We start from the raw sequence: 144,179 nt of genomic DNA on the forward strand, positions 1-144,179 counted from the left end.
TGAAACTCAACTATAACAGCAGATTATCTACACCTCCTTAAAGGTCAAAGCAGCAAAAATATACTAATGACAAAGACATTTTATGGTTTGGAGGGATTGGAGGAAAAGACATTCTTTTAAATGTTGCTTTGTGGATCAAGCTGGCACAAAAAACCCCAGATGATGCCATTCTCTTCAGAGAGACAGTATTTTGATGATGTTCTTGCATAAAGTCATATATTCTTATGTGATCCAAAGCTGTTACAATTATTTTGAACTGCTGATCTTCCAGGCATGCCCCCCACCCCTTCCCCCCTGCCCTCCCCCTTCAAATTAGTAATTTGCCAGTAGTATATATTAATTCAAGGAAGTGGTAAATAAGGCCCAATGCTATTAGAGCAAGCTGTCCTATTTTCCACTAAGGAGTTATGCTTATACAGTTTAACCTCTTCTAGACATCTGCTAAAATAAATGTGCAATTTACAGTACTCCATGTGTTTTCTTTTTTAAAACTATAAGCATGAAACCATCTTAGTAGAAACAATTTATTTTTTTAAACCTGATTAAGTTATGAACTGATGAAAGAAACCACAAATATGGGAGCCAGCTATTAAAAACATAAGAGGTCTGACACCGTCACTACTTCAGGAAAAATTTTGGAGGAAAACCTTAAGTCCAAAACAATGACATTCACCTCTTCTGAAAAAATAATACTGGATTTTTGTAAATGCAGCTCTTATAACTAGCGATGCTCAAAACTCCCGTGAAATGTTTCAAGCTCAGGACCTCAAATGTTAACGCTAATTGGAAACAGAAAGCAAGCTGTTTGCAATACCGTAATAAGCTGTGGCAATTTTGTTATTTTAGATGGGAATGTTAATGATGAGCCACAAATGCAAGTTGTTACAAAGCCTCTGAGAATAAAGCTGTGTGCCCTGTATTCCCCTCCCTTGCTGTTCCAGTTAAAACCATACATGCGGAAGGACAAAAGAAAATGTTGCCATGGTGATCAGAGCAGTTACCAAATCGTGTACAGTGTAGGAAGGATTCCCTAAAGAACCTTATTAAGCATTTTGTTGCTCCTTTTTAACAAATATTTTCAGAAAGCCATTTTTATTTCACTGTCAATAAAATAGCTACCTCGGTTAGCTAAAGCCTATTTCTCTACCCCCCCCAAAATAAAGCTGAACACATCATGCATTAAGAAATATTCTCATTAAAAGTTGGGAATGGAAATGTTAAACTGAAAACTTCGAAACAGGAACCAAGGATGAACCTAGCCGAGACAAGACCTGGTCAAGACGTCTGAATGTTTTTCAGAATAGGTAATGTGAAGCAGCTCTATGGCTTCTAGACTACAGATGTCCTCAGCTGCCAAATTTAAACCCAAACCTTTAAATGAAAGACATCCCAAAAGGCATTGGTTAGAAAGAATATTGTTTTTTTCACAGTAATATTACAGGAAATAAATTAACATGGAGGTTCCACGTTAGGCAGATGCGGTGAATGTGCTGGCCTGCCGCAGAACCGCAGTCCAAAGCCACCTGTCTCCCGTGACCAGACTGGAACCTGAATGGAGTTGGGTGTGGCACGTTATCCAAGTTGATTGGCAAAGAAAACAAAACTTGCACAACACAGCTTGTATTTCCACTGCGCAAAACAGTACAACAAACACTGATGGGAACTGTTAAAAATAAGCTGGAGCAGGTATGTGCACTTTGGGCTAAATGCAAATGGCTTCATTCACCAAAGTGCCCTTTTTTATCATCCAAATTCAGCATTTAAGTATAGCCCAAGGTGGTCAGTTCCTCTTGCAGGTATTTAAGATGCTCATGGAATACAAGTTTGTGTGGAGGATGCATGCTCTATTGCAGGTGGCTGTTCAGAACCTTGACTCATTCAGACCAGTGCAGTTGTCCAACCAAATTGTCTCCCGCCTGATGTGTGGGGCCCACTTCACAGCCATTTCCAAGCACTGACGTTTCCAGTATATTGACACACTGTCAATAAAGTACTGCAGGGAGGGAACTCCCCTAATATGTCAGGCCAGAGAGAAGCTTCCTTTTTTTTTTTTAAGGAGAAGAATTTTTTTTTATAAAAAAAGTCAATAACGTAACAGTTGTTTCCATCAGATGCCTTGATTGAGCTTCATTTTACTTAATGAAGATGACAAATCAGCCATATTCTATACCTCATTCTTTTCCTCTTGCTGCACTTTTATTTAAAGTCAAACCAAAAACCCTCCCAGAACCTCCACAAATTACTTGCTGATAACTTCTCATGACTAATCTGTGGCTTCAAAAATACACAAACTTAATGGCTGTCGATGGCACAGTGACCTTGCTGCATATGCTAGAACAACAATCATTTACTATTACTCTCCATCCCCATAAAGTCCTGCTCTCATGGGCAAAAGCATGTAGAGAGCTGCTTAGAAAATGTAATCCCTCCCCCTGCACTGATCAGCACCAATTTACACCCTCCCCTAAGACCCTCAGGAACAGCTGATATATCACAGTTCAGTTTACTTTCTAAAATAATTTAAATCATTATCATTCAAAATAAGACACAGAGCAGCCACATTTTTCTACAGTTTTATTGATACGGTCCTGGTGTGTAACTATACATCTTCATTTTGCTTGTAGTTACAATGTTGCTTTACTAAGATTGTTTTTGTAGTCAAGTTTATTACAGTCTTCACAAAACATATTTATAAACACCACTTACTTGTTCCAAACATCGTAAATCACTGGCACTTTTTCCTAAATAGCGCTACTTGAGGAAAGGTCATACAACTCTCTTTATATATAAATGTGTAAAGGCAAATGAATTAAATTCACCTTCCAGTGAAAATAAGAATGTTAAAAATAGCTTCAGAATTGGTATGACTCGTTTAGGTCTCAGAAAAATCTATGACTGGCAAAGATATCTCCAATTTGATACTGTACTCAATACTTTCATTAAGACCAAAATAATCTTTATGAAGAACCGAAATTAAACTTGTACAGTGGTCTGAAAGATAAGGATTATTGTGAATTTTTTCTGATTTATTTTTATTTTCATTTCTTTACCAGAAAATGCACTACCTTCTAAAAATACTGTAGTTACAGGCTAAGTATTGCTATCTGGAGAAAAAAATGCTAAAATTAAAAGCATGCAACACAGATACCAAATTGTAGCAGAAGACATTTTTAATTGAAAACTGACTCAAAGGATAGTACAAAAGAGTTTCTTCTCCCTAAAGGGATTTTCAGATGCAGGCACTGGAATAATAAGGGGATCTTCTCCAATATGAGCATCACAATATGCCAATAAGTCTGCTGCAGCCTTGGATACCTAATAGAAAAGAAGAACTACTGTAACACTTAATTCTGAACCAATCAGCATCGCATAAATATTATTCATGTAACATATGATAATGGAGGCTATCATAAAATAGGAGTAGATTGGTTTATCCCTTAAATTTCTACAGACCATAATTCTGACTTTGCTCTTACTAGGCCTAATAATCCTTATATACGTTTTATTTAACATAGTGACATGAGATGGTATCAATTTATATGATTCATGTTCAGCTGTTCCTCTCCATCAGAAGGAAGGTGAGGACCATATACTCATTAAAACATGTATATGCTAATGGCCCATAAGCAATAGGGATTCTCCTTGAAGCGTGTGTTTCTGTAGAGGCTGCCTGCTTCAGCTCTTATTCCCTGTCAGTTGAGCAGTGAGGCTGTAAGGTTTTCCACAAACTCTCGCTGCTCTTTGCTCCTCTGGGTGCAAAACAAACAAACAGTTCTTTAGGCACACAACCGTGGGATTAAAAAGAAATAATAAATCAGGAGCAAAACTTGATCATCATGTGTCGTAGCTCTCATTTAAGCTAAATATTGCTCTTTTCAATGAAGTCAGACTAGTATCTTCTGCTTAGTAAACTATTATAAGTAGCACTCTATTCATAGCATTAATTTAAACTTGAGCAATACCTTAATATTTTTTATCTTAATATTTTTATACTTCTAAAATGAACAATTCTAAAGTCTCCAAATTCAGAATGCTGGTTTATGCTTACTGAAAAAGTCCTACAGAAATGTAACAGTATGTTGGCATACAAGATATTTTGCATGAAATGAAAAGTGAAAGATTAAACCATTTCAGCTGTAGCTGAAACCAGCTTTGTGCCGTAAGACTACTGGGGACATTAGGCCACTGTGACTCATTTATTTTTCAAGAATTTAGAATGTATATGCAACATATTTTTATTCTGCTCAGTTAACAAACTATTTACAACTATCTGTATCTCTTTGCTTTGTCTAATTATTGTGTTTTCAATATTTTGGTAGAGTTGAGAAAATGAGATAGGAAGTCTTTACAAAAAGCCTTTTCTCTGAGCACCATGACAGCTTCTCCTGAGTCAAACACTGAGGTCAGCATGTTTGCACAACTATAGTGAAGAGGAAAAACAAATTGGATTTCTGGTATTTTTCTAGCAGGTGTGTCATCACTGTTAGCTTTAGTTTCTCTACACCCTGCTTGCTTTGGCATGAGTCCAGCCTGTAGTAGGCTTCAGATTAGACTATGAAGTCAATGGATGTTGGATCAGGATTCATGTGAAATTTAAATTAAATTCTGGAAGAAAATAACATAGAATTTTTTTTTTTTTTAAATATCCACTAAAACAAGCCTTTGTAGAACGCCTAAACCCATGAAGCACCTATGGTTGGCATCCCAGTATAGACTATCCTCCTAGCAGACCAAGCAAGGGTGTTTAGGTTACTTAAAATGAATTTGCCTTCGAACTGGCCTGTAAGACAAAAGGGTGGGCAGAGACACTACATGTGAACAACTGATTGCCGGGCCAACGCAAAGCAGAAAAAGATTGAGCAAATCAGCAGAGATATTCAGAAGTACCAGTGCTTCTCAGAAGAGAAGCAGGTTAAACAAAAACTTCAGGTACAAAGAAAGGACTGTAATTATTTTCAGACATGCTTCAGGTAGCTACTTGCTAAGCAATGACAAAAGAATGAGGCTTAGAGTGTGAGGGCACTGTCTAGAGTAAGGTAGAACTGTAATGGCCAAACAGAGAACTTAGGAATTCTATCATATTCCCAATTTTCATTTAAATTTACTTGTGAATTTTTAAAAAGCAGATTCTCGAAAGAGAGGCACAATGTAGGCAGACTATGAAATTCCTATCAAGTCCAAGAAAGATAAAAAAAATTTAAAAAAAAATCAGCAAACATTCTTTCCTTTGCAAATTACCTATGCTGTAACTCAGTAAAGTATAAACTAGCATGGAATGCATCCACTGAGGAGGTTAGCATGTTTCCAGGGATGTTAGAAGGAATGTACCACCACAGCATTTTGGAGAAGTATTTTCAAGTAATGACAATCATCAGTACATTCACAATTATTTAACAAACATTTCACTTTTCTATTGTTCTTCAGGTTCAGCTGTGTGTCTCAAATTAAGGAAGTTCTATACTCCAATTAATTTATTAGCTGGTCCTGAACACTTGCATTCAAACAGAGCAAGTGAAACTCAGAGCCACAAGCACCCACAAAAAGCTCAATGACACTTTCAGTGCTATGTCATAATAAATATTACTACCATAAAACCCAATGGAGAGCTAATCTCATTCTCTGGGTCCCAGAGACAGGGTGTATTAAAGATGCCCAGCACATTTCATCTTCAAGTAAGCTACTGAATAAGTTATTTTATTCATGAAACCAACAATGTTTTTAAGTAGACTGACCCTACAGGAGCAGAGAACCAACGCTGGACTTCACCAGACCAACCTTCCCCTTAACTATCTTGTTTGTTCCACGTATGGATAAGCAACATCAACCCGAGTATATTGCTTTTCGTTTGATGGAAGAGAAGTACAATTTCAATCATCATTCTTAGAAGGTATAAACCCAGTAATATAATTTACTAACTGTTTCTCTACATATTATTGTGCTTTGACACTATGTAACAATAAAAAAGATTCTCACTAGCAAAAGCACAACATACATTTTTGTATCTAACTTGTCCTCTAATGCTCCTGTGAATGCCACAAAGCAGAGCAAGCACTTTCTTCCATGTCACAGTGTTTAAATCACAAATCAGTTTGCTTTTAGACAAACCATAGTATGATCTAGTAGAAAACAAAGCTGCAACAAGAAACCGAGGGACATGATCACATTTCAGCACACTGTCACAAACTAAACCTATACTAGGCCATGTACTTTCATTCTTTAAAAAAATAAAAGGTTTTGGAAGGAAAAATCCTCCTATTGGGATTACAGTAGTTATAAGAGTGAATTATAGCCCATTTTTCCACTTAAAGTGAAGTAGCTCAGGCTTGCACAGTGGAATAATGACCACTCACTAAGGGGAGTTAAGTTAGCTGATCACATTCCAGGAGCAATAAAAACATTGGTTCCTGCGGCTATGAGCAGCATTGGCAAGGTCAGAACTGTGGCCAAAAAAAAAAGAGCAAACACAATAGTGCCTCCAGCAAGTTTCCTGCTCAGTGTTATTATTCAGAACAACAGTGGCAGAAGACCCCTGCATTGAGCATCGCATTAAGGCTACAGCAGAGACGGCTGCTTTAGCGTATGTCAGCATCAGAGGTCGCCTAATGGCCACTGCTGTGGTTTGTTACTATACAAAACAACGTGCTGATCATCCTGTTCGTGTCATGGAGGAAGTTAAAGGAAGGCCACTCTATCATAGCTTTTACTCACCTTTATGTTTATTTGTAGCTGAATGCTGCTGGACAGTTTCAGAATAGCTTTTATTAAGAATTTAAACAAACACATGTAATTTGAATAGTCAAATGAAGCTAACACATTTATCATTTCAGCTCTCCTACACAATACAGCTTGGTCTGCAGATTCAAAGTAATTTATACACATTGCAGAAGTGGCTAAAGAAAAAAATTAGGCTCCGGTTTGATTGATGAATTCTAACAGAAAGTTAACATTTCATTTTTTTTTTAATCTTTTAAAGTGCATAGATAGAGGGGATGGAGTACGTAGGTATCACGCTGATCCCACATTTTATACAATTAGTTTTATTCTGTGTAGTGAAAAATACATCTGGTTGTCAAATTACCAAAAACACCCCAAAAAACAACAAAACACTCAACCCTGATGCTTTAAAGAATTAGTCTCAGGAGGACTGTGGAATTTTACCATTATATTTCAGAATAACAGAGGTGATAAAAACAGCCAAAGTTAGAACATAATCCTGTTAGCTGCACTAATAATTATAAGCTTCAATGACAGGGCAAAATGCTGCAATTACTATGTCATCTGTCTTGTCATGGATTGTGACTAATTACCATCCTTGCTACGACACCCACTCTGCTTATCCTTCGCATCTAAAACAAAGGGATTCACACACAGTTATTGGTAATCCCACCGCTTATCTCCCAACACAATTCAGAACCAGATAGGAATATTTTCTACCTTCTTAAGAAAAAAGAAAATGGAATAATAATTGATACACCATGATTCTTAAATGTCAGAGCACTCCTCCTTGCTTTTCTGCTTGCAAAGAGAAGATTAAATAGTGCTTTATTCTGGGGACAACTGTGATAAAGCACCAATATTATCTTTGTTTTCTCAACTGTACTGCTAGCATCTTTGGAAGATGCATTATTCTGCTAGTCATGAGGCCACTGTTTGTCTGATTTCATTTGATGTTTCCTAGCTTGGAATCTGCGCTTCCTGCTTTCTACTTACTTCTCCGTTACAGTTCTAGCTGTTCCTTCTGTGGGGAAGTAAGGCAGGTTCAATTTATGATCCTTCTGAGATTCCTACGGTTTACAAAAACCCACTGCAGTAACACTCCTCTTCCAACTACCAAACAATACATCAATAACTTCATTCTCCCCTTTTAAGTTGTCCTGTTTCTTTCGCACCTCAACAGCAAGTTGTCTTTGTGGAACCTCAGAACACTGCACTGCTTCCTGCTCTCACTGGTTATAGGACGTGATTTTTAAATCAGTTGAAAAATCCAGTACACAGCAGGCAATGGGCAACTATCAACATACTTCTAACTACAAGATTTTAATTGAGCAGACCCAACTCTTTCTGGTTACAGCAGCATTGTGCACAGAAAAGAAAGTGCCTCTCTAGTAGAAAAATAAGGTGGAACTTCTGATTTCCCTACGCAACGATGCAGGCACCTTTTTAATGTTAACAATGTGGTCTTGTCTATTATGGGAATAACTATGTGGCTACAGCTACTTGCAAAACAGTGTTTAATTAAATTACTTGGAAAGCACTGATCTTTTGTTAAGTGTGTAACTAGTTTAAGCAGATGCAAAACAGCAGAAAAGTTCATTTCTCTGCCTTTACAGTCATGATTCGAGAACTCAAAATCTTCTGTTGAAAGCACTGGAAAGTCTCTTGGTAAGATTTGGCTATACAGAAACACAAACTTAACTGTTTCAAGATTAAAAGACAAAGCAGATCGTGACGGAATAAAAAGCCAGCTAACATCTTCCTCATATAATTTCTAGAATTTCTCTGAACAAGATAAATATTTTGCAAATTTTATTTCATTTATGTTAGTATGGGAACCCTCAGAATACTGAAACACATGCGATTTTCTTTGGTGCCTTTTTGGTCTCAAGTTGTTTTGAAAGGTGAAATAATTGCACTTTCAAGCTATCTGGTTTTTAGGTCTGCCACACTTATATTCTTTTTAAGAGAAAAGCTGTGTTCTTTTTAATTAAACTAAGTGTAAAAATAACCTTTTCTATTTTCATATAAGCAAGATGGACTGCTCACATGAACTGCACTAATATTTCTGAATTATAAATACTATAATTATAATTAGTGAGTTGATCTGATACTATTTTAAAATTATAATTATGTACTATTGTCTCCATGCTGACTACATGCAGAATTTCAGCACACAGGATGGATGGACAAACAGATTGAATTAAGACTACATGAAGAATTTAATGTACAACATTTCTAAACTGTCTTACTGAGTTTGTAACCTCAGTTACAAAGTTACAGTTTGTAACAACTCAGTTACAGTTGCTTGTAGAAAAACTGATTATTTAAATGCATTCCTTTTTGTAGTCTTTCCATCTCTAAACTCTTCTTACTTGTAAAGGCTGGATTTTTCATCCAAATAATTATTCCTTATTTTCAGAGACAGAGAGAGCAAAAGAGATGAGTATTGCTTTCTTAAAACTTTCTGACATTATGAGTTTTTAGGTGCTTGATTTATTCACAAAATCTTAGCCTAGTGGAAGACAGAATGGCAGGGAAGAATAATCCACAGGCTTTCCCAGTTAAAAAGGTGGAGAACCTCTGTTTAATCATATCTTTAGTTAAACTATTTAATCCACATATATCTAGAGGCATGATAAAACCAAATCTTCATGTACAACAGGCTATCAAGTGTGAAGAATCATAACTGAACATTGCAATCACACGTATTTTTTGTGCAATGACATCTGTGATAAAACAAAACAAAGCAAAGCAATTCAGCTTGTCTCATCATTATTCAAAAGTATTGCAATATCTCAAAGACTTATTCCAGTCCTTAAAGGAGAAGAACCGAGAAACCTGAGCTGCACTTATGTTCAGCTACAAGTGACAAAGAAGAGCACCTGTGCATCTGCCAGCTGATTTTAAATATTTCACAAAATACCACTTCTGACAGATGTAAATGGCACTCATATAGAGGCAGACTAGAAGCAAGTCTTTGGAAATCGCTTCATTAGTTAGCACGTAACTAATTCACAGTACTGAATATCGTTTTATAGCTCAACACAGATTTTTCTATTTCAGCTGATTGAGTCTTTCTGCAATATTAAAGGGAGACAGTCATACCACAAACTAGTGAGTGAATTCAAATAATCAACAATAAGTACAAGTTTACCTTCATCCTATCCATGTATGCCTCCATTTTTAATTGCTCCACAGCTTTTCTGGCTTGAGATATATTGGTTGTACTGTTTGACACTAGTTCCTTCATTTTGTTTTTCCTAGAAGAGACAAAGTTGAGACAATTTAAAAGTACAGGTAGAAAACAGCAATCATCGAGAGGACAGTTATCTGAAATCCAACCAACCCTCGCTCTCCACAGTGACACCACCAGGCTGTAGGTCACAAATACAAACCAGAGACCATTTATTTCTGTTCTTTTGTTCAATAGCACCTTATTGCATTACATATTTGTGCCCTTCACTGCCAGTATTCAATCTGAATTCTGCAAACAACATATAAATGCGGAGTATTTCAGTGTAGAAATTGTTGCCCCGGTTCAGATTGCCAACACAGAACAGCTGTTCACAAAACAGACCTTGCAGCCGTTACGCAGTTTGGCTCCATACCCCAGTTACACCTAGTAACGTGAAAACAACTTCAGAAATGTGTGCAATGGAAACGAATGCCACACTGCTCTCACCAAGCATCAGAAAGAGAGAAATTTTAAGATAGAGAACGAGTCAAAATTCTGACTATAGATTTAACGAGTTTAGAAATGAAGTAACAGATTAAGAAGAAATAATGCGGTGGTTTCCAATTTTTTGCATACACATCCCCAGTGAAGTCTAAAGATGACTAAAAACCAGTACAGTATACTACACAGTATAGGAATGCATTATTTTTAAGAGATCTGCAGCTCTTGGGAAGGGACATGTAATTAAGGTATGTCAATGTTTGGTTTTCTCGCATTGCTACTGCCTGAGGGTAACTCAACTCATTATCATGCAGTCATCAGCATTGTTACTAGCTGACTAGGTTCAAACCTCGAATGAACTTACACCATATATGCCCTAGGTGGTCTGCAGGTTAGGAGATCTCACACTGACACCATTATGCAGCACTGGTCCAGCACAAATAACAGTTACTATTTTGAAGTCATTGGAAGTTGGGCTAAGCCCATGTGGAAGGAAAGATAAGACAGGATACAGATGACCTAGACAGGTCCTGGACTAGTTATACCACCTCGTAAGACTAACTGCTGAGATTTCAATCAGCCAAAAAACTCACCTATGTCCTGTATATATGGTATGCCACAAGTGCCACCTGAAGCAAGATTAAGTCTAGCAGCGAGTGTTGGAAACCAATAGAAAGTTAGGCAATGCAAAAGACACAGGGTGTGAGAAGCAGATGGGATGCATGAGAAAGCGCACAAAAGGAGGCATTTTCTGTTGCTGCCAAAAGAGTTTTAGGCTCAGGTCTTTCAAAATGAATACTTCCAGCTTATTCCTGGACAAGAAGTGAACACCTAAAACTACACAAATTTCCCTTCTTGAACCTCAAGAGCTTACCTGATCCAGTCGCTGGGATATAAGATACAAACAGGAAGTTAAGTGGGACAGAGGAAATGCTCTTGTAAAAAAAAAAAAGTATATACAACTTAAGCATGTTAGAGTCAATAGAAGTACACAATCCAGTGCACAAAAAGAATGGAGGAGTAACTTTTTAACTGCTTTGATTTTGCAAAATACAGATGTTCAAAGACAAGGCAAAGATAGCTGTTTCTTCTCCTTTCTAAAAATCAGTAACCTGTGCTGTAAAAGGAGATGGTGGAATACAAATATGATGGTGAACCATGCTCAACACTAATTTGAAGAAGCAATACAATCGTTTTCAGCATTTGTACAAGTCAAGGCAGGGGAAATGCTACCTTAAAATATATTAATTGTGCCAAATAAAACAAGAGCTTTAATATATGCCAAGACAAAGAACAAGTTTTCTGTATACGTGTGTGTCATTTGAATGGAACACAAGTTTCCCCCTTGCATGCACTCTGACGAACTAAAATCGTGTCAGAACACAGTAGCTTTTTTTTTTTTTTCCCCTCCTTGGTCTTTGTTTACAATCTTTTAACTCATATTCCTGACAAGACACAGGATTAAATGAATGTGGAGGAACTAGCTTTGCATAAAATGCCATGTACGCTACAAAACCCCACAATCAACCAACAGCCTCCAAACAATTTTCAGATGTGCTTTGACTTGCAGTGGACAAGCAGAAAGGATTATGAGACATCATTCACAAGAGCAGGAGGTTCTGAATTACAGCTCATCTCTGGACTTTTTGTTTGACTCAAGCCCCTAGCTTTTAAGTCTTGACCTATCCATAAAGATAAGAATAAACACGTTTATCTTTGTTTACAAAACTATACCCCCCCAAGTATGAATCATTGAAATTTTGTTATCTCCACGGCTAGACTACTAATGACTACAGAGCCAAAAAAGTCAAAGCTAAATGAAGTCACAGAGCCATTTCTACATTTGCCACAGCCCAAGTCCAGAGGCAAATTAAAAATTTAATTTTGAATAATACATTTAAATTAAACTGAATTAAGCAACTGAAACTCCATGAACAGTCCAGAGAATTCCAGCTCTCCCAAGCTTTTCTGGCAATTCATTCACTCAAACCATAAAAGTTATAAAGATTACAGCTAGACAATTTGAACCATCGCTGGTTGCATCAAAGTTGGTGAGAACACTTCCTAATACTTCCAGCTAGTTTTTAAGTATCTACTGAGTCAGAGATAGTTAAGATCATAATGGAATTTTGAAAAGACTATTAGGCACAAAAATGCTATAAAAAATCCAAACCATGTTTCCAAAACAATGCCTGAAATATAATATATCCTTACCTATATTCTGAAACAGCAAATGGGGAAAAAGTTAAAAAAGAAAATACATATCTTCTCTGGTAAACTATTTCACAATATCAGAAAACAATCAGAATAAGCGGCTTCATAGAAAGAACTTAAAAAAGAAGAAAGTCTAGCACTAGATGTTTCAGCCACTGGAGAAAATTTCCACTTATCCCGAGTAAGAGGTTTGTTTATACTTTGAAGCACATTTGTTCTGTTCCAAATCCTGCTCCTACCCTGGCCTTTACATGCACTTAAATATTTAACTACCGTATTTCTGGAATTGCTTACCATCCATTTAAGTATCTAATCTCTTTTTTTCACACAGACAGTTCTAGTTTCAGAACTTTATAAGACAGTTTTCTCCTGTTTCACACTTCACTTACCAAGCTACATGTACCTCTGCCTTCTCTCACTCTCTGCAAATACAGTACGTATTTGCGCATTGGTTAAGGCCCTGTTACATATAAGGTGATGTTGACAATGAGAATTGTACTCACTTTCAAACCAGGCTGCAATAAACTGGTCCTCTGCAGACAAAGCTGTGGCTTTGCTTCTGCTCTCCTTAGGACCTGTGATACTCTTTAATAACTTTAAGCTGAATATTCTTCAATGAAATAATATTGTTACTTAGAAATAAAGCTCTGGAGAGAAAAGAAATGTTAATAACAAGAGAGTCTATTACACACCCTCTCCCTGAACAACCATCCCCTGGAATGCAAGGAACCCTCCTCCTTCAAACACCCTCTTGTGGGATCTCTCTCCACGTTTCCTTTGAGGCTGCAGCCTGACAAACGGCTGCAACCCTCTCTCCTAGGACAGCTCCTTTTAAACAGTCAAGTATTCTCGAAGTCTTTAGACCCCCGGGATGGCACAAAAAATTTTGTATTGCGTCTGGGGGGGCAACCTACAGGATCATAGAATAGTTTGGGTTGGAAGGGACTTTTAAAGGTCATCTAGTGCAACCTCCCTGCAATAAGCAGGGACATCTTCAACTCAATCAGGCTGCTCAGAGCCCCATCCAACCTGACCTTGAACGTTTCCAGGGAGGGGGCCTCCATAGCTTCTCTGGGCAACCTGTTCCAGTGCCTCACCACCCTCACAGGGAAGAATTTCTTCCTTATATCTAGTCTAAATCTACCCTCCTTCAGTTTAAAGTCATTATCCCTTGTCCTACCACTACATGCCCTTGTAAACAGTCCCTCTCCAGCTTTCCTGTAGACCCCCTTCAGGCACTGGAAGGCTGCTATAAGGTCTCCCTGGAGCCTTCTCTTCTCCAGGCTGAACAACCCCAACTCTCTCAGCCTGTCTCCATAACAGAGGTGCTCCAGCCCTCTGATCAACTTCATGGCCCTCCTCTGGACTCACTCCAACAGCTCCCTGTCTTGCTTGTACTGAAGACCCCAGAGCTAGACACAGTAGTCCAGGTGCGGTCTCAACCAGAGAGGAATCACCTCCCTCAACCTGCTGGCCACGCTTCTTTTGATGCTCAAAAGGAATAACTTCTCCCCATTTTTTAAATTACCTAAAAAGCCTTGAACCAGCAATTAGTCAGCTGGGTTTGCTAATGTTCATTCCTGGTTGTTTTTCCAGCAGCCTCCTATTAAGTTAGATTGATACACATGTGCACAGGTCCTGATAATCACCGTAGTTACAGTAACTATGCTATTGATCAGACTATGTGCAGTCTACACGTTACTGATGTATTCCAGCGGACCTAGATTATATAGGAGCTCATTTATCCAGTATATTTTTATGCAGCACACTGAGCTCATTAATCTAGTCTCTGTGACTCTGTTCTTTAAGGGGAATGCTGATCACGTTAACAAAGAACAGTGACAGAAGCTACACAGCCTTTTTCCACCAAGTAGTTTTTGCTGACTGGCACACGACGCTAGCCAGCCGTTTCCTAAAGCATTGCTCCTGAAAGCTGACTAGCAACAGCCTCCCAACCAGCTGAATTTTCAGGGTTTTTGGTTTTTTTTTTACCTCACATGAACTTCATCCTTTATCATCTGGGTGCAGTTAACTCATTTATGCCAAAGATCTTAATCTCCAGGGCTCATAAAAATGCTTGTGAAGAGCAACTTTTCTTTATTTGTTTTTAGACTAGATTGTACCCAAGAGCACTTCAAAGGCCAATTTATGACAATCCAGGAAGTTGCATGACTATTTGCAGGTACAGCTTGACCTTGCATAGGGGTAAGGAGTGCAACCTACATCTACTTGTTAGTAGAATGCAGAAAAAATCTGAAAATTTTAATAACATACAAGCAACAGGGATGAAAAGCTGCACCACCTCTCCACGTCAAAGTACAACCTTAAAACACCATACCAAAAGAGTGACCTGTAGAATTCAATCTAAAAAGCCCTAAACCCAATTGTTGCCTTCTATTTTCTTTCAGCAATCAGAAGTGATGGATCTGAAATTACTGAACTAGAGAACCTGGAGTTCACAGTTCTGAAGAACACCTTCCATGCAATCTCTGTACTTCTTGGACCATGCAGCACAATAGAAAAGTTAACCCAATCACACAACTAAGTGCCAGTGACATTAGCAGGAATCGACCTTGACTAATGACCTGCAAATCACATTTTAAATTGCGGAAAGATCCCCACATTACATTATCCACTTGCAAACACACCAGGAATAAAACCATCAAAATTTACAGCCTCATAGATGTTTGATGCCAACCTGGCATATCACAGGAATTTCAGGGGAAGCGGAAAAAAGGAAAAAAAAAAAAAAAGGAAAAAAAAAGGAAAAAAAAAAGAAAAAAAAACACAAAAGAGGAGTTCTATGGTTGCTGTTTAGGTAAGAGAAACTTAAGAAATATCCCTGCATTAAGAGCACTAGCTATCTGTGCTAGCATCACTGTCCACACCACATAGGTAATTTCCCCTTCATCTGCAGGGATGGGAACAACTGCCTCTGCTATCTCAGTTCTTACTCCAAGATCTACTGCACCTGATGTAGCTCTGTAAACAGAGCGGGAGGCTAAGGAATCCTTTTGCTTCTCTATCCCATGGCTGCACGAAGAAATAATAGAAGATTGCTACAATTTTATATTCCAATCACTAAGGAGAAACTTAGCAGTATAAGCACAAATGTTTAGATTAAAGACAAGACTAATGTTCACAATAAGGAGAGAACATAATTTTCATTCCATAAATATGGTGACTTCAAAGGTAACTGTTGATCACATAATTGCAAAATAGCCAAACTTCAATAGCTCAGTTTTCATCCAACAGAAGTACTATACCCAGTCCAACCATCAAGTTCCAAAAATTCTTGCCACCCTGCTCAAATCTTTTATCCAAAAATATCACCTCACTTCTCAACATTTTAAAATCTAAGGAAACAATGGTTGAACCAATGCGACATTTCATAAGGACAAGCTTTTCATGCAATATATTTATCATCAGCATACAGGTTATGTGCATGTACAGTCCAGCAAACCATCAGAGATCCCGAAAGTCTGAGACAGAAAGATGAAACCTACCTACTATTTTACCTCTTCAGCTAACTTTAAAAGATAGTTGTGACCTTTTAAAGAAATATAAGGGGAAGTTTGCTTATTCCACTTAAATCCTGTTTAAAATATATTTGCACTGAATTGTAATATATAAAGTAGAGAAAACATGGCTAAGAAGCTTGGCACTTTATTACCTGTGGGACAGAAACGTTTTTCAAGTTGTTATTCTGAGTTTTCTGTCTCGCTGCGCTACCTTAATCGTTTTGCTGCGCAGCAGTTTACAGCACCGCACGTTAATAATTACCGCCAGCAGCAGCTGGGCAGTAAGATTTATTCCTGCATCAGTGCGAACCAGTCAGCAGGAAAAGCTGCCACTTTCTTGCATCTTCACACCAGCCAACCGAAGGAAGAGGAACAAGCACGTTGGGCAGAGACCCCGGCTCACCGCCCGCGGGAAGGGGTACCTGGGGTAAGGCAGGCTTTTCAGAGAAGGACGATTCCCTCCGGCGAAGACAACAACGGCAAACCCCGAAGCTGACTTTTGCGGCTAATCGGTAACTCCACAACGCGCGGCCACCGGCGGCTGTGAGCGCCGTTGTTTACCAACGGGCGGCGGGACCAACCGGGCTGCCGGGCGGCGCAGCGCAGGCGGCTGCGGAGCGCGGGTCGCGCCCCGGCCGAGCGGAGGCAGCCGCAGGTTTCCCCGGACACCGGAGCCGTCGCAGCAACGGAGAAACCCCCGCGTGGAAGCGCCGCTACCGGCCCGCCCGCCGGGCTAACGCCCCGGCCAGGGCCGCCCCGCCCTGCGGTGCGCGCCCCCGCCGCCGGTTCAACGGCCCTCGTCCCACCCGGCACCTTCTCCCGCATCCCGCGCGGCGGCGGGGTCTCGCCCGGCGTCGCCGGGGCACTCACCGTGTGTGGGCAGCGGCAGGCAGAGAGGAAGGCTGCTGGCAGCCCGGCCCGGCGGCGGCACATGGCGCGGCCGGCCCTGACGGGCGGGGCGGCCGCGGCCAACGGCTGCCACCGCCCTCGCGCCTCCCGCGGCGCGGTCCCCGCCAGCGGCCCTTCCCGCGCGGCGGGCGCAGCCGTTAACGGCCCGCGGCTCTCAGCCGCCCGCAGAGCGGGAAGCCGGCCCTGAGTGAAACTTGAGGCGCAGGCATGGCTCCGCACCCCGCGCCGTCCTGTCCCGCCTGCGAGCTTTACCTTCCTCCGTCCCGGGCAGCGGCACCTGTCAGCAGGGTGCTGGCGAGTGCTCGCCTCCTTTTTCCTGCTGCAGCCACCTACTTCCCCGATTCCAGCAGGCGCTAGGGATCAGTCAGTCATCCAGGTATTTCTAAAATGTGAACGGGCAAAGCCTGTACCACACAGGGCAGGCTGGGTGAGAGCCTATACTGTCTGTCCCTTCCTCACACCCAACAAAGGAACGATGAAGTAAAAAAACCCCAAACAAAAAAACACTGTGAAAAAAGGAATCACTGTGGAAAAGGGACCACTAAGACTCACCTTGTCAAGGCTAGTATGTCAGAATAAAACGATTCAGCTTTATAGATCGATTTTTATACACTTCTCCATTACAAATTTGAGAGTCAGCCATAAAGGTTAGCAGCAGTTAAAGTGCCAAATAACATTTTTAACTGAAAAATTAGTCTGCCCCAATAATTAACATGTTGGTAGGAGTACCATCACTACAGTCTATTTTGTTTCCTAGTAAGGTGGCTGTTCCCTCTGGAGAGATGTACATTTGTCACCCTCTTCTCTTACCCTGCTATTGGCACTCTTTCCATCTGAACAGAGCAGAGCATTTCCAAGTAACATTTATTTTCTATACGAAAGACAACAGGGAAGATCCCCATTTTTAAAGGTGCTTGGGAGCAAGGGCAGCCTCTTCAAAGACTGAATCAATGGCTTTCTGGGTGGTGGCTTGGGAGAAGGAAATGCTGCAGGTAGGTGATAAACATTACTGCATATAAATAGGTAAGTTCATAAGCTTACCTAAACTAGAGTTCCAGAAACCGATCGGAAACTTAACTGGCCCATCCTGCTGCTGTTTCATTCACATTTAATTGCATCATCGTTCTTCAAAAGTCTCTATTTACCAGACAATGGATTTACATGCTATTAGACAAAGAGCACTTGCTAAATGGTTCAAATAATCAGTTATCAATGATTTACACAATATTTTTACCACTGGATTCTAACAATTTTATTCTTTAAGCTAAAGAGGCAAAATGGCTATTTAAAAATGTATTTTCATCATATATTATATTGACATTTTCTTTTTAATCTGCAAATTCATATGCTCCAACACAGTCAGGAACCTCCTATTGGAATACCTATTGGTTGCATCTACAAGAACTATCCCCTGATGAGGCTAGGTGGGCCTTGTTCAATTGTGTTAGAGAATCTGGATTTTTTTTTTTTTTTTTTTTTCTGGGAATGCTAGCTCAAAGCTGGAAAGTGAGCAAGCTCATGTTTTTACTCAACTACTTTGTGCTGGGTAGCCCAGGATAGTGTAAAAGTCTAATCAGACTAGTCACATATAGTTCTTAATCCTCTTTCAAAAGTGACTTGCCCAAATTGTGAAATACACAGCACAGCCTATTACAGAAATCTAGATGCAAAATCCGTGGCTTGATGACCCCACTGCAGAGCAGTAACCGCAAGTAAATCTCTACATAGAGATCATTTGTCAGTAGTTTGTAACTTAGTAAAGTAGCAAAGAAAATAGTGCTGTCTGTAGCTCTAGAAACTTAATGTTCCAGTGGATATTTTTCAAGGCAAGCAGAGCTTTTAAATAGTATTTGGTTTACGGTTTTTGTGATAGAGTACCAGCATATGGAAGCATGACTTCTATTTCCATATGCAAGAAGAAAAAAAAAAAAAAGAGCCAATACAGCTTTAAACAACCCAAAGCTTGAAGAAAAAAGGTAAACTAAAAGTTTGTTAGTAGCAAACCAGGTGATATTCTCCCCCCACACACACACTATTTGGAGTTCTATCCACAAAATCCATAGTAAATCCTGCAATCACAGTAAAAACCAAGAAATCCCATGTGCTGGTTTTGGCTGGGATAGAGTTGATTTTCTTCATAGTAGCTAGGACAGGGCTATGTTTGGATTTGTGCTGAAAACAGTGTTGATAACACAGGGATGTTTTCATTACTGCTGAGCAGTGCTTACACAGAGCCAAGGCCTTTTCTGCTTCTCACAGTGAGTGAGTAGGCTAGGGGTACACAGGGAGTTTGGGGGGGGACACAGCCAGGAGAGCTGACCCCAACAGACCAAAGGGATATCCCATACCATATGACATCATGCTCAGCATATAAAGCTGGGGGAAGAAAGGAGGAGACAATGACAACATTCAGAGCAGTCATTTGTCTTTCCCAAGTAACCATTACATGTTATGGAGCTCTGCTTTCCTGGAGATGGTTAAACCATGACATCCTGGAAGGAGGGGAAGGCTCTTGCTCAGTATGAAGGAACTCTTTCAACTTTCTCCAAAGATGATGTTGTTTAAATGCAAAGAAAATTGAAAGGTGTTTTTAGTTTGTCACAGAAACCATTCTTCCTGCAGAAAATTTTATCATGTTTAATTCAGTTCACAGATACAGTTCTCTACTGATATTGTTTCTCCTATCCATTGTCATGGGTTTGTCTAAACAGTGGATCTCAAATCTGAGATCAGGGTTCCCTCCTTCAGTAATGATTGGGAGACTCCTTCTCGTCTCCCCACCATGAGTGAATATCTGGCTATTGCCTCCCCTTCCCTATCTCACCATGTATCTCCACAATCAGAAAATAATGATCTGGATTTACCACAGAATCCTGCAAGTGGTATCAGATATGCCACATGAACCTCTCCCAAACCCTGGCTTCCACCAGGAAGAACTTTGCATCCTCTGTCAGAAGCCTCCCAGGGATCCCAGCCTCCGATTTCCACCCAGCACCTTTTTCTTCCCTTCGAGAATCCAGAGTTACCTTTCTGCCTTTCTATGGCTCAGTTAAGGTTTTTCGGGATGAGGGGGAATGTCTCAAACTTCATTCAAATTGTAGCCACACACCCTGTGGGAAGGAAGGACACATGCACACATGTGCAAAGTGATAAGCCTAAGGTTTCCTCACTTCCAACCTTATACCCCTCCATTCAGTTTGACAGCCACATGATGTAGTCCATAAACAGAACTTCCCCACTTCATGAGAACCAGCAGAAATTGAGCTGGAGCAAGGTGTGCAAGATCCTTAAACAGTGGTGAAACTAAGCCAAAAGCATGTTTCCAATCATCTCAGTTTGGTACAAAGATCTGTTTATTACCCAACAATGTGACAGTATATATACAAAGACAGTGTGGAATGTGACATTTACAGGAAACTTCAGTACATCATGCACAGATACTATTGCAGTGTTATTTTAGTAGTTCCAGAATGTTAAGCTGAATAAATATTCCTTGCTTCAAAAAAATCATTTTTTACTTTTACATAAAAATATATAATATTGCACTCTTTACAAGGCCAGCAATTTTGCATATTGATTTGTAACAAGTGGAATTCTACTTTATAAAAATAAGCCTTTGTGAGCAACACCCCAAATCAGGGAGCACAAAAGCACCCCAAACCCACAAATTTTCCTCTTAAATAAAGCACATCATGTGAACATGAGCCAGGAAGCTTTTCAGTCTGTATTTGGACCTTACATTAACATTTAGACACTGAAAAACATGACTAAAGCCATCCCATACAATGCTGCTACAATATTGCAGTTTAAAATTTAATTGATACAGTGTGTAGCCACTTGCTTAATTGGACCAAAGATCAGCCTTTGTGTCATGGACTATAAGAATATTTTTCTTAAGTTTTTCTAGTTTGAAAAGTTCTTCAATCAGGAAGATGCAAGAATTTAAGACTTTGGAATTTTCAAAAGAATGTGTAAAGATTTCTTGTGTACGTCATCTTCATCACAACTTGACAATTTTATATACAGTGTTTTGAAGGCAGACGAACCTTAAACATAGAAGATATAGCAGTTTGTATGGCAATAGCAGAACATGTCAATGATGAAAAAGCAAAGCAATTTAAAAGAAAAATGTAACTACATCAGACTTGTGTAGCATTCTCGTTTTACCATTTGCGTGGCTAGTAGGCACTCATTCATGGTGTCAGGTTTAGAGGTCTTCAAATCCATCAACTGAAGTGTTAATTTTTGATCTGGCCTAAGAATTCAAATTTGTTAAGCCTTTCACAATGGAGGCTTATATTTTTTCCCCTCAAAAAAATAGCACCTAGGAATAAATAACATATTTGCACAGTGTATCTGTGTAAACTCTTCCAAATCATCTGATGCCTATGAACAATGATTATTCAAGCAGTTAGATTCAAACATTTTACAGTGTATTGAACTTAACGACACTAGAACAGTAGCACATCTGTGCCTTCCAACACCTTTTTTTAGAGCTCTGGACGATAAGCTGTGTGTACATAATATATATTCTGCCACAGAATTGCAATAGCTAAGTGTTACAAAGTTAGGGAGTTAACACTACACTAAAAAACAAAACCAAAATATGATCTAACTATTGCTTCATGATGCCATGAGGTGTCTACCCATCACTAAGACAAATATTGTAAAGACTATTATACTAACAGAGAAGATGGCAAAAATTACACATATAAAGATAACAGAAATTCAATTTTTAGCATTACAATACCATAAGATGGTGCAAAAGGCACCTACTAAGGTCTTTGCTTCTCAAAAAAAGCAATTTTAAGTGGTCTTGGATTTTTAAGTTTTGTGTTACTTATCCCAGAGCTAACTATACCACGCTCAACTAATCAGATATACATATGCTGACATTTTAGTAGGTATTTACACAACTTTACACTGCCGATATTTTACAACAGAAGAGGGGGAATAAGCATTATCAATCGATTTTTTTAAATACTTCTGTCTAAGAAGTGATTTAAAAAAATAGTTGTTTTATATTGCAGCATTTTGACTTGTGTGTTAGAGCATTTATAAGTCCCTTTGCTGGTATTGGAGCATATTACCAGAGCTTCCTGGTGACCTGGTATATGCTTCAGGTTTGTGCACACACATATGCAATTTTACAACCGCTTTAGACTGCTCTTTTTTAAAATCTATTCAGTCATTCTAGAGACATTCAAAGTACTTCAAAATCCAGTTAAATAAGAGATTCTATGATCTATTTTGGATTTAAAGTGCATCAGAGACATGAGTTAGCAGCAAAAATAGTCATCACCCAGCCGCATAGCTGCTAAGGAATGAATAGAACATGGGTAACTTAAAGCGCTGCTGGTCCTTGCGACACCAAGCTATAACATTTCCATCACTATTAGCCGTGAACAAGTGATGCCCATCACAGGAAAATGTAAGGCTGAAAAACAAGAAAACAATCTATTTTGATACCAGATTTGGCTATTTAAAGAAGACATTAAAAACCCTAAGAGTATAGCCAAAGATTAGCTCTCAGGAGAGACCCAGTGAGTACATTAACAGAGTGATCTGGTTACAAAAATGAACTAGCAGGTATATGCAAACAGGCTGAACTATAGCTTTGTCCAGCACTTCAACATGCCATGCAGTTCAGTGCTCATTTCCTTGCAGCATCAAAGAAAAGGGTGGGATCAGTAGCAGCACGCTACTCTTTCCCTGGGCTGTGCCTTCTACTTCTGAAAGGAAGGCTTTTCAGCAACAGAACTTGGCACCCTCTGAACTCGCTTGTTGACAAAGGCAGAAGCTAAATCCATCAGATTTCATGGCACAGAATAGGACTTCTGTTCAGCCGGGCATTTCTTAAGCTATAACAGTAGTAAAGCCCTTCAGTCATGCCACGGGTAATGTTAGAGAGCATGAAGGTCAACATCCATTTTCTGTCTCATTTAAGCAGGAAACTTTAAATTATTCAATAGCTACTAAATCATTATCAACAAGCTTTGTGAAATATGCTTCTTAAAGGAGGTGACAAAGACAGTAATTGCTATCAGACAATGTTTTTCGTTTCTAATGAATGGTGATTAATGGTTCAGGTTTTAAATTACATTTCAGCAATGGTCAAACCAAAATTTTTCAGAGCAATTTGTTACTATGAAAACACTAAGACGATAAAATTTTGGCATAACTCTAAGACCTCAGCGCAGGGTACTGTATCACTGAGGATATCAAGGACTCAGTCCTTTGACTATATTCTGAAAGCCTTTGGCATCAGAATAACTCTGCTTATATAAATCAAGGGGACTCAGAAAATTAAACAAGCATTCCAAAATGGCAGCTTCCAGGCTCCCCTGAATTTCCTTTACTCCCTTCTCCACTGTTTCCCTTCAGCATCAGGAAAAAATGGTCAAGGAAAATGCAGTGTTTTCATTTATTTCTGAAGGGAGAAAAACACTGTCTGTTTGAGTCTGACCAAGTTAATATTGTCTCATGGTTTTCACAGATTCTGAGAAAAATATTAAACTTAAGAATAAGAAGAGTAGCTATTGTTCAGTTCTCAAGGGAATCCTGCTAATTTCTATCTGCCAGCAGCAGAACCTAGTTATTACTGTCATTACAAATACAATACATTTGTGCTCATTTTGCTTTCATGAATAATTAGTAGGATTGCATTGCTCTTTTTAGACATGGGTATTTACCTCCTGTTCTCATGTCAAATCCACATTCAATATTCAAGGCTATTTTGTTGGGGGGTTTTTGTAGGGTTTTGGGGTTATTTTTGTTTGTTCTTTCCCCCCACCCCCCCTCCATCCCAAGAGAAAAATCCATTTACTGTATTCTTAAGATCTTTTTACCTTACAATAGGTTTGGCTGACTTCGAAAATGTTATTTCTCGTACTGGCTTCAAGTCCCATGTACTCCACAGTCTGAAAGACAAAGTAATTTTTCTTCACATTTAATTTTACAAATATTTCAGTGATAAACATAACCTGTTTGGCAACTACTAAGACTGGAAACCAAACAACAGCTTGTCCACCTTCTTTAAAGCCAAATAGCAGCATGATGTTTAACTACACGTTTTCAAACTGTGAGCCTAAGTTATAATGCATTTTAATAAAAGTTTCAGATGCTTACCTTACAACTCCATTTTCAAGCCCCCCTGCAATCACATTGACAGATACTCCTTCAGGCTGGTTAGAGAAAGCAACAGAGCAAATACTTTCCCTGCAGTGTACGTGTCCCACGAGATCACCATTAACTGTCCAAAGTCTCAAATCACTACCCCCTCCAACTGCAACAGAACATAGCATGACAGTATTAAAAAAAATAAATCTAGACTACAGCTAGGTCTACAGAATCTTTAAGTGTTAAAGAATTCAACTTCTTGAAAGACCAGAAGGTTTAAATGACTGAGTGATGTGTGCTGCAGTTAACAATTAACTCTGCCCTCCTTTTGTGACAGGGAGCATGCAAACAAACCGCCAAGCCACTGCAGTGATTTAGAAGACATCACTTCATATTTATGGAACATTGTATTTACACAATGCTATATGAATTTACTTTTAATGACCAATTTTCATGTACTAACAGGGAAGCAATAAGAGGGAATTCATACCATATACTTTAAACAGCTAGTTCTTATACTCTGCCTTGCATTTTAAGCAAAATACTTAAAGTAGCAAGCACAATTATCTTACCTAGTTATCTGGGATTATTTGATTCTATCAAAGAACTAATAACCCAGCTACCGCTTTTTCTTAAAAGGAATTGAAACTCACTTCTCTTAATTAAAGAGGAATACAATCTTTTCCATAAAGAAAAGAGCTACAGAAATGTTTGTGAGCTACAGAAATGGAGTTGAATGACTCCATGTCAATTTAAACCCTAAATATTATGTTTCTGAAATTGCTAGAAAAAATTCCCCTTTTCCTTAAATACTATAGACTGTGCTATTTTGCCTCTTTTTTTTTTTTTCTTTTCAGATTTGGAACAGTATTAGTTTCAGTTCAGCCTATGGACGACAACAGTAAGAAAAGGTATATACTGCAGTATCTTTCAGCTAAGACCTATCTTACTCAAGGTAAGAGAGAGAGAAAATTGGCCCAAAGTAAGAACTGGGTCAGTAACTGTCTTCTAACAATATGGATAAACAAAGTTAAGCTCTCTTCTTATTGTGTACCTCCTTGGATCAATGAAACAATATTCTGTCATTTAGATGGAGCCTATTTCCCACCCCCCACACCCCTCCCTCTAGTTTCCAGTTAACACAATACACATAGGTATCCTTAAAGCTAGCAAAATGGTGCGAGGACTCTGACTTGGCCCTGCTTTACTGATACAGTCTCATAGTACGCAGTCAATCTTCAAGTCAATGAGCATCCCAATTTATGAAATACTCAAAAACTCACTGCTCAAACAGGTCTTAATGCTCTTGTCCAGAAACAGTACTACGTGGAAGACAAGACAGTACAAAAACCTGCTTTAAAATAAGATAGGGGAGAATTATTACCCTCCCTCTGTAGGAGCCCCAATACAAATATCTACTATTTCTGCTTTAGTATAGCTGTTATTCCTCTTTAAAACTAGTGAATAGCTAAGCAAATCTATGTTTGCTTCTGGGGATATGGAAGCATGATAGAGTAACAAAAACTCTATTGCTCTGTAATACACTGCACTCCCCTTAAGAACTGTACCTTTGACAACAAATCCCTGTTAAAACGAAAGCAGACAACTTCATAGAATTTAGGTCTCCCAGGAATCTGTTGAAATTTCAAGTCTTTTTATAAAGAGATCAAGCTGTTAGCTTTTTTCTCTCTCCATTTTACTCAAACAACTGCCTAATCATTTCTGGAGAAATTTATATGTTACTGTGTACAAAAAAAAAAAAAAAGAGCATTCCTATTTGACCCAATGCATCCTCAGATGATTAACGTACACTCAGTAACTAATATAATAGCAAGTCTCACAATTTCTTTGGTCTGCAAGTCAAAACAGCTTTCTTAAATGCCAAATGTACCTGAATCACAAACCGTTGCAATATCACCAGTTGTTTCACTAGCTGAAACTGCAGTCACAGGACTTTTGTGTCCTGCCAGACTCTGGACATAGCACAGCCTGAAAAAGATAAAGAGAACAAGCCTAAAGTTCAGATGCAAATACAGAAAATGTTCTTTGAGGAAAATATTTAAAAGCTACATAAACTTAAATCCACATTTTGCATGATGATGGTATTTTTCATATTCATTCTAGAATTCCAGCACCCTCCATGGGAAAAAGCCAGTAAGGGTTTGACTTCACATTAAGATATACATGCACAAATTCAGTTAATTCTAAAAAGGTAAAGATACCCCAAAAGTTGGAAAACAGGTATTTAAAATACAGTCATTTGAAAGAGTTACATATATACTTGTACCTGTTCAAATCCCATATGATGCAGGTTCCATCTTTACTGACACTTATCATTATACTGTATGGTTTGCACACAAACAAACTTGTTATTTCTGCTGTGTGACCATATAGATGGACTTGAGACTCCATTTCTATCTCTGAAGGCTGAAAAACAGCAAAATAAAACATGAAATGTCACATAAAAAAAATGAGTCTTTTTTTCTGAAAAGGATAAGCCTAGGGACAAGTTTAATTCTTAGATTTCAAAAAACTGTTCCCATTGCTTTTGATGTCATCTATTTAGCAACATTGTTAATGTTTTATTATGTTTCACACTTTATAATGTGCTAAGCAATACATACAATTTACATTTAACTTTCTGCTTCCAGTGCTTTAGTCAAAGCAAACATTTTGCTGTAGTCCAGTTAATCGAAATGAAGAATTATTGTACTACTTCTGTCTCAGTTAGACACCTTGAAATCAGCTGATTTATTTTCTGCAAGACTGCTATTTCCACATGACAGTCCTCAATATTTTCGCATCTAGAGGAAGCGCTTGGAAACACAGAAGGAAAACAGAGCTCAGCAGTTATCACTCTGTGTACAGTAAATTACTTGGAATTCCTCAAGTTGGTGCCAAGTCCTTCAGTGATACCAAGTTGGAAAAACATGCAGGAAGTCAAGTTTAAATATAGAAACTGCTAGATAAAAAAATTAAAGCTGCAAGTTTAACACCAAATGACACTTCTTATTCAAGATATATCATTTGAAATGATTCAGACTTCCTGAAAAATGTCTAAGTTGAAGGAGCTGCTTCATCAGAATACTAATGCTTTAATTAGCATTAGCTTGCTGTACAGAGATTAGAATGATCTTTGTAAGAGAAAGGAACATTTTTCTGCTTGTTTCTTCACGTGTGTCAGAGCACATTGCAATTTTGTATGAAGGTACAGGATGCATGCAGCAGGTCTGCAAAACTCTTGAAAGTAGAAACAGACAAGATAAATATATGCGTAACTCAGTTCACAGAAAACTGATATGTCTTTCTGCACTAAAAGGGACAATATAATTTATGTAATATTGCAAAGTCAATATACTTTCTGACAACCAAAAGACCTGCTATTTTGTTCTTGCTACTGAGCATCTCATCCAAGACAGTTACGAAAGTATGCAGTTGTCATTCTCAGAACAGTGTGGTATCTCACACATGCAGATCCTTCTTTAATCCTTGCTCAGTTTAGAAAAAAAAATTTTACTAATTTTTTTCAGTAACAGCAGCAATCAAGATTTCCAATTTTCTGAAGAACAACTGATTTTGATAACCCTTTTACTGTGCTCCTCCCATCTCCTTTAAGTGTTGCTGGTGATCCGCATTTCAACATCTGAACTGAAAGCAGGATTCACCTTTAGCAGCTTGTCTCTATAGCATTAATAGCAATGGTTTATTGATTCTTCACTGGGTTATTCTAATATTGTAATGACACAAGCTGGAATTTTAGCACCAACTGTATTAAGGTCTAATAACTTATGAAATACTTATTCCATGCCTAAAATGCCATCCCTTTTTTACTTCCTACTTGCTTTTAGATGACAACCACTAAACAGTACCTAGATATGGAAAAAAAAATGCAGGTATTTATCTACCTTTAAATAGCAGTTCTTTCTGTTGGTTACACGAAATGATCGCCTATGGCACTTGAGTGGAGAATTTAAGTGATCACTGCCCAGTTTTACTCAAATAGATTATTAAAGTGCTCTCTTTCTGTTTGCAAGACAACTAGAATAGTCAGCAAGTGAAGGCTGGAGTAATTTGTACAACCAGAAAACCTTGGCTGAGGTTTTCATGAAGGTATGACCTATTGTTGAGATAGATCACATTTTCAAAGCAGTACTTCGTTAGTTTTTTGACCATATTAAACAAAGACTAGGAAAAATAGAGCATCTGAAGTACAACATTGAGGTATTTTTGAATTCTGACAGCATGCCTTTGAATTCCCATATCCAATTAACAACATGTATCTGTTTTATGCCTATGCATTGAATTTATATAAGTGTGAAACAAGGCAAAATATTCATGTTTCAAGTACTGCATTATAACGGACTGTTCACTTCATCACTGAACAGCTGACAAGATGGATACAGAACAGATGGTAGGAAGCACATTTGCATTCCCTGCAGCCCTGACTTGGGTAACTGACTCAACAACAGGAGCTACAAAAATCGGTGCAAGGTCAGTCTGCCCAGGGCATGTAAAACTGTCAGAGAAATTCAGCAAAGATGGTCTCAAAGACAACATCTGTGTAGCTGAACAAAAAAAAAATTAAAAAAAACCCACTTGTTTTTAGGAAATGCAGGGAACCTAAGAATCATAACTCCACTACTAGAGTTTCTTATTAGCATTGCAGAAGCAATGAATAGCATATTGAATTTCTGGTTTAGTATCTCAAAAAATGTTAACTAGAATCCAAGTCTCAGTACAGATTATTTACAAGCTCACCATTCTGATGAGCAGTTAAGGTGCCTGACTTAAGAGCCAACTGATTGAAGCTTGCAGGCTTCAACCTCTACTTCATTTTTTTTAAATTCAAAGTGCTGCTGAGCTCAGGAAGTCTGAGTGGCAGATCACCAGAAACTGGAAGAAAGTCAAGGAAGAAATCAGTGTATATTTGTGCTCTTCCCAGTCTAAGCATCTGCTGTTTGCCACTGCTGAAAACAGGGAACTGGGCAGGCACAGCAGATCATACGAAGGTTCCCTCTAGCCTGTGCTAGTGTAGTGATTCAAGAGCATCAAGAGTACAATGCTACAAATACGTTTGGCGATACCTGTATCTGTATCAAGCTAAATTTGAGAAATCAGTTTAGTTTAGTGGTTGCTATGGGCAATCCTGTAGACACACCTGAAATGACCTGCCAAGAAAGTTACAAACTCTTTTTAAAACTAAGAGTAGAAGTTACTGCTGGAGAAAATCAGACAGAAGCTCAGAAATTCAGTCTGAACCAGAAGATGCATTTCAAGTTCTCTTTGTGTTTTCATACCATGCTTATTATCCCATAGTATCAGGGTGATTTATACTAGTATCTCAGTACCTTCCACTAATGCATTAAGTAATGCAAGTTACTTTTCTCCCTTCCCTCCTCACAGCTTTTCCCCTTGGGGAATATGACAAAGTAAAGAGGATTAGTGGTTAATATATACACTGAGATTTCATCCTGGCTCTCTGTAGAATAAGTGCCTTCTGCATTTGAAATGTTGTTTACTTTGGGGAAATGCATTCCAGTTTCAGTTAAGGCTCTGTCTCCTTCACAGAAGAAGTTACTCCTTTATGTAGGGAGCTTCATTGTGCAAGAGAGCTGCAATTCCAAGACCTAGCCTAAATACAGTCAGAGCTGTATGTGTAATCAGTTATGCACCCAGATGATGAGGGCTGACTAAAGACTAGCAGTATGTGAACAGCATCTTAAGAAAAATCCACAAATAAGCATGCTGAGATAAATTTACTTAATGTCAAAGAGGATCCTTCAAAAATAAATACTAAACAAGCACTTGATCTTTTTAGCAATTGTCCCAAATATAACATATTTCCCTTTCCTCACTTTTCATGTTTAAAAAAAAGACTGTAATAGTGAATACAGCTAGATCCTTAAATATAAAATCCTGTCCAATGGAACTTACTGTATTGCTAGTGAATCTGTTCATATATGCTGTGATGACACCAGATTTACTACCTGTGAACAGCTGACAACTGTCTGGCACCCAAGCACAACTTGTTACCTTGGAAAGACAAAAAAGCCAGAAAAAAATTAGAACAGAAACTATTTTAACTGAAAATTTCATTATCCTATAGCATTTGGTCAAACTGATTCTTTATTGGTTATCCTAAGAAAAGCCACGTAAAACATCTAAGCCAAAGAAATCCAAGAGTTAAAAATATGCCTGCTCTAGGTCATATTTGTTATTACTTCAGAAACAAAAAGTAAAGAGGGAAATTCTGCATAGCCCAGAATTCACAGCTAAAGAGCAGTGAACTACTGCAGACTTCTAGATCTACAGCCACATCGTTAGTGAAAATCTTTTTGGCAGAATCTTACCAACCATTGGAGCATAACGGAGATTATGCAGTGTTGCCTGACAATCTTTTTCAGAGAAATCCTAAACTATAGTAGAGTTGTCCTTCTAATGTGAGGCATCTCTTATTTTTTCTTCTATTTATTTTTCTTGGCTCAGAATGTAAGCTTTTATAAATCCACACTAATATTCCATAGGAGGGAAAAGCTACAAAAATCAAACGCATTCAAAATAGATCTTTACCTAGTACAGGGACACATTCAGGAGCAAGATACACCAGAGAAGTGAGGGACACATTACAAAGGAGAATCAAACAGATTAAAACCAGTTGTGTTTAGATGCTCATCTCCAAGAAAAATGAAAGCAAGAGTACCTACTGCCAAGTCAGGCCACCACTTAAACGAGCAATATTAAATTGAAGACCAAGAGACTGATTTTCTTACCTGATGGAACTGTGAACTCTGTATAAAGTTTACTGGAGGTTCACTTTGCTTGCTTTTCAGTCGTAAAATGTTATCGGCATATCCCCAGCTCAGGATAGCTGACCACTGAATATCGGTACTGTGCATGCTTCTCACACCTGAAGGCAAGCATATAATATTGTGTCACATATGCAACCAAAAAGTTGACCACTTTAATAGTCAACAATAAAAATCTCAGGTCCATGTTTTACCACAAGCTAGAATATAAAAAACTCCAAAGTTTCAAAATAAGATATTTTCTGTTAGGCTATGGCTTAACCTGTAATGTATTGTAAACATAGTTTTCAGAGACTATGTAAACATTGTGTTCTCCAAAGAGACTCTGCAACGTAGACAAAGTTTTTTGAAGAAATGTTGCATCTGCTGGGAATGGAGAAGAGGGGAAGAGGCTGACAATACTTCCCAGCTAGGGAAGTGATTGTTCATAATTTCAAGGAGGATGTTACTTATTTTTGTTGACTAAATGCGAAGCCATTTATTTTTAAAAAACCTTCACTAGTACACGTTACAAAGAAAACAAAAGTAGAGTATGAGAACCTGTTTGTACATTATCAATAAGAATCACTCTGTGGAGTTTATCTGAAAGCAGAAGATCCTTCACCTCTGCCTCTTACTGATAACTTTCCTCATTCTCTCCCTCTAATAAGCATTCCTTTAATTCTCCTTTCTGTTGCCACATGTACTTTTCCTCTGTTCTTCAGTTCTTCTTGGACTGAAGTTAAATCCTCATGCTTCAGTCACTTTAATGAAAAATATCAACTTAATTACAGGATGCCTCTACATTTGAAAATTACAAGTAAAATCCACCCTCCAGGAAAGACACCACACATGTGGAAGCTGTTACTGGATTTATAAATCAATCTTTGGCAAAAGTGATTAAATTAGGGAAGTTTGCTGGAGGATAATAGCAGCAATTTTTTTATAGCTCATTTTCACATGTATTGTGCATATAGAGAATAAGCACAAATTCCTACCTTGCTCCTTGCTGTATATCATCAAAAGGCAAAACTTGCGGGACAAACCGCAGATAGCTTTAGTTGGTAAAGCCTGGAGAGAGCCAAACCTTTCTCCGTGTGGTTGGCTAAAGCAGACAACAGGATCTGGAGCACTTGGGGAACCAACGTATTCTCCCCACTTCAAGCCTTTAATCCATGGTAATGGACTCTAAAACAGACACAAGTAAGGTTCAAATTAAACAGTGGTAAAAAGTTTCCAGAAAATATTATTTCATTAGTAAGGGAGAATCATTCATATCACATTCCTATAAGCAGTCACACAGTAAGGACTGCTAAAGTGTTCTCAAATACTAGAAAGACAAGTATGAAGCACTGTAGCATTAGCTTTAAGGGAGTTCTCCCACTTTAAGGGCTGAGATAGCAAGTTTGCAGTTCCAGTAGTTCAGTGAAAAATACCGATTTCTTTAAATGCAAGGATTCAGTTTCTCACTGGACTTTAGGGAAAACAACTGTATGACATGAAGGAAGTTGAACTCTCCTACAGACAATGAAAAAGCTGAGGATAGAAGAGAGCACACCATGTGTTCACCTCCTACAGATTCCAGAATTCATCATTGAAAGTATAAAACTGGTTAAGTGAAATACTTTCTAACACCTATTTGCTATAACCAAGATAAATTCAGATCTTAGTTTAACACAAAATATTTCACATATATGAAAATAATTTTCACTATCACTTTACTAATTTTGTCTATTTTCTTTATAGTACAATAGGGGCAGTACGTTGCAATTTTAGGAAGAAAACTGTAAAGATAAGTGTACAATAATTACAGCCTAAGAATGTTAATGAAACCATCTTGCAAATCAAAGTACATACTGGATATATTATTTCTTTAGTGTGTTCTCTGGTTTCTCTGAAAGCAAACTGCACTAGTAATCCCATGGCAGCAGGAAGTTCTCCTTCCATGATAAGCCTGGATCCAGGTCTGCTAACGTGCGCTGCATGGAACAGCTGGCGAGGTGTTTGCCCATATGTTTTTATCATCGTTTCAAGGGCTCTTCTCTGAACAGGATCCTCAACAGCAGACACATCCATCCCAAAATAGGTCTAGAGAGGGGGAAAAAAGGGGAGGAGCAAGAATAAGCTTGTCCAGTTTGTCTTTGAGAAAGATTTCTCAAACACATGCACACAAATTCAGAGGCAGACTCTTCAGGTATTTAAGACATGGAGCAGAAGCCACCCCACATTGGCTGTGCTGACTGAAGAGCCACTAAGAACAGTAACCTTGTCACCTGCTCTTTACTGGAGATAACTACCACTGAGACACATCCTATGAGCTGCTTCTACATGTGTTCCACGACTAATTTCTGTGAAAGATGTTTTCTTAGTGGACCTTTACTAAGTTTACCTTTACAAAACCAGAAGGGTTGCTGATAAACAAAAAATTGAAAAGGTTTGTTTGTACCTCTTTTTAATTAAAGCTCTGGCTTGGGGTGGGGAGGGAGGAAGAACCTTCGTATTTCAGGAGAGTGGAAATTCATTTTTTCCCCTCTACTGGTCTTTTTCGTGTGTCTAATTGTGCACCAAATACTCTTCCTCAGTCACACTAAGGCCTTAACTTTTCACTTTAAAAACCAATTAACACACTCACACAAACTTAATATTTGAAATTTAAAGTAATAACTAAATCAATACTTAAGCACAAAAAAGGAAAAAGGAAGGAAAGCATTTGGATGGCTGCTTGAAAAGAAAAAGCCACCACTGCCCAACACTACTGTTTAGCTCTTCCAGCTATAGAATGAAACTAAACACCTGGAACACATTTGAATGCAACTGAAATCAGGACTGCCTGGCTGAGCAAACCTTGTGATAGTAAGAAATGAAGTTAAGGAATACAGTCTGATTTATCTGTGTTACAATTAAGTAGTGAAACTCTGGAATTCTTTACACTAAATGAAGACTTATTTGAAATTAAGTTTACCAGAGGGGAAGTACTCATTAGAGGGATAAAACATAAGACCTATACGAAGGAAAGACGACAAATAATGAGCTCAGGACAAACGGAGAGCTCATATTAAAATCATATTAAAAGCTGCACCACAGTCTGCCTACGTGAAAGGCTTCTTTTGTGTGAGATGGAAGCAAGTACACACAAACACAATACCTGTATATCACTGCAAACAACCATCCAGAAAGTCTAAACCCCCAGACCTGATCATCCCTCCTTGCCTATCTCAAGGCAAGAAAGACGAACACAATTAAGTCTCACAACAGTCCCTGGGATCTTATTAGCTCTACATTGAAATGGTTAAAGCCTTTTCTTATTCTTCAGCACTTCACAATCTTGCTTCACGTTGCATGTTTTCCAAACAAGTCAGACCAAACTTCCCCCATTAAATTACTGAGTACAATGAACAAACACACTGCTTAATACTTACTGCAGGGTGAAAGACATTAATAGCCTGAACAGAGGCCTTGCCTTTTTGCTTATAACCAAACACCAAGTCAATCCAATGACAGATTGTCTGGGAAACATGGTCAGACTCCAAAGCCTGACGATGAATCAAGATGAATAGACGAGGATCATTACGAGCCCAGGGTGGAAGATTGACATGGTTAACTCTGTCACCATTTTGACGTATTCCAAAATCGAAACCTAGAAACAGACAGTAACTTCAGAAAGGCCTTTACAGGGTTCTATGAAAGCTAATCATTAAGCACAGTGATTGCTGATCAACAAAGCAGCACCATTAATAAGTCTGCCCCAAACACATTCAAGCTGTATGTACTCATTCAAATGGGAAAATCAGACAAGAGGAAACTCCTTTGCACCTCCGACATAGTTATGAAAAAGCATCCCTTAAGTCCTACATAAGAGCTTCTTTAGCATATCCTGCAAATCATGCCAGATTTCTCCCATACATCTACTACTTATATCCCTTGACTGAATATACTAAATGTTCTCAGTTTCAGCCCATAAGCTTAACCATACAGCTGGTTTGGGTATATAGTTTTGTTATCCTCTTATACCTTCTCTGTTAATTAGAAAGTCGGGAAGGTAGAAAAATTCTGGAATAAGCTCCTTTACATCAGTCATTGATTCATATGAAGAGAGTCGCCAGGTTGTGTTGGTAGAGTGAAAAGTTCTGTCTGGGATGTCAAAACTTTGATCTGTAAAGAAATCCAAACTGAATTTGTTATATCAATGATGGACATAACTACTTGAAGTTGCAGATGTGCAACTGTTAACTGCTCTCCAGTTAGCTGACATTTAGAATTCTTCCATCTCAATTACTACCATTACACATGGACTGCAAGCCAAATATAGGTCAGCTTTTTATTCTACTAAGGTATAAATATAAGATGTACAGCTTTATGGTCTAGCTTGCTAATTTCAGAATGAGTCTACTGTGAAAGCGTACCAGATTTAATTTTACTGAACTCAGCTATTTGGAATTGATAAACTATGCTAACCAGAGTAATATAAAGCATTCCTGAGTCATTGGGACAAGACCCAGATGTGAAAGTTAAGCGCAAGCAAAAGTAATCTTACCTTGATAGGCTAAAAACATTTTAGTAAAAGGTGGCAGCCTAACTAGGAAATGAAGCACAGTTCCACTGTTGGAATAATGAGATCCGTAGTGATATGGTTGTACAGGGGGCATTGGATCATCCTCTCGTGCTCCTTTACGGTACTCTTCTTCCAAATACTAGAAAAGCAGTGTGGGGGGGGGGGAGAATCAAACCTCCTACTTAGACTGCATTCCAATAACAAAAATAAGAGCTTGCCTAAGTTGTTTAGGAATAAAACTTAAAACTTTTAGAGGAATGTACATTTAAAAGTGATGTGGAATCATACATTTTAAGTGTCTAAAGACGTGATCACTTTTACAATCCCGTTAGGTATCAAAGTCTTAGGCCAATTTAAATGACCTGGTTTTTGTTATTTATTACTTATGCCTTTTCTTTCTCCCTCTTGTTTTCTAACACAGCAGAGTCATTGTACAGGCCTTTCAATACTAAAAGTAAAAAACAGTATTTGCAAATAATGCACTAGACCATGATGACATAGACATAAGTTTGAAGGTCCAGCTGCAGATGCTTTCATTCCCCAGTATGTTATTTACTACAGCCTTTTAAACATCCTAAAGAGCAAAAAAATCAAAGAGTACTGTAATTATAGTAGGGCATGTTAAAATAACAGAGTACTTGTGGGAAAACAGCTTTTCTGTTATCAAACAAGATCCACTGAAGTTATTTTCCCGATCTTTAGGGATCTTTAAATATATGTACATTCATATGTAAGAAGATACCAATTTAACCTCCTCAACAGTATCACATGGAAAGACTAAATTTATGATTTCAGGCACGGGAACAGACAAACACAGGTTAGGTTCCAAGCATGTTATAAAACAATTCCCAGGCAATGTAGCATACTGGAAATGAGAATTCCACAGATATAAAATACTGAATTTGTGGTTTATTTTCCCCCCAATCAATATATGTTAAAAAAATTAAAGCCTCCATATAATTTATACATAAGAAAAAGGTAAGAAGCAAAAGTTGTCCAAATTACCTTATAAGTATCCACATAACGATCCTCTTTTTCTTTAGACTGCACAGCTATCGGTTTGACCAGATTTCTGTAACAGAAGTAGTACTGATATCTTGTCATTTTTATAAAGATGTTGATTCACACCATTTAATAATGAATTAATGCCTTTAATATCATGAAAAGGACAAGCGAAACTTAATCGCACTTTACAAGAGAGTTAAAAAAATAAAAAGGCCACTTCTAGTTAGCGCTAACGGCAAACTCAGATCCACAGGCTACCCCATAGCACAGTAACAGGCAAGCAAACAAAGTGCCACTGTCAAATTAGAGGCATCGTATAAAGGCAAAGACTTTGTGCACACAAATGTTAAATTGTCTTGACAGAAATTTATTAGGGTGGGACAATTCACTTGGATCTATTCACAATGAAGACAATATGATTTTGTAACTGGCCAAATAATTGACATTATTATTTAATTTTCTATTTAATTTTTGCTAATTGGCCTGGAAATCTTTAATCACATGTATTTAAACATACAGCTTTTATTTAAATCTGTGGACTATCCACATCGTATTAAAACAGTACATAAGTCCAATTCACAGCATCCTTTGAATATACACACTCATAATACTAGGCATTTTGTTTAAACATCTGAGGTGAAGCAGACACTTATTGTAAAATGCCCAAGTTATTACGGATGAGGCTTGTCCCTGAACAGTTCCATTCATGTATGTGTGCTGTTTAGTACAAACAAGTTAAAAAGCTATACTGGATGATCAGTTCAAGTATTTGGAAATACCCAGTTTCAAACATTTCATATTACCTATATATTGATTGATCATTTAGGTCCAGCGTTTCATTGGTGTAGTCAGAAAGGATAAAAGGAAATACTGGATATTGCATGAGATCATTGAAGGAACGGCCCGCATGTTTGTTTAAATGAGTCAGATACTCAAAGTTAGTAATCTGTCCTGTGCACCACAGGTGGGTCAAAGCAGTAATGTTTCCATATTCCAAAAGGTTAGGCAAATTGTTAGTTAAGATGTTGTGGTACACATCATCGCGGACCTAGAAGAAAATATCATAGATTTAATCATATAATTTAAAAAGCTTCAAACTACCAAGACTTAGTAAGTTTCTCTCATTTTATAAATTTCCAGCTATATGATGTAATGGAATAATGTTTAGTATTACTAAAATTCTTTAGTCTCTTAATACATCAGAGATGTGTTTTACAACATGATCGTGTCTGTTTAGAAGTCCAGCTGAGCAAAGTTTTTTTCAAAGGTATTAGGCAGAATGTGATTAGCCCATGCAACAGGTCTCCTTAAAAACTAATACATGAATGTACATGTTATGAAGACACAGCAAAACACTTTGATATATTATCATGCATCAGTGCCACATTACCTTTGTATTATCAAAAGCCAAGAGTAAAGTTCTGCCATTTGTTAGAAATATTTCCACAGCATTGTCTCTTAACTGCCACCAGCGCTTATGAACTTCCTTAATTTCCTCATAGGTCCAAGAAAATGATGCCGGTTCAGTTTCTCCATGAAAACTCTGAAGAATTTGCAAATGAAAGTTATTTTAAAAACTAGATTTTCCAAACAAGAAACCCTTCAATGTGGCTGGTTTATACCCATACAGCATATTGTAAGGCAAACTGATTTTGCTGCAATGCTTTAAGACATTGTTGTGATTTTCTTCATATACATTTCCCATCCTCCACTCTCCTCAAGGCAGTGGGCAGAACATCGTGCATGCTCCTCAGCTGCTCCAGTTCCCTATCCAACACTAGCGCACACTGCCATATTTCCACTGGCTCTTAAGCCAAAATATTGGCCAGCCAACCAGAGCAAGCAAAGCTTTGCCATGAATCCTAATTCTCACAGTTCTATGAAGGACAAAGTAGCAAAACAGATGGTAACATCTTAAACCACAGGAGCTTTGTGGATGCAAGGAAGAGCTCCCTGAAAATAGTTTAAAGCTTTCAGCAGTATAGCCCATATCTTGGTTGTTTGGTTGGTTTTTTTTTTTTTAATGTCTGCTATACATATAAACTTAAATAATATATCAGAGCCTTTGTAAATCAGAAGAATAAGGTCAGTTCCAGTTTCCTCCATGAAACAGTCCTCTCTTGTATAGGATAAGGGGGAGCTAGAACATCCCATATAATGGAAAAGTCAAGAATCAGATGCTGTGGAGTACACCACAATTCCTACACTCCTGAGTTTCTGTACTTATTAGTGCTCCAGCTTCCAGTAATGCAAGTTCTCAGATGCAGACCAAAGCAAGCTCTGCACACTTACACTGATGAACTCGGAGCAAGGTGCAGAGGCCTCCCCACATCACCTCCTCCTCATTCTCTCCCAGCCCCAAGCCAACATCCTTCCTGTTTTCTGCTATGACCACCCATTCCACAGCCAGGGGCAACAGAAGCAACACTGAACCCAAACCAATCAGTTTGCCTGGCCTTATCCAGAGAGCTTTAACTCTAGTACTCCGGCAATCTTGGTGGCAGTAGACAAAAGCTATTCATAGTCATAGTTTGGAAAAATTAAAGCTGGACAATACACTGTAGTACTTACTGAATTTTCAATTGTGTCTGAAGCATTGTCTTCAACAAAATACATGCCACATTTTCCTGCAGGAAAAAATAGTCACTAAAACTACTATTTGTATAATGCATCTTAGCATTATATAAACAAGAGTAGTACCTGGGCAAGAAAGTGCTTGACAGAAACAGAATCTGTCATTCCACATCTTTTAGCAAGTGGTCTGCAGCTTTAAAACTTCACTACAGTGCAAATGGCAATCATGCAAACAGTAGGAAAGAAAGGCAAAACTGATCTATAAAGTAATCCATATAATCCATAAGAAGCCAGGCAACAGCTCAATTACTTTAAAAGAAATCAGCCAAGTTTATATATACAGCAGAATCTTATACAAAAGAGATATTTATGAGGACTGAAAATTCTACTTACCTAGCAACAGTTCACCAGCAGTCTCTCTAGAAGGTGCTACACTTATACATCTTCGATTAACTCTGAAATATTTCGAAGCGTATTATTGCTTATGGATTTTACGTACCTTTTGGCACACACCTAAAACTAACAGCCTCAAAGGCTACAGTTGAAGACAGACTTTTCAACACCATGAATTTAATGGTTCAAATCACAAGGAAGGAAAATAGAACACTAGTGTATTTGCGTTTATTTCTTTGTGTGTTCTCTGCGGTTATTTTAGGCAGTATTAGTGCCTGTAATAGGTGGTAAATTGACACAACTGCAGAGTTGAGTAACACAATGGTAGAAGTAGAAAGGATGAAAACGCAATTTGCTTTTGAACACTGATGGAAAGACCTACCAGATCTAGCAGCACTGCTTGTCTTAGGTATCTAAGTGATGAATAAGTAAAGAAATCCATCAGGTTATCCCACAGAAGTCCCATCCCCATATCACACCAGATGGTATTTACTTTTACTGACTTTTGAAGTCATGGAGAAAATGTACATGTTGGTAGCTCTGATCTTTTGCTTATGAATATAGCAAAAAGCCTACCATTTTTGACATTTTTCTCTTATCTCACTTTATTTTTTTTTAATGTTTATTTAGAAAAAAAAAAGTGAGAACCATTTCACTGGAATGGGAGAAGGTGGGAAAGGGAGGTGTTACCCAAACCCTACCTTATATGTTCACTCGCAGCTTTGTCCTTTACAGTAGAAGAATGAGAAGAATGTGTTTTGTCTTCAAATAGATAAGATAATGGAGTTTTTATTACACCTATAAAAAACCCACAAATAATAAGGCACCAGTAGTCAGTACAACTCAGATATAATCCTAGATGATGTTATAATTACCTTCCTGCTTCTGCCTGTCTGGGAGAAGGTACTTGTTTGGAATAGTTAGGTAGCACCTCTGCAAGCGGCGCCTCTCTCTGTTTGGGCCCTCTGTTGGATCCAGTTGCCAAGAAGTTGGGTAATAGACGGGGTCATACCAGAGTGCTCTGAAAAAAAATAAACAACCAAAATATGTTAGAGTTTGGCAGCAGAGGCAGTATGTATGCTTATTCATTCTGTTTTTCTTTAAATAGTAGAAAGGCAGAAGTTTCACAGTAGGACACTGGGCAATTATTTCTGAAAAAGTATCAGAAGACTGAATTCTGTAGTTTATTTTCATAAGTCATCTCACTGACTGACTACTTATGAGCTACTACTGTAAGACTGCTCTTGAAGTTACTAATTCTGATGAAAGCAGCAATACAATGCATCCAATACTTCATTTTGAAACCTCAGTTGCTGCAAACACGACATAATACTAGTTCTGCAGTGGTAAAAATATCTTTGTGTGGTTTCTTGTCAATACCTAACATCTTTTTTTCTATGCAGATTAGCAAACACAGTATCTGGATGCTAATGTGAATGACATTACTCAGAAATGTTTTGTTACTCCATCAATGTAATGCAATATACGAAGACGTTCTTCCTTCTATTAGGCACAGCAAAACGTATCTGACAAAAAACCTGTCTAAATGACATAGAAATACTACTTGCTACTCTGCTACTCGTCCTAAAAAACAAAAGAATAAATCAAGTATTTTACAAGTCTTTAACCATCAGATGATTAGCAAAAGTAAGTAATTCTAATTTTAATATCATCTACATTTCATGTGCCTCTAAGCAGAATGAGAAGCACATATCAGGCATTGTGCGTCTCTTGCTTTTTCACTGAGATAACAGAACAACTTACCGATCATGGGTAAGCTGCTGAACAAGTTCCTGCCAATGTCTGCTGGCACTTAGCTCTGCCTTATACATTCCCCTGATGTGCTGGATGACTTTCTTCCTTTCCATTCCTTGTGACAGAGACACAGCTTGTGTGATGTCTCCAGCTATTTTAGAAATGTCTTTAGATTTTGTATCCAGACGTTGAAAGAGACTGAGGAAAAAGAGTTGTGTTTTAAAATGTCAAATAAACACACTGAAAAGGGAAGGCAAGACACCAAAAATCCCTCCAAAAACCAATCAGTTTGGCAGTAGATATCCATAGTTCCTGTTACAGCAGATGCAGAGCAACTTAGCCTATCTGATTTTCATGAGAGTCATAATTACCTTTTACTTCTTAGCCTTCACAAAAGCTGTTACTTGTGGCCAAAAACACAACAAGCCAATCAGAAAATAAATGGCTACATATCAGCGTGCTTCACTAATTAATGTATACTCATTACAATTAAAATCTGAAGTAAGAACAGAAATTTATCAGTGCTCAAATCTCTTCAGTTATTCACCACAGTAAAGTCTTATCACTTATTGGGACAGACTTGACTAAGCTGACCTGTACAGCCACTACAGCTGCCTACATTGAAGTATGTTGTGTGTGCATCTCAGATCCGATTTTTATGGCAAAGCCTGAAATGTAAATTAATGGAAAGAACCTCTTAATCTACCACAAGCTACCAAAATTTACATTACACCAAGTAGCAGCAGTCCACGTAGCTCACAAAAGTGTTCAGATACTATGCTGAATATAATGATATTTTATTCATTGAAGATCAGGGTTAGTTGCAGGGACATTTGCCTTACATTTAGTTGCCCAGACCACAGCAACCAGAGAGGTGATTGGACAGGTACAACAGCTGTAAAACTAAGGGTGAGATGAAAAATGTGCATAAAATGGTACAGTATTCTGAAATTCACACAATGCCATTTATTACACAACCTATCAAAATGCATATCCCTACAATCAAACTGGTTTTATAATGGTAAAATAAAAAAATGAAAGCTAGCAGTGCTACTAATTTGAAAAAACATCTATAATAGTCATATAGGCAATTTTGCAATGGGGTATGCTGAACAGAGTACATTCTTACAGAGTCCTTGCAGGCACTTACTTTTGCCTATTATTAGCCATTGTCTTCTCCCAAGCAGCTTTGTTTACACCTTCTTCCATCTCGTATTTCTTCTGATCCTGAATGGAAGTTTTCTACATTATTTTTTTTTTTCAGATGGACAAAAGAAGAACAGGCTAAAGGATATGCCAATTTAAAAAAGGAAGACTGACAAAACTGTTCAACTGGTATCTTCACAGCACTTAAAACCATCAAGACTTCCTTTCAGTTACTGTAGTTTTATAATATTTAGATATAATTTTATATTTTTTGCAAGGAACCATAAATTTTTTTTTCCTGACCATGAGAGATACTAGTAGTTTAATATGAACTCTCACGTTTGCCTGGGTTAAGTACTATGCTTAACCAAGAAGCATTAACATGTCAGCTTGTTGTGAAGCATTGAATATGTGACAGAAATATTCAGAACCCAAAGAGAATCCCCAAAAGCATCAGCCATGCACCAAGCAAACAAAACTGCTATCTGCAGTAAAACTCTGACCCCACATAACAGACAATTATCTCAAATACACCCAGTTTTTGAAGTAAAGTTTTTATTCACAAACCTCTTTCAAAGCTTTTAGTAGATCTGGTTTTGGTCGTGGGCTCAAGGGAATGCACTTATAGCCACAACATTTTAATGTATTCACAAAGTCTCCTGCTGCTCTTTTTTGTTCTTTGGTCATTTCATCACTGTGATTGTGCATTAACTCATATAAATAGAGCACTAATTTAGGTCCATGCTAGAAGATGAAAAGAAGGAAAGAGGGGAAAAAAGATGTATGGCCATTCTCATTTCCACAATACAACACTGAGCAGTTTTTTCTTTCAACTTTATTCCCTTTTCTAGTCAGCCTGGACATATCTTCTACTAATTTTTCTGTGATTTAAAGAAAACGGCTGCTTTAATGTTTGAAGATAAAAACTTCTACAAAACTAGAAACATGCTGAATTTAATCCTCCACATGACAAAACTTCCCCCAGCACCTTGTGACTTTTCAAACAGCTTACAGGAAAGCTAAGTTTCTTTTCCAAATACTCAGCCCCTGCAGCCTTGTTCATACATCAAGGAAATAATGTGCCACAGACTCCTAATTTTGCCTGCCAAGAATGCTACACCTTGTTTGATTAATCAAAATCAGAGCTGTCAGATAGTGAAGTTAAGCAGGCACAGGCCATAAATGCACTCAACATGACACTCCCCAAAGAAGCCATTGCTAGCGTATCAGCTCTTTGCTTACTGGTAAAAGTGTTAATTTAACTGAATAATGTATATGTGATCAGAAATGTGTTAAGTCATAGGTTCATCCAGTAAGTACTTCCACTCCTTAGTGTACAGTGACTCAAACTGTGGCAAGTCTTACATCATTTATTTCATTCTTGCAGTTCCTGATGATCTCAAATATCAATACTCCCACCCAATCATGGCTCTAAGAAATGCTTTCTCTCAAGCTTGCATGAACATAGAGTACAATCAAAAAAGCTTTTTCCTGACAGACCCAGAAAAGCAGGGAGAAACTGTTCAGCTATTTGAGTTAAGAACATAGAATATTCAACCCCATGTTAAGAATTAATAAAGGCTAAATAAGAAAAGATAGAGTACTGCTTTGATTGAGGACTGACTGCCTCTTAAAAATCTAGTGGTAATCAGTTGTTACAAGTTTCAGGAAGTCTGCAGTTAGAGTTCCAAGGCAAGGATAATTCCTTCATTAATCTGCTTTTTCAGGGTACCTTAACTTCTAGCACCCTCAGTAAAATTCTTCACATTAAAACTAGTACCACCTTTTGTTTCTGCACTACACAGGAGATGTGATGTTTGATGTGCTACAGAGTCAACGTACCCAGACATAATCCTATCTTGCCTCTTACAAAACTATCTGCCCTCAGGATAATATAGCAATTGCAGAAGTACACACAGGCATTTTGTATGACAGCTTTGTGAACATCTTTAGCCACACAGTGTTCTAAATAATTGTAAAATTTAAACAAAAACATTGAATACAAGTTTTACAGACTTCTCTCACTCTTGAGCTTACTTGCAAATTTGGGCTAAGACAGTCCCGCATAATCTCTTGATGGTTTACTTCATGTACCATCTCCAAAGCCTGCCTTCTCTCTTGCAGTGGCCTTGATGGAGACAAGTTGTGCACAAGAAGCCTCCCAAGTTGCGTACGGAACGTGTCCTTACATGACAAGAGGATTCTCTTCCACTGCTGCTTCGGTGTGCTCATTCTGCTGGTGCCCTAAGTACAACAGACAATTTTTTAAATACTGCAGGGTTAGGACTTTCTTTTACCAAATTTTTCACATTACAAAAACACAGTTAATATGATCAAAATGTAAGACAACACAGACTTCTCTACGAAAATAAAGAGTTTAATTTTAGTTTACTGATTATTATTGTGATTTAGAAGGTATTCAACTAGAAATGGAAGAAGGGTTTGTTCATTCTAATAAAATGAGCATTTCTTCCCCCTCAATCTGCCAATATTAGGAATGCAACTCCTAGCTAAATTGGATATTCAGTTAGAGGGACTATACAACAATCCAAAAAGTGAAAATTGTGATGTAGACAGTTGGGAAAAAAAAGTTTATTTGGGTTGCTTATTTTAATGAATTGCCTGTCTACATTAATCACTAGTTTCTGAATGGATTACCTCAAAAGATTAGAAACCAGACATTGGATTGAGGTGCTTGTGCTCACAAAAAGCAACCTGCCATCCTTGAAAAGTATTACAAGTATGGCATGATGGAGAGATAACAGACCTAGCAAACTTAATTTTCCAGAGCTAGAAAGAAAATTAGGTTGAGCTACTTTTTATAAAGATCACCTAAGAGAAATACAGAGGCAAGAAGCAGTAAGTAAAGTTTACCGTTTAAGTAAAACCATTTCAAATTACCCAAGCAAAACCTGATCATCTTGGAAAGCTTGACAAGCTAACACCTGTATGCTAGAAAAGAAAACACTTGCCCTTTGGCAACAATTAAAAAAAAAAAAAAAAGAGAGTTTCCCTCCCCGATTACATCACCAACTTTAATAACTATTATAGACACAAATTGCTCAAACTCTCCATCATCTGTGGATGCACAGCAGGCCTTGTTTTATAGGCACCAAACCTAAACCTTTGAGGTTTAGGAGGCAAAGCAAAATTACGGACACAGAATACAGATGCTTATTTAACTTTTGCGTGCTTGTTCGAGAAGTAGAATTTTGCTCAATGTTAAGGTAAAATTCAGAACAGATACATTTATTATTTTACAACTGCAGAATAACTGAGAAGCTGAAGAGGGTTTTTAATGCCACAGCTGAATTGAGAAAGGCAGTGAGAAAAGCATTTATGGACAGAAGACTTCATGCATAAAAAGTTCCTAATAAAGGAACCTTATGAAATATACTTTAATGTGGACACATCTAATTACTTACAATGGATACTTTGATTCCTTCCACCAACATTTTGAACATTTCTTTAAGAAAAGGATTTGTTCTGTTAGACAGTTCTTGCTGGCCTTCCTCTTCAGGAACTTCCAGCTGGGATGCTGCAAGTCTGCTTTGACTTGTGGTTTCTGTTATACCCAGTACATCAAGGCACTCTTCAGTAGATGCTTAAAATTTAAGAGGCACATATTGATGAGTACCATCTCAAGCAAGATAATCCTATGATCCTTTATTTGGCATTAAATCAAGTATTGCCTTTACTACTATACTTACCATACTTTATTTTAAATCTCAAAGTATTCCTTATTTCAATTCCCTCATGAACCAATTTATTCAGCATTTACAGTTAATCACAGAGCCATTTTAATTCTTTGTCCCACATGTTAAACTGGTTCTCTTGCTTCTGTGGAATTTGAACTAGCCCCCAAAGTCATGAAGTCTTCCTAACAAATGTAGCCATTTCACAGAAACGTGCAAATGCATGCATTTAAGAGAGCAGATGCTCCCTTTGGCAGAGTTAAATCTTCAGGTAATAATTCAGGCTGTTAACACATGAATGGACTAACGCAGAATTAAAATAACTTGTTCAGTTCATTCAGATAAAAAACTGTATCCAGATTGTCAGTTACATAATACTGTGAGACAAATCACTGGCAGAACGATGTTTTAAGATTAAATCCATTAAACCAGTACGGTATTATTTTCTTCTCAAACACTTCAACACTCAAAGCAAGAATCCATTTTTCATACAGCACTATACTAGCTCTATCAAAACAGAAATTAGCAAAAAGAAACCCTACCTAAATAAATGAGCCTGTTAACAGCTAGAACAGTTAGCCTCTGTAACCTCTGCACAAACTCCGTCTCAGTGGCTTGGATGGGATTTTCTTGGCTCATTCTCCGCTGCATCATCATGTTGAATTCTTCACTTGCTAGTGAGCGCATTTTCATCAGTAGAGCATCAGACTGAGCAAGTGAAAACTTTCTGGAGCCTTTAAATGGAGAAGCATTAATAGCATCCTACTACAATGCACAAAAAACTAAGCACTCAGCAACTGCTTTCATCCAAAGCGTTCACATCATTTAAAGAAACAAAAAATTTGAAATACATTAATATTGAAGGAATATAAGCATCATTTGAGTGTTTGTCTCTCTTTCAAGAGTTTTTCTATTTGAATATATAAAATTCAAGTGATACGATTTAGTCTCAAGATCAGATTTATTGTACAGCTTGCATATTTTTATGTAAAGCAGATTCTAAAAGTTATTCTTCTGTTTTTAAAGGATTAAAAATTAATTATACAACAAAAAATTATTGCATATCAGAAACTAGCTATATCAGCACAAATGAGGAGTCAGTTACATTAACAGCTTAAACACATTTTGTACCATACCTGTTGCTACTAGTTTTGATAGTAGTAGTATTTCAAACTTATAATATTTCTTATAATATTTCTTAAAATTTTATTGAAATTAACTGGTGGACCTTAACTGTATTTGCTTCTTTCAGAAATAACTATATATTTTATTTATCTTTAGTGCCTTACCAGATTCACTAATATAAAAATATTATCACTGCATTTACTAGGCTGATGGAGAGAGGCCTACGAAAGCTGACGATATCGAGAGAAACATAGTCAGCGGTTTGTTTTGGTGTTTTAAACAACTCAAATACATATCAAGTTAAGTTATATCTTCTACAAAGTCTTAAATGCAGCTTCATTTATGTGAGATATACAAAATCAATTTCCAGCCAGAAGACTCCAAAACCTTTACAAAACGATTCACAAGCTATCAAATACAGAGAAAAATACTACTGATAAAGCTAGAACTGCACAAATATTTTACAAGTACAACCACAGTGGAATCTACGCATCTTGCCCTCCCAACTATTAATTTGGAGCGCCAGGTATTTACTTCAGTATGATCACCAATTAAAAGTTGTGTAACAAAGCAATCCCCACATCAGAGCCATGTCAAAGTTACCAGCACTAACTTTATTTTGGTATTTCCTTACTGTGGTGAAGTTGGCTATCAAAACCACTACGAAGTACTTTTAAAACATCTTTACTAAGCAACTTTGAATTGAAGAGAATCTCAAAAGAAGGTAATAATATCTGGCTTTAGACACTGCAGTGAGAATAAGGTGACTGAGGTTTCGTTTTCATACTCCACTGCCTCCTAATACAAAAATTCCACAAGTTCAAAATGGGTACAGGCTACACTATTCTAATATATATTGATTTATAAAGCCAATTCAGAGAAAAAGCAAAGTGACAGACCTCATTTGTTGTATCACTGAAATTGCAGTTTGAAAGTAATATATACAGGAGAAAGTACAAGAATACTGCACTTTTGCTACTCACCAGCAATGCCTTTACGCTTTTGAAACATTGCCCGATGTGGTGGAGATGGTGATGGGACTGAACTGGCCTGCTCCTGAGCATCTTGGTTTGCTGTAGTTTTTATTAACTCAATAGCTGCTTGAAGAACTCTTAGCTGTAGAACAACTGCCATATCTACAGAGGGACATAAAAGGACACATGACATTCTTTCTTTACAAGGAAGTCACGTAGAAAGTTACTTCGCTATTCCACAGATACAGACAGTACACAAGTGAGTTCTCATTGAAGAGCCATTGAATTTGATTACTCTGAAATAAGCTAAATGAAACTGTATACAACATTTCCATTTAAATACCCTTAATGAACTTTTACAGTCACTGTTTGTTCAGATTAGCAGTACACAATTCTTTACCACAAGGCAGGCTCCTGAGGAAAATACTACTTTGAGAACCACTTAGAAGAGAAAGAAGATCTGTCACCAGAAAACTCCCCCTTCTCCCTCAGCAGGAATATTAAACAAACGAAAAAAAAAAAAAATCAATGGGGAAGGGATTTACTTCTCCAGTCCCGTGACCCCAAAAATAAGCAGATAACTTACTTTGCATCCTTGCATTTTTACTATTTTGAAGATGACCCAGCAGCACAATGAGGTCTTCAATAACACGAAAATATTGAGAACCTGAGGAGCTGCAGGCATGAATTGCAACTGCTACCAGCAGCTGTTGTATATCGCATGCAAGTAACTTGTAGTCATTCAAGGGAATGCTGCAAACAAAGTTGTAGTTACCAGAAACATGACAATTCTAGTAGATTGTAACCTGTAACAAAGACCCATTACTATTCCCCTTGCCAACCCTACCTAACAGTATATATTGTACTTCATAGAAAAATGCTACTGCTAAAGGCTAGGAAATTGTAACTAAACACAGCTCTTTTGTGTTAACTTTTGCAGATTGGATGTCTGCAAATCTTTGACACATTCTGACATTAAGATAACAATTGTATTTGAAAAGCAATAATGTATTATTATCAGATTTTTAAGCTAAAGATCACAGCTGAAATCCTGTATTTCTCAAAAAAAAATTGGATAATGTAATTTTGTAGCCATACTGAATTAAAACTATACTGGGGTAAAAAGAAAATCTGTCTATTTCTTCAGGATACCAATTAATGAAATAAATTAACAAAAATACACCTCTCCTTCACTGTGTAATCTTTCTTAAAGTACAGAATGTTTGTAATTAATGAAGTCATTCAAGTTACTCAAAATCTCAAATATTAAATCACAGGCAGCACAGGACAGACTTTTCCTGCAGCTCTGACATTGGCTACAGATTCAGTATAATGCTACCATCTCCTGGGCCCTTTTCTTACTATTCAGGTGAGTATTATTAGGAAATGCATGCAAAGTGTACACGATGTGACAAACTCGCATTTCAAAATGTTGTTTCACTTAAAAACTTAAAGGTACAGAAAGAACATTTTATATCCAGTGTATTCCATTGCTTGACTGAAGAGCTAAACATTAACTTTCACTTACACATATAATTAAAGCCAAAAACCTCAAAACCAGTGTTATTTCATACATGTTCTCTGATCATTTTAGAAAGCAGAACAAATGCAACACAGTAATTTTTGCTAGGCTTAAGGCTGTGCCCGAGCTGTTTTATAGCAACTGATAGAATACTCACTTTGTTTCCAGTCCGTTGAGAGCAGCCAGTGTATTACATAACACATAGAGCAAACCATTATCAAGCAGCAGGTCTGCAACTTTTGAGCAGGAATTTATGATTTGCAGCAGGAGACAGAAGCACTTATGCAGAAGAACATTATCATATAGCGAGTTCTCTACAAGACCCAGAACAGGAATGACACACCATTTTTGAAAGAGTCCAACATTCTTGACATCTTCCAGATCAAATCTATTAAAATAAGCATAAAGAAGAGACATCCTTAAAATAGCAACCTGGTATATGCAACTAGTATATGCAACCGGAATACCAGTCTATGCCAGTATTTTGACAAAGATGTAGACGACAACTTCCTACATTTCATTGTAGGAACAATGCCTGTCTACCAAAGGAAAGAAGAGCAAAATAAACACTTCAAAGAGCCATAGGGAAATAAAGTGTCTAAAAAGTGTATCTGAAGCTTCAGCTACCTACCGTCTACAATATAGATTTCATTAAAACAGAGGGTTTTTTTAATCAGTGTAGAAAAATATGACTCATCATCTTTCCAGTACTACATATTACAACTGACACAGTATCAAGAAACCAGATACAGCCTGGCATCAATATAATATACTGACTGACAGCAGGTTTGACAACTTCTGGCTCATTGTGATTGTAGAACTTGGAATAGTGCCTCACACCTTGTATTACTTGTGCATTAATAAATTGGATTACTATTCTAAGGTTATCAGCATATCACACAACTACTATACATAATCCTAAAAGAATCTGAGCCATAAGAGTTACATTTTCAGCCCCATGATCAATCCTGAGCTCTCTGCTTTGGGGCTAGTTAAGCAGCCAGGTTTAGGTCTTGCAATTAAATAAGAATATTGGGGGAGGGGCGCTGAAGAGCAGGCCAACAGGCAAGAAGTAATTTGGCTACTAATCCTGCAGAGACAGGAGCTGAGAAGGAGCTTTTTGCACTGCTGACTACAGTTAGATAAAGGTTCTCCCTGCACAATCATTAAACAGTCATACTAATTCTAAAAATAATTTACTTAGATAATTGTCTGCTTAAAGGTAATCTCCTTTCCCATCAATATGAGGTGACTCTTTGGTTCAAGGAAATGGTGTATCTGTGGGATAAGTAGCATAAGTCTAGTGACTACTCCTTAAAACTTCTAAGGATATAAATCAGTTTCATGCAGGATCAGAAAGAACAGGAAGAGTTAAACTGATTACACGACATTTAAAGTGCAAAGGCTTCTGAGGCCCTCAGAAGAGCTGAGGGTTTAGAAGATCCCAGCTGACAACACCCATCAGATGAAGTTGCTTATAGTTTAACATTTAAATGTTAAAACTAGAAGCAAAATATTTCAAAACAGTTTTGAAGGAATTTAAGGTTGTTGACTACTAGGAAGAGAATAGAAATTAGAAAGCTATCACATCCTTGCTTCCAGCAGCAAAGTGCACTGCTTGTAGTTCAAATATTAAGTTACAGGATGTAAAAGCAAAGCATTACTTACTCTTCATCCAAGCCAACAGAGCGGCCAAAGAGCATTTCCAAAAAGCACTCCACAACTTCTTGAGTCCCCTGGTGAAGGTACAGCTGGTTGGCCAGCAAGGAGAAGCCACGATTCTTTAAGAATTTCTCCTTCTGCTCCCTCCTTGCTCTGTTGAAATAGGCATCCAACAACTAAAAATAAACACATAATTATGATGTAAGATTTAAATGTTTAATATAATTGCCTTGAAAATTAAATTTTTATCTGATTTGAACAGCTTGAAATAAAAATTTTTAAAATTGCAGATTAAAAACATCAATTGCACTATTGCAACTGCAATCTACACTGCCCTTGCCACCAGCTGACTTTATCCTTCTAATCTGAAGACTCTTAGGTTTTAAGTCAAGTTTGGGGGGGGGTGGAATGAAATCACACACATAACAGTTACAGAATGCATAAATACATTCCAACTTTTCATACTTGTTAAATCCTACACTTCTGTGTGTATAAAAGTACATGCACAATTTTTTGGATCATTTTGTTAGTAAAGCCACATAATCTTATTCTTCTTCAAATTAAAATACAAATCTACTCAAAGTTTTTTATCTACATAATGTTATCATCCAGGAACATTGTCTTTGTCAATACTACAAAAATCTCTGAAAACATTTTGAAGCCTCAAGTCCATGTTCAGGTCACAAATGTGTGGATGACTCCCCAGAATAACTGAAAGTCAACCGTGTCAGAAGTTAAAGCTTTGCTTGCACCTCAGTTTAACACAGTGGATCTAGGTTTCATGTTGAAGAGATGGTCACCAGCTTTTTGTGCATTGTTGCTTCCATTTAACATCAGTAATGCTGTCACATACTCCTAGGCCCTCTGGCTTAGATCACAGACTATATTTATCTATTGAAAGACTCTATGTTTGTGTTGTTTGAATCTATGGGGGTGGAAACATCTGAAAATTCAGAAGTAAACCTAGAAAACTAGAAAAAAACAAAGTTACAAAAATATTAACAAAATTTCATGTTTCCAACATGTTAGCTAAGCTAGGTCACAACTTTTTAGCTGAACACATTTTATATAGGCCTACTTTAATGACGCCTTGTTGTATGAGAGGTGATGGGTGGTTCACAAGAACTATAAGATAATCAGGTTGGATAAGTTTGTCCATCACATCTTCTAGCATCATATCTGGTAGGATTAGGAGAACTCCACGCAAGAGGTCATATAATCCACAACAGATAAGCACAAGACAGTCTTCTGTACATCTGAAACCAGAGGAATATGTTTTAACACAATTTATTGTCTACAAAGGGAAACATTAGAAAAAGCATAATTGTTAGGTACTCTTGGGCAGGGAGGAGAAGGAAATCTGGCAAATATTTCCTCAATACCATTGCCACTCTTCATTAACACTTATTTTTGGATGGCAGATAGCAAAAAGGATAATCTGACCAGAACTACTTGAGATTTTTTTGTAATCTAGCATAACAAGCTCCCACTCCTACCACTGAAAACATGTCCTTAATTTACAGGCTTCCAATTTTTGTAGAATAGTAATCAAGACCAAGAACTGTGAAATTAAAGCTCATATACTGAGCTACTGCTAATTTCTTCTTTTGTTTATCTGCTTACCTATCATCAGGGCTTTCAGATGTTTTTTGGGTATTCTCATTAGCTGAAGAAAAAGCAAGACTCTCCCAGTCTTCAGGAAGTACACTCTTGTCAGCAAAGCTTGGCCAGCGACCAATGGCTGATGATCCTCCATGAACAGAAAATGCTAAGCCCAACCCTGCAAAATTACTCTGACTCTTCTGAAGTGAGGGCAGTCCTTTCAGATTGTCTGGACGATGTAGCGATGGCTCAGCTGCAGCACCACCACCTTCATTACATTTCAGATCTGCATCTGCTTCTTTACTTTCAAATGCATTTTCAGATAACTCTTCCTCTTTTTCAATATCTTCAAATGTTTCAGCAGATGTTAACTCTGAGTCACAAACTGTCTTTGCAGACTCACAGCTGCTAAGAAAGAGTTCTTCTTGTACTCTCTTTACAGTTTCAGAACTTCCTACAAAACCAATTCTACCCTGGAGATCAATGTAGTCGCACTTGCCAATAATCTGCAGGTCATCAATGCTCCTTCCCATTCTTTCAGTTAGTCTTTTTCGATGAACTTGAGGTGAGGAAGTAGGAGATGCTGGTAAGCTTCTGCAAAGCCTTTTAGGTGCCTCAGTGCTTATCTTCTGCTGTACACTAGTCCTGGAACTGTCCTCTAGAGAAATAAGGATATCTTTAGCATGTCTTTTGCACTAGAAACAGGCTTTTCCCTTAGTGTTACACTCTACATACATTTAACACAGTGATGGCCCAAGCTAATTTTATGTGGCAAAACTGATTCAACACCTGGCATAGCTCAGATTTGGCCAATCAAGTAGAAATAGTCAACTATTACATAGCCATATATTTAGCAAGTCAAACAAACCTGAACGATACATCAAATGCAAAATTTTATATAAGTACTGGAGTTTCTGGATTTTCATTATGATCCTCTCAGCAGGATTTTGTACAGAATCATAAAGGGTGGAAGGCACTTCTGGTGATCATCTAGCCCAACCTCCTTGCTCAAAGCAGGGTCAAATACAGCAGGTTGCTCTACTTGGAGCTCTTGTGTAAGAGGTCCAATCTGCCAACACGTTTCAGTGGACACTGAAACACTATACTCCAACCGTTTTGCACTAAGGCTTTACGTGTACTTCAGATTTATAACAAATTACTGCATATTTTATTTAATATGGTACATTTTGACCTGAAACAGTCAAGTTTTCACAGCCCATTACAGATGCCTTTCATAAAACATATTTTTAAGAGGGAAAGTCTGCATATCAGACTGGGAGAGGAAGCTTTCTGTTAGTCTAAGAAAAGAAGCCTTTACTCATTCAGAAGTATTTTGAAAACTATGTACTGGTTAGTACTAATGCAATGATGATGCATCAGGAATATTTTATATAAATCTCTCATTTAAAAACAAAAAAACAAAAATTAAAATATATACTTTTACACATACATGTGCAAACCTAGCCAGACCAAGCTGGCCTTCAGATAACAGAAGGATCTCAATAGCTGCAACAACCTTACAGCCAAGCCTGCACACACAATAGCAGGTAGTGCAACCAACTGAAACCCACATGCAGGTAGCAAGTTACCTAAGAAACATATAGTTTCAAATATTTTATCTAAGTTTAGAAATTCAAATTCAGAATCACAACACTCAAAACACCTACTTCCACAAAAATTTGTGTTGAGTATTCCTCTCGTATACGTGAATAATCTTTATTCAAGAACAAGAGTTTGGTACTATTGATATTAAGAAGTACTCTGTTTAGAAGAATTAGATTTCATATATAATCCTTACAGGAGAATTACTAATTCCATATGTAATTAGTACTGTGGTATGCTCTTCATATCCCTGCTTTTAGTAGAAGACACTTGAACTAACACTGTTTCAACTGAAGTAGTGCTTGAAGACTCAATTTGTTTTGCCTAAGCAAAGTTGCAATGAGACACCAATTGTAAGAGCTATTACATTGGTGATACACAGAATATAGTTGTCATACATGATCTGAAATACACAGCAGCTAAATTAGAAATCACAGTAATTGGTTTCAACTCCTATTTTATATGTAATAGTAAACTTGCTTAAATTATGCATTTTTTGTTTAGAATTTACTTCTCATTGTCAATGAACTTAAATAAAGGCTTAGGCATAAGTTATGTGTTTTAGCTTTTGGTTTACATGTGATACTTGTTGATTGCCTATGCAAATCTGTAAAAAGTATGATGAAAAATCCAATTCAATAACGATGCAAAAAGCATCACACTGACACCATGCCAACTGAAAAGACCTTCTAGCTTGAACTAACAACTTCCACTATTTCAGCATCTATAGCAGAGGAATTCAAAACCTATTAAAGCAGTTATCTTTATAGACTTCAACTTGTTTAGCGTGCTATATAAGAAGATTGTTTCTAGAAAACGATTCAATTTTAATTTATATAACCAAGGTATCAAAGTTGTTCTTTATAAGATATACTTTTCCATCCTCTATCATGTAGGAACAGTAAATATACCTTCAATACAACTAAATGCTAATACTTTAATACTATGTTTAGATGGATGCTAACAGTTATGCACAAAGAAAAAGTATCAACTTAATGCTTTTTGCACAGATAAGATAGCTGCTTATGGCTCACTATTTCAACTATTTCCCAGTTATGGCATTCTCACACATCTCTAACAGGTCTGTTTAACAAATGAAATTGTTCAGCTATCTGGTTCACTTCATTGCCTGAGCCATCAGTGTGGCAATTTGTCTGAACTTGAGAATGAAGAGCAGTTAAGGTAGCATGTTCAATTCCATCCTTCTTACTCTGCTGTTCAGGCATCAAGCTCCAAAGGGCAGGGGGAGTTTTATAAGAAGTGTCTGTGGGAAAGTAACACTTTAAGGCACTCTAGTCATCTGCCAAAGGACCCTGTGTCTTTAATGTATCTTAAGGTCCTGAAGTTTTTCCAGCATTGTTTTACCTTCCAGTGGTAAAGCTGTAAATCCAGTTGGAGTTGTAATCACAAATGCAGAACTCTCTATTGATTTCCCACCACTGCTGGAATTTCTCAGATACATAAGTGATTCAACTTTCTCCTGAAAAATTTTGCCATCTAGAAAGAAAAGGGAAAAGTTACATAAAAGCTTTTTAAGTTTGCATTCTTGATATATTTAAACTCACAGTAGCCAGGTCACATTGCAAGCTGATCATTGGAGGCTAACAAGAAGTGCTTGACTCATGAGCATCTGAGAAAAAGCACTTGAGAACAGTTTTTTGGTTTAATGATATACTTTAAAATTTACTTCAGAACACTGAAGACTTTATGCCTTTGTAAAGTAACTAAAGATAGTGCTTGCAGGCATACAACCACTAATAACTTTGACTTTTTGCCATGTCAAAATCAGGTGACTGTTCTGTTCTCAAACAGGTTCAGCTAATAAGGCTCAAAGTATCCAAAAGCGTGTTCTACTCTTACTCAGAATTTTATAGCTATTCATAGTAGATGACAGATACAGACAAAACCAACTGTACTGCCTTTGAAACTGATCACTAAAACCAGAGATACACAGGCATCTGCAAAAGGAGAAAACATTGGATGATGCTTCCCCAGTTTACATAAGTTATGGCTAAGGTTGTACAATGCTAATATTAAAGCATGAACTATACACCTACCAGTTTCTCATTTTGTAAAAGAAGAAAGAATTTTTAAAGCTCATAGCACTCATTTTTCCAAAGCAATCTTCTAGTACAGATATGCTAAAGACAGCTGTTGTCCTAGATCTGCACCCCTCAAAGCACATACTGAAAGGTCCCTTTAGTAGCTTGTATGCAATGCACTGACGGTGCCTGGCAATGATGTCTTACAGTGCAACTGATTTCCTAAAAATGCTCCTCAGACCTTTTATTTTTCTAGGAATTCAGTAGCAGGAAACAAGAAAGTAGATGGAGACAGGACCATATACACATATTTCTGAAGAAACTTCATTTACAGGCAAGTTAGACATTCTCTAAGATTTGCCTACAGACAAATGTGTCCAAACAGGCAGCTGACGTTATGCATTCCATTTAGCAGCATCAAGCTTTAAAGTAAGTTAGACATCACCACCAGAGAGATTATCTATGGCTGTAGGCAAAAGAAAGCTCTCCAAGTCAAGCAAAGTCTAACTATGTCTCTCAACACTGTAAACTACTTTTATTTTACTAAGTCCCAATAGCTCAGTAATTTTTTATATATAGTTATTACAATATAGCAAAGAATATATTAATAGAATAGTAATTTATGGGAGTGAAAGAATTTTTTTTAAGATATTAATTTATGACTACACTTTTATCTTATTGTTTATTTCTAGTTAAATGTGACATATCTACCTATGTGCAGGGAAAAGTAGAAATTCGTAGGATTGTGACAGACATATGTATTCGTGGGAGGGTGAACTGCTAAGAGGAAATTGAAGACCAGTGTCAGCAATTCCAGGTCTGGGGGAGATCCAAGTACTTCTTCAATTATTTTCACAAATGACCTGCAAACCTCCCGAGGCAGGGATGCAAGGTACCCTTCTTTATGCTCCTAGAAAGGAAAAAACAGTACAATTGTAAGTTGTTTGTATTTTTAATTTGACAGAATTTGTCTTTTTTTTTTTTAAATTGTCATGCTGTAGTAGAACAGACAAGAAAAAAAGCTTTACTTCTAAAGCCTGTATTCTTCAATTTGAGAGGAGCTACTGTACCAACTCAATGTTACCCAAGTCCAGCACACTCAAAATTGAGACACAAACAAAATATTGCAGATGTTACGCAAGTTTATTTTTAGAAAATTAACATCTTTTGCATACTATACTATTCTGACTTGAAATGCTGGAGCCTTAGGACACGAATCACCATTGAAAGTGTAGTTTACTGGCATTGTATTACGTATTTGTAGAGAAATTAAAATAGTCGCTGATACTAACATTGCAAACATATTAACAACTTTCTGAACAGTGCTACGCTGGGTCTTCTACATTTCCACTTCAATGGCCATTTTAATAAACATTACATTTGAGATTCAATTGATAATTATAATTTCTGCTTGATCAAGCATTCTATATAGTTTGACAATGGCTATTTAAAAAAATCTAATAACTGAAGAACGCTTTTAGAACACGACTTCAAGAAACTTGTGGGAAACCTCCCTGTAAGGTGATTAACTTATTTCTAACTTCTCATGTTCACCTCTTTTTTGTTCCCAAACACTTAACTGAGACTGCTGTACGAAAAGATAAAAAACCTCATTTAACTTCATTTTAAGAGAACAGTTTATATAGTTTTGTCTTCCATTCCATCATTCCCCCCAAACTGCCAAATCATTGTTGGCCAATTTGAAAGGTCTTTTTAACTAAAAAATTACTTTTTCCCCTGACAGTCACATATATTAGTGTTTGTACTCATGTGCAAAATACAGGGAAAATACTATGCAATGTTCTGTATCTAGGCATTTACATTAATGTACAATTTTAAGAAATAACTATACTGCTAACATGTTCCAAAAGTAGGGAAACCCAAACAATGAAGACATTCAAAATTCACAGCAATGAAAATTAAGACCTTTAAAAAAAATCATTAAAAGAGGGAAAAAACAGTAAATGCATTTCATGTGTAAGAACAAGAAACTCAGAATAAAAACAGCATGTAAAATAGAAAATACAGTGTAGAAAAAAGGTTTACAATATATATTTTCACAAACACATAGGTACTATAAGCAGGAAACCATTTCAAAATCATGTTCCTAAGAAGTGTCTGTCAAAGGGCTGAAGCACTCCCCAAAATCCTTTTCAGAACAGCTATCTCCACGCCATGGAAGAATCTACTACTGGGTCAAAATTGAGCGGAGTGCTCAGAATCAGACTGGTTGTCCCATTAGCTCTGCTGAGACACAGGACAGAGTTTGTGCTGCTTGCACAATATCTATGTTTTTCAGTAATGACGACTTGTACTAGTAAGAAACATCTGAGGTCTTTATAAACGACTCACAGTTCATTTCAGCTCCTACTCATGTATGGATTGTGCAAGTAACCTAGTGCCTAAGTTTTCAAACAGTACCAGATGGTTAAAATCTCTTGCCCCTCTGTCCAGCAGTCAATAGAGCAGCCAGTAGGGAACTGTATCAGTTTACAGCAACAATGCCTGTTGAAAAAGATGAAAGGGGTCTGGAAGCACAGAGGACAGAGTCTACTGAAGGAGGGTTTTTTTTTACAGCATATCATTTGGTTTCCTCCCTGCCCTGCAAGGAAAACCGAGGATTTGCCAAGCACAAAGTAGATTTCAGAGTGAAAGTACCTGCAGCACCTGACAAGTTAACAGGAAGTGATGGACCACTTGAGCTTTCAATAGCTGTTTAATGTTAAACATCTGTTGGTGATGGTTAGCTCTGATAAGGATTTCTAGAGCTGCTAACAGAGTTTCCCAAACACCTTGCTGAAAAACAAAACAGATCAGGAATATGGCTTCAGAAACGTGTTTCTGAGTCTACACACTGAAAATAAAAAAAACAAACAGTATGGCAACATAATCAAGTCAAGTTAGCTTTGCACTTAATAAAAAGACTACCTGATTGTAGATGGTCAGGTCAGAACTAGAAACTATCCGAAAAAGATATGCTCATACAAAATTAAGCATATTTTAACGATTAAGCTACAAAATAATTACTACTTGTCTAAAACTAGTTTTGTATATTCTTTGCTATATTAACAGTGGATGGTTATTTTCAACAGTGTAACTCCAGAGGGAAGGAGGTCTTCCTCAGTCTTAATTTTCCCTAAAAAATTAATCCATCCAACTAACAAGTCATTTACATATATTACATTTACAGAATTTAATACACTAATGACATCATTATCATTGATAATGGCAGCTTGATGCTACTACCAACTATTCAAAGAAAAATAAGGACCATTAATTTTAGAAAGTGTTAGTAATTACCGACATCTAACTGGAAATAGTAATTTCAGGCCTCGTAATACCTCATTGTGATTTTTTTTTTTAAATATTGATTTTTAGACTTAAAATATTTCAAAAATGAAAGTAATTACCTTTGCTTTAGACCATATCTTCCAGTCAAGCAGCAGCTTTTCTAACAACTGAACATCTTGGATAACTGCAGTAGAATCTGTGTCAAGCATGAATTGACCATTTTCATTTATATAGAGAATCTCATCACTGCAGCATCCTTCGAGGAGAGTCTTAAAGAGTGGGAAATTTTCTTTTAATATCATAAGCAAAGCAGTACAGTTGTCCTATCTAATTTATAAAAAAAATCTTTAGAGAAACATCAAACTCTTAATAGGAAAGGCAAATACCTGTCTGGTCAACTTTGAAGATGGTTAACTGAGTTCAGTAACCCCACTGAAGGCATTTAAGAGGCTTCATTCTTAGAATACCAGTAGAAAATATTTTCAAAGTTTTTTTGAAGTGCGCTCATATTTTTACTAATTGCTTACAAGTTTAAGTTTACTTTAAGATCTTTGCTCTCAAAAGACAAAGTTGCTTTCCACCTCCTCAACCCCTCTCATCTCCACTGAAATCAAGGTCTTTCAATGCTTCCTTTTTCTCCCCTTACCTATCAGGAGTTTCTAGTTCAAGGCAAAACACTCCTAGGTCAAACTTGCTCCAAATCACTCTTCTGCCTTTGTGAACACAGCTTCAATTAAAATCACAGAGAAGTTTCTAAAATTGTGCTAACATTGATCAAAATATCAGGCTTAAAGAGCACTCTACCTTCAGCATACAAAATCCAACAATGCATTTTGGTTTGATCAACACTCGATGAATCATAGAATAACCATTACAATTGTCCATCTCCTGTATTCTCTGTTGATTGTATTTCGTTAAAGACAGTATAAGTTGTAGTGCTAAAGCTTGAGTGTCTTCACAGCTGCTAATCTCTACAACCTGAAGAAAAGGCAAATTTAATAAAACAGTTTAAATAAGCATTTAGGAAAAGCCTTAAAAACACTTTGTTGTGGTCTTCAATCATAATTTCTGGATTAAATCTATTTTAAAGATTTTGAGGGTATGTCCATAACCTTCATTTGTGCTTATGTGTGTACATTCAGATATTATATCTGAAGTGATAATTCCTAGTGTGGTAAATTATGATCTGCTAAGAAAATAATAGTCCCATTACAAGAATTCCTTTTTAAGAAAAAGGAATCTGTTCTACTTAAGTTTTATTTAGAAGACACCAATTAATTCTTGCTATACTACAAAGTCACAAGGTCATGAAATACATAAGCCGCTAATAAGAATAAACTCTGTTGTTTGCCCTGGAAAAGTATGTTTCCTAAATGTTTACGGAAAGCTTTAAATTAAGGTTCTTGAAGATCTAGACTATCTCTGTTTGGAAGTGTCAAACATTAAAGCGTCCAAGATTTTATTCTGTCCATAACAGACAAGCGATTGGACAGACGAAGACCATGGACCATTCTTCACTCTGCTTCCTAAAATTCTTGAATCCCAAGAAAAAGCAAATAGTATTTTTACTAAAAACATACAAGAAAAAAATCTCACATGAACAGAATTTCGGTTCCTACAGGTTCCCTTGCTATGTACCTGTTAATTCTGCTGCACTTAGTTATACACATATATACCTGTATTGTCTGACAGCTGATCTATTGTTCACTTGCTTTACTGATGCAAATAGAGTCTACAGCAGGCTGCAGCATATACTTAGAATAAATTTATGTAATACAATAACACGAATAAGGATTTTCTCCTCAGATTTCACTATCAACGTAAAAATTACAGCAGGCAGCGTCTTCATTACCAGAAGTCTGAATACCTGACTGTCTCTAGTCTAATGCACATTGGTTACTCTCCACACACCATTCAGAACACTACCATGCCGACTAGAGTAAGGCAGCTAGAATATGTCATTTTCTACTCAAGATCCAAGGAAAATTTCATATGGAAGAACACATACATGCACCCTCCTCCTCCAGCCCCCTTACCCTAGCAAACAGGAAAACAAATGCACCAGTTCCTCCAATTTCATGTAGTATACCCTGAAGAGTTTTATACTCAACAGGCTGAAGTGTTTTCAGGTGATGACAGTCCAATACATTGCTCTGAACTTCTTTTGAACTGAAAGGTCTCTGAGAAGGTACAGTTTTCACTTGCCCTTTCAGTCTAATAACAGGTTCATATATGGTGTACTGACCAGGGCAGCACGTAGTATAAACAACAGCAAGACTCTCCTGAAACAAGGTAAGTTTGTAAGTTTATTCAAGACAGTTTAATACAAAAAACCTCCACCACCCACAAACCACCCTCAAAACACAAAAAGCCTCGCAGAAAAGCCACCTAATAGCAAGTACCAGCAACTTTGGCAGTTCATTTCTATTTTACTACTAGCATGCTCTTAAGTTTCACATGGATGCACGTGCACTAAAATGCAACAGGATTCCTAAATTTTAGCAAATATATGCAGTAGCTACAGCACAGAAAGTTAAGAAAGCACAAAAAAATTCCACCAAGGATGCCCCTCTTATCACCTGAAGAAGAATTACAACTATTTTGCATATAAACACGGTTACTGACAAATTGAAAAGAAAATGAGCGTACAAAGGTACTGGGAAAATTGTTTCCCTTCTAAGGTGGCAAGTCCAAAATAGAAAGTTTTCTGCTATTTTTAAAAATTTCTCCAATTTTAACTCTATCTTTTAACCAGCTCTGCCATAAGAGGATCTCAATAGAAGCTTCATTACTCATGAAGAGACTTAGACCAAAACCAAAGCTCCTATGGGAAGTAACTGACTCATTTTCACAGAAAATGTAAAGTGATCATATTTGGGCCGTTATTTAAAATAAAGAAATAATTACATTTAAGACACTTGCATTCCATGCAAAAGTGCTGAGGTTAATTTGTCACTTGAACATACAGTTCTTCTCTCCAGTTACTTTGAGTTTTGTAAGGCAAAATAAGCTTAGAAGTTGCATGACTGATTTGTTAGGCTTTTACTTATTCCATTCCTTCTTAACCTACTCAAAATTCAATACGCATTGTTTACAAAGATTACATCCAGACCCTTTACCTACACATACAGGCCTGCTGTAGAACAAGATCAGAAAAATCCCTCTAGTGGAAACAATTGTTACAGCAGGGATTACCAGTGCATGGAAAAAAAATCCTCAAATATAGCAGGCTTTACTGATAAAAGTTTTATTGTATTCTTTTTCTAGTGTAACTATACTTACATATGCATCTGGCATGGCTGTTTCAGTCAGGAAAGACGAAAAAAGCTAAGATCTGCCACCTAGAAAATAACTTTTCAGCCAAATTTGATGCAAAGTTACTCCGTCTCAAAATCCTCAAAGAATTGGGATGAAGTTTTTTGCTTCCTGTTAAAGCCAGACAAATCCTCCTTTCTCCTCTCAATTTTAGTGTTAAAAGGTTAACTAAGCTGTCCTTGGCTACCTTCACACTAATGGAAAAAAGAGCTATGTATTCATCCTAGGGCCTTTGGAGGTGCGGGCTTATCTGACAGATTAAATATGCAGTATTATAGATGCTAGAACATTTAGAAGTTGTCAGAATCCAGCCTAAAGCAAGATGAAATGGCCACCCCATGTGGAGTTCAACTCCCACTGAAATAAGTGGGAAGAACCCTGCAGTGTTTTTAATGAGAAATGGATTTGCTCCTGCCTGCTTTGAGGAAGTGAAACACTTTGGGAGACAGCAGGAAATGTGTTCCCAGTTTCTTAATCAATTCTAAGACATTAAGAACCATCTTACGTACAATTAAAGGCCCAACATCCACTTCCTTTTTTGCCATGAAGAGCTCCTTAATTTGTTCACATTGTAGAATCTCTTTACTTATGTACTTAGAGAAATCAGTCAATGTTTTGCCGTATTTACAAGGCATTACAGATGTGAAATCCGGCCCACATGTATATAAGTAAAATGCTTCCTCTGGTCCAATCTTTGCACCTAAAATCCAGAAAAGAAGCTGTTAACTCTTTAGTATACAATAAAGCAAAATTCATACATTGGCTAGGAGACTGCATCAGAGACTTTACAAGGAAGACCACTGTCTGATGAGAAACAATCGGTAGAGTCCAATGCTTGCTATTAACTACTGTAGATCACTGACTTCTGACACATCATAGGCCAGATCAGTTCAGTGGCAAAGGCAACTGAAACCAAGTCAGGAGAATGATCTGCATGAACTGAAGACTAATAGCTCTGAATAATCAACTACACTTTTTTTAAATTGAACAGTCATCTACCCAGGCCGCCTCAGTTTTCAAAGCGTAGCAAGATTACAGATAGCAACAACATGCTACAACATCATGGAGAGTTGGATAGAGTGACCAAGAAGGATGCAACAATAAAAGCTTGCTATAGCTAACAGGGAAGAAATAAAAATATGTAGGAAGTAAAAGGCCAAATTAACCTCCCTCTCCTTTCCCGACAGCACATCTCAGGTCATCTGTTTGTGAGAATGCAAATTCAAAAGAAGCATCCAGAAGGACCCAAGTCTGTGATGTATGGGTGCATGGCAACTGTATAGCAGTAAATCCAGTACTCTCTGGATACCTCAATAACACTGGCTGTAGGCACAGGGCAATCAGACCATGTTTATTCACCAGGCAGAGCTTACATTTATGATAAGCATCTCACCTATGGCCTGCACAAATACACCATATCTACACACAGAACGCCTACACACACCACACACTCTGGCAAACTGATTTCACTTGTGTAGTAGTCCTGACAGAGCCACTGCACACGAAGAAATGCCAGATGACTATCAGCAGGGTTCCAGCCCTCAGCACTACGCAAACATCCCCGGACTAAGCTTTCCAAGGAGGGAGAAGAGCTATACATCTATGAAAACCCCAAAGTAACTTCAGTAGTTTCAGAAATAAGCATGCTTAACTCAGAGTATTTAGTGGTTTAAATTTTATTTACTTTCTAATATGCTTTAAGTAATTTGAAACTAGTAGTTTAGAAACAGGTAAGTGAAATGAATTTTCCAGCTGGGAGAGACTGAGAGCTTTAAGAAAAAAAAACAGAACAAGCACCACCATCCCTCCTCCTACACCAAGGTATTATTTTAAAGAAATTTAAAGAAACAGTAAAGTAACTGGAATTGCCAATTACAGCACTAAAGAAAGCAAGAGAATAGTGCCAGAAGGACACATTAGGAAGTAGCCAATACTGAAATATTTGCCTACTTTCTCCCTGATATATTATGATGGTAAATAATGTATAATTGCTTTTACTGCAACAGCATGGCATGTTAAAAAAATAATCAAATTAAGCCTTTGACCTTAGAGGGTGTCCTGGTTTCAGCTGAGATAGAGTTAGTTTTCTTTCTAGTAGCTGGTACAGTGCTGTGCTTTGTATTTAGGATGAGAATAGTGTTGATAGCTCACTGATGTTTTTAGTTGTTACTAGATAGTTGTAGTGTCTACAGTAACTAAAGGTATTTTCAGCTTCTCATGCCCTGCAGGGTGCACCAGAAGCTGGGAGAACACAGCCAGGACAGCTGGCCCAGACTGGCCAAAGGGCTATTCCCTACCATGTAGCATCATGCACCAGATATAACTGGGAAGGCTAGCCGGGAGGCAGGATAGCTGCTTGGAAACAGACTGGGCATTGCGTTGGGGTTTTTTCCCCCTATTGCATGTGGTGAGCAATTGCATTTCTGCATCACTTATTATTACTGTTATTCTCTTCCTTGGTTATCCTATTAAACTGTCTTTATTTCAACCCACAAGTTTGGGTTTTTCAATTCCCCTCCCATCCCTTTGCGGGGCGAGGGGGAGCGAGCAGCTGCCTGGTGCTTCGTTACTGCTGGGGTTAAACCACAACAGAGAGGAAAGAGGAAATGAAGACACATTCAAGAAAAAAGCATACAAAAGTACCATTAAATAGAAGCAGATTTCCAAGATCCCATCTACCCGACAATCGAAGCAATTCTTCTTGAGATGATGTACAATGGCCAATCATACAAAATGTTTTATTACTGTCAGATGATAAGCTTGATTTCCTTGGTAGTGCATAATCTAAATTAATCTCACATTTCCTAAAAATACATGTAAAGAAACAAGTTAAAATATTAAGAAGTGATCAAAATTGCTAATGTATTCAGCTTAGGCTTAAAATAGATTTTAATATTTAGTAGATACGCCATACTATTATCAACATTAAATTACTAAAGCCATTTTCAACTTCTAGGCAACTTAAAACTCAGCTACATAATGATGTATGTATTCAAATACTGCACAGAACAGAGGAAGAGAATTTCAACCAGGGTTGCATACAGTCAAGATTTCCTAGATCTGAAATTCCTTCCTCTCTCCCTCTGACCTCAAAGAAGAAACTGTATATTATAAACACTCTAAAAATATCACAATTTTTCAAGAATTTCTACTATTCCTGAAAAGTCAGAGGCCTTTCAATATGCTAATGCTCATGACAAACTGTGGTTCACATATGCTGGAAAACACCATGTTGAGGATTTACGAATACCAAGGAATATTGTCAGAGCTAGCGTGCTGTACAGCCACAGGCAATAAGCCTGATGCTTTCAGAAAGCATCCCATTAACCTTATGTGCATTTACACAAGCAGACCAATTGGACTGTAAAGGTCATCTGAAGCTTCCTGGAAGAACCTAACTATTAGCAAATTGGCAACTAACTCTGTATATAATGGAGCCTCATTAACTGCACATGTGCAGAGCATTTTAGTATTTTTAGTTTCCCCTCTATCTCCATATTTGGACTTTATTGCATATCAGCACGCACAGACTGAACAACGTGGGGGAAGAAATCAAGTTGCTTAAGAATTAACTCCATGTAGTTTCAAAACAAAGTGAAACAAGTAGTATACTTTACAATTCCAGGTTTAACTACAGAAGTAAAACTGCAACAGCTTTTTTCCTAGATACAGTTTTAAGAATGTCTTTAATGTTTGTTTACTGATCAAATTCTAGGGGAATTTTTGTGCTCTATCCCATTGTTTTACAACGTAGCATTTTGACCCCTTGGTTTCGTATTGAAGATACAAAAAAAAGTCTTCCTATTCTGGATTTTAGGTAGAAAGGATAGAAACTGTGATATTTAATAAATTCCTTTTTCTCTAACCAGTGAATATTTCATGCAGGCACAGGCCCACCCAACCTAGCATCAGATACCTCATTCAGGAGCACGGACCTTAAGTTTTCAGTGGAAAAAGCAGTACTTCCCACTGCCAGTTCAGATCTCGTCTGAAATATTTTTTTTCTCCATTTCTCTCAGTGGAGCGAAGTTACTGCCTTCTATCTCCTCTTCATTCCTACTTTCAACAATATTGCCAGTACCTGAACTATACCTCTTTAATTTGGATTCTTAACTAACCAGAGACATTATGCCTACTGCTAACTTCATGCTATAGCTTTTTTGGATCTTACTCAAAATCTACTTACCTCCTTCACTTACTGACGATGAAGAAAAACATTGATGTCTGCACTGGTCCACAGTACAAACAGAAGTTTCTCAAAGCAAATCAAGACCATTCCAGATACTTCTAGGGAATTCCTAACAGTGTAAGACACCCTTCTCCCTCTAGAAGACTACTCAACTGTAATTTCAGCTTGACACCAAAATAGTGCAGAAGTTTCCCTACCAGAGAACATCTTTTTAAGAAGATAAATATCTAAGTGCAACCAACATATACTTTACCTCTGACCAGAAACCCACAGCAACAGTTTTCCATGGATATTTTTCTTGCCTTCTGGCTGCTGCAGATATGTTATTGCCAAATGCTGCCACCTGCCCACAAGGAACACATTCTCTGGAGATTCAGCCTGTGCCAGCAGACCAGCTTTCATCTCATCATTTGGATCCATACACATACTATGAAAACAACAGAAAAGGAAGAACAAGTATTTGTGTGCGTGTTTTTAAATTTGCACTTTTAAGCCCAAAATCCACAATTTTTTGGCCTCAGTTACCTTGAGATTGCATTCTTTCACTTTCACAGGTAATTTTTTTGATCACAATGCTATATTTAGAGTGCTCAACATAAGCTAGGGAAATCCCTCACATTACTGTTTCAACTTAGTTATTTAACTTGTTTGCATTAACCTGCTTACATTTAAGATAAGGATATTATCTCTATTTTACAGAGAAGTTAAGTTCAGTTTACTGAAAAAATCCAGGTGCTTTGAATGCTGTGAAATAGTGTTCTGAAGTTGCAGCTATAGGCCCATTTTAAGAATACTTTACTTATGAGAACTAAATTAGGGCTAAAGTGTGTTCAGAAGATTAAAGTATTAAGTAACAGCAATTTTCACACCTGTAGGTGCGAAAGCCTACAGCTACAAAAGCTTTTGCTTATCTTCATGCATTTGTTGTTTCATTTCATTAATACTTGAATTGCTACCTTGCATTGCAATTATGTTTATGACTGATCTCGCATCTTACTTTGAGCAATTATTTATACATGACTACATGAAACATGCAAGATCACAGACTAACATTTTAAGCAAGTAATCCTGTAGATCTGTATGCAATAAACTTACTTGATGTTGCCATCAGTGTGCAAGATGACTCTCCTATAGAAATTAATTCTCTACTCTCCACCAGTATTATCTGCAAGCCGCTACTAGAAGTAACAATACATATGTTCACAAGACTGCTTTTGGACTAATGCGCCATACCGAAATATGAATGCTCCAGTGTTCAAGTCCGCCCAGACTTGTATCATCAATGCTTTGGAACCCAGTGAAACTATATGAATACAGCCATCTTCAACAAGTTTCTCTCCCAGGCTTAGGTATTCCATTCCTATAGACTTTGTTTCTTCTAGAAATATAAAAATGTTTATACACAATTACAACACAATACAACAACAACGCCTGTCCTACCAGCTATCAAGTGTGAAAAGAAATAGTTCAGATACTGAAGAGAATTGTTCTTTGTTTAGTTGAGGTTTTATTTTGGTGTTTAGTTTTTTTGTTTTGGTTTTTGTTTGTTTGTTTTTAAAGTAGGCTGACTGATGTGTGATTCTTCAGAGACCTATGTCTCATACTGAAACAGAGGCGCTTAACATTAACTTAGCACTTCACGTGTTTGTAATCAGGTAATCCCACTAAGCATGAATACATTCTAATTCAAAGATGCTTTTGACATGCCATATCATACTACATTCCTATGTCTTAGTGTGTACCAAGAAATCTCCAGATTTTTCTTCACAAATCATACTTTCCTTTAAACGTGATCTTACATTCAATATTTTCAGTTCACTCTACCAAGCAAAAGCACAGACCTTCTAACAAAAGCAGCTCTAGTGAGTGCCAAGATTCAGGGTTGGGTTTCCCCCTCTTTTATTCAAACACAGTAAAAAAAAAAAGTACAGTAAAATGTATTCCAAGTGTTGTGACTGGGAGGCATTTTAAATAACTTAAGGGATTTTTCCTCACGCAAATTAGAATCCAAAATATTCTGCTCAAAAGAGTTGGGAGCATGTGGGTCTCTACAGAAGTATAAACAGAGAAATGTACAGCTATTGACATTGGCAGACACACAAGGAAAGTTGGAGGATTTATACTGAATCAGCCTCAGGCTCTGACTTGATGGATTCAGAGCATCTTTTAGCTACAAGTTCCAATATTTAAATCCTAAATCATAAAGATTTAGTAGCGCTCTATTAAAGAGAAAGAACATAAAAGCCACTTGCTTCATCAATACATGAGACCAAATAAATGTGAGCGCGGTCTTTTTCCCCCATGACCTTTCAGCTGCAGCATTTAATATTTTCTTCAGCATAATATGAAGTAGCATAAAGACATTTTACTGAAGTTATAAATTCAATGAGAATACTAAATTTCTAAGGAAGCAGGCATTAATTAACTTAAGGACTAAGGCTGGAAATGTTTTATCTTTAAGTATATGATACAGTGCTCAAAGAAAAATCAGAAAGACTACCCACTTCTGTTTAATACCCATCACAAGAAAAAAAAAATCAACCTTTTGTATATGGCACATCAATTAGTAACACTTGTAACCAGAATTCTTCAGTGCTACCTAAACAGGAACAGGAAATACTACATACTCACCTGTGCTGTCAAAGCTGTTCTCTCTTACAGCTACCAGTCTGCTTCTTCTCTTGACTTTTTTCCCCTTTTCTGTTGAAATTTCTGTTTCATGAGCATACTCCAGACGAAACCACAGTGAGACACTGAAGCCTTCGGACATGTGTGGCCAACAGTTTTGTCCTACTAAAGGCAAGTGAATTGGGGCTACATGCCAAGAAGAAAGGAGCTGGTGACTCAAATTTTCGCCATCTGCCTCTTTCTTACTCTGTGAAAGTTTTGCTCTTTTTAATAGTCCAGCAGTTTTGCTGTTGGAAGTGCTAGCAGATTTTTGTGAAGAACTACTACTCAAATTTGTGCCGTGTAGCAAAGGGAAGGCAAGGTACTGTAATGGGTTCATATAAGTACTAGTTTCTATAATCTTCAGTACACCCTTGAGTAGTATCTCCTAGAAGAGATAAACCAAACAAATGAGGAAAAAACCAACAAACTATTTATACCACGTAGCCAAGTGTCATCTAACTAAACAGAACCCCACTCTTCATTTAAATTTGGATTTATGTTTTCCCAACAGAGATGGGCTTCCTTATCCAAACTGATGCACATTTACAAAGCATCAAGTAGCAACTTCAACAGACTACTGCCAAAACAGTTTTGGGGATTTAGTCAGGGCAGATCAATCTTCAAGTTACCACGCTTAAGAATCAGCTGAACCACAGCAGGCTGTCACTGCACAATCTTCTCACATTTGTTATGTGCAACAGATTAACTTGTACCTCAACAAAAGACCGTGCCTTTTACCCCATGTTTGAGGCTGATTAAGAATGCATACACAGGCCATCACTTTGTTATTGCATAATCAGTAACAAAACTAGCTGAACCCTCAAGCCAAAAAGTTTCTCTAGTTACTTAGCCAATTATTGCAAGCAACCTTTGAAAAACTGATTTGTGTCTCCTTGTTTGGTACTGTCCCAGACTCCACAGTATTTTTAATTCCTGCTGCTAAAGCATTCCTGAAATAGCAAGATGCTTTATAATTTTAAAGGAATGACTTCAAATTTTACAGTATGATAGTGTTCTGTCATCCCTAACCACAATGTCAGTCTCCTCAAGAGGAATCTTGTTTTCTCATGCTGAAGAAAGTTCCCATGACTAACACACACTTCAAAAACCTCTCATCTCCTATTTCCTTTTCATGTTTTGCGAATTAATTATTTCGGCAACCAAGTTTTACTTGCTCTGGTCAATTAGAATGTTGCTGTTACAGTCTCCTTTTTCCCAAAATACTTGGGCACAAAAGGATTTTCTTTTTGCTTCATTTTTCTTATTAAGCCTCTGAATTTTGCTATGTGCTACTCCATACATACCGTACAAGGTGTCTTCTCCAAAAATATCCTTAGAAGAAGAGTTAGCTCTTCTGAACATGTCTGTGAACTCATCAAGGAAACTAACAGGTCTACCAACACCATCTGGCACGCTAAAAATAAGACAAAATAATATTCTTGAAAAGATTTTTTAAAAAAGCTTTAAAAATTCATATTCCATACTATTATGAGGAAAGATTAGCTTTGAATTCAGAGTGTTTTGCAAAAAAACACTTCAAATTCAGGAAGCAGTAATGATTACAAAATGAATTCTATAGAGATCCTACAGTGCTTCCTGACAGTATCATTAAAAAATTCATTGATCAAATCTAGATGGCTACAGCAAGTCTGACACCTAGGTTTGCAAAGTGGAGTCTGAAAGTCTGGGAACCTAGCATCTACATTGCAAAGGCTCTCCCCACAAAGCCAAGGATCAAAGTCCTGGGATGGATTTACATCTCCTGCTGTGAAACAATGTCATTATGTGCGGCTACCTTAGGGCAAGCATTTCATCTGCTTCCACAGTCTTGGATTATCTAGCTGCTTTCTGATTAGAAATAAAACTCAAATCAAGATATCACCAAGACCTGTGTTACAAAGAAATTTGAAATAAAAAACTTATGTTGTGATGGAGTCAGACTCAATCAGTAACATAACTGCTATTTTTCTGAACAATGTTTGTTAACACTGTCACCCTAGGTTTATGATTTCAACTATCATTTTTAGATCTGACAGCATGTGTTTAAATAACAGATTTCCACTAGCTCAGAAATAACACTGTATTTACACATAAGTTAGATAGTTGTCACAAGAAGCATAAATTCATACATACCAATGAATTTGCTTTGTCAATTTTTCGCTTGCATTGTGAATTAGAAAATTGAGTGTGTGTACATTAAGGTATAAAAAACAATATTTAAGTTACTTAGACCTTGAACTCACCATGAAAACTACCCTCCGTTTGTGTTAATATATTCAAAAATCCTCCCAAAAGATGTTTAACAGCTCCCTGTTAAAAAAAAAAACAACAAAAACCCCCAGAAAAATAGGGAAAATTGATATCTGAAGATTATACACCAGCTCAAAGAACTAAGAAATAATTTCTTTCAATCAATTCTTGTCTACTGTTGATTTTAAAGACAATTCCAGTTACTTTAAATTATGGAAATATTTTTTATATTTGCTAACAGACATTCTTTCATGTTCTGTACAGTTCAGTTGCAGAAGAGAGACTTTGAAATCCAAATGATTCTAGAAAGAAACCTTTGAGCCATTACGAATTCAGCAGCTGAGATCTCTCATCTTCTCCCCCATAACAGAATTACAGGATTTGACAGGTTGTGACAATATACAGCATATTGGTATACATGTAGTGATGCAATACTGAAAGCAAATTCAACCTTTCCATGCAAGATTACTTTAAAGAGTAATTACAAAAAAGCCACTTTCTTACAAGCATCCTTCACAAATGCATCTTAGATAAGAGTAACTTGAAAAATCTCTAACTGAAGATATTAAAAATCTCTAAATTGATTGCTCAATAGATTGCTCTAAACAATATTGAAGAGTGATGAAAATGAGATTATTTTCAATTATAAGTAATTTCATGTGTTGAAGTTCAGAAAAAGAAATACATGTGTGCTAGTGATTTAAAGCTAATAATTCACAGAAAAAATTGGAGTACTGAAATAAAACAATGTTTTTCTTCCCTGCTTTTGGTCTAAGCTGTAAAGAACTAACTTTGCTTCTTAGTCAAATGATTATCTAAACAAGCATTTTAAGCTTAGATTAATACTTCATCATATTTTCTTCTTTTGCAGAAGATGCATACTCAATTTAGTTATTAAAAAGAAAAAACAAGCTAACCATCAGAAATTCCAAAGGATCATGAGGACATCAACATGTGCAAAACTAATTTCTAATAAAAGTTTAGGAATAATAAAAGCATAAAATATTTTTGAGGTACATCACTGAAAGTTTCTAAAAAGTACATATTGAAAAAATATATATATTTAGAATGTTTACATATATACATATACAAGAAGATATTTGCTTTTTTGTTTGTTTTTTGTTCCTTTCAATGGCTTGACAGTCATCAAATCTGTATCTATAGCTCTAGTGATTGAACAGTCTTGATAAAATAAGGCTACTATGAAACTCAAAAACTTTGTAAGTCAAATATCTTTCAATACATTAGTTTGCTATAGTTTCTGGTTACTTAAATGCAGTGCAGCCAGCAATATCAGTCATTTGCATTGTTTCAGGTCTTATCAAATGCCATAACAAGCAAGACTATTTCCAAGATCATTCTATTAGGTATAGCGGTACTGTAAAACTGAAGAAATAAGATATACAAGTGCTAAGCCCTTGCCTTTGTTTAGTAACATTTTTACCTGTTCTATAAGTACAGTGGCATTTCTCTCCTTCTGGCTGATGATTTTCAGGCAGCTTTGGAATACATGAGCAAGCACATCTAAACTTGCATTACCAGCTGAGAGCAAGTTTAATTCTAACATGCAGATTTCAGGATACATTAACTCTCCTTGATTGATGTTTTCAGCTAGGTCATTAAAATAAGCTGAAGGACCAGTACATCCTGGTTCTGCCTTTGTGTCTGCTCCTGAAAGAAAACACTTGTCTTAGTGAAACTTACTCAGCTGAATACAGTTTGCATGATTCAAGCAGAACATCCAGGGACATACTTTCTCCAACCTTCCCATAGGTACAAAACAAAAATAGTCACTAGCTCATAAGCACTTTACAGAAGTTAATATAATCTTCTATTTGCTTCAGATTTTCATATTTTCCTGGCAATACAGAAGGGCAATGATGCAGTTTCTCCCATTACATGCTCTTAAACGATGTGCCTTCATTTCCTGGGAACTGGACACATGTAGTAATGATGAAATATGCAATTCACGAAACACAACAGTAAAATCATTGTAACAGAGCCTCAAACTTCTATGCAGAACTCTGAGCCTGCCAATAAAGGAGATTAATTCAAATTTTTTCATGTTAAAAGGTTGGGGGAAGCAGTTATTTAGTTACTTAACTCAGAAAATGCACATGACAACACATGACAATATCTCCATGACAATCAAAAAACCCCCCAAAAAATATTTAAGCCTCTCCTCTTACATCTTGGAGAAACTTTAAAACATGTTACTAAAAAAATATTTGGTACAGACATACATTTCATGGATATATTTCACGTTAAATTTTTAATTCAGAAATGCTTTTAAAAATGTTGTATGTCTATTGATAAGGCCTAGTCACACAGGTAAACAGCAACAGTTGAGTGCAGTTCTTTATAAAGGCTGTTACTGCTTATGCTGACCTCATACAAGAACATAAGCATCCAGATGTTCAGCAGAAAGGAAAAAGTTAAAGCAAATTCACATTCAAAATTAATTACACAAACAGAATGCAGCCAGTGATGCGTGCATCAGTTGTTGAATGAATATAAAGAGATATAATTAGACTATCTAATTTTTACCAGATTGTTATAATACTAAATAATAAATTGAGCATTAATTTTCAAACAAACCACTGATAAGCATCTCTGGAGAAAACTGCTTTTAGACCACAATAATACATTTGGAGCAACATGACTTTAGAGGAAGAGTCATATAAACCAAGAAACCCAAGACAGAACAGTTCCTGTAACACTTAGTAAGAATATTCATTATCTCTCCATCGGTAACTTCATCTTACTGGAAGTAAAAAGTTAACCTTTTTTTTTTGTTAAAGGTCTCTGATGCTCACCCTATTTTCATACCTCTCAGAAGACAAGCAAGCTTTGCTATGTCATAAAGATTGCTCTGTATATTCAGAAAGTTCACATTTACCGTCATTCTTGGTTTCACTATCATCAGGGTTACTTTCACTATCTGCTTCATATCCTTCCTCTTCAGCAAAAAGTTTAAGACTACAGCATTGTGATTCTTCAGCTTCTTCAGAAATATCTCCAGGTTGTGACACAGGTTCCTTTTCAGTGTAATGGCTCTGTATAACACATCGAACAAATTTATCATCTTTGGTCAGAACAGCAAATAATGTAGAACCTTCCAGATACGCATTTTCTCCAAGCCCATTGGCAAAAGAAACACTTTCAAGAAACTTAAGATACCTTTTATGGATACTTCATTTGTACACAGAAAATGGATTCTGCAATCTTTCTTTTCTTACTGTCTGACGAAAGCTTTGGTAAACAGCTAGCCAATGCATTAATAACTGTGTTTCCAAAAATCACTATCATCATAAACATGCACCTTGACATTCACTCTAAGGTGAAGCTATGCCTGCAGCCACTAAGGTCAGTCAACATCCCTGTTTAAAGCTCACCCTTTGAGAGTTTGTCACATTGTTGTAGGATGAAAGAGTGAAGAGAACATCAGGTTTCAGGTATGCACATAAAGCATAAACACAGCTTGCTCCTTTTTGGGGCATGACTCATTCCTGAGCAGTAAGTGTGGGGAGCATATCAATAACCAGCATTAATTCTCTGTTTCTCATATGTAAGCATGTAATCTTCAACAACCACAATAACCAAACACATTTAAACATATCCTACTGAGTTTAAAAAAATGACCCAAAGAACTGAAACCTGACCAAGCAAACCTTGCTGGTTTTAAAATTAGACTACTTAGTGGTGTTCATACCTTTTCAGTTTTTTCTTCAGAATGATCCAGACCAGCAGAAAAAGTACCCAACGCAACACGAAGCAGTGAATCAAACAGAGGCTTTGCCAAGTCCGTTTCTATCACTTTTGATTGAGCAAGCTGCTCTCTTATTTGAAGTAAGATATCATCCACACAGGTATTCTGTATTTTGAGGGAGACAAACATTTTGATTCATGTTATTCTGTTTTGGCTAACAGAAACGGTCTAGTACTTTCATTTAAGAACTTCCCCTGCCACCTACACTAATCTGACTTCTTAGCCAAAACCAGACTTCACCCAGTCTCTTGCAGTAAGAAAGATTCATCCTGTTTGTCATGACAGAGATTTACTTGGTTAGGCAATCTGCACACTGAAAAAATTCTGGCAACATGCTGTTTCCCAAATATTGCAAGTGAAAGCACTGTTTCAAAAATAAACATCTCTGAAACACTTTCAACTACACAGTGTATTCAGACCACATTACAATATTACTAGAGAGGTTAACAAGACAGAGGGTGACACATCCAAGTTCACAAAAGTAGCACATGGCCCAGACAACATTCCAGTTTCCAGTTCTCTCCTGCACCTAACGCCTCCTGCTTTTGTAACAAACTGCCAAGTAAAATGCAAGACAGCAATTAAAACATTAAAGCACAGAAAGGTGTCTTCTATGAATTCACAAATTTATAGAACACTGAATTGGTTCACCTCTAAGGCTTAAGTAGTAGTTTTTTTCAGGTGCCCTTTCAGTACCTGTGCCCCCTAATAGTCCTCTTCCTCAAGTGCCATGCTCTGTTCAAGAATCATCATCAAAAACACCATGTGTGAGTTAGTGTGTATAACACTCACTTCTTTCCTACACTGCTCTCCTTCAATCCTACCTCTGTCACACACATTCTCCACTGAAAAAACCTTTCCAAAAAAAAAAAAAACCCAGCCAAACAAACAAGTCTCTCCCACCACTGAAATCTCATCAGCTCAGACAGCCTCTGGAGAATGTGGGACTGGGACAAGAGGACTACACTGCAAAAAAACCCAAAAACCAGAAAAAGCAGGCCATAACTGTCCAGAAAAAAAAATACAGGCATAGTCAACCACCAACTCATAGTTGTTGACATCCACTACTGCCTTTGTAGTCAGAGAAAACCATCCCTTTCTTCTAGTCGGGACCATTTTATGCAGAAAAAGAAACCCAAAAACTTCATCTGCCAGGATCACAGTCTTCCCTGGGACTCAAGATATATTAACTCAGAAAACAGCATTTGATGTTGAGTTCAGCCCTTAGTCATATGGTCAACATGCTGGACCAAACTGTAACAGATACGTGAAAAATAAACCAGAAACACAGTTCAAAACAATGAGCAAGATAAAAATCTCATCCAGCCTGGATCAAACTGCCACTCTGGAAGGCTCTCTCCCAACCCCCAAGCTGCAGGCAATTGGCATGAACAGGGATCCAACCCAAAAGAGTGGAGAACAAAGATCATGTTGGAGAACAAGCAAAGGGTTGCAGGGTCTTTATCAGCATCCTACTCAATACAAAAAGTGACAAGCTGATCTGTGGGAAGATGACTCCTCATAAACAGCAACCACCAGCTTGTTCATCCACCTGCTTCCATTCTTTCATGCCTGCTGACCACTACCCTGACTACTAAGCACATCATTTAAGTGTATGCTTTTGGTACTACACAAAAGCATGGTACCATCTTAAGAGTGTAAGCTTTTTTGATCTCTAAAAGAACTTTTAACTAAAATACTGTTAAAAATAATATTGTATATAACAAATATGAGTAAAATAAGCTTAGGGAAGTTGCACAGTACCTGGTGAAACATCTCTACTTCCATCTTCTGCTGCATGGTGTTTGCACTGTGTAGACAGATTGTCAGCAGAGCTTCTAGAAGTCTAATACCTTGAAGCGCCCACTCAGTCTCTTCTCTTACAGAAGTCTTTATCCCTTCAAGATTGGCAACTGAAGTAACTGAAGCATGTTCCCTACTCAAAGAACTCTCACAGGAGACACATTCAGGCACCAGCTGTTCTGCACCAGCAAGACTGTCAGAACTATCAAGCTCTAACTGCGTCACCTCTCTGCTTTTAGCCAGTTGAACAGAGTCATCCTTATTGAGCAGCTCACCAGAAGGACTCCTATATGAACTTCTGCTGCTTTCACTAAATACTCTCTCCCTCTTTTCTTGCTCCTTATCCTTACTCTTTGCAAGTTTCTGAATTATCAGGATTAGTAATCTATGACACGCTTCAAAGCCTCCAAGTCTATGGAATTGTCTCTGGAAAACTGAACTATACAAATAGATGCAACGACACATGGACCAAATATCTGCAGCCCTGTGAATATGTTCCAGGGAGGGCAAAGTAAGGCTTTCCAGTGACAGATATGGTAATTTGTGGCCTAACGGCTCACTAGTTGTGCTGTCATATCCTGATGTATCTTCAGAGTCATTAACTGAATCCAGATCACCATCTGCTTCTTTACTTACACATAAAAAAGCAACACAGAGGAATAGGTTTATTGTGTTGACATGAATGTCTTGGCTCACAAACTTTTTCTTTTTTGGGTAAGCCTCTTTCAAGCCAGCATAAAACTTGCTCAGGCTTTGAGGAACTTCTGAAACTGCACGTTGGCTATGAAGAGAAGCAGGCAAGTCAGACGTAGACTCCTTTTGTTCATTGTTCAGACCTTCCAATTCTGGCATTGCTTGGTCTTTCTGCTGATCACCAAGGCAGAGTATCAAAGTCTCTAACACTTTCAAAGAATGGCTTCTTAAAGTATCTAAGTAATTTAACTCAGTCATTTGATTCACTCCATTACAACTCAGAAACAAGTCTCTAATTACCCTGCAAGAGAAAGCATAAGAGAGTTACCTTAGAAATCACCCACAAATTCATGTAGTTCAGATGACATTCAAAAATAACCCTCCATTCCACATATCTGAATAACACAAAGGACTGATCACGTTTCCAGTAATTGCTATAAATTACCGTAAACTGTAAATTAAAGGGAGGAAGAACTTGTTTGCAGTACTCTAGAATCCCAAGTAAGCATCATCCATCTGGTAGGAGAAAATACAGGGGTTTTTTAAGATATAGTATAAGAAATATTGTTTCACTTCTGAAGTGTAGACCGCAAAGATATATGATGTTCAAACCATTAAAAGTGTTTAATTAACTTTATGACATTTGCTCTTCAGTGGTACTTCCTCCCTCTAACTTTTTATTAGCAATTGGAGCTAGCAACATCTTTATTTCTCTCAGTTCTGTGACTTCACCAGGAAGTAGAGATTCCTTCTTAAATAAACATGAAGTTTTAAGAAATTTTACTAGTTATGTCTATTAATTGCACAGACAATGTATTTCAGATAGAATTCAGGAATACCTTTCAAGCACAACTTTTTGTGCTATTATTACACCAGGATGTCCAATGTTAAAAAACAAACTTTCAGTGTATTTGTTTCCAAGTATGTTTTTCCCTTCTTTCTATTCCAAGCATTACATTGAGTTCCTAATGAATTTGGGGTAAGGATATATAAGCCTAGTGTACTGTGTTTGCTTGTACACATCCACCTTCCTTACCCTCCCATCTCCTTCCCACAGGCTCAGCTTTAACTGTAACTGAGTTACATGCTCCAGAATCAAATGAATCACGTACTTACATATTCCCATCTTTAAGCCAGTAGGAAATAGAATATCTTCAACATTTTAAATCTAAACTTTACTTCTCTTGCCTCTTTGCCACTAAGTGTGCTTTCAAAAATGAATAGCTTTCGATACAGTTTAGGTTAGGATAAAAATTAAAAATGTATTAGACAATCCTTTACCTCAACTGGAATGCTCTGTAATTGTCACAGATAACCCCACTAAATTAATTTCATTTTATCAGGACTCCAACAGAAGAGATCAGACTCTTTCCTGGATGAAATGACACGTTCATATTCTGAATAAACTTCCATATATTGTATTAAACAACTATTTCATCAATTCAACACTAAATAGGAAAGTTGCTATGTCATGTCTTGGAAGAATGTTTGTGGCTTGTTGTTTTTAGGAGGTTTTTTTGGTTTTTAATAAAACCCCCCATATGTAAACGAACAGGATTTTATATATTAGAAAACAGTTATTTCAGGACAAGTAAACCTCTCAAGCCTTATTTTTGAAAGGTGGTTTCTATGAAGACCATTCTAGAAGCAAAAGGGAAACAGATCAGAAAACTAAGTCTAATTCCCACAGAAAAGTGACATGTCAATCTGTTCAACATCCTGACTCACTTTAGCATGATGAATGAAGAGGCAAAGAGTATGTCATATTGGACAAAGATTTTATTTGTTTCTACATGCTTTGGCTTGTTGAAAACCATAACTCATCTGTAGACAACCCTCACTTTCTATGGTTTATGAATCTAGGATTAAAGACTTATGTTATTCAAGCATTTAACTTGTTGCCACCCCTGCAATATCCAAGTGCTGCCTACAGTCCAAATAAAACTTATGTTCTGATCAGTAACAAACATAAAAAGCTCTGCACGTAATTACCACGTTTTACATTAATAACAGAAAATCAACCAACCTGGATTTAAGCAACACAGGGAGTGTCTGCAAATAAATCTGAAGTACTTCAGAAGACAAACACTGGCTATGGTAAATGCATGTGTGTTTATCAGCTGTAGTTAGTCCAAGTTGTTGAGCATGGCAAGCTAGCTCAACCCCTCTCTGAAGCACGGGATTATAAACACAGTTATATAGCTTCCATTGGACCACTGCATTTCCCTTTTGAATTAAGTGGCAAATATGGTTTGCAATCTGCATGCCGTGTAGTTTGTCTTCTTCAAAAACAACGTTGTGATAAGCCTCTAATGCGTCCCATCTCAACAACATATCTTCAGATCCACTGCTAGGCAGAATTCCTTGAACTCTGCAAGAGGAACTAGATGCAAGACCAGCATCACTAGAGTTGCCCTGCAAGGCATCTTCCAGCTGAGCGAGTTGATCACAGTCAACAGTACATATATTGCATGATGCCTGAATAATTTTTGGAGAAACTTCTGCTCCACCCAGCTGATCCAAGATAAACTTGTTAAGGATGTTCAATATGTGCTGTTGAAAGTTTTTTAATATTGGTAACTTGGAAGCATGAAGCAACGGGATTATCACGGACTTTGGATCCATACAACAACATATTCCTACGTTATGCACACCCGAGAGAATTTGAACACAAGTACTGCTCAGAGAAACTTGTTGCAACAAGTGCAAACACTGGTGTGCACAAACAGCAATGCAACAGCATCTGTCAGGATAATGAACTTCTCCATCAGAAGTTTCAAAGGGGTTTTTGGAAGCTTGGTTTTTAAAAGCAGATACAGAGAGCCCAGAGAGATCTCTGTGGTGATGCATGAAGTGAGAGTACTCACATCGTCTGTGCCGCTTTCTTGTACACATGGATTGATGGAGCTGCTCTGATTTCACTTTTTTGACAGTGCTGATTATTTTCATGATGCTGTTGATGAGGCTTTTCAGATGCTCTGAGGCTTCCCCAGTTACTCCCTCATTCTTCATACACAGCCATTCCATCTGAAGCACAGTTACTTCAAACAACTTAAACCCCTGATGCTGTATGAACTCATGAACCAGATCTATAGCTTGACTAAAGTAGAATGGATTGGAGGCTGCACTTTGTAGGCAGCAGATCAAAATCTGCAAGACCCCTTCTACAACCTCAGGTAGAAGCAAGGCTCTGTGACGGTATCTAGAAAATATGAAGTCATCCTGAAACAGCTGCTGTAGTGTTTTCTTGTACCCTGGAGCAAAAGGATCAGGTTGCTTTTCCAAGCAAGTTCTGATTTTTAACGCTGCTTTAAGCAAGTCTGTTAAATTTCTCCGTAAATTGTCAGGCATTGTTTCTGTATTGCTAATATCTAAAGACATCAAACGCAGCACTGTTCGAAAAAGCATCCTTTGGATCAGAGCCACAGGTTCTTCTGTCCACCCTGCAGAAACTACTTCGTTTTCTGTGTTACTACTTACATTGCAACAATCTCCAAATCCTGATAAGAACTCAGTCAATGTGGGCACCACACTAGCTGAGAGAGCAGAACTGTGATTCAAAGTAATATCAAATTTGCACACCTTCTCTAGGAGTGACAATAAGACACGGCATAAGTCAAAAGGAGAGTTATCCATGTTGTTCTCAGCAATTCCTGCAGATGGGTCAGTCAAAATCTCAGGGTTTAGCTCATGTGCTGGAATAACTTGGCTAGAACTTTCTAGATTAGGGGCATCAGGATTAGAATTTGGTACTGTTTCTGCAGGTAGGCCATCACTTCTACCTACAAGGTAGCTATCACTAGCTGGATATGTTAAAAAAGGCTGCAGTAACTGGGAGCGTCTGTGTTTCGTTAATACAGTAGTCTTGTCATCAGAATTGCCTTCTGAATCCGAAGTGGACAGCTGAGATCTTCTTGCATCTCGCACGGAGTAACGATGGGTGGTTCTGCGCAGACGTCCACTTTTTCGAGATCGAGGATTTAATTTTACAGAAGTCTGAAGAGATGAACGAGTGCTTCCATCTAAGCTTAGTTTTTCCTGAGTAGATTTAATGGAACTTGAATTATTCTCTTTGGTCAGGCATATGTCTATTGTAAAGGGTATAATAAAATCTGTTGAAACACAAAGACAACAAAGGAACATTAAAGGAACACTCAGGAAAGTTGTAATATGTAAAACATTTTCCTTAACTTTATAGTTTAATACTTCTAGCTTAAAAAATATGAAATAAATTCATATGTTACTAGGTCATGGCTTTGCATATACATATGTCTGACACTTTCAGTGTAAAAAAAGTCAGCAACAATTCATATTTAGAAACCATACTGACTATTTTCCAAGTCTAGACAAATTACTTCATTTTCTAATTAGGGTTAGACAAAAATGTGCTAGAGAGTTTCCTACAACTTGTTTGTAGGCACAGCTATTCCATTCTCTTAAGAAAAGATACTCTCAAGGTAAATGAAAGGACTTTTTGGGAAGCAAAGGTAAGAAAGCTTAGTCTGAAAAATCTTTTGGCATGTTATAGACAAAATATGAAGCAACAATATAGCCACAAGTCTCTAGTTATATTCAATTTGAATTTGGATGTTAGACATACTAATACAGTAGAAGTAAAACATTCATCAGCAGGATACCAACTCTGAGATCTTCCCTATTATTTAGCTATGGAAGCAGTTTTAGGCAGTTACTGAAGCAATATTTACTTTATGAATACCTTTTGATATATCTGAAGTCTCACTATAAGCTTTGCCAAATGACCCTATCCCACAAGGGAAGGAAAAACTCTAAGGGGAAGAAAAAAAAAAGGTCTTTTTTACCTTGTATGACCTATCGTCACTTTTTGCAACTCAGTTGCTATAGGGAACTGGGTGCCTTAACTCACAGCCCTCTTAGAATGCATGAAGAAATTGTTACAGTACTAGTGGTAATAGAAAAAAATTAATTCCTCTACTTAGCAACAGTGCAGATCTTCAAGTATACAGACCTCAGTCTTTACTTCAGCGTTAAATATTCCAAACACAAAAAGCAGAAATGAAAGTTGTGCATTTTAAAATAGTCAGGGAAAAGAGGGAGATAGAAAGGAATAATATTTAAAGGGCTGAATATTCTCACAAAAGCCAAGCCAGGACAAAAAAACCTTTCAAGTATGCAGTATAAAATAGTGAATATAAAATTTAAATCTGATTCAGTAGGCAAGAAGATTTTTAAGAATAAATTACTTGTATTTTCAGTTCATTTGTATTGGTAAAAATCAGATCACAAACTGTTGAAAAGCAGGCAAAGTCTGAATGTTCTTGAATAAAATCCATTGTCATTTTTAGTGGCAGAACTGTAACTAGATGCTTTGGGCAGTAAAATACCTAGCATAAAAGAACTGTAAGTATCCACCATTCAGTAAGTTTAGTATTTAGAAAAATGTGAGAGTTAATGATACCAGCCCCCCCCAGCCCCACAAAACCCCAAAAGCCCACACAATAGCTACAATCATTAATCAAACTGAAAGAAGAGATGCTTCCATGTGCAAGTATGACTGCCTTGCTGTTTCATAAAGTCAGAGTTCTGATGCTTAAGGAAGAAACATCATCTGCTTTGCAGGCCAGTAATTAACCGGGAGCACTTTATCAAAGGGTATTTCCTGCCCAGAAAGAAAAAAACCTTCCTGATATAGCTCGATTAAGATACACTATTTCAGTCCAAGAAAAAAAAAGAATAAAGTTCTTGGTGCACAATGTATACATCATGTTTATTGCATCAGTACTATGAGATAGACATTTGTAAAAGTAAAAACTGTACGTTATGCAGACTGCAAAACCAGAACAACTTAAAACCTGTTTACGCAACAGCATTTTAAGCAAGCTCTGGAAAAGTCACTAAGCTCTCCTAAGATAACCAAAATCTTTCTTTAATTTGATCATGCTTACAGAAACATAAAAGAAAGATGCAACTAAGCAAGCAGGAAAGTTAATTACATAGAAGTGCTGTAAAACTGGCACTTTAAAGACTCCAAGTCTACAAGCATTAACAAAAGACTTCGATTTGCAGAAGTTTAAAACAACAAGAAAACACTGGGGGAACTTCAGGTGAGAATCTTTAGGAGCAGACAAGTAACTTAATTTGTTTCATCCTCTGTTTTATCCTCTAATAGGGAAAAGAATGCATCAGACAAATGCAAGAGCCCAAAAGAAAAAAGAAAGAAAAAAATCACTGCCATTTCCTGATTCAGTTTTTGCAGTTTATTTTGTATCTTGCCTTTCACTTCTTTAATTCACTTCAAACCCACTCTTTAACAGTTGAAACCTTGTGATTTGATTCCTCAATTAGCACATCAGTTTCTGACACAGAATATTACATTTCCTAAGGAACACAGCCTGGTTCTCTTCATAATCATCCAGTATTATTTTATTTTCAGGACCTGTCTCCCTGATAACATTGTGCTACTTTCATACTCTGCTGTCCATTGTTTGGCTTTAAACTTATTCTTTACTTACCATTTTTCAATTTCAGAAGAAAAAGCCTGCCTTATTCTGTCTCTGGCCAATCTAGTGTCAGCATGTATCACTTTTTTATTTTTTTTAGAAAGAATCAGTATGTTTTGCCCTCCTATTCATCACGAAACACTTCATGTTAGCAAAAATATCAATACTCTTTCAAATCTCTTTTCCCCAAAAAATCACCTGAAAAGAAAAAAATCTCACCACCATCAAGTTCAGCTACACCGTATCATGAACATTGCCTTTCACACTGACCAAGCCTTTACCTTCTCTGTATAATCTTTATCTTCCTTATATGCTGACAGAACATTGGTATTTGATTTTAAATTCTTTGCAGAATACACATCTTCATTCTATGTTAAGAAGATATGTATTACAATGAACTACTACTCTTTAGTCTAGAGTACTAGGCTCAGTAGTAATACACAAATCATTTCTTCTAGGTCCTTAATACCGTAAGTGATACAACATACCTATTGCTTTTTCTTCTTGGACAGGGATTTTCCACACCAACGGCAGAAGTGACAGGAGGAGGGTCAGAAGTTCTTCGCGACATGTCAGCTCCTACATTAGAAACAAGATAGCAACAAAAGTTTTTGTATTTTTTAAAAACAGATTAACCTTTTTTATTTTACAAAGCTATTAATCATTCGATTCCCTATGCCTTTCTGCTGTTGTATGCACTGAAAAAAACGACCTACCTGCAAAGAGTGCTATAATCACTAACCAGAGCCAATCAGAAAGCATCTAAGATATTTATTACACCTCTGCAACTGTTTCAATACAAAGCTTTCCTAATCCTTCTTATTGAAAGACTTCCTCAACCAAAGAACAAAACCAGAAAAGTCAAAAGCAAATAACTTAAAGAAAGCCAACATGAAGCCCAAGATAAGTTTGCAACTTCTCTAGTTGCAAAAAAAGTAACATCAAAGAACTTTATGGGAAACTTTCTACTTTTTCAAAAATGACATCTTTGAGCAAATAAAAAAGATTACATTTATCAAGTAATGTTACTGACTCAGAATAGAAAGATGAAGTTTTATGGGAGGAAAGACAGAAGGTTACCCCTAATTCAAAAAATCAGAATAACCACTAAAACACCTCACTCCTACTGGGATTCTAAGACTTCACCACTAAGAATTTCAATGCAGAGAGGAGCAGTAGAAGGCACAGAATGTAATCACACTTCCTTTACTGGGTGCTACACAACACCAGCAGAACCATTTCAATCCTAAAGATCAAAAATTCTCCTTTATTTTTTCAAACACGAAAAGCTGACTTGAGCATTTTGGCTGTTATCGTCATTCAGGGATATGCAGCTGAAGCAACACCCTTCTCCAAAAATTCAAGGTAGCAATGAAATTAAAATGGATGGAGATAAGCAACTTAAATAGTTATAGTTACATACATATAGTTATAGATCTACCTATATAACAAATAGCCAATATTTGCCTGATGACATTATCAATTTAAATGAAACTAAAAAAATCTAACATTATTGATACAAAACAATTCAACCTGAGAAGTAAGCTTTTTCAAAGTCATTCTCCAAATTCTCTTCTGCTTCTAAAGGTATTTTCAGCAAGACAAATTAATTGGGAATGAGCAATACAGCATTCAAAACACAAGAAGACTCAAAAAAAATAAAATATTAACTTCTCACGTTTCAGTGGTAGAGTTTGAGAATTTGACTTTCCTTATTAGTCAAGTTCCTCCTTCTCCCATCTTAAACATTTTTTCCTCTGGAAATAATTGCTGATGTTTCATGAAGAATGTGACAAGCCTTTTTCCCCCTTCTACTTCAGAAGTGGGTTTTTACTGGGGGGAGGCACATGGAATCCTCTGTTTTCTTTTTAAACAGAAGCCAGCTGTTTTTCCAGCAGCTCTAGTTCTGAAGCCTCTATTAACAACAACTATGCAGAACTCAGGGGACACCTAAAAAACCCACAGCTACAGAATTGGTAAGGATTCTTCTTAGTAATTATACATAATTGCAGTCTTGTGGGTTTACTGTTTAGCCAGTGCACCTACTGGAATCCAGAACCAAGCCAGCAGATCTGACAGGAGTCTTACCATAAGTCACCTCATGAAGGAAATGCAAACCTCTAAGAAGAATTTGACCAACATTAACAGCTGACAGCATTTAAGACAAGGGTTGAGTAAACTCAACCAGCATTCACTTGATTCATTGTTTTTAAACATTGGGATCTGCAGTTTCAAAGCACAGACTTAATGCACATCTCATCCTACCTGTTGCTTTAGTATATACCCAATATATCCAATAGTGTTAAAGAGAAAGGAGAAGAGAAAGAAGAGAAGGAAATGGACATTTGCAGCTACAGGGATGTGTGCTAGATTTTTTTTTTTATATAAAAATAGCATAAACTGATCACCTCTAAAATGCGTTCTCTTTTGAGTTACAAAATATTTGCTTTCTATTATGTTCAAGAGCAAGTTACTTAACCCAGAGCAAAAGTTACCTCATGGCCCATAACAAAATGAAAAGATGTATATTTCATTTTATTTTATTGCCTTAAACCAGGAAAACTTTCTCTAGTTAAAAACTGTCAGTTTGTACTGCAGGTTCAGTAAACAGACTCATTTCTCCTGAAAATTCTAACCTATTGCCTCTTTCCACCCAGCTGCTGCACTCCAGCTTCACACTTGCCTTAACTAGTCAGAAGTTTAGTAAACATCAGTATCAGTTGGCAAACAGGTACATGATTAGCTATTTTTTCTTGCTGAAGAACAGAATGCAACTGCAACATTATCCTTTTGAACTTCCAATCTTCATAATTAACTCATACACTCTATCATAAAAAGGCAAGGAAAACAGCACCAAGAAGAACATGAGCCAGACAAATCCCTTCAACATAGTCAAAGCTCAATACAAAAATTATAACCAGGTAAGAAAAATTATTACTTGATCAATAGTTGAGTTCAGCGTGGTAAGCAAAATAAATCCACGGCCTTGAACCAAGTATTGTCCCAGCGCTGCCATATGAGTTTCTTCCTCTTCATCTTCCTTGGCCTCTGCCCTCTGGACCACTGCATTGCACAGTCTGTTGACATCCGTCAAGAATTCCCGTGCCAGTGAGTTACTGGCACTGCTCATGTCTGAGCTGTAAGTAAAGTACAAAAATTAAATCCATCAGGAAATGCATTCCTTATGGAAAAGAGACTGAGGGAAGAGAGGAGCATTTCTTCCCTGTTCCGTACCCCTTGCAAAGGGTGGCGTGTCTGTAGGACTGAGGAATCAATATACCAATGTAGGCTGGAAGGGAATAAGGAGGATGAGCTTAGAGAATTCCATTTGTTTCAGAGCAACTTTAGCTAGCAGCCCACAACCCCAAACACTAATTTTATAAGCCTATCAGGTAAAAGCCTGTGACACACAACATTTCCTCCCACCGCATAAGTGAAAGTTAATGACTTTGTTTCAGCTTTTCTTTGTAACCTAGATGTGAGCTTCAATATTCATCTGATTCTAAAAGCTATTTGACTTGAAACATAACGGGAAAACAGGTAGCTCTTACACAGCATTGCACAGAAAACATGTCCTGTAATAGTTTATTTGAACACATCTTCTACATGTTATGTATCCCAACAGTATGCAGATTGTTTCAAGTGGAAAAAAGAAAAAAATTAGTTCAGAGAAATATGGGAATTTCATAAACACAATGCTTTAGATTTACCAGTTCTCACAATGATTTCCTTCAAGCGGAAAGAAAGTGGGTGAGTGGATGACAGTCACTACTATAATGTACTTAATTCAAGATACAATTATACTGTACATGTTCAGGAGAAAATACCAAAAGCGTTGGTACTGATTCCCAAACCTATTAATTTTACTTTAGATAATGCACACAAGGCACTCATACACTTCATCTATTCACTCTATCTTATAAAAACACTTTTTTGTTTTCTCTTATGCCACAGCATTCTTTGGTTGGTCAGCACTAATACATGTTGAAAAGTTTAAAACAAACATTAAAACAAATGAGACAAGAAATGCAAGACTCAGCTGTAGAAAACTCTCAAGAGCATCATGAGGAAGACAAAACAAAACCAGAATCAGTGATGGCAGCTATAGAAACAAGAACATTTAATCCACATAAAACTCACTTATGAATACTACAGCATATAGAATCATAGAATGGTTTAGGGTTGGGAGGGACCTCAAAGATCATCTAGTTCCAACCCCCCTGCCATGGGCAGGGACACCCTCCACTAGACCACATTGCCCAAAGCCCCATCCAACCTGGTCTTAAACACTTCCAGGGATGGGGCATCCACAACCTGGAAGTGTTTAAGACCAGGTTGGATGAGGCTTATTTAACTCATTTCATTTCTGTATAAACAACTGAAGTAAAATCTTTGCAAGTCAAATATTTTCATCATGTCCAAGCATAGAACACGCACAGAGAGCGCCAAATAGTTTTCAATATAACATTTAAATATAACAGGTGAATTAATGCTGCTTGATCAAGAAACATCTACATGCAATTATTAGGTAAAAAATTAGACCTTGTAAGAAAGAGCAAGTTTGTTAGTGCTAATGGTACAAAAAAGCTTCTCTTAGTGGCAGGATTTTGAATACTTATATGTATAATGACATTCACTGCAGAAGTAACAGCAAAATTCTTACCAGAATTACTTTGCCAGCTTAACACATTTATCTTCTATTTGGAAGAAAAAACAAATATATTCTGGAAATATCACTCTTGGTTCACCTGTTTTTAAAAAGAAAAAAATACCTCATGGTTAATATGCAATTTCTTTGTTTTTAAAAAACTCATTTTATGATAGCTATTTGAAGTCCATGAAGAGTCCTTGAGGGTAGGTTTTTTTGAGCTTTAAAGGTCTAGTTTTCACTTGTAGCTTATGATTATGCACAATCAAAATCCTATTACAGAGAAAATAATTGATGCATATAAGGTAAGTGAACATAAAAAAATTAATTCTGTTTTAAAATGTAAAATGGACTAGGTATGCAAGTTTAAACATTTCCCTCTAGAGACAGTATGAATTTTTAGGGATCACTATCTGCATACATAATACTTGAAGCACTTGCAGCCTTAGGTACAAATGATGGATAGTATGAGAAACTGAATTGTGCAGTCAGGTGCTGATGTAAACCTGTCCTATTTTGTCCTAACAGATGACCAATCTTTATTACTTGAAGCATTGGGGAAAATGTACTTAATAAAATTGGAAAGGAATAATATTGTATCTGATCTGTACAGTCCACTACAGCAATTTAAGTGTTACTACTTCTTTCCTACCCCTTTAACCCGCTCCAGGCCTAACAGAGGATCAGAACAGGCAATGCATTCTTTCTCCACACACCACACCACCCCCCCACCCCCCCCCCAGAGGAGTACTTTAAAGCACCTCTGTTTTGAGCTATCAGTAGTCATGAAGAAAGGACTAAAATAACAGGGAGAAGGACTCTCCCAATTTGCTCCATAATGGCCAGAAACAGCAAGACAGTTACCCCTAGTACATACTTTGGGGGAAAAAAACAAAAAAAAACCCCAAAAAACCCACAGCCCACAGCCAACCACACCAGAAACACATACACCAGCCCTGTCTTTGTGAGCTCTGCACAAAGGGCAAAAAGATTCTGTCACAACTCAAGGAAAATGATTGCTATAGAGAGTATGCATTCATAAAGTCCCAACATCCCATGTGCCTTGTTGCAAGATAAACTGTCAAAGGGTTTATTAATTTTTCATTTTAAAACTTCAAGTTTCTAGTTATCACACTTCCCTGCACATCTTTTAGAGTGTATTCAATTCCAAAAAGCAAAAAAATTAATCCTCCTGAAATATTCTTATTTACTTAAACAAGATGGGAGAGCTCCATAATCATGCTTTAAATCCTAATGTATGGTTTCATCCGACTGGTTGAATACTTTCTCTGCTGTTTCCTAGAAGAGAGACACCAATGAATGCAGAGGCAATGTTTATTTCTGCAATGTCTCAGCATTTTTTGCTACCATTTTCAATTCTTGAACCAGTGCTAATTATTCAGCCGTTCAATGGTAATAGGGCTCCTTAACAGTCTCCCTTATAGTTAACTCCCAATTTTTTAAACTATATAATTTTTTTCATAATATTTGTGTTTGGTGCCATTGAGTATATTTTAACTGAGTCTAGTTTCTAACAAAGCCCTAAAATTCTCAGAACTTACATTCACTGGCACATCAGGCATATACAGAGATGTACTGTCCAAACCCACATTTACTGAAGCATCCACAAATCAGGGTACTCCAGTTACAAGCTAGTCTAAGTGTTAAAACTCATTCTCTAGATATGGCAAAAAAGCCAAAAATGCATTTGCTATCGATGGGAATGCAAAGCGTAGTAACCAAGAAAAGCCTCAAACATTCAACTACGAAGGTCTCTAGGTGGGTGCTCATCCACAATTAATTTATTATGGGGAGAAAAAAGATGGGGATGAGAAAAGAGAAAGAAGAAAAAGACTACATTCATTATTTTAGTATTCTCAGGTGGCAATTAAATTTAAAAAAATCAACTTTAAGCTTAAAATTGTGACTAGCAGGAACATTACATGAAAGACTTCCTTAAGGGAGGAGAGAAACACCGTAGGTTCCCTAGGGCAGGCTCCTAATAATCTGCGCCCCTTTGAGCGCTTGGGAACAACACATTTCATCCACAGCCTCACAGAAAAGCAATTCTGCTATACAGCTAACATTCAGTTTATTGTAACTGAATAGGTTAAGCAGCTAACAATTTTGCAATTGTACCAGACTTTATTGGAACATGTAAAAATATGCCATTCATCATGTTTTAGTGTCCTTCCATCTGAAACTTCAGCCTCCAAGTTTCCTGCATTGCTTGTACTGTTACATGGATTTAACATATATTGGTGTATTCTAGCAAAAGGGTGAATTCTCAACATCTCTGGCAAGATAAAGTACTATTTTGTTGATGGACTTGGCAGCAGTAGGCTAACAGTTGGACGTGATGATCTTAAAGGTCTTTTCCAACCAAAACAATTCTATGCTAATGTAAAAAGACATCAAGCATGTCTTCTTAATGCAAGAATTTAATATATAATTGGTAAGGAATTAAGATGCCCTCATTCTACAGTGCAGAAAAAATTGTAAAGAGATACTGTGATGGAAGCACTTCTTTTAAGACTCATTCCAACAACTACTACTCAGTTGCTAGCTACTTCTCAGTCATACCTATTTCTTTTTCTGCAATTAAGTTCTGAAACAGACTGAGAGCACAAACATGTCTTTGGAAACAGTTTCAGATATAACCTCATTATTCATCCCATCTTGAAGCTAGAAAGAACAATACAAGGAGAACTGAAAAATAATTAAGAAGCTTCCAAAAAAAAAAAAAAGAGCTGCATATGCACAGACAACCTCCTTCCCTTTCATATTTATTTCCTGACAAGTGATTTGAACACTTCAAGCACATCACCTTTCAAAGAACAACTCAGTGAACAACTTGCTCTGCTGATGCTGTAATATAGCAAACATTCTGCAGAGGTGTTTTTGGGGGGGTTGTTTTGTTTTTAAAGACAAATCCACTCCCACTCTAAAGTTTCAGCTTGCTTGTCACCTTTCTGTTGCAGATTGTGCTACGATGATACTACACCCTACACAGCGTAGCATTTCATCTTACTCCGATAAAGCATGCCAGCCAGTTTGCTTTAAGTAGGAACTACTCTACTGCAGAATTTTTCTTTTGTTTAAAGTGACACATCTTTAACTACTGTGGTGCCTGGTAATATGGAAGCAGATGCTACAGAAAACACCTGCACTGAGGTAGAGTGCCTTCACCTCTATTTAGACTTCAGAGATGTCACCTTAACTAGGGAAAAACCCCAAAACCTAAAACATCACACATGAACTAAGCCATAAGAGAGCAGAAAGAAACCTAGCAGAATCTCAGTTCACCACTGCTGTGTACAGTCTTAATGGGACACTTAGTTTTGGAATACACAATGCATCAGGGCTTCACAAGGCTAGCCAGTGGGGGGGTGGGGGCGGAAATATCACTCTTAAATTCCATTTCACCCTCTAGAAGAATGATTATCATATTTCATAAAGACTACCCTTACTAGAGACTTTTTTTTTTAAGGGAGGTTTTAAATGTTAATTTTATAATACTAGCAATAAAGGAACTACTTAAGCCACCTCTATTTCTTGTGAAGTAGATATCAATAAATTCCCTCAGATTGCTCATTAGTAAATAGTTATATCAGTCCAAAATGAACATGCTGCTGGGTGCTGTTCACACAGCTGCATAGTTAGACTTGAGTGCCTGAGTAAAACAAAGTGATAACATACATAAGGCATGGCACGTAGGAGCCACCTGCAAGCCTTAATTTCCTGTAGCTCACTGTGTTATCTTCAATAAAAGCAGTCCTGTCTACCAGGTTATATAAGTATCTTACCGCACTAAAGGAGTGATTGCCAATCTCGTAAGAAAAATAAACTTAGGAGAAGCTATTTTACAGATCATATAAAGATAAGTAGAGAATGTATAGCTACCTGTAGTTGTTAATTTACCTTCCCTAGTTTTCCATTTCAGATAAGAGACAGAGGTTGACCAGGTATAGCACAGCTGCAAGTCCTTTTAAGTAATGAAGCTGCATTTTTAAGTGTTAATTTTTAAAATTAACACTTTGAAAAAAGTGTAATTTCTATCAGCCATTGTACAATCCAGTTATTTCTGGCCTTCAGTTCAAAACTTGTAGCCCTTTTATCCATTCTCTAGCATAAAGTATATGGGAATATGAGTCACCACAGGCCAATAAATGCAACATTTAGCAAATTACTTGTCCCAGCCTCATTGCTTGTACTTAACATTTATGCTCTGGAGAACGCGCTTGTGACCTCTTCAATGATTTTAACATTAATGTGATTACATCAATAATTACTTTAATCACATTTACTTTGGGGTTAAACTTTAAATTTAAAGCTCAGGCTTCTGTTAGAGGACAACATGCATAATGAAGAGCACGGACAGTTTACTGACACTAAGACACTCCTTAATAGGCTTTGGCAATTGTAACATCAATTGCCAGGTTTATTACAGAAAGTAAGTTTATGTTGTTAGTATCAGACACCAATTTCATTGCCTTCTGTTTTAAAAATTTTTTAAACAATTAAACTAAGGGAATCCTATGCACATAAAGCCTCAAACTCACGTGTCACTGAAATCAGCATTCTTCCTTTTCTGTCCTTTTGATATCACACAAAACTTTAAACTGGCTAGAAACAAATACCTAGATGACACTGCCAAAATGGGTTACACAGCAGCAGCAGCAACACACAAACCTTTAAGAGAACAGGTATCTGCAATTCAAGCAGAGCACCAACAGAAAACTTGAGACGCTTTGATGCCTTGTTTTACCAATGCAAGGCAGTCAGCCAAAAGCATAGCTTATAAAAGGCAGAGAACATTTGCTAACCATCCAACAACTCCCTGATATTCAAACACATGAGCAAACAAGAGCAAAAACAAGACACTTCAAGTTTGGTTCATTCTCAAAACAGACATACCAGACAACGCTTCAGCTCTGCAGAAGACCTCCTACTTACTCCACTTCCAACCAGTTTCTGCTCTGTCCTTTGCTACTATTTATTAACTATTTGGGGTTGCAGAAGCAGACAACCTATTAAAACATACTAAGTCAGTGTTGCTCCAGCCATTAGGTTGCACATGAAAAGCAACCTCTTAACATAACAAATTTATCATAAGACTGCAGGTAGAAGTCAATTTTCTTGGCACAGTTGTACTTCTAACCAAGTCCTTTACTTCATCAAAGATTTCAGTAACTAGCTTTTAGTCTTCTACGTAACCCACTAGATCAATATTATTTCCAAACAAGTTATTCAGAGTGTCTTTCCTCAGAATAAAGAAAGAGAGTGAAAAATAAAAATGCTTAGTACTTTTGGATAAATAACACATGCACTGTCCTTTTAACTAACCAGGGAAAAGTGTGTCAAGGTCACAAGATGGTAAACAAGTATTATTTTAATGAACACTGAAAAGTACGTTGAGATCTTCAGAGCAATGGTGTTGCAGTATATACAAGTGTGTTTATGTATGTATAATCTTTTATAATTTTTTTTTATGTAAAATCAAAAGTATATTTAACTCCCACCTCACCTACATGTCTTGCAATGCCCAAAGTCTGAGAGTCCTGCTTCTACAACTATCTTAAGCCTCCTATAAGTATGTAGTCTACTTATGTTCTGCTGCCTAGGTATTAAAATTTAATCCATGAAGCTCAGTGTTTATACAAGCCGAGAATTAGAAAATTTCTACCACTAAGTAGATGTAAAAGCATTATATCTTACACTGAAAAAAATACAGAATTCTAAGGAATAATATTATCTGTGGTTTCTGAAAAAATAGTACTTAAAGAAATAAAAATATTTTCATACTGTATATGGTCAGGAAACACTGTGACATGGATGGCTAAACTAGCCTTTTCTGTTGTAGACGAGGATTGTCAAGGAAAAAAGCAAACAAGATCAGACAAATGTTATGCTAGATTTGGCCAAATTAAAGAAACACGCACTTTCCAAAATACCTATTGAATATATATATATAAACAAGCCAGCAAACCTATAATTAGCAAACATACCCAAGGCTACAGGCACCAAGAGATATACAAAGTGGCACTACCTGTACAGGCAGGTCAACTTAATCAGAAGAATGACATCTCTGGAACTGTCTGAGACCCAGACCTGTGGTGCAACATGCTGAACGTGAGGTCAGTGAGGGGAAAAAACCCCAAACCTTTCCTCACCCCCAAATTATTATTTGCTATGTATTTTCAGGCCTGTGTTTTTTGACAGTTGGAAATTAAACCCATGGGTAATTTCTTTGGGTGCAAAGTTTGTTCCAGACTACACTTCCCAAATGTAGTCTGCATATTTTTTCAAAGTTAACTTAAAATGTGTTTGCTAGACTTTAATCTGGTTCCTGTGATATATTCTGACCCATAAGCATTTAAGGGACCTTGACAGGCTTCAGAGGTGGGCCAGCTGTGTGAACTGCATGAAGTTCAACAAGGCCAAGTGCAAGGTCCTGCACATGAGTCAGGGCAATCCCAAGCACAACTACAGGCTGGGCAGGGAATGGATTGAGAGCAGCCCTGAGGAGGACGACTTAGGGATGTCTGTAGACAAGAAGCTCAGCATGACCCAGCAATGTGCACTCACAGCCCAGAAAGCCAGCCATGTCCTGGTCTGCATCAAAAGAAACGTGACTAGCAGGTCAAGGGAGAGGATTCTCCCCCTCCACTCCACTCTTGTGAGACCCCACCTGGAGTACTGCATCCAGCTCTGGGGTCCCCAGTACAAGAAGGACATGGAGATGTTAGAGCAAGTCCAGAGGAGGGCCATGAAGACAGTCCGAGGCCTGGAGCACCTCTGAAGACAGGGTGAGAGAGCTGGAGTTGTTCAGCCTGGACAAGAGAAGGCTCCGGGGAGACCTTATAGCAGCCTTCCAGTACCTGAAGGGGGTCTACAGGAAAGCTGGAGAGGAACTGTTTACAAGGGCAGGCAGTGACAGGACAAGGGGTAATGGCCTTAAACTGAAGGAGGGCACATTTAGATTAGCTATTAGGAAGAAATTCTTCACTGTGAAGTTGTGGCTACCCCCTCCCTGGAAGTGTTCAAGGCCAGGTTGGATGGGGCTTTGGGCAACCTGGTCTAGTGGATGGTGTACCCTGCCCAAGGCAGGGGTTTGGAACTAGAGGATCTTTGAGGTCCCTTCCAACCCAAACCATTCTGTGATTCTATGAAGTCTGCTCTCCCCATCAGCATGAAGTCTGCTCTCCCCAACAGCATGACTATTTCTAGAATCTCACTTTTCTCTAGCATAGTTATTAGTAACAACAGCTCTGAACAAATGATAGAAGCCCAACTCAGAAAGGTATAACAGATTAATATAGACAATATTCATGTTTACATACAACTAAAAAAACCTCCCATTTACCTACAATTCAGTTTTCCTGTTCAACAGTTTCCAAAGTACAATCTTAGGACATTACTTCCATTAAATGAACTGATTTACATTCTTAGTGTTTCCACTAACCTACTAACGGTCCTGAAGTGCATAAGCCTGTCCTACAAGGCCAATAGAGACTATCAACTCAAAAGAGCAAGATTCTAATTTATTAGCTGTCACTGACTATATAAAGACTGTAACTAGTAGCAGCACACAGGGGACTGGAAACCAAGGCCAGAACAACATTAAGGTATAACAAACTGCATTAAAAAGATTGACCAAACAAGGACTACCAAAACCAGAAGAGAGAACTGGGCAAGAAAAGAGCAGGTGATACAAGAGCTGAGTGCCCCAACAGGAAACCAGCTCACATGCAAATTAATTGCAGACTTTTCCACATATAAGCAATGCCCCACAGATCTACAAATAAAATTGAGCATATGCAGTTTGTATCATGTTTTAGAGGTCTGTAATTCCAAAGGTTAAAACCTTAATAATTATGTTTAGAATGAATATTCTACTTCTGACACCCATCATGATGAAGCTACTGGCAAAACTTAGTATTTCAGCAACAGCCCTGGCCTATCAGGGCCTCACAATTCAGGGAGAGAACACACAGAAAAGTCTGTACTAAAGTATAGTAGAGGCCAAACTACATATAGCTCAAGTGTAGCAAGCTTTAGAGAATGAGAAGGCTAACATCCCCATCTCATCCTAGTTCCTCTAAAGTGTTAGTTGTCCTCACTCACACCACATCTGCAAGCTAATACCTTCTGGGACATGGACAATAGCTTTCCATGTCTTACATTAAATCCCTAGCATAATTCTGTATAGCAACTTTACCTAATTTAGTTAATTGGTCTACTTTGTGACAAGAGTAATTTTAAGAACATCTTGTTAAGGTCAACTCAGTGACTTTTGATGCAACTTTTGGTACATCATAAGCTACGGAAACATTCACAGCAGTGAAAAACGAATATAATTTCATTAACACTTAACTTAAACCACAGCTTCTTGTTCTTCTTGCCTGTGAAGAATTCATGTCATGATTTGTTCTTCATCATTTTAAAGTCTACTTGCAAAAAACCTGATTTGTATTACCTGTTTAACTCACAACAGGACTTTTACAAGTAGAGTTTATTATGTTGCTGTAATTTCAAGATGCTTAAAAAGTGAATTTGTTAAACTTAACACATATAGCACCAGCAAACCCTATTCATGCTTAATATTTTCTTCTTGGAACATACTATTACCTTGGACACTAGAATTAAGTGCCAACTGTCTACTTGTACAACAAGCGTTATCCAAAACTTTGAATACTGGTACCATCATATAAGAAGAGGGAAGGGAAAATCTGTTTGCAGAAAAATATCGCGTTTTAATGTTTTGGTTTTATCTCTTGATCTCTTGCCCTAGATCTTCTGTATATAAATATCTACTTGACATATCCAACCCTTATTTGGAAAAAATATTAGATGAGATTAAGAGTCTTTAGGGCAAAGTTAAGAAGTGTTCACTGTAATAACAACCAATACGAGCTGTCATAATGGAACAGAGCAATACAATACCAATTGCGTGCTAAGAAGAAGGCACCAGAGATTAAGTGATCAATGCTAGTAAAGTTCTTGCTAAAATTCAGCAGGTTGTTACCGGGTTCTGCCTTGAGCTATGAAGATCTGTATCTCCTTTACAAGTTAGCAGCTTATCAACAATTTCTTCCTTTTGAGTCTGGATTAACTATCATCAAGACAGAGTTAATGGCAAAGAATCCCACAGGCTAGCTGCTTATTACACACCTGCTTTGGGACAGCTTCTCAACACAACATGGAATTTTATTTAGTCAAACAACATCAAACACCTGTGAATGCATTCTTGTTAAGCCTGAAATCAAGTTAAAAGATGAGTGATGATTCATCTACAAAATCAGCACTAATGAAAGACAGGCTTTCAAACAACCACCTACACTCAAGTAATGCGTAACCCAGAACATGTACTATGCTCATGTTTATGCTTAGTTTGTGCTTTAAAGTCAGTAACTACAATACAGCTGTTAGCCACACTAAATCCAAACCAGTTCATTTAAAATTTGCATATTTCAGACCAGTGCATGCAGGCACACAGAATAAACATTCCTTAGAAGAGGGAAAGCTGAGGGCCTTCAGAGATAATCATTGCAACAATAACCATGTTAGAAACAAATGTGTTCGCTATCAGGGGAACCAACTAAAACACGCTGAAGCAAAATAACACCAGGCTGTTACCAATACCATGAAAATGCTAGAGACAAGCTTTGTTAGTAGAGATGAAGACAAGGATCTGTTCCAGATCTTATCTGAAGTGCCAGAGGACAGCTGTAATAAACACATGGTAAGGAACTGTGAAGGAACTGACAAATATTCCACCAGAAGACAGAATCTATGTAGAAATTGAGCTATGAAAGACCAGAAAGTTCTTCCAAAAGAAAACTGAAGGATTAAGATCTTCCATAAAACATTCAGCAGTGAAAAGGCTGAAATGGTATAACTTCCAGGTGAGCCTTGTTCTGAACACTACTCAGAGTGCTAACAAGTTCTTCCCCACATTAAAATAGGTAATCCCCCTAAATATCTTCTTCCAAGCTAAAGGTTTGATACTTATTCCCAAAACAGACTAGAAAGCAAGCTTTGACAGGCAGGGTTGCACGGTAATGACCAATGACTAACTCTAAAGATCAAGACTAACCTCTGCAGACTGTGTAAAGTGAAAGGAAAGAAGCAGTCTACTACAGATGCCAAACTGGAAGTTCAGGGCCTCTACAGTAAAAAGCCTACACAGACCAGCCCTGCAAGACCAGGCAGAATACCCTCTTACATTAATCTGCAGTATGGTAGACAGTATGGTCTCTAGTACAATTGGGAAAAATGCTGTAGTCATGACCACACAAGTACACAGACCACATTGCATCTACCTGGGGATTATTTTAAACAAATGTACCACTTAAATTCATGGTCTGGAGTACCATACAAATCTTTGTAATTTATAAGATTATAAATTTTGTTTGAACTAATACTCAGAGAGATGGAAGAGGCAAAAAAAGTTGAGCAGTATCTTGAGGCACTCTTGCTGAAGGGATATGAATGAATAAAGTCTATTCCTGAAAACGAAAGCTTAGTAGTTAGAGGATTAAAACAAGAAAGTAAAGTGCTTAAGATAAATTTTGGCATTGTGTCGACTATGAGCAGTTAAATAAGAGGGGAAGGTCCATGATGAGAGTGTAAAAAGAGGTCATTAATGGGCAGAAGATTAATTCTGCTTCTGGGACTTTAAAACTTGTCAGTGAAATCCATGTTTTCTATTAGTAATTAGATGCAGACAAAATAGCAGGTAGCAATTCTGAGGGTGGTATTAAAAAAATAATTTACCTAAATATCTGAGAGTTTCAGACACTTATTCCTGCTAATCTCCATCTACTAGCTTCTTTACAAAGTGCTAACAGTTTTGGTTGCTTTAGGGAAGCAGACCCTGTACTTCTCCCAGGCTTTACAGCACAGAGGTATTTGTTCCAGCTGTGCACTGAACTAGCCCCAGAAGACCCAGTCAACAATCAAGAGTTCTACAGGCAAAAGGACTCTCATAACATCTCACTTCAGGTAGTTTTTCCTCCAGTGGGAATGCAAATGAGGAACTGCTAGGATTTCATTTTATTCTTGAAGTTGACTGATCTTGCTGAGTGCTGTTTAAATTAAGCAGTATAGACTCCAATAGAGAAACTATAATCGCTAATTATCCTTAATTTCACATAATAACGACTAAGAGTATTAAGTTTCTCAGTATACCTATTACTAGATAGACAAATATTTAAGAAAATCCTGAACCACTGGAGAAAACTAAATCCATCCACAACACAAAAAATAGCCAAACTTTATGTTTAAGAAGTCCTTGAACTACAGACATCTATCACACATGCACACACAAACAAGATTTCACACTGCTGAGAGACAGGGAGATGAAAGAAGTGTGCTAGATGAAGGCTACGTACATAGCCAAGTAGCATTTTCAGTAATCAAACATCATATGATTTTTTTTTCTGCAAATGCTAGGGATTTAGCAGGACTCCAGTAATCAAACTGACCTTGTAACAGAAGTAATTTAGGTTTCTAAAAATAGTTCTAGATTAATTAGGAGTGCCTTCTGGAGTTGAAAGACCCCACACACAGCACTTTTTCTGTATATCCAGACGCAAAGGAAATTCTGCTTTTCTTTGATCTTTTCTTAATTGAAACATACAAATGAGCAATGAAACCACACACTCTTCAGTGACTCAAATCCCCCCCTTATAATCAAAAGATGCAAGAAATACAAAGATAAATATGTACCTCAGGCAGCACACAAAGTTTTACAGTTAGGGGCTTTTGCTTTGTTTTCTCTGTAGCAAGTCATCAGAATGTTTGCTCTCAATTCTTTGGAATCAAGACTGTTAAGCTCTCTTGCCTCCCAATAGAAAGAAAATAGGAAGGTGAAAGACTTGCATTTTTTGGTTAATTTTAAGACTATTTCAGTGTCTGTTAAAATTACTGAATCAAAACTGGACAAATTTCAACTCTTGAAATGTTACAATGAAAGTATATTGCTGGACTTTAACCAGTTCCTCCACACAATTATGAACCATCAGGAATAGTTCCTTAAGTCTTAAATATTTTCCTTACTAATTCACTGTTTTCCAGAATTAAGACATTGAGAACTATTCATCCCTTCAGATTGCTGTTTCTGTTATTCATTCCTCATCTGGTTAATACATTAAAGCCTATCCAAATCAGTTACTTACTGAGGTTAACAGATCTAGTTAGATGCTTTTGGCCATTTACCCCTGCCAAGAACACAAATCTTCAGTAAATGCCTCCACAACACTAGAGAGGAATAAATGAAGTCAGGCATTTGCTGAAATAAAACTGGACAAAGTTAACATCAGTTTTAATGCTTCCAGTGAAGCCTTGCATTTGGCACTACCTGATGGTAATTCCTTCTTGTATTTCATCTTCCCAATTTTCTCTTGGGAAAGCAGAAAGGTTTTTCTTTACTGTCAGAAGTTTGAAGAACCAGAAACTCTCTCCTCCCACCTCACATTCAGTTCCTCATGCTCCCATACTTTTCCATGGAGCATGGTGATGCTTTTAACTGAAAGTCAAGAAGCTCAACTTTCTGGGTGCAGGAAAAGAGAGCAATGAATGCATGAACGTGAGGATTAGCTGAGATTGTCAGATGCTTGCTCAACCACTCTGACATAGACACAGCCTAACAGACACTAGTCTTCCACCATCTTTCACAAACCACCATTCACCAGTTTTGCCCTCCACTTCCCGCCTTTCAAATTATCCAGAAAGTGCAGACAAGCTCTTTCACAACGTAAGAGTAATTCTCACAGTGCCTCAACTCCACATGGCTCGAAAACCTAATATAAACACAAGAGTCACAGGTATGCCTGCAGTGAACTACAAAAGCTCAGAAGTGCAGAAGACAACCCTTTCAGTGCTTATCCACTGTGTGACCACTGCAAAATCCCACCCACAGTAACAGTAGGCAGCAGTGAGTAGTGAGACTAAGAAATAAAGTCAGAGAAGCAGAAGAGTGGAAGCCCTGCTCTTCTGTAACACACCAAAACCACAAAATACCTCAGCTGCAGAAGACGAAATATTAAATCTGCAGTGGCGACTAAAAAAGCCAGTGGAACTTAAGAGAAATATCCAGAACAAAGATACAATAGAAGTTTCAGCACTTACAGGTACTAAGATATAGCACTGTTCCAGGACTTCACTACATTGATCACAGCGCTACATACCTATCCCTTCTTCAACATACATAAGTTAACAAATTTTGCATTTAATCTTGATCCATCTTGCTCTCACACTCAGCATCAGATCTGAGCTGTATCTTCACAAAGAGCACAGTGTAGTTACCTAAAAATCATATTAGCAAGACTCACACTTCTACTCTACCAGTACAAAATCCCTCCAACTTCCCAGAAAAATGGGATTTTAAACAGATCCCAGGCTGCAAAGATGAACCATAAAGAGCTAATAGCTTACAGCAAGAAAAACGTCAAGACTACACACAGCATCTTTTTCTCCTTTCCCTTCCCCTTCACACACTCCAGTATCACTTCTGTAGAGAGTGTTTTATCTGGGGGTAAGACATTCCCATGCACTAATTTCAACAAGTCCTGAAAGATACATTCAAATGCAAGACCTGAATCTGAACAGAGGAAAAGAAAATCTGGATCTAGTACATACCATGCTGCTTTAGTAGTTCTTCTCAAATGACCATGACAGCTGAAGCAGACACTCTATTAAGTCTAAGCGAAAGCCCCCACCTCCTGAGGAGCAGCTAGGGAACAGTTAAATAAGACAGCTTAGCCCACCTGACAACTCATGACTAGCAAGAAGGTGGTTCTGTTCTTCCCCAGCAACTCTTCCCTTCCTCTTCCTCCAGCACTGCACTCATCCAATTCCTTCTTGATGTGACTCATCTCCACAGGTTTGCAGAAAACTAGTTTTTTTCAGCTTTTTTTTTTGTTGAATTGCCACGTGGAGGGATCAGGCAGTTGCCACTGTCAGCAAAGGGAAGAAGGCAGGCAGAAGATCTCTCCCTTCAGCAGTAACAAGCTGCTCAATCAGCTCAGCCAGCTCAGACAAATCAGTCCAAGCAACAAAACAGAAGCAACCACCAATCTCTTCTACCTGATCTTGTCCCAAACTAAAAACAGGTATATCATCTCCAGATCAGTGCTACTGCAGGAGCTGATAGCTCCCATGCCACCAGCTGAATTACTTGATTCTATCTAAAGGCCTATGAATCTTCATCAAGCAATGACTTGCCAGAGTAACTGACATTCTCACAACTGTCTCTCAACTGGAAAAGAAACCAAGAATCAAAGTAATCCCAGACATATGTATATACAGCCCTCCCTCTACTGCATATTACAACTTTTTCCAACAAACATAACAAAAAAAGATGACCTTAAAGTTGAATCAACAATATGAAGCAGTGGCATCTCAGGCAACAGCTACTACAGTTCTTCACTAAGGAAGCCCACGGGGCCTGACATCTCCTCAAAAAGGAATAAAAAAAGATATTAGTGAGGTCTTGTCAAAGATGGCTGTTCACTCCAAAGAACTTAAATTCACCCACAAAGGACAAGCAAGTGTGTTCAGGACATCAAGCGCCTCCTGGTGTAACAGAATCCTCTTACAAAATAATATGTTCCCTCTGCTCTCTTCTACCCGCAAAAGACAAGTATTAAAACCAGCTTTGTTCAGAATTCCTCTATGTGCAATGTTATCTTATTTGAAAGGAGACCACCATGACAATGGAAAAATTCTTCAAATATGAATGAAGTTAGATCCCCGCATAAGCTGCAAGGGTGTACAATTGTATATTAATAAGAATGCACCAATGTCTAGTAAAGAAATTGCTAACAATAAAAATACAGAACTGATAGCTTCCTGAAGTGTGTGTTCATATTTCATAGTATTTACTTAAGCTCTTTGAGCTTAACTGTAAAGAAAACTATATAAAAGCAGCAACATCTTTTAGTAAGTGTTAAGAATGCAGTTTCTCTTTTCTAATGTTTACATATCAAGTGTCTTATTTTCCAACAGATCCTATGCTATTGTTCTAGGTGCTTACAGTCTCTTTTCTTATTGTCTTAAGCTGTACTAAAAACTGATCTGGAGGTACATGGAAAACCTAGCAGGGACTAAGAGAAAGGACAAAACAAAAGAAGCATTTAAGAAGCATTAATTAAATGGTTACTAACCTAACAGAAAAACATCTTACGATTAATTAAACATTTTTAATAGAAAGCTGTCTGCGAGCATGGTTTAAAGAAAAAAAATGGGGGAAGGAGAGAGGGAAAGCAGGAAGGGAGTGACATTAAAAAAACTCCTCTTAAGAAATCTTTATAGACTCTTACAAACCAAGTGATGACTGACTTCCTGAAGTCTCTATTACTATTAACTTTGGTTTCAGAAGTAAGGCATTGAAAGCTACTTGCTCTTAGCTTGCAAGATTCTCTGTCCAAAGCACAATGAGGAAGAAAGAAGAGTAAAATTAAAATACCGTAGAAAAAGCAGATTTTCTCTTATCTATAACAATATATGAAAACATTATCATTCTTCATTCACTCTATTTTAAATGTCCACCAGAAACTCTCAGAGCCACTACAGATTTTTCTAAAGTCTAAAAGGATACATTAGTCTTTGCACTATTGGTCTGTGAGCCTACACTTAAAGGCAAAAAATGGTGTCTTGTCCAAGCAAGCAAGCAAATTCAGATTCTTCCTTCAGGAAGGGTTAAATGTTCCAGACATCTTTTTTTCTGCTACCTAGAATAAGATTATGATACACATGACTAAAACAGATCTCTTTACTGGTTTTTCTACCACCACCTCATAGGGAACAGTATGATTCCCTTAGTGACACAAGCTCGTGTCACTAACTCCAAGTTTCTCTAGATCCTTATCAACACATTCAGGTCTGGTTCATGTGGCACTACAACTAAAAAGGGAAAAGTCTCCCATCCAGATTTTCTTGTCTAGATAGTTCCCATTTATAACCATATTCAGATGCTTTTCCAACTCCTAGGCCACCACGTTCAGCCATAGAATCACAGAATGGTTTGGGTTGGAAGGTATGTTAAAGACCATCTAGTTCCAACCCCCCTGCCATGGGCAGGGACACCCTCCACTAGACCAGGTTGCTCGACCCTCTTGCTGAACTTCCTCAGTTGCTCTGCTTTCTCTTATACCAGAAGGTTTATTCTCACTTCCCGTGACACACCTGCTTTCCTTGCCTTCTGTCTCACTGTATAGGTAAATAAAAGGCAGCTCTTTAGTTCATTTGGGGATATCAGGTAATGTCCAATTATTAGAATTTTTTTCCCCTCAGAGGAGCATCTTCACACATTCTCCCCATGCTCAGAGAGCATCTAGAAGAGTTCTCATTGCTCCTCTGTCCACTCCTTTTAATAGATTAAAAATATTTTTTTTAAAAAAAAAAGCATAGTTCAGGTGCTGAAGTGCTGCAACTGTTGTACTCCACGTCCATCACCATTATCGCATTTCCGCGAACAGCCCACATTTGCTTTTCGTCAATGGTTATCTCCCACCTCCAACAAACGCCCTGTCGGCAGCAAGGCTTTGTGCTCCAGCTCTGCACAAACACAGGGCAGAGCACAGCCCGCCGCATCCCGGTAACACGGGAAGGAACGGAACACGACCCCGCACGCACACGGAGTATTAAATGTCGCCTTTCGGTAAAAGCGGAGGCCACACGTTCGGAAGAAGCACTCCGGACGACACACCGCCCCGCACAAAGCCACCAAATTCACGGAGCCAAGCCCCGACTCCCGCCCCTGAGAAACACGAGGGCCCCGGAGCGGATCCCCCCCTTCCCTCCCGCCGCGGCCACCGCGGCCCGGCCCCTGCCCCAGGGAGCCTCGGGGCGGGCAGGGCCCCGCCTGCGCCACCGGCGGCTGCTTCTTCCGCCTCCCACAACCCCCGCGGCCGCGCCCGCCAGGCTGCCGAGCCACCAACGGCAATCAGCGACCGAGGCGGCAGGCGCCGGGTGACAGCCCGCCCCGGCCCACGCACGGCGGCTTCCGGCGCCGGTATCGCCCCGCGGCGGGGCGCCCTCTCGCCGAAACCCGCAGCAAGGCCTGTACCCGCCGAGCTGCCTGCCTCCCACTCGGCCCCGCACCGCCAGGCGGACCCCCCGCAACCCGAGGCGGCGGCAGGACCCACCCCGCCCTTACCCGTTCCTCGCCTCACCGGAGCCGGCGCGCCCGGCCGCCCGCTCCGCTCTTATCCCGCTGACAGCGTCCCAGCAGTCCATGGCGGGAGGGCCCAGCTCGGCACGGCCCCGCCGCGCGGCCCGCCCCCGTCGCCCTGGCAACGCAGCGTCCGCCCCGCCTCTCGCCCCACCTGACTCCTCCGCTCCCGCCGCCGCCGCCGTCGTTCCGCCAGCACCGGCGGGCGGGTGGGCAGCGGGCGGTATCACGCGCGCACCTCCAGCCAATCGGCGCCGCCGCCTGGCCGAGCGGGGGGCGGGAGCAATGCCCCTGGGCGGGGGCGTCCTTTCCCCGAGCAGCTTCTCACCCGCCCCTCGGCGCGCGGGGCCCCGCCCACTCCCGCCACGCTCCGCCCCCAGCGGCCCGAGCGGCGGGCGAGATGTGCGGGGCTGGCGGCGGCGGCGGCGGCCGGGCAGGCGGCGGCTCTCGGCCGTCGCCGCGGCCCTCGGCTGTCGCACCGGGCTGGCAGGGGCGGCGGCGGAAGGGCGCTCCTGGAAGCGCCGCAGTGTGCCTGGAGCCGGCGGCTCCGCTTGCTCCCGGGCTCGGGTCGTGACAGCGCGTGCGCCCGGCGGGTGCCACATGGGCAGCCTGCTGCCTGCCTGCTGCCTGCCTCCTGCCTCCTGCCTCCTGCCTGCCTCCTGCCTGCCTCCTGCCCCCTGCCTGCTGCCTGCCCCCTGCCTGCTGCCTGCCCCCTGCCTGCTGCCTGCCTCCTGCCTGCTGCCTGCCGCCTGCCCTCTGCCTCCTGCCCTCTGCCTCCTGCCTGCCTCCTGCCTCCTGCCCTCTGCCTCCTGCCTGCCTGCTGCCTCCTGCCCCCTGCCTCCTGCCTGCCTCCTGCCTGCCTCCTGCCCCCTGCCTGCCTCCTGCCTGCAGCTCCTGCTCCGGAGCCCGCCGGGCAGGTGCTCCCCCCCCAACGGCTCGGCCCGTTCCGACCACCGCCGGCCCCCCAGCTTTAACGTCACCATTTAAAAACGCTCTTAACACGCGTATCACGTATTTATACCCAGTACGCACGTTGGCATCAGTGCCAGCGCTGTCGGAGCACGTATCTGGCGCTGCCTGGTTGCCGCAACCCACTTCCCGAGTTTTCTGTATTGCGTTACTCGTTTCACGATGGAGGGCTCTGGATGTGAAGGGGCTTTGCAAGCAGTGGGCGAGTTTGCGCTCTGCTTTGGTATTTGCTCTGAGTAAATTCTTGGAGCAGATTTATGGCTGCGGAGCTGGGCTTTGGCGCTTGGCTGAGATGCCTGGAAGAAACGATTGCCCTGAATGCTGCTGGATGTCCCTGTCGGAGCTGGTTCGCATGTGCAAATAAATCGATAATGTGCTCTGACTCCACGTCGCTGCTCTCGCCCTCTCCAGGAATCCACTTCATACAGCCAGGACACTTACTAATTTTCTAAAAGTTACGGGCGATGTTAACAAGCACGCGCTTCGTATATTCATACATGCCTGGGTTTAGCATAACCCTCCTGATTCCTGAAATCAGAAAAAGGCACACAGGGTGCATAAATGTCCTTACCTCAGTGCGTCCTTCTCGCATCCTTACGCCTCTCCCCGGTGCGTTGGCCTCCTGCTCCCCGACCTCTGCTGCCTTTCCTGGTGAGAACTCGCTTCATCTCTGTGATGGCATTTCAGGTACCATCCCAAGGCCCACTGGCTACCTCGGTGGCACACTGGGTTTATAAAGCTTCAGCCAGGCTGCCTGCAAGGATTACACGGATGGACAGAGCCAGATCTTGGGAATGCTTCAGACAGCAGGATCCCAGGGCCCACCTGCCAAAGTAAGTTTAGATACACATGAGGTAACAGCGGTGAAGGCTTTTGCGAATATAAACTTTGATCTGCCTGTACACCCTGCTTCTCATACCGTTTCCTATGGCATCTATTTATGGCCATGTTTCTTATTTTTTCCCTTGGCACCTGCTTTTGGCTGTTGTTCATGCTGGTCCTCACCTTATTGACAGGAAGCAACCTGTCCCTGTCAGGTGGGTACGGGGCTAAATGGACCTCTGGTCCAAGCCCAGAGAGCAACTTCCCTGCAAGGGCCAGCTATGCAGACCCCAAGACTGCACCTTTCTCTGGCAATCAGGCACCTAGACAACACTGCACTTGAAAATATCTTAAATCCCCGAGGAAAAAAAAAAAAAAGAAATCCTAGGCAAGTGATGCAGGTATTTCACCAAAACCAGGAAGGGCAAGGAGCCCGATGTGCTGCTCCGCTGCCGAGTGAGGTTACACAGCACAACCAAGGAGCTGCAGGCATGGGAGCCCCAGTGGCACCCCATGCCCCCAGTTAGGTGCCCACCCTTGGGAAGGCCAGATCTCAGCTCAGAGAGACATACATCCTTCAAGGACACCCAGCTCTCCTCAGTGACCAGAGAGAACTTATGGACTTTGGGAAAACTGGTTCACTCGATGCCCTGGAGTTTAGGTGCCAGTTAATTGCTAATTCAGGCAGACTAAATCCTACTTTTAAGCCAGTTTATTTTAAACTCCTGGAGAACACGGTATGGTTTAGTCCAGCGTATCCCAGCTGGCACTTCAGCAACTGGAAAGTGAGCCAAGATTCCCAACCCTGGGCTCGGGGAGTCCTTGCCCTGAAACAAACTCCCTAATGTTTGTGCGAAGCTGCTCCATTTCCGGCAGCCAAGAAGAAAGAGAAGTCTTTTTTACCTCTGAACCAGGGCTTCCTGTTTACCAAAAAGAAGAGATAGTGCTATTTTCTCTTTCTTTCAGATCTTCCAGCTGCCAAAGGGTGACTACGTGCGTGTGTCCCTCTGTGCTGGCAGCAGCAGGAAAACGGAGGTTTCTACTGGCCTCTCCCATGAAACTCCTGCCTGCCAGTAACTCCAAGGCTCTTTGCTGGTACCTCTACTGCTGCCCAGTTTTCCTCAGCAGCAGATGTCACGCAGAGCCAACACGGTGCTTGACATTTACACGTTGTCTATGGTTTTCTCAAGGACACCAGTGAAACTAAGCAGCTTGTACATTTCCTTGTGTGGTTGTATGGCAGAACTGAAACAGTAGCGATGAAAATGAAGTCACCGGCCAAAAGTACGACAACTCACCCTTGGAAAATTAGCTTTTAAAGTGCAAAGAATAAGAGCATTTCAGATTGATAACATAAATTTTACTGAAACTAAGAATTTTCAGATGAGAATTGGCCATCACATACAAACATCTGAGTAAATTTTTGCAAGGTATCTATCAAAATCTTTGGAGAGGAAGTTAGCCATAGCCTAAATTGAAATGCCCTGAATCAGTTGTCATGTCCGTGCTAAAAAAAAGATAATAAACTGTTTGAACTAAAAAAAAATTGTTAGGAAACATAAGTAGGTGCAATTAAAGATTTTATCAGAATGTTAATGTTCTCACTTGAATGCTTCAAAGTGCAACCTATCTTGCAGCTCATGCAGACTTTCTTTAATTATAGTAATTAAGGCTCCTGCTACAGATATGACAGCATGCCTGTTGTTCAGTTTTAAATCTGAGTTTTTCAGTAAAGTACCATGCATTCTGAATTCATGTACGTCAATATAAATTTGCAGCAGCTCCATGAAAGCGAGTAGAATGACACCAGTTCATGCCAGAGTAACTTTAAATCAAGTCTGGTTCTTCCTATCAACATAGGTTCATGGATAACTCCCTCTGTTCTACAAACAGTATCTGAATCTCACTTGAAATCTATAAAGTTTTTCAGTAGAATTCTTTCTGAATTTCTACTATAATTCTCTCTCTTCTGCATACATCCAGAAGGTAATAAGATGGCAAACAAGCAAGAAACAAGAATATGAGTGGTATTTCCTTACTGTTCTCCTGGACAATGGGACAAGCACTGGGACCTGCACCGGTCACATTGGTACACAAATTCTTCAGTATGTGATATTAACATTCACAGACAGTGGATTTAGATCAATGGTTCCAAAATTTTAGGTGTCAATGAGCCACTGTCCATTCCCAGAACTTAAGTACCCACTAACATTTTTCATAAGGCTCCGGCTACTCTCATTATCAAAGTTTCAGCTGAAAGCATTACAAAGATAATGTAAGGCCTAGATTTCGTGGGCCAGTCTACAGTCTCACTCTCCTTTCCAATGAGTATTTACCTATCTAGGAAAATTTACCTATGTTTTAATGGTATAATAAAGACAATAATAAAAACTGTGGAGTAATACATATAATACGTGAGCTGTCTTGAATCTGCGATCTTAAATCAAAGAAGTTTGTGGGAAGGGCCCCTTCTGTCAACTGAGCTGAGCAGTTTTTCAGCAGGAAATCAATAACAGTCTGTTTTCCCAGGGAAGCACATTACTCTGTTTTTTTCCTATGCTACTATAAAAAATCTGAAAGAGTGAATAAAACAGCAAAATAGTTCTGTGCTTTGGGAATCAATGAATGGTCTGAGGGATTCATTAAAAAAACATACTTGTTTTTATTCATGAAAACATAAGGAATGTTTTTATTCATTACAAAAACATACTAGTTTAGATGTGAGTCTATCTATACCATGAGGACAGTCTGTGAGTAGATGCACTTCCAGATCAATGTGGGAGGAGATAGCTGTTGAACAAATTCAAGGACCAAAAAAAAAAAAAAAAAATCCAGGCTGGTCACTTTTCGTGTCTGCGTTCTTCGTGTTTGACTAGTTGATGACCGTGGTGTAGAAAGATCAGAGAGAAAAGGAAAACATTATTCAGTGAGCAGAAAGCAAAGGCTGAATTAAATGCTTCCAAAAGGTGCTTAAAGCACAGGAGCTGTGGGAAGCCTTCCCTAGCTGTTTGTAATCCTTGTTTAGGCTTGCCTACTGTAAGCAGGGCTTGATTCCCAGTGACACTTGCTTTTCCATTGCAGTAATTCCTGGTCAGCACACGCTGATGTAAGGATGTATTTACTGATGGTTCTAGTTCCTGTTTCCAGAATAGAAGAGCAGGTAGCCTGATAGCCCAGCTGTAACACATTGTATGACCTCTAAATTTGTCCAATGTCTCATCTAGATGAAAGAATTAAAAAAGACTTGCATTATTAGTTTTGAATCAGTGAGTCTACTTTGACCAGCCTTGGCTTTCCTATTTAGAAGGAATTAATCCAGTTTAAAGTTTACTCAAAAACAGCTGAGGTAAATCACTAAGTGCAATGTATGCTGAACTAGAATTAAATTGCCTTTAGTGCAGAGAGTTTGGATGGTGTAACAAAACTTGATTGAAATGAATTTCCATAGAAATGATTAAAGCTAGAATAATTCCCGTTACAAAGAAAATGAGAAGCCTAATGAGAGATGCAAATGGTATAAAATCCTATATACAGGACTTTGAGCTTTAATTTGCACCTTCTCACAGCTCTCAAATGTATGAATTACACCAGATCATAGTCTTTCACAGTTACACATTCTCATGTGTCTGTAACGATGTGTAAAGACTCGTCCCTGTTCTACAGTAAATAATTGGTCAAAGGATGTGTTCTTGAACTGAGTCAGTTCAAGAGGTGAAACTGAGGTGAAATCTCAATAAAGGCATGTCAGGCTGCAGTTTTCATATGTCCTTATTAGGTCCCTTATTGTCTTTAGATGGATCTACAACCCATGAGAAAAGACTAGACCTCCTTTTCCTAATCCACTGCAAAAACCATTTCTGCAGTTCACAGTAACAAATACTATATATTTAACTTTTCCCAATAAACACTATGAAATTAGTTAACTCATAGACAGAATTATTTACTATTTTTTCTAAAATTTCTTGTTAGTCCTGTTTCATAGGAAAAGTCCCAGTAGATTTTCATTTTCACCTCTTATGCACCGTTTCTGAATTTTTGCTGTGCTCTTCTTAAAATATTAAGATTGGACTGAAATGTTTAGGATGAATGAATATTTTATAAAGAGAAAGCAAAACCAAAATTAGGTAATTCACAAAAAGCACGAGGAGGCCCCTGAAAATGACTTTGTTGCCATATGCACATTTTTGTCATAACTTGCTGATCCATTCATATCATAATAAAGGTTATCCCCAAGAATTTGTCAGGATTACAATCTATCTTTCAAAGGAGCATATTGTCAGACGGGTAGATCTGGGAACTGCAGGTCCAAACACCATTGACTGCATGGTAGGGGCGATAGGAGTTTATATTTGTCTGGATAAAGCTTAGGCAAGCTTTCATGTTGAATCCTTTTACCCTGTTCCTTCCACTCCTGGCGTATCTCTCCTTTCCCCTTTTGCAAGAAAAAAAAAAAAAAAGTTAATTCTTTTTGCCTGGACACAGATGAAGCAGTCTGATATTGGTCACTAGTCTTATGACAGCCAACCTTTATTCTTTGCTGTTTAGTTTGATTTGGGGGTGGGGGTGGGGGGTGTGTGTGTGTGTGAATACTTTTTGGTTTTGTTTCAATGCAAATATCTCCATGGCTTTTTCACGGTTTCAGTTTCCTGCTGGATTCCAGTCATGTCTTAAAAATGGCCAGACTGGGTTAGACTGAAGCATCGGTTCAGTCCAGCATCAGTTGAAGTTGCCTGCAGAAGGTGACATGAACAGGACAAGCGTACGGTGACAATTAGTGCCTGTCCCAGCTCGCAGCAGTCTGCGGCTCAATAACATCCCAGGACAGATGCAGTGTCCTCATGGTTTATAGACTTTGATTAATTTTTCTGCCATTGATTTGTCCAGTAGCTGTGGAGAAATGTGAGCCCCCATAAGGCTTTGGCACCCACCAAGTCCTGCAGCGTTCCAAAGTTTAGTTACACGGCAGGCTGAAAAGCACCTCTTTTTATTTGTTTTGGACTTTTTACCTGCCCGTTTCACTTGGTTTCCTCTAGTTCTTCTGCCTTGTGAAAGAGGGAAGAATTACCCTCTAGTCCCTGTCTCTGCACTGCTCATGGTTTTAAGACTCATTGTCAAATCTCTCCTCCGCTCCCTTCGTTCCACTCTGAAGAGTCCCGGACTATTCAATCATTCGCTGTGTACCATTTGCTTCAGCTTTCTTGCTCTTCTTTGAACCTTTTCTTGTTCTTTTCAGCATGAGAGAACTGGCGCTGCAGACAATGTTCGAGACGTGGGTTCACCATAAATTTCCTGCGTACTATGCTTATGTTTTCCTCTCTAGTCTTTCCTTAATAATTCCTAACGTTACACTCCCTTTCCTCCTCCAACATGGAGCACTGGGCTGATGACTTCATAAAACTGTGTGTCGTAACTCAGAGATCTCTTCTACCCAAGTACAAGGACTTTTCTCTTCAGCACTTCCCTCTCTGCATGCAAAGTTAGCGTTGTTTTGACAGGGGTGCATTCCTTTCCTGTTATCAACATTGATTTTTTTCCTGCCATTTTAACCCAATAACTTAGAGCTTGAAATCTTTTTCCCAGCTGACTTTCATTTTTGCTGTGAGATATTTTTTCTACAAAAGCGATACTGATTTTTCCTCATTATATCACGTATGTTCATGCCCCTGCTAATTATGTTACATATTATGGTTTCTACCAATTTGTTTAATATTTCTGCAACTCTTTATGGTCACTTCAGGTGAGATATCAAAACATAAACAGAAAGCACTTGTTGTGATAATCTGGTTTTCTTTTTCTTTCCTTCTTTCTTTCTTTGAGTTTCATTGTTGTCAATGTAGCATTAGAAAGATTCAGCAGCAAAACTTTGTCTTTTACCAAAAAAAAAAAAAAGTCCCTCAATATTGATTAGCTTTTGTTGTTGATTTTTTTTTAAAGGAAAATTGATAAGTCAGATCAACAACACAAAGTTGTTAATCACAACACTATGAATAAATTATGAAATAAACATAATAATTTTCTGGCAAACTCACCATGGTTTTTACAAATATATTAACTCTACGTAACAACAAATAAACCAACCCATTTTAAACATTTCTGCTCCTGCATGAGACTCATATTGCATTTCTCCCTGTGATTTCCGATTAGCAATCTAATAGTTTTGTTTCCAGTCCAGCCATGAATTTCCTAGTGAATTCTCTTTGCAGGAAAAGGAAAGGTAGTTCAGCAAAGGTAAATGTTCAATGTGTTGGGTTTTTTTCTGATAAGAACATCGGATGTCTCCATCTTCATAAGCAGGAGCCCACCTCCACACGTGGAATGCTAAGGAACGTTTGGGGTGCTCTGTAGCTGCCGGTGCGGCAATCACGGGGCTGCTCTCAAATACTCCTCCGGCGCCGGGGGGCTCGTGGCTGCCGGACCCCCGTGTGCAGGAGGTACTGGCGTGGTGTCAGGGGACGTGAGGGGCTGGTTCAGTGCCTGTTCCCCACTTGTCACGGTGTCCATGGGAGCTCGTGTCGGCGTTGCAAACGGGATGTTTCCTTAGGGCTGCTCTAGCAGGGACAAACCACTCCCCCCTGCCCGGCAGCTCCAGAGCACAGACATTGAGGGGCATTTAGTTCCCTGCTGGTACGTATACCAGCTTCAGCTCTGGCACAGTGGGGGGATCTGACAAGAAGAATGATGATGCTGAGTAAGTGAAAGGGTGCAAGAGAGCCAGTGCGGATGGTGCACAGGGTTTGCATCGCCTGCTTTGGAATAAACCCAACACACGAAGTAGTCACTGTTACAACACTCAGCCTTGGCACTTTTCTGCTTTTTTTTAGGTGGTGCTGTCTCCAGATTAGCATTTTTGGACAGGCCTTAGCTCTGAAGACACAACAGGGCACAAACCATTTTCTTTTTCAGGCGCTGTCATTTCCCCACAAGCAGCAGCAGCCTGCGCTTCGGTCTGACCCTTTCTGAGAGTGTTATGCCAGTTCCCCTCCATGCTCATCTCACTGTGTTTTCTGTTCTTTCTACAAGAGTTTTGAGCATTGCTCCAAGCCACCCATTTGATACTACAATATAGCACTCAGAAAGAGAAAATAGCATTGATTCAAGGCGAGGGAGAAAGCCAGTTTTGCAGTTTTATGTAACTCAGCGGAGCTCTGTAGTTATTTAGTTGCATTGAATAATTCAGTGGGGAGGCTGGCTGAAAAGCAACAGCCTCTTTGTTTCCTATGAAAGGTGATGCATGCTTGTGGGGCTTCAGCCATCTATCCAGCAACCAGCACGAACTCTTTTAGAAACGCACGCATTTATACATTCAGGGACTAACTCCCAGCACCCCTCCAGGCCCTCTGCCAAACCTTCGCATTTTCGCATTATAAGGCCAAATCCTGCTCACAGTTTTGTCAGCATCGCTCTACTGCTTTCAGCAGCCACCCCGGAGCCACACTGATGCAAATGGGTTTGCTATAATCTCCAGTGTTTCCCCAACCCAGCGCACGCCATCCTAAACCTTCTCCCCCACCTGGCCAGTCGCGCTCCCCTGCCTGCTGACCTGGCCCAAAGCTGAACCTCGAATATCCATCCCCAGTTCCGATCGGTCCCCAGGCAAGCACCAAAACATGTGTGACAGCTGCTGCTCCCCCCTGAGCCCTCACGCCGGACCCCGCCAGAAACCTCCCTGTCAACCTGCACCCCAGGCAAACGCCCCAGCAGCCTCCGCTCAGGCTAATTTCCCTCCCGCAAGAAACCTGACTACCACTGCTCCACGGTGAGGGGAACGACCCTCCTTGGGCACCTTTCTTTCTCTCATCAGTCTTCCCCATTTCCACACAGCTTACCCTTCCCTTGGAAATTAGGCATCATGCTAAGGAATAAAAACTGTTTAAAAACCTGTAGAGCATACCTGGTTTCCTCAGAGAGTTGCAACTAAAAAGCAAGGGGGTGGTGACACAAAATTACATGGGCATCATCCTTCTGGGGGCTCCTCTGCTAGCATTTGACACGGACCCGGTCGGAGGGATGCTGCTGCATCTGCACAAACTGCTGCAGTGAAGCCTCAGAGTTTCTGTCAGGCTGCTGGATGAAATCAGCTTCCTTGCTGGTATGCTCTGGCTCCTTTTCAGCTTCACACCAGCAGCCTGTCCTGCAGAGATTTGGAATTTGGAGGTTGCTTTGGTTTGTTTTTCTTTGAGTCAGTTGTGCTACTGTTTCTGCATTGCTGCTGGAGAAAAGGAGAAAAAAAAGAAAAAAAAAGAAAAAAAAGAAAAAAAGAAGAAGAAGCAGAAAATCAAAAAGAAACTCATGCAGGCTTTTACTGTCATGGTGCAGGAGGATGAGTAAACAATGCAGACAGCTAAAAAGATTGTGCTAAGTGGTGCAAGAGGCTAAAAGCTTTCCAATATGCCATTCTATTGTGTTTGCTTGAGTATTGTATATAGGCACATAAAAAGGGAACAGTTCAGCCTTAAGGCCACATTCATGAACTGAGGCGACTGTGTGAAGAACTCACGAATCTGTCCTGTGCTGCCAAGAAAATTTTCAATGAGAAATATGAGCTGATTTTTTTTTAAAAAAAAGTTTCTAGTCTCCAATTTACATTATTTCTCTAAGCACAACATTAAAAAAAGAAAAGGGTGTTCAAACCATGCTATTCAACATCTGCACATACATCTTTGAGCCTGCAATTTTAGATGTCTCCTTTTGAATTTCTATCTGCAAGGACAGCAAGGCCAGGATCCCCTTATTCTAGTCACAATAAAGAAATCATATTTGTTTTAAATACCAAATTACTTGATCTAAATGTGAGTGATCCCAACTGTGTAGGTACAACTCTGTTATGGCTGGTGTGGTGGTTTCAGCTAAATGGGAAGGGATCCAGGCCCTCGAACCATTTAAGACAGTGATCTGCCTTTGCACTGGGAACATACTGACAGCAGCCAGATGCCAAAAGCACAGCTGGAATTGAGAAATCACTAACTCTCAATGCGCCTCTCTGAACACTGAGCTGGGCTGTCAATGTATTATTTGTGTTTCTCGTGAAGAACTGATGTTTCAGACTGCTTCTTTGAGCTTCCCTGCCATGTATCACCATATCAATTTACCCATTAGTCTTAATATACCGAATTACCTTTATGGCTTCTCCTGTCAGTACAATATGGGTTTGGGATTTGTCTCAAATATTTGCTGGGTAAATGAAAATAGATAAAAGTAGATTTTTTTATTTTTTTTACTTTCTGTGTAGTCACAGCTACATCTCAGGGCACAGTTTCACTAAGCCTGGGTGCTGGAAAGGGAATGCTCGTGTTTGTCTGATCTTGCAGTCAGCTGGATCAGCCCACTGACCCAGCTGAAAAACAATCTGCTATTTTTCTAGGGCAAGTTTTCCACCAGATCAGCTTGCTGACCTGTTTGGTGGCATAGTCACGAGTACTGTGCCAACACAAGGGAGCAGGGGGACATGCATCTGCAAGATGAAGGGCAGCGCCATCTGTTTTGATTTCAGTCTGCATGTCAGTCTCTTAAGCCTCACCATGAAGGCAACGTTTACCATACACTTGCTGAACAACGCAGGTGCTGGCTAAGCACAGCTGTATTGTGCTTGAATCTGCATTTATAGTCAGCAGCCCTACACCACCTTCACTTCAGAGGATATACTCCAAACTTAGACTTGTCTGAGGGGAAACTCAGGCAATCTCTGTGCAAGGAGCAGCTTGTATGAAGGAAGAAGATATAGATCACCGCCAGTGCAATGTTGCTGAAAACATGTAATCGCTGTTTAATTTGACTTCTCAATTTTGGCAAGCTCTTGGAAATTCTCCAGACGTAAATGTCCTTCCTATTCTTATACCAAGAGAAAGCTGCTTCTCAATTTCAGGGAGACAAAACCTGGCACAGGAGGCTATGAAATACTATAGCGGAATTTTCTGTCTGACACAGAAACCGAAAACAATTCCTGCAGTGGTGCTGTAGTATGTCCACGTCATAAGATGACTGGGAAAACTGTTTGCACACCTGCCTGGGCATTTACAAAAATTTTGATGTCTCTTTAGAGTTTTGCTTGGAAGTTGGACATCTGTAATAGGCAGATGAGGCTTGAGGTTTGTCTCATCTAAATTCTCTCCCCTGTAAATTAGCCATGCAGTCTAAAACAAAATTCTTATATGGTCAGTGGGGAGAGATAGGAACCTCCAGAAGGCAAATCAGTCCATCCTAACACAGATATGCTGTGTAAGTGGGGTGAAGGGGCTGAAAATGCCCCTCTCCTTCTCCCTGCCCTGATGATAGAAGCAGCCAGAGCAACTGCCTTAAACTGAAGAAGGAAAGAAACTCCCCCGGGCTCACTAAAGGACTGATATGAACCAAAGAAAACACAGATTCATGAGGATGAGTGGGCTATGAGGGTAATCTAGCTATGCACAGGTCTGTCAGAAACTTGTGCAAGCCTATTTTCTTCTAACTTCTTGAGCTATTGTTTGCCTATGGAACTGGAAATCAGAGCATCCATAGGGTTGGAGGTCTGGTACAGGGTGTACTCAGGCCGCTGGGAAGTCCAGGGCCCATGCAGTTGTACCGGGCTGGGAAGCGGTGTCTCTGCTCTTGGGTGGGTGACTATTGTGGGGAGAGGAACCACATGGTGAGCAGGAGTGCAGAGAACCAAAGCCAGGGTAGAGTTTAGATCCTGCTCATGCTGAGGGTGTGCCAGGCACACTGGGTGACAAGCACAACCGCCTGATGGAGGTCCTGCAGTCTGCAGCACCTTAAAGTCTGGAAACGCTCTTCTGGCAGAGAGTGAGAGCATCAGGCTTTCAAGTCTATACGTATGTTGTACAAAGTCAGTTTGTCACTTGCTGGCTCCAGTCCGGGTAAGACATAAATCCTACCATGAGTACAATTTTAAACAGACGCTTCTGTTCAGACCAGATTGCAAGTGTGTGTAATTTGGGAACAGAAAACCTAAAGGCTGCATGCACTCAGCGCAGAAACAGCACCGTTTCCACGGCCCGTGTGTGCCACAGCTAACAGCAGTGGAGCCTGAGTGATGGAAATGGCTTTCTCCAGGCAGGGCAGGTTTGTTGCTATGCTATTTCCGAGCCCTCTGCTTACTTCTGTTACTGGAAATGACCTACGTTTCTTTCTAAATCTGTCTCTATTGATTAGCACTTAGTAAGTGGCTGCATGGCTTAATATAATGATGATAGCTCTCGCTCCTTTTGTTATTCCTGATGCGCAGAAGACTGTTCTTTCTTTTTTTAGTTGCAGAATGTTCTCATTAGCTCAGCTCAGCCTGTGCATACTTCACAGCCCAGGGTATTCGGGATTTTCTTTTGAAGTATTTTACATTGGCAACAAATAGAAAACAAAGTGCGTATTACTCATTTTGAATGAAGCTATGACTATCTACCAAAACATTAATGAGGTATGAAATATCACATAGTTCATCAATTTTTATTGCACTAGGTATTTTGTTGGCCATCTTTATTACAGAAAATGCTTGCTTTTCCCACAAGTGTATTAATTACACTTACAAATAGTTTTGTAAGTCGGTGCTTTGACTGAAAAATAAAGTTGATCTTTTATCAGAGGAGTCCATTAATACTTGCCTTCAAATGCATTCATTGCATATATCACATTATGCAGTCACTATTACCTGACAAGCTGCTGGATTCTCTCTCTACTGATTTCCTGACCGTGGCTTTACACTTTTTGTGATTATATCTCTAAATAACTTTTATTTAGCTCATGCATTCCAGCTCCCTTTCTGAGAAGAACTTGGTATCAGATGTCAATTATTGGTTACAGAAATTGATTCAGCCATTTTCTTCAGCACTTTCTACTAATTTTCATCCTAGTAAGAGAATTAGTTGAAAATATAAGTAAAATTATACGTAGTTACACAAGCAGTCAAAAGTAATTCTCCTCAATGTTTGTTGTATATGTTCAGTCAGATGCTCTGCGAGATGGTAACAATAGCTCCAGTGTAATTCTGTGGAAAGAGAGCATATGGACTATTATTGTATGCAACGCATCCAGTCATGTGATATTCATGTCCTAACCCTTTCCACAACAGCCCTCTAATGTCTGCATCACCACAGATCAGTATAAGTTATGGGTCTCCAGACCTAAACAGACAGTTTAGGTTCCTGTTGAGGTTTCTTGGGGAGCTCATCCACCCGCCTTTCCCAGGAGTGCTGCTGTACCTTTTGCCTCTGCCTCCAAACGCTGCAGCAGTGCCCGCCGCAGGTCTCCCAGCCACCAGCCACTGTCTGAGCCATACTGCCAAGGGGAAAATAGAAGTTTCCAGGTAACCACCGCTGTGGTCCTTTTCAAACTGGCAGAGCTATGGTGCAGTAGTGCCAAGCTCCTGATGGGGACACAGATAGACTCATTTCCCCACCCAGCAGTTCTGCAGTTGCTATTCCTTATTTTGGGACCCAGGAACATCAGTTTATGGTCCGAGTCTGGATCTCAAAGAGGTTGCAAAGAGCCGTTTCAGGTCCAGCATGGAGCCATCCCATCAGGCTGCCGCTCGAAGGTGTCTGACGACAACATCATGAATTTCAGGAGCCATCTTTGAGTCTCTGGCTCTTCCTACACAGTTCTGGCATGTCCTGAAATCAGCTCAGCTATCTCTCAGCTATTCATTACCAGCAGGAAATGAAAGCTGATCATTCACCTTCATCTCTCTAGTGAGAAAAAGACTTTAAACTGGTGCTGGCCCTGGGCGACTGAGTGGAGTAGCCCAGCAGATTGTAACAGTACTCCATCCTCTCCCATTGTACGAGGCTTCCGTTTGAAAACTTACAAGAAGCTCCTGCTTCAGGTAGCTGGGACTGGTGTCCAAGTCACTGTGACTATAGACAGAATTGATGATATAAACACCGTGGAGACAGAATATGCATCTGGAATTTACAGATTTACTGTCTTTACAGTGCATAAGTGAGGTCAGTTTTGCTTACACTGGTGCTGACTTACCAGGTCAGTTCTTGAATACTTATTTTTCAGAAGGCAATACTGGAGACCAGACGCCCTCCCCTGTGGCATGCAGTCTGCATACCAGCTGCTTTAACACATCCTACTTGTACTGAACACACTCAGGAAATCATGCTCTAACACTTTGGATGTCACAAGAAGTGTCACCTCAGTAACACTAATGCTGTCCCTGCCAGTAATAGCAATGCTAGGCCCTTTAAGAAAGCTAGACATCTGCTTCTCTAAGAGATGGATGAGAAAGATTACAAAAATTAGAAGATAATACTAACATAGACAGCTGATGCTGATTTAGCTGCAACATAACGACAATTTTTAGTCATCCTTCGAAGGATGCTAATCTTTATCTTGGCAGGCTGATAAATAAAACCACAATCACAGGATACACAAATGACTCATCCCGGAGGACTCCGCTTCTTCAGCGTCAGTGTGATGTTCCACCTCAAACACATAAATTAGAACGTCATTTAAGAGTCAGGAAAGGCTGGGGGTGGTATCCTCAGCTGTATGCTCCACTGCTCTCGCAACAGCCTCCCTCCCTCCCCTGTGTACAGTGTAACAGCTCCTATATTCTGCTCGTAGAACTGTAAGAGAAACACAACACAACTCAGTCACAGATGGAGGCTGTCATTTTGATAAACTGGCCAGAATTAAATCGTGCATGTACATTCAGGGAGAGATCCATTTTGAAAGAAGATGCTAAGAAAGTTCCCTTCCTTAACTTCACCCTGACATAAAATAAAAACAAACATCAACCCACATCCTTAATCTTAATATTTAAGCACTTTCCAATGAAAGACGTTTTTGTCTCATTTCACTCTGGTTTTGGTTGCTGCTTTTCATGAATAAAATGGGATGAATTATTACTAAAATGAGAGTCTTATGATTATAGTCGCAGGCTACGAGTCAGGAGATCTGTGTTCAGCTCTTCAACAGTTTCCTCAGTAGCTTTGGCCTCTGTTTGCCCTAGGAAAGAGCTAGTGATGTGCTTCCTTAGCTTACAGGATTGTAAGAACTTTTAAGATGTGAAAAAATCCTTTCAAGGTCTCTGCCCACAATGTCAAGTCTTTATGTGGCAAGACCCTTGATTTCACGAGGAAAGTTTTCACAAGCAAACCACTTTGGTCTGAAAAGGCAGGCCTATAACACAGAAATGAAAGGCAGAAACATGTATCCAAGAAAAAGGGAAAGCCTGTTGTTCTTTGACTGCGGCACAGATGTTCCCGGGGAGTTGGTCGATGGAAACATCATCAGCGATTCTACCACCAAAATCGAAGTCAAAGGTGAAGACAGGCCATGCTGTGATCAACACTGGGGAAATGTAGTTTATATACAGGGCCTATCCAGAAGATCTTTGGAGTCAGCATGGTGTAACATCATTGCCTGTCATTAATCTGATCAGTCAAGCCAAGACCTGCCACATATTTGGAGATACACGTTTCCCATGGGAACACGGCATCATGTACTCTTCCCTGGACATTATCTGTCCTTCATGCCTAGAAGAAGGCTGAATTGGGGTCAGCGCTCTAACTTCACTACATGCCCTTGCCCTCCAAGGTCTCACAGACCGACAAAGACACGTACACTGTCATGCAGGATCCCTTCTTGTCCATCCCTGCCTCGTCCCCTGCTGTATGCACAGTGGGTCTGCGCTGGCATCAAACAGCAGTTTCATGTAAAAGGTCTGGTGCATAAACCTTAACTACAGCTGATGTGAAGTAAAAAGTCACTGCACACTGTCCTACACAAACCAAACACTTAAAATTAGGGACCCAACAACCTGGGATTTTTCCTGCTTTCTATAGTATTCGTTCATTGTTGGTCAAATTGTTCTTTGAATAGATCTTCCAATAGAACTGCAAAAGGTCAGGAGCACTTTGATATAAAAAGTGCTGGATTTAAAGTCTGGCGATTGGATCAAATTTTGGGTAGTTAGGTCTAGTTACATTTCCAGCAGAAAATTTGACTAAATGAATGCTCTGTATGCATCTAAATCACTGTGACCACTCATCTTGCAAGCGAGCTCGAGGTAAGCATTCACTAGCATACTGATTGACACATGGCTCACCTAGGAGATGACATTTTCAGGTCATGGCCATGTACATACAAAAATGCCAGTTCCCAAATATATTACAGACTGAGCTTTTCCATAGTAATGTGACATGGAAACACCAAGTAGTTTTACTCATGCAATCCTGTCAATCTATTAACATTTACACTGCGGCACTGCCTAAAGGCTAGCCCATTCAGGGTCCCATTGTGCCAGGTGTGGTACAAATAAACGATGTCCTTCCTTAAAGCAGGTTGCAGTGTTTGGAGGCAGGGGAGATCTTGCTGCCTTCATTGCAGCATTACATGCTCCGTCTGACAATGTTCACCACTTTGTGGGAAGTTTGCAAGGAGAGAAACAAACACAGTCATCTAAAGCGGAAAGGGCTGCTGCTTATAAAAGCATCGCCAGTCAGAAAGGAGACAGCCCTGACAGTGAATTCTGGCTGCCTCGAGCTGTTGGAAACTTCTGAGAGGGCAGGCCGTGGCAGGAAATAAAAAAGCACATTGAATAAATCACTTGATGTTCTGATTAAGAGGCATGGGACTGTGTATCATGTGATAGTTAAAGCCATAAGCTCCAGCCTTGAAGATATTATTTGGTACATGAGCGGTCTGAATGGGCAGATGGTATTCATGAGCGGGATTACTATTTCTAGCAAAACAGGTCAAACCAAGTCACTTAGAAATGGAATTAAAATGTAAAGATCGTTATCTCTGAAGGTGTACGACTTTTTAAAAAGAGCTAATGAATAGGGCTCATTATAATTGCATCATTTTATACAAAAAAATCTTTCTCTGTACTAGAGAAATCTTTGCCTTTGTTTCTTTTCTGTCAGCTAACTACATGCACATTTTCCAGCATGAAATTTGCCTCCAGATAGGAATGGATCAGCTGGCTGGTACTGACCATAAGTATTCATTTTCCTAAACTACCCAATAAGGCCACAGGCTGCGTGACATCGTGTCATGAGTAAAAGCAAACGCTACAAATAAAGCATGGTTCACTTACAGCAATGCCTGCCTTTCTGAGCAGTACCCAGCCTCACTTTCCTATGGCATTTCTGTAAGCAGGCTCCTTGATGGGTGGCTGACAGCTCTGAGCCAGGGTTAGAGCAGACTGCACAGGCAGCTCAGGGTCGAGACTCTCTGCCCCGCAAAGGTACGGAATCATTAAAATCAACCCTGTGGCAGAGGTACAAGACTGGCATAGGGTTCACATTACTTCTTCTGGCAAGAAGGGGACAACTTTGCTACCTCTGGTTGTTGGCTGGTCTGGAGCAGAGGGTAGGAAGAGCCACTTTTGCAAACACAGGTTCCAGCGGCCCCTCAAAAAGCCCTGATCTCCCCACGCTGAGAAGGGGGAAGTGAGGGAGATCCCAGGGTAACAGTGAGAGCCAGGCAGCTGCTTACAGGGGCAGGACGACAAGCAGGTGCAAAGTCCCCATAAAGGACTGGAAGGTGTTTTGGAAAGGGCCTCAGGGAAGGAGGCATCCCTCTGCCTTTTCTATGTGAGCATCAGCCTTCTGGGACCATTTCCCACAGACCCATCCCCAGCATTTTTCTTTGCCATAAGACCCCCCTCAAACCCCAGCACGTTAGCAGAGTATTAACAGGAAAAACAGTATCTTGGTTGATTTTAATGGACATCAAACACAGTGGGAATTTCAAGTGCTCTGCTTTGTTTTCCTTGGTGCATGAGACCCTGCTCTGCTCCCCGCGTGTGGCTCAGTGCCTCTTCAGCCCCGGGCCAATCTCCAAATCTCCTCGGCACTGGAATCACCAGGCTCTGGAGGCAAGCCTGGGAAGTCTCACGGGAGCCCATGTCTTGTCCCAGAAGCCTGCAGACAGGTGCAGTGCCGGGTGCTGAGGGAAAGGCACTGCCGACCCCTGCCTCCCAGCACTGCTCTGGCAAGCTGGGCCAGCCCGGGCTGTTGAAGGAGGCAGGCAGCTCCCTCACCTCAGGCAGGGGAGGAAGCAGCAGGCAACAGACTGGCAAGCCGGAGCAGAAAGAGGCCACCAGCCTGGGACAGCTCTGCTCGCTTGTGAGAAACAGAGTGGCTCTTCTCTGCTCCTCCTGTGCCACTTGTGCATCAGCAGTCCTAGGAGCGTGAGGAAATTACACCTGGAGCTGCCACTGAGCCCGTAAAGGCTTGGGCAAGAAAACAGAGAGCGCCTTGCTCCGGTGGCTGTCGGAGGTATGGCGTGGAAAAGCCGTGGAGCTGCAGGAGAGCAGAGGTAGGGTAAAAGGAAGAGGTGAACACTTAAGGGAGTTGTCACAGAATTAATTACTGCTCAGAGAAGATGCTCATCATCAGGCAGCTCCTGTGTAAATTGTGATTTCAGCTGGGCCTTCAGAGACAGCGTCTGCAGCAGGGGTCAAAGTCACCCTTGTCAGAGGGTGGGCAGTGCTGTCCCTGTGCAGGGGATGGGCTGGTTAAGCAACACCAAGGGGACTCCGATTGCATTGGGTCATTTGTGTGGTGGGCACTGCACAAACTCACAGTAAGCCAATCTTTGCTCCAAGGGGCTTGTGCTGCAGATAGGCCCACTGGTAAAAAGTAGAAGGAGAGGGGAGACAACAGACCATCACAATTTTATCTGGGGGAGGAAAGGAAGTACAGGGGGAAACAAAGGTTGAAGGTGGTAAACCAGGGATGAAGGACAAGTGGAAGAACAGGCAGTGAAGCTGGCTGGAAGTGAGAGGACTGGGAAGAAGGGGTGGCAAAGCGTTTGGCTTGATAGCTGATCTGCAGAGGAGGTAACCAGGGACACAGTACAGTCCAAGCGCAATATGTCAGCTGGTTTTGCCTCCCCCCTTTTGCTTAAATGAATTCCCTGCATCAGCCAGCTACGCCCCTGGTGCCAGAGAGGCAGGGGCTGGTATGTGCAGAGCAGATGTTGTGCAGCATGACCCTGAAGAGAAAGGTTGTGTTAGATCAATATCACACCAATTTCTGTGCCAGAACATGCAAACAAACAACTACGTATGTTAGCTGATTGCTATATATAAAAGATACGACCTTGGTCCCAAAGTGGAGGTATAACTCATTCTGCTGTGATACTTTTATTCCAAGCCTCAGACTCTTCTGCAACTAATCAAAACGTGCTTTGTGTTTCTTCTACCCACGCCGACATATGAATTTAATGTGTGATTTTAACACTTATGAGAAATACCACACTGAGGCTTTTGGAAAGTAAAGCCGTGCATTTAACCACAAGAGGCATACCGCATAAGCAGGGCCCTTAGTGTGGCTCATGCAGCTGCAGGGGCCATGGAACATGGGGGCGGAGGCGCTGCTACCATTGACCTCTCATGGGCGCCTGTTGCGTCTCTGTGCTCAGTCTTTCAGCAAAGGTGGCAATTCCTGGCGGCACTTCTGCGGCGAGCATTGGCCAGTACCTGCTCTTTTTTAAGTTTCAGCTAAAGGACACTTATCGATTCTTTGTCTGTTGTGTCTTCCTATTTTTCTTTTCTTTCCTCTCCTTTCCTTTCCTTTTCTTTTCTTTTCTTTTTTAATAGGCTGGAAAGCAAGGTATGGAGAGCAAGAACTAGCCAAAGGAAATCAGTGACATTCCTTTTTGGTTCACGGAAACCCGAAAGGTTGCCACGTTGTCGGCAAATATGCAAACAACTGAATCTAAGCAGCCTCATTTGAAGTTGTAAACAGGATTTAAATGTTGCATCGGGCTTGTGACTTCTCTTTTGACTTCTACTATCCATAATTCATGATTTGTTGCATATGACTTGTCATTTAAATCATATGCGTTATTTCAGCTATGCAGTTGCCTGCTAGTGAATATATCTAAAACTGGTCTATGAAAAAAAGCTCCCTGAAATATGAGTAAAAAGAAACCCCTTTTGCAAATGTTGGTAGAAAATAAACAGAAGTAGGGTAAGTTTAACCAAAGGTATCTCTTGGCTTGGTGAAAGATTTGGAAATAGTTTATTTCCTTTTTCATTCACGTCCTGTCAAGCTATGCCAATTCACCCAGGGAGAGAGTAGGCACAAGAGACGCAAAGGTTATGTCTGATACAGATAAACTTCTCTTTTATCACATTATGTGGTCAGTTTCTGAGCTGTAATTTGAACCTTGGATCAAGTAAATGTAACAAAGACACAAAGCATTAGTCAGACAGTAGGCACAGGTCCTGAGATTCAGTTTCCAAACTTTCCAGTCTGTGGCGAGCATCAGATATCATAAGCCTCACATCTATTCTTTTAAAAGGATTCAGTTGTCTGAAGGGAACATAAGAATGCCAGTGACCAATTACAGTATGCAGGTAAGTAGGTTTGCTTGCTCTTTTTTGCTTCCTTCCTCCATTTACCAGATTTTATTGTAAATTCCAGATTGTCACTTCACAAGCACCTTTGTTTGACAGCCCCAAGCAAAGGAGCAGCACACGAAAGTTTGGCCCCAGCCTTTCAGAATGATAAAGAGTAGTTAGGGCTTTGCAGACTATATGCCCACCACCCAGGTGCGCCTTCTTTTAGACTGAGGTGTCATCACCACATCCTAATGCCGGAGTGATTCTGAGAGGCCTCAGTGTAAGTACACACCAGGCTCCATTCAGCCAGATGGCCAACATGCAAATGAAAGATAAATAAATGACAAACTGCTACAGCTTCAGCTTGCAGAGTGTCAGGTAACTCTTGGAAAGTGCTCAGTACTTTCCACTTCAGTTAATTTCCATGGAAGCTGAGAGATTTCGGCATGGCCAGAGTTGCCCCGTCGCTTTGTAATACTGAGCCCTAGAGAACGAGAAGAGCGAGGAGCTGCAGAGCCCCAGCACCGCAGGAGCTTTGCCTGTGCAACAGCTACACTCTCGGCAAACACGGCTCTGGCCCTGACTCCCACAGCCTGTTGTTTTTCTATGGCAGATAAATGGAGGTGGCAGGCACTCTAGCCTCTGAAGCATTACCGAAAAAAACAAAGCCATCTCTGTCTTGTTTAAGGTCTAAATTCTCATTTTTAAGCCTAACCATCCTGAGGAAAACCCTCCTTTCCTCCAGCACTCCACAGTGCTGGCAGTGTGTTAGCCTATAGACTGCTTATGGTATAGATATCACTATCGTGTCAAAGGTGACAAGTTTACTGGCATCTACTGTACACACAAAAGGAGAAATTTCTACTAAATATCTCTGCTTTTAATATCTGTACTAATTTATGCTAGCTGCTCAGGTTCCTTGAGAAGAGGTGCATTTATCAAAGCTGCTATATTTATTTTAGTGAAGATTTACTATTCATAGCAGCTGTGTACATGACAGCCTAACAGCCCAAACCGAGCACGAGAGGCAGCAAAAATAATTCTCCAGGCTGCCTTGCTCCAGCAGAACCCACATCCTCCTTTAGTCACTCCGATACTCAGTAGCTTTCTAATGCTGAGAAGCTGATCTGCCCCTCTGATGCAAGGGCAGGGAACAAAGTGGGCATTAATATGCAGCCACTGGCACTTAGGCAGTGGCCATAAGCAAAGCAGTCATCTTCAGAGGCGAGGCTGAAATGGAGATAAATGGAGATAATGACTGAACGCCATAGGGCCACATCCCGGTGCAAACCAGTTCTCTTCCTTGCCTGTGCTCCATATGATTTAGTATTTGTATAACAAAAGTGTCCAGTCAACACAACAACATGGATGTTCCTGAGTCAAGGACTCTGGCACGAGTTATTGCTCTCACCCCAAGTGTGGGCAGGCAAAGATGAAACCAAACCTACGATGACCGGAGTGAATTTTGTGCTTATATAATACTGTTTTTTTGGAAGGAATCATTCCAAGCGATACTCCTCTGACTGTATTATTTGTGCAGCGAGTCGGGAAGCCTTGCACACCACTTGTGATCCTCTGCCCACTTCTCCTTGGGATAAGTCTGTGTACGCATGTGGATATCGCACAACATTTTACAAATTGCTCTAGCTGCAGTCTCAGGGAAATATATCATTAACAGTTTTCCCAGTCTTGTTATTGACTTGGTTAAACATTAAGAGAATCATCCTTTTTTCGAAGTCCTCACAAAGTTCATAAAGTGTATGTAAGCACAAGGGGCAACTTTCTTCCCCTCAGCACACCAGGCTCCGGTCTTCAAGGATGCAGGTGATCAGTTGCAGACTCCTGAAATGTTGCTCCATTTGCACATGTGAACTAGAAATATTTAGCTCGTTGCTTTATGCAAAACTTCTAGAGCCCTTGGGCAACCCTTTTGTATGCCTACATAAACTCTCAGTGAGGAATGAGGGGCTTTGGGTATTATTTTTATGAACTATGTTTGTGCTTCTCCAGCTTCCTGTGTGCTGCTGGACAGGGGAGAGGTGGGAAAATAGTTAATCACTAGCCTTGACGAATGAAAGTGAATTGTGGGCAAACAGTACCCAAGGCAGGCTGGTATGAAATGATCTGTCAAGAACTGAATGGGCTGTTTTCCTGAGGGAAAAGACCATGGTGGAGATAACAGAAGGTCCGATAACAGAAACTTACAGTTTCAGTAATTAAAATTTTAAAAGGACATAGCATAGTAGGCAAAGATGCATAAGAAGAGGCACGTAGAAGGAGAAAAAACAACAAGATGTTTCCTGGGAAAAGCAAAGCCTGTTGCGTGGCTACTCCTGCATCTGTAGGCATAATCTGAATTTTGACTCAGCCCTCTAATCGAAGGACACTGCCAACTATGTCCAGTGAACTAACAAATGCTGGCTTGTTTTGAAGAGAGAGCCGCATCACTACAATTATTTCTGATAGCACTTCTTGCCTGGAAGGTATGTGCCTTAAAAAACAGACTCCTTGGCACGTCCATGGAAATGAGTAAGAGCTTGACTCACAGACCTTGCCTTGAGGGATCTGTTGGACCCATCCCGTTTGGAAGCTACATTGTCTTTTGCTTTAGGGTATATTTGGGGAGACTGTAAAAAAGGCTGGGATCTTGAGAAGGAACTGTGACAACTTCTTCCCTGAGGAAGAACCTATCATATGCTTTCAAATCTCATTATCATCCAGTTGCATTCCTCAAGTCTTCAGAAAATATTTTTCTGTATTGCGTGGCAATGTGAAAGGCTCATCGATTAACCACCCAAGGGATGAGAAAAATGAAACTTTGGGTGAAGCTACACGCCTTACGGCTTTGGCGCTAGCTGATCTCAGAACCATCAAAAGGGAATGGCATCTCCTCCCCTGCCCCAGCTTTCTCTTCCTTCCTCCTCTTCTGGCCCTGTGTTGCCAAGCCACTGGGCTGCCCCAGCTCCCTGACCAGTCACAGATTCACAAATTGGTAGGGGTTGGAAGGGACCTCTGGAGATCATCTAGTCCAACCGCCCTGCTAAAGCAGGATCACTTAGAGCAGGTTGCACAGGATTGTATCCAGGTGGGTTTTGAACATCTCCAGAGAAGGAGACTCCGTAACTTCTCTGGGCAGCCTGTGCCAGTGCTCGGTCACCCTCAAAGTGAAGAAGTTTTTCCTCATATTGAGATGAAACTTCCTGTGTTCCAGTTTGTGCCCATTGCCCCTTGTCCTGTCACTGGGCACCACTGAAAAGAGTCTGGCCCCATCCTCTAGACATCCACCCTTTAGATATTTATAAGTGTTGATGAGATCCCCTCTCAGACTTCTCTTCTCTGGACTAAACAGACCCAGCTTGCTCAGCCTTTCCTCATACGAGACATGCTCCAGTTCAGTAATCATCTGTGTAGCCCTCCGCAGGAGTCCCTCCAGTAGTTCCCTGTCTTTCTTGAACTGGGTAGCCCAGACCTGGACACAGAACTCCAGATGTGGCCTCACCAGGGCAGAGTAGAGGGGGAGGATAACCTCCTTTGACCTGCTGGCCACGGTCTTCTTAATGCACCCGAGGATACCATTGGCCACCTTGGCCACGAGGGCACATTGCTGGCTCATGCTCAACTTGTTGTCCACCAGGACTCCCAGGTCCTTCTCTGCAGAGTGTTCCCATAAGTAGCAGTGGGAAGAAGGGAGAGCTGGAGACTAGGCAGTGGGAGGGACGCAGAGAGGAAGGAAGACCTGTGCTTCTGCTGGCAGGGAGGTGTTGTAACAGCTTAGTCACAAAAGCAGCTTTGGGTGCTGAGAAATGTACAAAGGCATTGGTAAATGTACGAAATAAATAGTTGGGGTCATGGGGAAATCTCTTCTCTCTCTAGCTGCCATCAGTTGCCACACTCTAAAGCAGTATACAAGTTGTTGTGAGAGAGGTTTGACTTTCAAGCTGCGGGCTTCGTTTCAAGCCCAAGGTGATAAACCTCCATTAAATGATTTACCATTTGGAAACTGAAATCATGCCTTCAAGAGAGGAGGATGTTCTACTACCAAAAGACTGTACCACACATGCTTCCTGGTCCCAGCTCTGCTCTGACACACCACCAGTGGCAGCTGGATCCCCACAACGCCAGGGGTGCTGCCCCTGTTTTGCAAGGTGTGCACGAGCCACTCTCAGACCTGGTGAAAAATGCCAAGAAAGACTCTCCTTGCTTAAACATGACATATACTGAAGCCATATTTACAACTTGCTCAGAAAAAAAAAGTGTGAGGTTTCACAGGTAGTAATGAGGAAATACAATTAAAAATGCGTACTAAACCCAGAGAGAAAGCAGGTGCCTTTTTCATACAGTATGTCTTCCCAGCCATAAAACAGACAAGGCATCTGTCACTCAGAACAGAATAAAGTTGGAGGTAAAAACCAAACCAAAAAACCCCCATAAAGATCCATTTTACATCTAGAAAATGCAGGCAATAAAGTCATGACTCAACCTTAACAAGTTCATCTGCTATTTTGTGACTTATGCATTAAATTACATAATTCACAAATGTCCTAGTCTTTAGGATTTTACTAAAAGCTATTTGCTGAATTAGAGTCAGAGATAGCAAAATGAAGTGAAAAAGCAGGGCCTTTTAGAAACAGGGAAGCAATCAGCACTAATGGATTTATTGTGCAAAAGCCTACGTGGTTGAAAAACCACGCACGTACACACACATCTGGCTGCTTCAGCTGTTGGTAGTCATGAATATAGCTTGCTGATGTCAAACAAAAATCCATATCAATACAATCATTTATTTATTCATTTTTATAATGTAGCTCTCAAGGTATTAACCACAACTGTAGCAACAACAGAAAACAAACAGCTAGGTTTTCCAAGAGAAAGTTAAATTTGAACAAAAGTTAATCAAAGTCCACGGTGAACAACTTACCTAATAGATTGGCAGAGCTTACCTACTGAGTCACAGAGGCACCGCTCCAACATTTGCAATGACAAGAGCTGGGATATCCCTTCCAAAAGAAAGGAAAAGCTCTTTCCCTTTCTGATCCACAACTCCAGTCCCTGCATATAGGTCAGAAGTGTGCGTACTTTCATTACTGCATATACTCACCACATTCTCACACCAACAGCATATTTAAAGAAAACATAACCTTAGAGACACATAAGTACCAAATCTTTGTCTAAAAGACCATTGAAAAGAAAAGTTTTGAGGAGGGTCCAGGTGGTAAGTGGCTAGAAATCATCAGATAGACTCACCTTAGCTAAATAAGCTAAATCTCTGCCCAGCAATACAGACAAGCCAAACATTTGCTTGGTGCCTGCAAGGAAAAAGAACAATTAAGCTGAACTCTGGATGCAGGCACTTGGCTGTTGGGATGCAATGCCAGAGCTCAGAATTATTTATATCCCCTTCACTCCGTTCATTAGCACCTGGTACTTCTCCCGCTCTAAGGCTGTCCTCTCAGCCACACCAATTCTGATGGCTTCATCACTAGTTTCATAATATTAGATTATCTTTCATAAAAGCCCAGCTCTTGCATTTCTGTGGTCAACAAAGAAACTCCACTTCCCCTTTAAAATTACTCACATCCTCAGAGTTGCAGATCAAAGCACAGAAAACGAAAGTGCTAAAGTCTCAGAAAACAGAAGGCTAAAGAATAAATTATTATTTTGTATTTTCAGAAACACTATGGATTCTAAAGCAAATGTCATTATCTTCTACAGGGAGACTGATTCATGGCTTGTGGGGCCCTGGTATGATAAGCAGAAGTTTACGTAGCCTTCCTCCCCCAGCAATAAACAGGAGCTAAATAGTTCTCTGTATTCTGAGGCCAATTAACATCATGCACAACAGAGCAGGACTTCTCCACATAGCTGATGATACATGTCCATTTTCTAAAAAATGAGAATTTACCATAAATATCTATTTCCTTAAAAATGCCACATTCCTGAAGGAATTAGGTTAATTTACATGCCAAACTGTTAAACATTGTGTGCTTTAAAAATCTGCAGGGTTTCCATTTTTTGTTTGGATTTTTTTTTCCCCCCTATTTGCCAGCGCTGCTCAGCAGAGGCTATCAGGTGAAGGCTTCCAGAAGATTTCAACCTCTGGTTAGTGATTCTTAAATATAACACTCTATCTTTAAGAATTGTATTCCTTAAAAACCAAACCAAACCAAACAAAAAAACCCCCAAACCCAACAACCCCACCCCACCCCCTCCCCAAAAAAACCCAAAAAACAATCAAAACCACAGCTGGGTGGGAAAACCCTTGGGAAAAAAACAGTATATTTTGAAAATTAATGTTGAGGAATGATCCTGAATAACAGGTTTTAAAAGTAATGATTTCCAACTAATTTTAGAAATTCCTTACAGATTCCAGTGCTATTCCCTGATTAACTATGATCACACCATGAATAAACCAGGGAACGTTACAGAAAAAATGAGTAATAGATAGTCAACTTTAATGGGAAAATTGTATTTTCAGTGGTTTCTTTGTAAGGAAATGGATTAGAAACCTGTTTTGAAAGGACAAGTGAGATCATTTTACACATTTCTTTTTCTTCTAACTAGAGGAGCTGTGTGGAGGCATGTCTTGCAAGCGTGCAGCGTCTGGCTCTGATAACAACTCCAGGCACCCACAGAATTTGCCACTTTTAGATCAGTATGGTACATTTAACACAACAGGACGCATCAAATGAAAAGCAGGATATATTCATTTCAGCACAGAGCGGGTAGGTTGAGACAAGTTAAATGAAGCTATGATTCTATCCACAGTGCATTTTAATTCTGTGCTGTGCTTTGAATATAAAAGAAGAGCTAGCTTACCCAACATTTTTATAACAGTCTTCCTCATTAAGAATTTATTAACAATGTCATTGACACTGAAATCACAAGAAGGAGAGGGGAACACCCCCCACACACACCTCCCAGTCCATTTAAAAGCAGTAATTAGCTGGGCAATCTGATTATACACTCACAACAGCTGTTGCCTTCTTGGGGCTTCAGTGATCAGCTGTGGAAACAAATACACACTGAAACATATTAAAAGAAGGGACAAGGGTTTTTGTGATTAACCCCCCCCCCAAAAAAAACTCCTAAAAGGTGGAAAAATTCCATGAAGGTATGGAGTACATAAACTTGCACAGTCAAAATTGTGTTTAGTTTTCCTGAGGAGCATTTAAAATTTTGAAAATGTCTCCTGCTGCCACATGATTTACTTCCCTGACAAAGAACACCGAGCGCTTTCCTGAACCACAGCCATGTGGGGTTTTACTGCACACTGCAACTCTTTGTTTCATTTATAATTATCCGATAGGATTTGCAGCTTTGGCTTCTGTTCTCCCCGAAGACGACGGGAGCCATGTTACTGATTTCAAGGAGATACAAGTGTCAGCAGCTTTTCCATCCATAGCAAATACTTACATGCAAGAACTTGCCACCTTAGGCTCTGGTTACTTAGTTAAAAGTTCAGTGTGTAGGAAAATAGTAGATCTTTAACTACGCCTTGTTCCTGCTCCCAGTGAAGCCAGCCACTAATAACACTGACTGCAATTTCCCTTTTTGTCTTAAGCCATCAGCTCTCATGCCAGCACTACCCCTAGAGACAGCCAGGTACTGTTATAGGTCCTGTGCTACTGCCGAGATCGGGGGGGGGCTTTTTAACCCAGGTGGTTTCAAACCTGAGGTCCTCTGCAGGACAAGGAACTTCATTTTCCCTTGAATAACGGGTGACTGATTCAATTCCTTTGTACACCGTGCTTGAGGAAAAGCTGTAACTTCAGCCAAAACCAAACAGCCAGCTAGCGTAAATCACACAGTGCCAATACCGTATGCTGCTTTTAATGTCATTTGAAAAGTGGTCTGGTCATGCTATACTAGCTTTCGTGTCTTAGTTGGTGCAGGAGGTAGTTCCTCATAGATTGTTTCATGTCTGTTCCAGAGGGAACATGAGTCACCATAACAAGATCTAAGTCTACCTTCCTTCCCTTCCGATGATCACAGCTTCCAGGAAATCTTTTTCATGTCATCCCTTAGTAGTAACTGGAGATCGACCATGAAAAAATTCTGAAATCCCATCTCTTCTGGCAAGACTATACAGCTGGCAAGTCACATTTACTCCAAGCACCTCTAATTAACGAGCAGGGTTGGAATACAGTAAACATATTAGAAATTAAAATACGTTCCAAAATCACAGCCCTAACCACAGACCTAACTTCTGTGACAGCTTCCACAGTGAAGACGTGTCCGCTCACTCCTCATTCATCATGGAGAAGACAGAACTCCTGTTTGGTGTTCGAAAGAGCATTGTTTTGTCCCCAGTGTTAGGACCTCCAGCCTTTAAAAGCAAGCTTGTGAAGGAGTTTGACATTTACTGATATTATCTGATTTGTTACATAGTAACATCAGAGGCTTAGAGAGCTTGTCAATCTGTGGGGTTTTTTTAAACTCTTGGTTGTAAATTCTACAGGCTGAAAAATATTTAAGCAGTAGTTTTTTAATATAAAAAATTGCCGAATTGTTTTTGGAATGAAAGTGTAAGAGCTGAGTATACCATTTGGTTTCTTTTCAAACAGAGAACAGAAATCCCTGTGAGCACTGTTATACATTCTGTTCCTGACAGATTTAGCATCCCTGTCTAATAATGCAAACAAATATTTGGCTTTAATCTCTTTTACCTTCTGTTGCTCTACAGGTAACAAAGTTGGGTGTCTTCACTGGTACTGTATGAAATCTGCAAGTCTGTTTTTGCAAACCAGAAAGCAGCTAATTAGGATTTTGCTGCCTTTCATATTTGCTCGGAGTTTTCAATTCTGAATTTTCACTTTACTTGAAACCAAAGACCCTGTGATACACCTACTCTGTATGGGGAAAAGCCACAGACCGGCGCCCTGTAGATGACTGTCCTGATCCTGAGACTGCCTAGAACAACTGCCTCAACTCCAGTCCCATTATTTCTTGTTATTGGTGGAGAGGAAGGAGGCCTACATTTTATTCATAAGGGAAACAAACTAATCTAAAATGTGTCATAAACTGTTGCTGCTTTCTGTTGTGAAGATCTCAAGGTTATTACGGTTGTTTCACGAGCTCTGATAAAACTGCTTATGTTGGCATCATGCTTCTGTTACAAACTCAGCAGATTTTAGGGTTTGTTTTACAAACATACTTGCTTCCAATTGCCAGCCTGGTCAGTGAAATAGGATATTCTGCAAGTGCAACTTAAAAAAAAAAAAACAAAAAAACCAAGGAAAGATAGCATTTTGCAGTCAATCAAAAAAAAAGTATACACTTACTGGTGTGACAAATTTTGTCGTTTAAAAATCAAGTAGCTGTTCAAAGTAAAAAAGAATAACATCTATTCACAAGAGGGCTCAAAATTCTTTGGGACACTGAAGAGAGGAAAGCAGACATATTATTTTGTCAAGAAGACTGACTCCTGGTTGTGCCCAGTAATTTCTTGCCTGCGGAGGTGCCTTAGGACTGTTAGGTGTAAATGAAGAGGTGGGTGCACTGATAAGTCATGCTGTACGTTAATGTGTTAGACTGCACTTTCACCACTTCTCAGGTCAGTAATATGTGAACCCTACCTGGGTCATCTGAGACCACCATGGCAAATGAGACCACAGAAATTCCTCAGGCGGGCAGTTAATCTTGACATCTAAGTCAACCCCCCCAAGGTTTGAATCCAGAGCTGGCTAACAGCAGGAGCTCGGAGTGAACTCCTAACTGAGGTTTCTAGGAGGAAGATTAAAGCACAACTGCAGACAAAGACACTGCTAAGATACCAAGAGGAAATCTAGGCAGTAGGAAAGTCATTTTGAAGTGCAAAGTTTTCTGGACATTAAACCTTCACTAGAGTGAATATTTTAATATATCCCCTTGAACAATTTAGTATATCCCCTAACAAGGAGGAATAAAAATCGTAATGTTTTAGTAAAAAAAAAACCCACACAGTCACGGAACAGTTTTCAGTGAATGAAGCAATAAATAAACACCTGCTCCAGAGCTGGAAGCCTGTAATAGTGCAATCTCTCCTGGAGATTGCTATGTTATACTGTATAAAGGAAAAAAGAAAACAAGGAGGAAAGAGTTAGCACAAGATTTTATCAACCAGAGTTTCTAGAAGATTGTTGGTGAGATATGAAGACCTTTGACTGTGAATTGTTCCTTTAAGCCCAGCATGAGTAATGGGCACAATTCTGCTTTTCTGCATACCAACTAAACAGGAAGCCATTCACTTTGTTTCAGTTGACTGATCTAGACCACCTCTCCAGAGAGCAGGGGTCAATCAAATGTCAGTCACTATGTTTGCCTGCTGCTGTCAGTCCCAGAAGCAAAGTGTCATAGATGCTGAACTACCTGGAGAGCCACGGTCAGTAAAAACTGTTGAGTATTAAAGACACAAGAAGGTTGATCCTGGGATTTCACACTAGACAGGGGAGAGAGGGAGTACACTCCAGAGAGGCCAGTGAGAAGCAAAGATACAGATGTGTTGGTAACGGTCTTCCCACCAGGGCAGGGGCAGACTGACAGCAGAGTATAGAAGCTCATTTTGCAATAATCTATGAGCTCCCAGGCTTATCCTCACTGACCCACCAGGCAGTGGTTCCATGGTACTAGTCCATCACCAGAAGATCCAGCTGAAGACGTTCCTACACCCAGTCAGCCATCCCTTCTTCTCCTGTAGAAGGTGAAGCCATCTCACGAGTATAGGTTCGCTCAGACACAGTTCAGAGTTGAATCACATGAACAGTTGAATCAGCTGCAGCAGGGAGAGAGAGAAGATTTTCAGGCAGATTTGTCATCACGTTTGTAATATGAGGGTAAAAGCTACTCTGCAGTGTAACTCTGTGCAGCTCTAGAGTCTTCTTGTGTTGACGGTCACACTTGCCAAGCTAAGTCAAGACGAGTTCGCTTGGATAGCAGTTTATCTGAATTAGTGCTGCAATGAAAGCAAGCACCCCAGTGCTATCAATGAGCTTTCGTTCTTGAGCATGAAGTACCCTGTGAGGAGTACACATGTTTATTGAGGCTTAAGATTCCTCCTTTCTCTTCCTGGAAAGTATTTACTTCATCCACAGGCTTTGGACTCCATTTTTATTTAATGTAGCCTACTAACTCTTCAGGTTTTAGCGACTGCACAACACATGATAGATACTATTAAATGCGTTATGCCTAACAGCCTCAGCACTGTTAAATCAAATTACAAAGACCTCAGAAAAAAACCCTGGTATAATAATACTCATGGTAGCTAATGCTATTAAACTATTGGACATGGACTGATCACTACAAATGGAGTTATGTAGTCACAACATTTAAGGAAGTAGAATAATAACCTGATTCTGCTAATCACTCAATTTCCCATTATGTATGAAGTGGCTGCAGTTTTGTACTCGGGCTTTATAAAAGAATCTCTTTGCAAGAGGTACTGGAACTAAAAATATTACACATATTGTTGCAAAAGAGAGAAGAATCATGATACATGACCTACGGCACCATGTATAACTTGTCGTGCATTAGGAGAACATGACCTGCATCTAAAATGAATAGCTTCTACACATGAGTCGTGTTGAACAGCACTTGAAATCATCACGCAGACTGCCTCAAAATACACGAAATCCACCACCGGCTCCTACGAGTTGCCTTCTGTCTCTTTTCAACCAGACAAGTGTCAGGCCATTAGAAATCAGTGTTTCTCTAATATGGTAAAAGCACACAGGGACCATGGCTCACGTGAAGAACAAGAGAAAGCTTTTTCAAGCTCTCTATCATATGCTACAATGTAGGCAGAAAAAAAAAATAATCACAAATGCTCAAAAAAACATGAACGAAGCCTTGAAATGCTCAGAAGACACTGCTTCTGCATGTGTGATGTGTTATACCCGTAAACATAACCCCAGAGTACTACTCAGCTGGACTTCCGCGAGAAGTTGGAGAGGGTCTGAAGGGTCTGAACAGGTCACAAGGGCTGAAGAGGCCATAATATATCTTGTCTTAGATAGAGGTGCCCAAATTGAGAAGTACAGCCAGAGGGCAGTGCTCTGTCCCTGTCTGGATTCAGCAGGTATTTTAACCCATACAACTGAGACAGTGAACCTGCGAGCATGGCATGCAAGGGCACTTTCCAGGGCCCTTCAGGTTTCTGCATGCCACAAGTCTCGCTGTGCTGCTCAGCAGTTCTGGCAGCTGAGAGTCAGGCTGCTTCCAGTTACCTGCGAGACAGCCATGTGTGCAGAAAGAGGTGGGTTGCAAAGGTCTCAGCTGCACTTGTGAGTCCCCTGCAAAAGCCATGCGACATAGCAATTTGGCAGGTGGAGTTTCACATGCCGTAATTACTGCTTAGATGTTAAATAAATACTTTTCAGCAAGGAAAAAACCCGTCACTTTTGTGTTGTTTCACACAGAGCTTGGTTCCACTATCCTTGCTGAAGTTGGATCCTGAAATCTTTCTTCTGCAAACGCAGAGTCAAAAGACAGCAAGAGAAAGGAAGAGCACACCATAGTGTCTTCTGCAGACAGGAACGTCACAGCAGATCTCCCCACAAGGGCTGCCAAGCGCCTGCTCCGCTGGCAAGAAACAAGCCTCCAAACAGCTCAGTGGAGTTTATCTTGTAGTTTTCTTCCGGCCATAATGTTTCTGTGGCGTGTGCATCTGCACATTAACCACCAACTCGTTTTGTGCCATTGAACAGCAAGAAGTAGATAACAACCCTCTTTTTCACTCTTTATCTCTACTAGTGGGAATGCAGAGTTGGACTGTCCGTGAGCCAGCTTGTTTTCAGCCACAAGAGGAAGCAGAACAAACAGTCTTACACTCTAAAGCAGGAACAGGGAACATATACATAGCCAACCTTTACCACCCGCTGTAAGCGAACTGTGCCTTGAGATAAGACTGTATTTCTGAAGAAATCCCCCAAGACCATTCTTGAAACAAAGAGGTCTGAGTTCACAAAATGCAACTCTCTTTTTTTTTTTCCTCTCTCTGTTGGCCCCGTAGCTGTGTACACCACCACTGACATTTCCTGACTATCTGCAAGCAGATTTGGATATGGAGCACTTTTTAAATTGAGGTTTCAGATTAATATCATAGGAAATGTGTTTCTTTAGATCAGAAGCAATAAACCAGATTTGAAGCAATGTATGAGAAATCCTAAAACTTCAGTAACCAGCAAAACACAATACTACTCAAGAAGGGAGTTTTCCCATAAGGTATCGAGCCAAATTTTTAATGACATACACAGATAAAGGGAAGAACCTGATGCAATACAGTACATCGTTATCACATTTATAATATATTCAACAGCATATATGCAGACAGACATGTTATATGTATAGCTCAAAACCAGTGTTTTCTGTTTCATTTCCTTGCTTTCCCTGAGAAAAATAAATACCAAAAATGTGATGCTTGTTGCAAACTCCAATTCTAAATAGTTCTAGTTAGTAAAAATCATCCAAAGCCAATAAAAACCATTAACTGTTTTCCTCCCCGAAAATAATATGCAATCTATTAATATTTGGGAGAGTAGAAGGTAAAAGTAATCTGATTTCTTTTAAATATTAGAAGTACATCAGAATCTCTGAAGACTTCTCTTTCTAAAGCTGGTGGTGACTTAAATCCTGAATTTTTTCACTACATCTCACAGTTTATTAGAGACGTACAAATAGCTTTCCCTCTTCTTTCATCATCAGCATGTCAGTGGGCTGTGACGTGAGCAGCCCACGCTCCTAGCTGCAGTGCAGCAGGCTGCAAACAGAGGAGAGGAAGCTGTTGGCAGTGGCTGACGTGACCAGGGGAGAAAGCTCCTGAGTCATGGAGTCTTTGATGATTTAGAGATTAAGTTTGTGCTCTTGACAAGAAGGATTCTCCCCCATTCTTTGCCCCAGGAGGAAAACTAAAACATGAGCCTGACGGAGTGAGCAGTGAGAAAGTTCCTCGTGCAAGTGGTGGTTTTAAGAAGAAAAGAAACCATGTGAAAGTGGTTGATTGCAATGAACATTTTGTTCAACTAGAACTTCCTTTTTGGTGCTCAGTGCCATGGCCAGTTTTAGTTTGACACCTTCATTCATTTTTAGAAACTTAAATATAGAGATTTACATTTTCAGTCTTGCATTCTACATTGTGACCAACAGCTGCTTGTCTTTTTTGGACTGAAAGTTCCCCAATCTCATTCTCACAGAAAATTACAAGCTCAATAAATTATTTACAACTCCACAGATTAGAAGGTAGAACAGAAGAGCTTTCCAATTCTTGCCAGGTGGTAGGAACAAAGACGTTCTGAGTTTTTCTTCCTGAGAATTTGCTATCACGTTGGCCTGGCGGTCAGTAGCTCCAGCAGGCAAAGCCAAGAAAACCAGAATAAGGGGAACTCTCAACTAGCCAGACTAAGAAGTGCTGAAATTTATCACCCTTCCAGAATTTTACTGGAAAAGCAGCAATTAGAACAAGACAGCAAAAAGGAAGCGATCATAGCAAGTCTCTTCAAAGACAATCAGCAATTGTATCTGTAGACTGCCTAGAGATACAGGTCTTTACAGGATGTGCCTACCCTTCCCTCATGCTTCAGAGGTACAAAAGAGATTGCTGTGTGATTTACCTTCTGTCAGCTCTTAGCATGGGACCTTGATAACAGGGGTCTTTTTACTTCTTTACAGACAGGAAGTATATGGTGATACTTCCACAACTGTTAAAGGTCTTCCAGTACACTAAAGTGTATTATTAGGCTGCTGCCCTCTACCACAGGATGACTTCAGAAAGGTTGTGTTGTGGGTCAACAGACTTTTACTGTACTACCTTTGAAGTCCATGTTAGCATTTCCATTTTTCTCTGTAGAAATGACACAGCCAATTTCTAATAAGGCACTTCACCCCCTCCAAGTTGAACGTTTTAAAAATAAATGCTAAAACATGAAAAGGTCAAAAAGCCTTATGCTTCAGGGACTAAACCAGTGCTTAAGAGAGAGGATTGTAATAGAAATGGGTTAGCCCACTTCTACCTGTTGCTGCTTCACCACTTACAGCCCCCGCCATCAGGGATGGAATGATGGAATAAAGTGACGACAGGACTGGACTCGGTATGGCAACTCTCAAGAAAGGCTTTACACACGTGTGAAGTATTGTTTCACTAACATCTGGTGTAAATCGGTGTCAATGACATCATACAGCCATAAATGACGTCCATCAGGCTGTCTGCTTTCCTGCAGACGCACCATCTGTTTCAGTCAAGGGTGCTGGAGGCTTGAGTCAAAGCCCGTTGAAGTTACTGGAAAGATTCCCATGAATCTTTGACTCTGTGACTCATCTGTAGATTACACAATGCACAAAATGTCAGGCTCACAAACTGCACTGTGCAAGCATGACAGCTAAGGCTTAAACAAAACACAAAGCAGCAGCAGTCAGCTCTCTCACACCAACATATGCCAGGATTTGATCTGCTGAAGCTATCGCAGCTGCAGTAATGTATAGCTGGAGTAGGCAAGAGGGGGAGAAAACTCTGAACTGATACCTTTTACTGGGGTGACTTTAGGAGGCAAGTGCCAGGGGAACCGGTTCTGTTTTTGTATCTCTGGGGTGATACTACCATCAGTGGGGATGATGCACCTAAAAGGAAAAACATGGGCCACAACTCCTGAGGAAATGAAACTCCACGGGAGTGGTGGGAGGAAAGAATCTCTGAAAGAACATTAAGAGTAGGCAGAATTCAATGGCAGTGTGTAAAATGGGAGGATGACATAAAAATAGCCAGCTATATCTACGGATTCAAGTTGCTTCCCTTAAGTAAAGATGACAGCGCTTTTCTTTCCCATGATTATATAAAGGGACCCATGGAGCTCCCGCTGAAGTCAGCGTGAGTCACTTGTGCAGGCTGCTGGGAAGTACATCCCCAGGAGAGCTAATTATTGCATATATCATAACGAGCTTGCAGAAGAGGTTTTATAAACACCTGCCACTGCTTCATTACCTCCAGTTCAGGAAACAGAACAACTGCTAGCCTAAATGACATGGTTTGGTATTTTCCACTAATGCTGAAAATAAAGAAGTGAAGAGCAAGTCCTGACAACACCTTCAGTTTCAAAGTTATTTTCAGGTAAAACGTGTATTTTTAGAACTATGCTAATTTTATGTCCAATCCCCCATAGGAACATGCAGTGGTTAGGACCTCTTAGTTTATGGACAAGAAAAAGAAGAGAGAACCAAAAGGTCCCCAAGTGCCTGACTTCACTCTTGACTTGC

General features: G+C 39.3%; 2 protein-coding genes and 1 long non-coding RNA gene across 7 annotated transcripts; all 3 read right to left on the bottom strand.

The window, feature by feature from the left end:
• Positions 1-2,558: 2,558 nt before the first annotated feature.
• On the bottom strand, positions 2,559-17,146 carry GNG4 (G protein subunit gamma 4). Of its 2 annotated transcripts, none has more exons than XM_075748736.1 (3): positions 16,999-17,146; positions 9,872-9,977; positions 2,559-3,315 (listed from the first exon to the last, which is right to left on the bottom strand). In XM_075748736.1, exons 2-3 carry the CDS (start codon positions 9,965-9,967, stop codon positions 3,187-3,189), a joined length of 225 nt encoding a protein of 74 aa, XP_075604851.1. In that variant the 5' UTR covers positions 9,968-9,977; positions 16,999-17,146; the 3' UTR covers positions 2,559-3,186. The 2 variants fall into 2 exon arrangements, with proteins under 2 accessions (XP_075604851.1, XP_075604852.1); XM_075748737.1 differs by lacking the exon at positions 16,999-17,146 and adding an exon at positions 16,551-16,917.
• A 3,226-nt stretch (positions 17,147-20,372) lies between these two features.
• LYST (lysosomal trafficking regulator) lies at positions 20,373-107,050 on the bottom strand. Of its 4 annotated transcripts, none has more exons than XM_075748740.1 (53): positions 107,031-107,050; positions 89,713-89,797; positions 87,988-88,186; positions 85,538-85,628; positions 80,597-82,682; positions 77,839-78,871; positions 76,018-76,179; positions 75,205-75,361; positions 73,750-73,976; positions 72,299-72,365; positions 71,360-71,469; positions 70,017-70,440; positions 68,619-68,763; positions 67,639-67,812; positions 65,840-66,000; positions 63,706-63,896; positions 61,918-62,163; positions 60,686-60,859; positions 60,001-60,150; positions 59,249-59,386; positions 57,302-57,500; positions 55,914-56,045; positions 52,968-53,604; positions 52,423-52,600; positions 51,351-51,520; positions 49,840-50,070; positions 48,747-48,913; positions 48,170-48,322; positions 46,604-46,795; positions 45,792-45,970; positions 44,404-44,610; positions 42,934-43,110; positions 42,371-42,447; positions 41,230-41,418; positions 40,341-40,486; positions 40,167-40,263; positions 39,466-39,527; positions 39,070-39,125; positions 37,889-38,041; positions 37,302-37,546; positions 36,499-36,565; positions 35,476-35,632; positions 34,953-35,093; positions 34,361-34,578; positions 32,799-33,029; positions 31,940-32,129; positions 30,927-31,063; positions 30,091-30,189; positions 26,444-26,583; positions 26,048-26,145; positions 24,166-24,322; positions 23,886-23,957; positions 20,373-22,474 (listed from the first exon to the last, which is right to left on the bottom strand). In XM_075748740.1, exons 3-53 carry the CDS (start codon positions 88,177-88,179, stop codon positions 22,336-22,338), a joined length of 11,421 nt encoding a protein of 3,806 aa, XP_075604855.1. In that variant the 5' UTR covers positions 88,180-88,186; positions 89,713-89,797; positions 107,031-107,050; the 3' UTR covers positions 20,373-22,335. The 4 variants fall into 4 exon arrangements, with proteins under 4 accessions (XP_075604855.1, XP_075604853.1, XP_075604854.1 ...); XM_075748738.1 differs by lacking the exon at positions 107,031-107,050 and adding an exon at positions 106,862-106,988; XM_075748739.1 differs by lacking the exon at positions 107,031-107,050 and adding an exon at positions 106,878-106,968.
• A 13,053-nt stretch (positions 107,051-120,103) lies between these two features.
• LOC142601294 (uncharacterized) lies at positions 120,104-138,964 on the bottom strand. The gene is made up of 5 exons (XR_012834895.1): positions 138,578-138,964; positions 133,206-133,267; positions 132,902-133,010; positions 121,915-122,083; positions 120,104-120,638 (listed from the first exon to the last, which is right to left on the bottom strand). It is a non-coding gene; the product is annotated as an uncharacterized LOC142601294 (long non-coding RNA).
• Positions 138,965-144,179: the final 5,215 nt, after the last annotated feature.

The sequence above is a fragment of the Balearica regulorum genome, chromosome 3 (genome assembly GCF_011004875.1).
Source record: "Balearica regulorum gibbericeps isolate bBalReg1 chromosome 3, bBalReg1.pri, whole genome shotgun sequence".
Lineage (NCBI taxonomy): Eukaryota > Metazoa > Chordata > Aves > Gruiformes > Gruidae > Balearica > Balearica regulorum.

Coding starts and splice junctions, on each gene's coding strand:
- GNG4 (XM_075748736.1), bottom strand. CDS start 9,967: ATGAAGGAACTAGTGTCAAACAGTACAACCAATATATCTCAAGCCAGA. Junction 3,316..9,871: donor CATACATGGATAGGATGAAG/GTAAACTTGTAC, acceptor CTTTTCTATTAG/GTATCCAAGGCTGCAGCAGA.
- LYST (XM_075748740.1), bottom strand. CDS start 88,179: ATGAGCAGTGCCAGTAACTCACTGGCACGGGAATTCTTGACGGATGTC. Junction 70,441..71,359: donor TGGAGAAGACACCTTGTACG/GTATGTATGGAG, acceptor TATCTCTTCTAG/GAGATACTACTCAAGGGTGT. Junction 43,111..44,403: donor GTCTTAGCCCAAATTTGCAA/GTAAGCTCAAGA, acceptor TTCATCTTCTAG/CATGGACCTAAATTAGTGCT.